We start from the raw sequence: 144,179 nt of genomic DNA, 5'->3' as shown, positions 1-144,179 counted from the left end.
GGAAACCTGCTGGGTCTTTGTCATGGCTAGGTACTACTTTCTTCATTTCTAATAATTCAATTTTAGTTATGGGCGCGTACACAAACACGCGTTTAAAATTATTGTCTTCACCTCTTATTGGGTGCACTTCGCGTAAGGGATTCTGTCTGTCTATGTGGTACGTTTTTCTGTCCAACTTGGGGGGAACTGAAACATGTTCTGGGCATACGAAGACAATGTACTGGTGTCGATATTCTAGAATTTCTTTAATTAAATCAGTACCTGAACCTCTCCATTTATTCGTGAGTAATTCTATCAGTATATCAGGTAGGGGACCAGGATCGGAGTGTTGGCTTCTATACAATATAACGAGGTGTTGTATCATGTATATACCAGCTAAACGCTGTTCGTCTGGGGTGAGATTCAAAAACGTGTGTGCTAGCGCATCATCACTGTATTTTTCAGAACTGTCAGCCCATTGTACTGCTGACCTGGCTAATTCTTGTTCATCCATAGAATCGAGCATATGATACCCCCTTCGGTCTCGGAGTAATTTATCAGCAGCCTGGAATAAGTGTTCAGGGGACTTCGTATTTAGCATAGGGGCTTGAAAATGTCTGTTACATTCTGGACGTATCGGACGTATCGGGTCATTAAAGTATCTGGTATTGTTACAAGGTCTTCCCCTACCTACATAAGCTATCGTTTCTAATTGTCCTGTGGGCATTTCTGATTCTTCCTCCTCCTCTCCCTCTGATTCAGTTTTGTCTGCCTCCAATCTGGCTTTATGTATTCGTTCTACTTCTTTGCGGATCTTTCGGCACATAACTACTATACACGTCTGTTTATCATGTTTTCCCTCTGATATATTCTGACCCCATCTGGTAATTACTTGCATTTCATCCTGATCTACCCCAGGCCTATCTCTGTCTCTGATCAAGCAGTTTATGAAGAAGCGTAACAGTAATCTCTGTATATCCACTTTCTGATAATCCATGGCTTCGTCAATACTTTCAGGGCCTTGCCCTGTTTGGACAAAGCGATATATATTGTCTAGATGATTAATCATTCCTGGTAGTGTCGTTAAATATAGTGAAGCTCGTCGTATACGTAGTGATGATAGCAGCATTCTGTCATTTTTACCGGGCACTGGATCATATCTACAATCTACAAGATGTTCCTTAAACATGTCGGACGTTGCTATTTGGGGTGTACGTTGGTTTGCTAAATCTCTAAGAGACGATTTACTTCGTGATGGTGGCGTGGCGAAAATTGCTGTCGCACCTCCTGTCGCACCTTCTGAGGTGCTAGGCACGAAAGGATTTGTGGGATGTAAGGTAGAAACTGAGGATGCAGGAAAAGCGGTGGAAACAGATGGACCTGTTGGATTGTGCGGAGGAGTTTGTTGTTGCGAATGTGGAGGCAGATGATCTCGGGGTTGAGCACCATCGACAGGTGGCGTGTGTGGAGGATCATTAACATATTCGGGAGCTGCACCGTCTAAATAGGAGGAAAGGAAAATATCTTTTGCGGTCTTGGGATGTACTTTAATCGGGAGTAACGGGGGTGGCAAATCTCTCGGTATTTCCGGGGTGGCCTTAGGCAAACCTTCGGCCAAAAGAGGATACATACCATTCATAAGAGTGTTCCGTTGTCTGTCTACTTGTTCTGTTTTTACTCGGATACCTTCCTCAACTAATACGTTTTCTCGGGCTTTATTTGAGTTCTCCCTACTTTTCTCTTCCTGTCTGAGCGCTTTCTCTGTGCGCCTATGCGACTCTTTGCGCCATAGTTCAATGGCATCTTTCTGTGACTGTCTGGCTTTCTTTTTCCATAATTCTTCTTCTACTCTCATGATGCAATCTGCATCCCATGTCCCAGCTGCGGGCCACCTCTGACTTTCTACTAGATTCTTGGTGTAGTCCACCCATAAGTCAAGATATAATACGGCATCTAGGCCATGTTTATGATACATAAAATACCCTGGAGTGTCCCTAGGTGGAATGGGAACAGCTTCTTCGAGTACTCCTTTTCTAGTTTTGATCTGTCTTAATTTTGAAAAGAACGGCATTTTTCAACCTTCCTACTTGATTCTTACTCAAACTGGACTTGAACACAATTAATACAATAAACACAATAAATGAACACTCATTCATATCACAATTTTTTAAACACAGTAAAACATTTGACATTTTAAGAACAATGATAATTAGAAGAAAACTAGTTACTGACATAATACTAATACTAGATAATACTGAATTATATACATGAACATACTGGATATACTGCTAAACAGTACAGATACACTGCTAAAACAGTGCAGACCGGATCTGTGTACCCAAACCCGTCAGGACCGGCACAAATTAATGTGCACGTCTAACTGCCTCCCCAGCAACGGTACTCACCGGGTAGCACGGAACGGAAGGCCTCGGAACTGAACTGAACTGGACCGGACTGGACTCGACTGGACTCGACTCGACTCGGAACTTCGGAACCTGGTGGGCCTCTGTATACCTCGGATCTTGCTCTCTCAGCTAGGCTCTGGTCGGGATACTTCGCACTTCTCACCGCCTCGTCTGGGTGTTGATCGCAGTCTCAGTCACCCCCGCTTGGCCGGAGGGAGATACAGGAAATCCTGCGGGTACGCGTTTTTGTCCGTTCAGCTGTGGCAGGGGACCGGGCCTGCAACGCACCTCCGGCGCGTGAGATGAGAAAGTGTCCCTGTTCGGGCGCCAATTTATGTGGTAAATATTTAAATTACCTGTACTATTTTTTATGCGGTAAAGTCTAGTAAGAATAACTCAGTCAAAATAAGAGGCAGAATCCGTGGTATTAGAGGTTCTAAAAGGACTTTATTCCTTACAAAGGAATTATGGTTCGAACCAGGCAATCATATTCCATCACCACGAAGGTTCAGGAAGGGATAGGCAATACATTATTGACAAGTAACAATATATATATGAAAAGCATTGCATTAAGACAGATGCAGGAGGCGTAACAGCTGATAATACAGATAAGAATACACATACGTAATGAAAATAGGCGTAAATACAGGCGTATACTAGAAACGTCATTTAAAATGATGTCACAAGTGGGTGGATCCATAAGAGAATCCTGCAGTGTCAGCAGAAATATTTGGCAGAGATGCGCGCGCAGCCGCATGACGTGTGATTGACGTGCAACTAGAGGGTGAAGGGGAATTGATATTTAGCTCTACATGTGGAGACAGAAGTCTGGGGGGTCAGGTCAACCTAATCCCAAATTGTATCTAATATCTTTGTTTAAGGAACTGGTTTATCCAAAAGGAAAGGTCTTCTCGGACAGATCCTATTCTATACTGACTGTTAGTGCATGTACAAGCGTCTATGTGTCTACATGAGATGCGAGGGGGCAGGAATCTTCCATGGTGACAGGGGCTATGAATTACTTGCATAAAGACAGCGAGGCCGAGCCCTTTGCTCGGTAGCTGGAAGGATGTTTACCTAAACTACTAGACAGGAATGCATCGGATGAGGAGCGGAGCAGATAACTTGAAGGCTGAATACAGTTTTTGGCAGGCAACAGGCCGCGTCAGGCACCGTTAGCCACGCAGGGAGTAGGACAAAGTTCATGGACACGGATGCAGGTCCAGGCTGGAGCATTTCAGAGGCAGAAGCAGAAAAAGGCTTTATGGCAGAATTCAGGGCCTACTCGCCTGAACTGTAAAACTAGAAAAGTGAACCATATAAAGTCGGTGGCCAATCATACTTAGGAATGGAATATTCGACCCATTCATGGCGGATCTGAAAGAGGGCATGTTGACGTTGGACGCACATGTATTTGCGTCTTCATAGCTGGAACTGGAGGGAACATACATGTACTTATAGCATGTACATGGAGCCGTTGGGGTCTAAGATAGGGGACACAATTGACCATGAAAATTCATATTTCCTCAGAACAACGGGGGTCCATAGGCCTGACTGGGCTGTGGTTGTCTTCCCCATGGTTGGTGCCAGCGACGGCCCGACCTCTGTTTCCTTGTAGTTTTACAGATCCTGAGCTGGAGTCGCTGGACATTGAAGTGTTGCCCCGATGAATCTGAGCCTCTGTCTTGTCTTAGAGGGGCAACATAATCATCCGCTGTGTAAGGGTAAATTTTTGAGTACTTGAATTTCTTTAAATCTTTATCAAATTTAGCTATCTTTGCTTGGGTCAAGTACTCTTTATACTCATTCAGTTATTTATTAGATTCTTCCCGTTTCTTTTTGAACGAAGTTATGGTAGTTTTGAAATGTGATTCGGTGGCCTGTATATCGATGATCCTTGCGTCCGAAAGGTGTTTGGCAGTTTTGATTATGAGGACCAACCAGTATCTTGTGCAGTGCCAAGCTATCTGGGCCCAGTCCTTCCTAAATGTGGCATCATCTAGGAAGATCCTGGGCGCATTGGCGACTAGCAGACCTTTAGGTGCGCTGTTTGTTCGTAGGTATTGAGTTAGGATCACTCCATGTAGAATGGTCCTGATCTTGTTCCTTTTCTTTTCTGTGAGTGAGTCCCAGTCGGTGGTTTGAGCTATGGTCTGGGCGATGTTAATGTCCAGTGTGAATGGCGGATCAGCGAGGAGTTAGCTGATCTCAGTTTCAGAAAACGTGAGGCCAGGGTTTTCAGCCATGTTCTAGACAATCTCTCACAGCTGTGCGCTGTCGAGGAAATGTTATATTCGAAAAGAGAGAGGAGAACTAGAGAGGCTAGTCCGTTTCCCCAGTTTATGTGTTAGTAATCAATGAGAACTAGCTCTGGTTTAAATTGTTTGTATGTTTGCGGTTTAAAAAAAAAACATTAGGGTTTTTATGAAGGCCCTCACCCACCAACCTAGTTGGTGGCATGCTTCATCATTGGGCCCCATCCGAGGTACCGAGTGTACCTCAGGTGTGCTTCGACGCCAGATTACTGCGGAGCGGGTTTTTTTTGTTCGTGAGGGTGCTGTGAGTGTGCTCTGAGTGAGGTTTAAAATACTGTCCTGGGTGTCCCAAAGACTGTTTTAATGGTGGGCCCCAGGCAGTCGATAAAAACAAAAGCTGATGGACATGCACGGTAGGCTTATGGCCTCCGACGTCCTGTGCGGTCAACTAGTTTCAGCCAGGCCTTTTCTTCTACTGCCTTTCGTCAGGACCTTATATGTGTGGGGTGTTGCAGGGATAGTTATGAGTTTGTCAGTGCCCTGTGTGTACTGTAAAGCACATGCTACGGTGCGTATATGTGCAAGAGGTGTTTCCTCTCGGGTTGTACCTGTAGGGGGTAAAAAAAGGGGGGAGGGACAGACATAAGATTTAAGTAAAGGCTCCTAGTAGTGGGCTAAAAGCGTTTAGTGAGGCAGTGCTAGGTGCCTAGAGGTGACCACGGACAAGGCGGTAGTGTTAGCGCGAGTGGCGGGCAGTGAAAAAGTGGCCGGTCTCACAATATGCGTTATTGTGTGTGAAATTAGGCCTATATACTGTAACCAATGCTGGTAAAAACAGTAAAGTGCAGTTGCTTACACCTGATTGTAGCGAACAACTCAGCATGGAGCTCAGCCGGGGGCCAGGACCATGTGCACTCTAAATTGGGGGAAGAAAAGGAAAACTGCTGTTGGGGGAGGGGTTAGTATGCACCCAACAAGGTAACGGTAAAAGGATGCACACACAGACACGGCCGAGGGCAGCATGAAAGGTGGCTGTACCGTTAGCTTGGTCGAGTTCAGGTACTTACTGCGCAATGTCGCTGGACCATCAATGAACCTGTTGTCCGGCAGAGGCTCCGTGAGAAATGAGCTTCAGTGTAGAAAGCGCTTAAATACCTGTGGAAAGCGCCAGGTGTTGCTTGTTAGCTGTGTCAGGTGTTCTGGCCTGGGCACGAGTGACGGGGCGTATTCCGCTTCCTGTTGGCTCGAGGAGGTGCCTGTAGTAGAGGAAATGGAAGAAAGACTCGCATGCAGGTGTATGTAGCGCTCTCTCTATTTATTTCCATGGTGCAATTGGATGTCTAAGTTGCTAACATGCGCATGCAAATGTGCGGTTATTTACGGGAGTGCTAACCCAATTGGGGGAGTCGCTCTCCATTTGTGCACTGTAATGGGAGGGCACCCTCTCTATTTAAATGTAAGTGGCATCTAGGCGGGGCTAAGTAGGTAGCGTACGTTAATGTGCAGGGATGTTATTGCATATTGGTCCTGCAAAAAATAATAATAAGGGTGATGAACCCACTATGTGGTGTATGTAGGGAAGGACCTGTGAGTGAGAAGGTCACCACCTGGATGTTTGAGCCAGTGTGACGCCCAGAGGATGTTTGGTGTTGGGACATGGTCATCCCGTGCCCTACGCGGGCCCTGTTGATTAGGTGGCACTCAGGAGAGTGGAAATGAACTGTCAGGTGTGGGGGCCTCATCTGCTGAGGCTGTTCCACGGAATATTATCATTCAGTCCCTCCGTGTGGGTGGACAATCTGTAGATTTCTTGTGTGGAGTTTCTAAAACTTAAAATATTCACCTAAAATCAACCGAGTAACGAAAATGAAAATACTCACCTGCTATTAGGAGAGATCCCAGTGCTGGATCTTGGTGCCCAGCACTGACCCTGAAAAGTACTCATAACCGTATTTACCATTAACGCAATTTTCTTCCATAGGAAATCATTGACTGTTTTTCTGTGAAATTTCTTCTGTGTCGATTTTTGCAAACTACAAATATTCTTTCAAAATAGTACCAACTGTGAAAACGTAATTACTGATCTGTTTTAGATAGAGGTCCCAGTACTGAGTCTAGGTGGCCAGTATTGGATTACAAAATTAACGAGAACATTCTATACCTGCAATTTGATTTTTCTCCCATGGGGAATCATTGACTGTTTTCTATGAAAATTCTTCTGTCAACTTTTAAAATAGCAAAATATTTCCTAAAAATCACAACAGTAACTAACTCGACTTTAATCACTTGTTTCTAAGAACTATCCCAGGACTGAATCTAGGATCCAGTCCTGGAGTTAGAAAAGTAATCCTGAAAGTAATCTATTGCAAATAAATTAAAACATTCATTGAGCTAAATGTGTTATTGTGTTTGAAATTGTGTTGCCTGTTGCAACAACCTGTAACTACTACATACAAAAGTCTATTGCATATTGCAAAAGTATTTAACTAAAGCATCTCATTCTGAGAAAGTATACCTATTGTTGGTTTTAAAATAAAACAACTATATATTTTTTATATCAACCATTGGCCTAGAGTTCAGTTCCTGAGTGTGTGAGACTATTTGCTGACTGAGTGTGTACAACAAAGGCTTTCTACTGTCCTCTTATACTGTCTTACTGCTCGACCAAGCTACCACTTTAGAGAGAAAGGTTATATCTAACTTTAACCTGTGCCAAACCTCTGGGGACTGTGGACTCTGTACACACTGTACATATTTGGGAACAGTATATAAAGAGCCACTTTCTCACATTGGTGAATCAGCGGTGGGTTACAAACTTGCATTTGTTGGACTACTTGGTTACCATCTGATCACATAACAGAACTCTTAAAATTGCCTTTAGAATTCTGATTGGTCTTTTCCAAAATACTAAAAGTCTTGTCAGAGCCTTGCTTAAGTCCCATTAGAATTTTAGAAAAATAAAAGTCACTATAGTCAGGGTAGAGGATTAGAACTGTCAGGTTAGAATGACTCAAACAAACCCATCTATTAGTGAAAAAAATAACATGGACCTGGTGGAGGAGCTCGACCTCACACCTTACTTACACTTGTCTTTCAAGGAATTGAGGTCCCTATGCAAACTTAAATATTTACCAATGGGCCTGCATCCAACCAAACTAGGGCTCCAGGAGCTCTTGGCTGAGTATGCTAAGGACCACCCATCTGAACATAGTGTTGGCCAGTCAGATGAGGAAAGGGAAGAAGAGGAGGAGGATAATAACCCCCCCCCCCCACACACTATTCCCTAGGGAGGAAAGGGCCCGATACCCTTGAATTGAAGAATTAGCATCTGGGAACCTAGAGTTCACACGGGTGAACCAGGTACCAGTAGATCACTGGGGGACCCACCAGTGAAGAGGACAGCCTTTTAGCAAGGCTGGCCAAAAGATTGGAGCTGGAGTGCAGGCTCCTGGCTCTAGAAAAAGAAAGGAGAGAGATGGGTTTAGCACCCATCAATGGTGGCAGCAATAATAAAATCAAGGATAGGAAGGAAACTTCTGATCCTAAAATCCCCAAAGGGATTGTCCCTAAATTTGAGGAAGGTGATGACATCACCAAATGGTTCACAGCCTTTGAGAGAGCTTGTGAAATAAGAGGAGTAAAGAAACCTCTCTGGGGGGCACTCCTGTGGGAACTGTTCTCTGGTAACTGCAAAGACAGGCCTCTGACCCTCTCTGGGCCAGAGGCAGGATCCTATGACCTCATGAGGAAGACTCTGATTGAGGGATTTGGATTCAGTACTGAGGAGTATAGAATTAGATTCAGGGGGGCTCGCAAAACCCAGACCCAGTCCTGGAATGACCTTGTAGACTTCTCAGTAAAGACACTGGATGTTTGGTTAGCTGGAAATGGTGTGCAGGATTTTACTGTATTGTACAAGTTGTTCATGAAGGAACATATATTAAGTAATTGCACAAATGAAAAGTTGCATCAGCATTTGGTAGACGTAGGTCTAATTTCTCCCCAATAATTGGGGAAGAAGGCAGACCACTGGGTCAAGACAAGGGTGACAAGTACAGCCACTGGGGGTGACCAGAAGAAGGTGGACACAAAACCTCCCCAGGGGAAAGGTGGTGAGAATCCCCAAGATAAAAAGTCTGAGTCTTCCATAGGGCCCCACAAATCTGTTCAGGGGGTTGGACCCAAACTACTCCATATGTGCCTCAACCCTATAGGGGGAAGAACTTTGATCCCTTAAAGGCCTGGTGTAATAACTGTAACAGGTCAGGACACCTAACTGTAGATAAATCTTGCCCCCACAACAAAGCCCCTAAGGCACCCAGTGCAGCTACTCCTGGGGCAGCAAGTATACAGATGGGATCAGAAGTGTACCCTGAGCAAATCTGGGAACACACTGAGGCAAGTCTAGTCTCACTGGGGGAAGTGGAGTCTGCCACTGTAGCTGTGTGGCCACCCAACTTAAAGAAATATTTGCAGTACCCCTGGGTGAATGGAACTAGGGTAGAAGCTCTGAGGGATACAGGTGGCAGTGTCACTATGGTGAAAGACACACTGGTTTCCCCTGAGCAATATTTGATTGGGAAGTCTTACCCAGTCACCAATGCTGACAGTGTCACCACTAGTCATCCCATGGCCATGGTGATATTAGGCTGGCGGGGGGGTTACTGGCCTGAAACAGGTAGTGGTCTCTCCAAAGTTGCCAGCTGCATGTCTGCTAGGAAATGATCTGGAAACCTCAGCCTGGGCTGAAGTTGAGCTGAAGGCCCATGCAGCCATGCTGGCATCTCTGAATTGGTGTGTGTGCAAACCAGAGCACAGAGCAAAAGGAAGGGAGAAAAAGTAGGTCTGGAGCCTGAAATAATGGCCCAACCAACCAAGAGAAAAGGTAAAAAGACTGGGGAGCCAGCTTCTGTACAGCAAAACATTCAGGACCCCTCTCCCCAGGGAGAGGATTTGGATACCCCTTAGGGAACTGAGCCCATGGTGCTTGACCCTTACCAGGTTGAACTTTTGGGCCCAGAGGGACCTTCTAGGGAAGAGCTTTGCCAGGGTCAGATTGACTGTTCCACTCTTGAAAGCTTGAGGCAGCAAGCTGTTTCAGAAGCCAATGGAGATGTCATTGGTACCCACAGAGCTTATTGGGAAGAGGGATTACTGTATGCTGAGGCAAGAAACCCCACTCCTGGAACCACCAGGAGGGTGGTAGTGCCATAGAAGTACAGGGAGTTCCTCCTAACTTTGGTTCATGACATCCCCCTAGCTGGACATTTGGGGCAATCCATAACTTGGGAAAGGCTAGTTAGTCACTTTTACTGGCCCCAGATGCATCAAAAGGTGAAGGAGTTTGTCACCTCCTGTGTTACCTGTCAAGCCAGTGGCAAGGCAGGTAGCCACCCAAAGGCCCCCCTAATCCCACTACCAGTGGTGGTGGTGCCCTTTGAAAAGGTAGGAGTGGACATTGTGGGTCCACTTTAACCGCCCACAGCCTCAGGGAACAATCTGATTCTAGTAGTAGTGGGTCATGCTACTAGGTACACTGAAGCAATTCCACTTAGGACTACTACAGCTCCTGCAGCAAGCAAGGCCCTCCTGGGTGTGTTCACCAGGATAGGGTTTCCTAAGGAGGTGGTTTCAGACAGAGGTTCCAACTTCATGTCTGCTTACCTGACACACATGTGGATGGAGTGTGGGATGCAGTACAAGTTTACTACACCCTACCATCCACAAACCAATGGCCGTATTGAGAGATTCAACAAGACATTGAAAGGCATGATCATGGGTCTCCCTGAGAAACTCAAAAGGAGATGGGATGTCCTGTTGCCATGCCTGCTTTTCGCTTACAGAGAAGTACCACAGAAGGGAGTAGGTTTCTCAACCTTTGAACTTCTGTTTGGTCATCCTGTAAGGGGACCCCTGTGTCTTGTAAAAGAGGGCTGGGAGAGGCCTCTTTAAGAGCCCAAACAAGACATAGTGGACTATGTGTTTGGCCTAAGGTCCAGAATGGCTGAGTACATGGAGAAAGCATCCAAAAACCTTGAGGCCAGCCAGGAGCGTCAGAAGCACTGGTATGACCAAAAAGCTGCACTGGTTGAATTTCAACCTGGGCAGAGAAGTACCACAGAAAGGAGTAGGTTTCTCACATTTTGAACTTCTGTTTGGTCATCCTGTGAGAGGACCACTTTGTCTTGTAAAAGAAGACTGGGACAGGCCTCTCCAGGAGCCCAAACAAGACATAGTGCTTGGCCTAAGGTCCAGAATGGCTGAGTACATGGAAAAAGCATCCAAAAACCTTGAGGCCAGCCAGGAGCTTCACAAGCACTGGTATCAAAAAGCTGCACTGGTAGAATTTCAACCTGGGCAACAGGTGTTGGTTTTGGAGCCAGTGGCACCAAGGGCCCTCCAAGATAGATGGAGTGGCCCTTACCCTATCCTAGAGAGAAAGAGTGGGGTCACCTATTTAGTTATCCTGGGCACTAGCCGGACACCCAAAAGGGTTATCCATGTGAACCGCCTTAAGCTCTTAAATGACAGGCCTGACATCACCATGCTGATGGTGACTGACGAGGAACAGGGAGCAGAGAGTGAACCTCTCATTGACCTCCTCTCCTACAGCCCACAAGATGGGTCAGTAGATGGTGTAGTCTTTTCAGACACCCTCTCTGGCCAACAGCAGACTGACTGCAAGCAAGACTTGCAACAGTATGCTAGTCTCTTTTCCCTGACCCCTGGTCTGAAAAACTGGTGTACCCATGATGTGGACACTGGTGATAGTGCACCTATCAAGAACAAGATCTATCGCCAGTCAGACCAAGTCAAGGAAACCAGCAAACCTGAGGTCAGCAAGATGCTGGAGTTAGGGGTCATTGAAGAGCACCTGGACTAGCCCAGTGGTTCTGGTCCCCAAACCTCATCAACAGGGTGAAAAGAGAGAGATGAGGTTCTGTGTGGAATATAGAGGGCTCAACTCTGTCACCAAGAAAGATGCTCACCCTATTCCAAGAGCAGATGAGCTGATAGATAAATTAGGGGCAGCCCAATTCCTCAGTACCTTTGACTTAACTGCAGGGTACTGGCAGATTGGCATGGCCCAAGCAGCCAAAGAGAAGACAGCATTCTCCACACCTGATGGGCATTACCAGTTTACTGTGATGCCTTTTGGGGTAAAAATGCCCCTGCCACCTTCCAGAGGTTGGTGAACCATGTCCTGGCTGGGCTGGAGTCCTTCAGTGCAGCCTATCTTGATGCTATTGCTGTCTTTAGTTCCACCTGGCAGGATCACCTGATCCACCTTGGGAAGGCTTTAGAGGCTCTGCAAAATGCAGGTCTCACTATCAAGGTATCCAAATGCCAGATAGCGCAGGGCACTGTGGTGTACTTGGACCACCTTGTCGGTGGAGGCCAGGTACAACCCTTACAACCCAAGTTGCAGGCCATCCTGGACTGGGTAGCTCCAACAACCCAGACCCAAGTCAGGACATTTCTTGGCTTGACTGGGTACTACAGGAGGTTTGTGAAGGTATATGGGTCCATTGTGACTCCCCTCACAGAACTCACCTCCAAGAAGATGCCAAAGAAGGTCAACTGGACAGTTAGTTGTCAAAAGGCTTTTGACACCCTGAAAGAAGCAATGTGCTCAGCACCAATTCTAAAAGCTCCAGATTATGCCAAGCAGTTCATAGTGCAGACTGATGCCTTGAGCTAGGGATAGGAGCGGTGCTATCCCAGACCAATGATGAAGGCCAAGACCAACCTGTTGCTTTTATAAGCAGGAGCCTACTCCCCAGAGAGCAACGTTGGAGTGCCATTGAGAGGGAGGCCTTTGCTGTGGTTTGGTCCCTGAAGAAGTTGAGGCCATACTTGTTTGGTACTCACTTCCTGGTTCAAACTGACCACAGACCTCTCAGATGGCTAAAGCAGATGAAAGGGGAAAATCCAAAACTACTAAAGTGGTCCATCTCCCTACAGGGAATGGACTGTGAAGTGGAACACAGACCAGGGACTGCCCATGCCAATGCATATGGACTTTCCAGGTTCTTCCACTTAGACAATGAAGACTGCATAGGGCAAGGTTAGTCTCATCACCTTTCATTTGGGGGGGGGGGGGGGTTGCGTGAGAAAGTGCCATCTTTCTTGCATGGTATGCCCCCACTTTTTGCTGAATTGCTGAATGTACTTTGATTCAGTGTGCCCTGGACTCCTGTCAATCAGGTGCCCAGGGCCTATGTTCCTTCCCTAAAAACCTTCAAACCCAAATTGGCAAACCCTGGCCACATGTCAGCCCCTGGTAAATGGTACCCCTAGGTACCCAGGGCCTTGTGACCAGGGAAGGCCTCTAAGGGCTGCAGCACTTATTATGCCACCCTTAGAGGCCCTGTACCTTAACACAAACACACTGCCCTTGCAGGCTGAGTGTCTGGGTACAAGACAAAACAAAGAGTCGACATGGCACGCATCCCTGTGTGCCATGCCCACAACCTACACTGCCCTGGCGTATATCAGCCACCCCTCAAGCTGGGTGCCCTATGCCAGTGGTGTGGGCACAGGAGCATGAGCCCTGTGTCCCTACAGTACCCAGGTCCATTTCTGGGCACTGTAAGTGCAGTGCTGCCATTTAAGAGTATATGGTGCTGAGAGCTCGTCAAACACGATCTCCACAGCACCATAATGGCAACACTGCAGACTAAGAAGTTTGGTATCAAACTTATCAGCACATTAAACCCACACTGATGCCAGTGTGGGATTTAACGTCTGTTCTGAGAGGCTGCCTAGGTTGCCACACAGCAGACATGTTGCTGGACCCCTGGGTAGGAGAGCCCTTGCTCTACTGGGCCTGCAACAATGCACATCCTGGGCGAGGTGCTAGGTCTCCTCCCCCAGGATGGACCGGGGGAAGCTTCAAAGGCATGCCGCCTCTGTGAGCTTCCCCAGGCCACTTGCTGTACCCAGCAAACTGGCCCCCACCGGTTCTAACCCCCACTCTGGCGGGAAGACTGTCCGGAAACCCCAAATAAGGACAGGGGATGTTCCAGCCTGCCAACCCCACCCCTCAGGTGGGGGAGGTGAGGTGAAGCACATCTCCGGGCGCCCCGTCATCTTGAAGATGGGAGGCCCTGCCCAATCGGGACTAGGCTACTGACCCCCTCTCACAGGAGAGTGGCAGGATAGGGGGTGTACCCACCCCAGGGCAGGGACCCATTGGTCCCTGCACTTTACCTACCTGTAACGCCCCTAAATCTAGTATTTAGGGGCACCCTGAACCTTCCTTCCTTAGATTCCAGATTCTGAAAAGGCAAAGAAGAGCAAGAAGAAAGAATACCTGCCGTGCAGCTGCTAAGAAGAGGAAGACACCAACTGCTTTGGCACAATGGAAAGTATAGATCCCAGGCAACGTTTAAGACTAACAGTTCAAATTGATAAAGCACAGAAATGAAAAAAACAAGCAAATAATGCAATTCACAATTTTAATAAAAAAAGACATATAAAATCGCATGTAATAAAATAACAATGTATACTAAAATTGAGTTTTCCAATGATACAAATCAACAATATATGTTAGAAATAGTGGCAAAAATGGGAATTCTTCATGACGCGCGTTTCGGCACAGGGTGCCTTCGTCAGGAGTAGCCACAACAGATCTAGAGAATTAATTAATTTAGCTCATGGTGAATTTATGTTAGAGTATCTGAAAGCAGGAATCATCCCAAAAGGACTACGCGTTCGTAATATCCCCGGACTCTTTGTCCACTATAAACTGTTTCTCGAAAAGTGGAGCATGATTGCCAATAGATGCTCTAGGGATCTAATGATATTAATAATAGAAACGGCAAAAGAACTAGCAAACTCAATGAAATCTGAGCTTGAAGAATTAGAAGATAAAATCAGAAAATCAAACAGTGTAGAGGAAGCAATCAAAAAATTAGAGGAAACAAATAAAGAAATGATCTCTTATACTGAATATTTAAACAAAAGAAAATCAGATAAGTTAAGTAAAGATAAGAGATTCTATACTTTAGAAAAAACATACCCCTATTTAAGTGAAAACTTTTACCAACAAAATCATTACTCTAATGAAAGCAACTCTAAACAACAGAAAGTCACCACATTTTCTGACACATCCGACTCCGAAGGAGAAGGAAGCTCCCATTATTATGATCCCGAAGGCCCCTACAACACACCTAATGGCAATAGAAATTTACGCCAACCTTTTTTAGGACAACGAGCAGCACGCAGGGGTCGCCAAAGAGTAAGATTCCAACCCCAAACAAGAGGCAACTACCAGAATCACCACTATCAATCAGACCCCCAACACTTTCTAGAAACCAGAAGCAGGCAATATTGGAAACACGAGAACTAATACCCATTTTCAATTTATCATCCCACACTTTAAATGAAGCCAGTATGTCCTTACTATCAAAAGGTCTCTCCTTCGTTCCACATGCTCCCGCCAACAAATTTGAGTTATTTCAAGATATACACTCCTTTTTTCGTAAAATTAGATTACAAAGATATTTTGAAAACCGAGATACTATAGACAATCAAGACACAACTGACCACATAGTATCACTTCCCTCCACATTCACTCCAAGTCTTGAACAAGTAGGACCAGAAATAGCCATATTTGAAAAAACAATTTTAAATCGCCTGAATCAAGCCCTACATTTCATTCCCAAACCTCCATATAACCTCAATAAAGAAGAATTCATGTCTTTAAAAACTCTGAGTGAAAACCAATCCCTTACAATCAAAAGCTGTGACAAAGGTGGAGGCATTGTTATAATCGATTCATCTGATTACGAACTTAAGATGCTCAGAATGCTTAATGATGAGACTTTTTATTCCAAACTAAAATTCAATCCCACAAATACTATAATACAAAAAATTCGGAATATAACTAATCAAGCATTAAATGCAGGCAGTATCACTATAAAAGAATATGACTATCTGAATACATCAAAATTCAAAACTTCTTACATCTATGGAGTCCCAAAAATACACAAAAACACAGAAGACCCCCCTTACCGCCCTATAGTCTCTACCATTGGCACCCCCACAGAACCTGTATCTAAATATATAGATAAAATACTAAGACCATTTATTCCACTTACCAACTCCTATATCAAAGACACAGGAGAAATGATACAACAAGTAGAAAATATTAGATTCAATCCAGACACAGATCTACTGGTAACTCTAGACATAGAGTCTCTTTATAGTAACATACCTCAGAAAGAAGCTCTAGAAGCAGTAGACTGGTTCATAGATAAATTTAACATTCCCTGCTCCAAATCATTCATTCTAACAGGACTACATCTCATCCTCACTGAAAACATGGATGCCAGACCAGGCTTGGCATCCAAAAACCTTGAGGCCAGCCAGGAGCTTCAGAAGCACTGGTATCAAAAAGCTGCACTGGTAGAATTTCAACCTGGGCAACAGGTGTTGGTTTTGGAGCCAGTGGCACCAAGGGCCCTCCAAGATAGATGGAGTGTCCCTTACCCTATCCTAGAGAGAAAGAGTGGGGTCACCTATTTAGTTATCCTGGGCACCAGCCGGACACCCAAAAGGGTTATCAATGTGAACCGCCTTAAGCTCTTAAATGACAGGCCTGACATCACCATGCTGATGGTGACTGACGAGGAACAGGAAGCAGAGAGTGAACCTCTCATTGACCTCCTCTCCTACAGCCCACAAGATGGGTCAGTAGATGGTGTAGTCTTTTCAGACACCCTCTCTGGCCAACAGCAGACTGACTGCAAGCAAGTCTTGCAACAGTATGCTAGTCTCTTTTCCCTGACCCCTGGTCTGAAAAACTGGTGTACCCATGATGTGGACACTGGTGATAGTGCACCTATCAAGAACAAGATCTATCGCCAGTCAGACCAAGTCAAGGAAACCAGCAAACCTGAGGTCAGCAAGATGCTGGAGTTAGGGGTCATTGAACCCTCTAAGAGCACCTGGGCTAGCCCAGTGGTTCTGGTCCCCAAACCTCATCAACAGGGTGAAAAGAGAGAGATGAGGTTCTGTGTGGAATATAGAGGGCTCAACTCTGTCACCAAGACAGATGCTCACCCTATTCCAAGAGCAGATGAGCTGATAGATTAATTAGGGGCAGCCCAATTCCTCAGTACCTTTGACTTAACTGCAGGGTACTGGCAGATTGGCATGGCCCAAGCAGCCAAAGAGAAGACAGCATTCTCCACACCTGATGGGCATTACCAGTTTACTGTGATGCCTTTTGGGGTAAAAATGCCCCTGCCACCTTCCAGAGGTTGGTGAACCATGTCCTGGCTGGGCTGGAGTCCTTCATTGCAGCCTATCTTGATGCTATTGCTGTCTTTAGTTCCACCTGGCAGGATCACCTGATCGACCTAGGGAAGGCTTTAGAGGCTCTGCAAAATGCAGGTCTCACTATCAAGGTATCCAAATGCCAGATAGCGCAGGGCACTGTGGTGTACTTGGACCACCTTGTCGGTGGAGGCCAGGTACAACCCTTACAACCCAAGTTGCAGGCCATCCTGGACTGGGTAGCTCCAACAACCCAGACCCAAGTCAGGGCATTTCTTGGCTTGACTGGGTACTACAGGAGGTTTGTGAAGGGATATGGGTCCATTGTGACTCCCCTCACAGAACTCACCTCCAAGAAGATGCCAAAGAAGGTCAACTGGACAGTTAGTTGTCAAAAGGCTTTTGACACCCTGAAAGAAGCAATGTGCTCAGCACCAATTCTAAAAGCTCCAGATTATGCCAAGCAGTTCATAGTGCAGACTGATGCCTTGAGCTAGGGATAGGAGCGGTGCTATCCCAGACCAATGATGAAGGCCAAGACCAACCTGTTGCTTTTATAAGCAGGAGCCTACTCCTCAGAGAGCAACGTTGGAGTGCCATTGAGAGGGAGGCCTTTGCTGTGGTTTGGTCCCTGAAGAAGTTGAGGCCATACTTGTTTGGTACTCACTTCCTGGTTCAAACTGACCACAGACCTCTCAGATGGCTAAAGCAGATGAAAGGGGAAAATCCAAAACTACTAAGGTGGTCCATCTCCCTACAGGGAATGGACTTTGAAGTGGAACACAGACCAGGGACTGCCCATGCCAATGCAGATGGACTTTCCAGGTTCTTCCACTTAGACAATGAAGACTCCATAGGGCAAGGTTAGTCTCATCACCTTTCATTTGGGGGGGTGGGGGGGGTTGCGTGAGAAAGTGCCATCTTTCTTGCATGGTATGCCCCTACTTTTTGCTGAATTGCTGAATGTACTTTGATTCAGTGTGCCCTGGACTCCTGTCAATCAGGTGCCCAGGGCCTATGTTCCTTCCCTAAAAACCTTCAAACCCAAATTGGCAAACCCTGGCCACATGTCAGCCCCTGGTAAATGGTACCCCTAGGTACCCAGGGCCTTGTGACCAGGGAAGGCCTCTAAGGGCTGCAGCACTTATTATGCCACCCTTAGAGGCCCTGTACCTTAACACAAACACACTGCCCTTGCAGGCTGAGTGTCTGGGTACAAGACAAAACAAAGAGTCGACATGGCACGCATCCCTGTGTGCCATGCCCACAACCTACACTGCCCTGGCGTATATCAGCCACCCCTCAAGCTGGGTGCCCTATGCCAGTGGTGTGGGCACAGGAGCATGAGCCCTGTGTCCCTACAGTACCCAGGTCCATTTCTGGGCACTGTAAGTGCAGTGCTGCCATTTAAGAGTATATGGTGCTGAGAGCTCGTCAAACACGATCTCCACAGCACCATAATGGCAACACTGCAGACTAAGAAGTTTGGTATCAAACTTATCAGCACATTAAACCCGCACTGATGCCAGTGTGGGATTTAACGTCTGTTCTGAGAGGCTGCCTAGGTTGCCACACAGCAGACATGTTGCTGGACCCCTGGGTAGGAGAGCCCCTGCTCTCCTGGGCCTGCAACAATGCACATCCTGGGCGAGGTGCTAGGTCTCCTCCCCCAGGATGGACCGGGGGAAGCTTCAAAGGCATGCCGCCTCTGTGAGCTTCCCCAGGCCACTTGCTGTACCCAGCAAACTGGCCCCCACCGGTTCTAACCCCCACTCTGGCGGGAAGACTGTCCGGAAACCCCAAATAAGGACAGGGGATGTTCCAGCCTGCCAACCCCACCCCTCAGGTGGGGGAGGTGAGGTGAAGCACATCTCCGGGCGCCCCGTCATCTTGAAGATGGGAGGCCCTGCCCAATCGGGACTAGGCTACTGTCCCCCTCTCACAGGAGAGTGGCAGGATAGGGGGTGTACCCACCCCAGGGCAGGGACCCATTGGTCCCTGCACTTTACCTACATGTAACGCCCCTAAAACTAGTATTTAGGGGCACCCTGAACCTTCCTTCCTTAGATTCCAGATTCTGAAAAAGCAAAGAAGAGCAAGAAGAAAGAATACCTGCCGTGCAGCTGCTAAGAAGAGGAAGACACCAACTGCTTTGGCACAATGGAAAGTATAGTTCCCAGGCAACGTTTAAGACTAACAGTTCAAATTGATAAAGCACAGAAATGAAAAAAACAAGCAAATAATGCAATTCACAATTTTAATAAAAAAAGACATTTAAAATCGCATGTAATAAAATAACAATGTATACTAAAATTGAGTTTTCCAATGATACAAATCAACAATATATGTTACAAATAGTGGCAAAAAATGGGAATTCTTCATGACGCGCGTTTCGGCACAGGGTGCCTTCGTCAGGAGTAGCCACAACAGATCTAGAGAATTAATTAATTAAGCTCATGGTGAATTTATGTTAGAGTATCTGAAAGCAGGAATCATCCCACAAGGACTACGCGTTCGTAATATCCCCGGACTCTTTGTCCACTATAAACTGTTTCTCGAAAAGTGGAGCATGATTGCCAATAGATGCTCTAGGGATCTAATGATATTAATAATAGAAACGGCAAAAGAACTAGCAAACTCAATGAAATCTGAGCTTGAAGAATTAGAAGATAAAATCAGAAAATCAAACAGTGTAGAGGAAGCAATCAAAAAATTAGAGGAAACAAATAAAGAAATGATCTCTTATGCTGAATATTTAAACAAAAGAAAATCAGATAAGTTAAGTAAAGATAAGAGATTCTATACTTTAGAAAAAACATACCCCTATTTAAGTGAAAACTTTTACCAACAAAATCATTACTCTAATGAAAGCAACTCTAAACAACAGAAAGTCACCACATTTTCTGACACATCCGACTCCGAAGGAGAAGGAAGCTCCCATTATTATGATCCCGAAGGCCCCTACAACACACCTAATGGCAATAGAAATTTACACCAACCTTTTTTAGGACAACGAGCAGCACGCAGGGGTCGCCAAAGAGTAAGATTCCAACCCCAAACAAGAGGCAACTACCAGAATCACCACTATCAATCAGACCCCCAACACTTTCTAGAAACCAGAAGCAGGCAATATTGGAAACACGGGAACTAATACCCATTTTTAATTTATCATCCCACACTTTAAATGAAGCCAGTATGTCATTACTATCAAAAGGTCTCTCCTTCGTTCCACATGCTCCCGCCAACAAATTTGAGTTATTTCAAGATATACACTCCTTTTTTCGTAAAATTAGATTACAAAGATATTTTGAAAACTGAGATACTATAGACAATCAAGACATAACTGACCACATAGTATCACTTCCCTCCACATTCACTCCAAGTCTTGAACAAGTAGGACCAGAAATAGCCATATTTGAAAAAACAATTTTAAATCGCCTGAATCAAGCCCTACATTTCATTCCCAAACCTCCATATAACCTCAATAAAGAAGAATTCATGTCTTTAAAAACTCTGAGTGAAAACCAATCCCTTACAATCAAAAGCTGTGACAAAGATGGAGGCATCGTTATAATCGATTCATCTGATTACGAACTTAAGATGCTCAGAATGCTTAATGATGAGACTTTTTATTCCAAACTAAAATTCAATCCCACAAATACTATAATACAAAAAATTCGGAATATAACTAATCAAGCATTAAATGCAGGCAGTATCACTATAAAAGAATATGACTATCTGAATACATCAAAATTCAAAACTTCTTACATCTATGGAGTCCCAAAAATACACAAAAACACAGAAGACCCCCCTTACCGCCCTATAGTCTCTACCATTGGCACCCCCACAGAACCTGTATCTAAATATATAGATAAAATACTAAGACCATTTATTCCACTTACCAACTCCTATATCAAAGACACAGGAGAAATGATACAACAAGTAGAAAATATTAGATTCAATCCAGACACAGATCTACTGGTAACTCTAGACATAGAGTCTCTTTATAGTAACATACCTCAGAAAGAAGCTCTAGAAGCAGTAGACTGGTTCATAGATAAATTTAACATTCCCTGCTCCAAATCATTCATTCTAACAGGACTACATCTCATCCTCACTGAAAACATCTTTGAATTTGGGCAACAATGCTATCGTCAGACTAAGGGAGTAAGTATGGGTGCTTCTGTAGCGCCATCTATAGCAAACATCTACATGGCCCACTATGAAGAGAAACATATCTACAACAAGGTAGCACCTTTCTTTGAGTCTGTTTCCCATTGGTCCAGATACATTGATGACATCTTTTTTGTCTGGACCAATGGAGAACAGACTCTCAGAGAATTTCTGTCCTGGCTGAACTTAACAGATGTTAACCTGAAATTCACTGCTAATATAAGTTCAGACAAAGTAGAATTTTTAGATATCTGGATTAGACACAATACAGGAAAACTGGAAGTCAACCTTTTTGTAAAACCAACAGCAAGAAACACCTTGCTACATTTTGAAAGCAATCACCCACGAAGCCAAAAACAAAGCATTCCCTTCTCCCAATTTCTGAGAGTAAGGCGTAACTGCACAAATCTTTCAGATTTTGACATTCAAGCAACCACTATGAAAAAGAAATTCCTAGCAAGAGGTTACCCACATCGATTAATAAGAGAATCATGTATGTATCACCAAACACTCCACCCTGAACCTAAAAGTTAAACAGATTATCAATTCCAACTGGCACCTTTTGAATTGTAACACAGACCAGAAAAAGATCATTAAACCAGTTTTTGCTCACCGTCGAAATAAAAATATTAAAGATCTCATAGTACACTCCAGATTTACCCCTAAAGAAACAAAATCTTCTTTTGTACAAAAAACCATTGATGGCAGTAATCCCATCAAAGGAACTATACGTTGCGCTATGTGTATTTGTATTTGTATTTGTATGTGGATTTATTAAGCGCGATTGATGCCCGGGGGCGTCCAAGCGCTGAGGGACCGACAGATGTATAGGCAGAGGCGGGGATAGTTACCAGAATTATTGTGGGGAGTTGAAAAGAAGAGTCTTGAGATGTTTCCGGAATGAGGTAAGATTAGAATTGGCTCTCAGATGAAGAGGAAGGGCGTTCCATAGCTTGGAAGCGTTATGGGTGAAGGTCCTACCGCCTGCTCTGGCTCTTTTTATTCTGGGTGCGGTGGCCAGAAAAGTCTGGTTTGACCGTAGGTTTCTGCTTGGATGGTAGTGAGAGATTAGGTCACGGGTGATGATTGGGCCTTTGTCCCAGAAAGCCAGGTGGGCAATACACAAGGCTTTGAAGTGGATTCTTTGGCGGACTGGCAGCCAGTGTAGACTGGTCAGACTAGCTCTGACAGATTGTCGGCGTGGGAGCTGGAGCAGTGTCCGAGCTGCACAGTTCTGCACTGTTTGAAGTCTCCGCAGTGTGTAGTCTGGTGCAGCGAGGTATAGGACGTTATTGAAGTCCAGGCGGGACTGGATCAGACCCTGGATGGCCACTTGTTTTGCCTCCATGGGTAAAAGATGAAGAATTTTTTTGAGCATTTTAAGAAGGCCAAAACAGGTGGCGGAAAGTTTGGTAGCTTGTGTGTCGAATGACAGGGATTTATCGAGCCACACCCCAAGACTCCTGATGTTGTCCTTGGGTGTTGGGGGGGTGCCCAGACAGGGTGGCCACAGGGAATTGAAGAAGCTAGGATTCGCGGGACCTAGAAGCATCAGCTCCGTCTTGTCCCCGTTTAGCTTGAGTGATGAGGAAGACATCCAGCTCTTTACTTCCTCAAGGCATTTACAGAGTCCCCCGCTCATGGGAATGTTGGCCTCATGTGCCAGTGAGACCACCAGCTGGGTGTCGTCCACATAGGAGATGATCTTAACTCCATACGGACGAACAACCTCAGCCAGTGGCCTCATATAAATGTTAAATAGCGCCGGGCTTAAAGAGGAGCCTTGTGGGACCCCACACCTTAAAGGTCTGCTGGTAGATACTGATTCACCGTCGAATACCTGAAAGGATCTGTCTTTCAGGAAGGACTCGAACCATAGCCAAGCCTGGTGCTTGACGCCAACATTAGACAGACGGTTCAGCAGGATGTCATGGCTGGCCGTGTCAAAGGCCGCGCTGAGGTCAAGGAGGATCACTGCCACTGATCCTCCTTGGTCCAAGATTTTTCTGGATTCCTTGGTGACCTTGAGGAGGGCGGTCTCGGTTCCGTGCTTGGGTCGGAAGCCTGTCTGGGTGGGGTCTAGCAGTTGGTTGGTTTCTAGGAAGGTGACCAGAAGGCTGTTGATGTATTTCTCCAACACCTTGCTCAGACAGGGAAGCAGGGAGATTGGCCGATAGTTGCTGAAGTCTAATAGGTCCAAACTGGGTTTCTTCAGCAGTGCTTTAACCATGGCCCGTTTCCATCCAGGAGGGACCGTGCTGGAGGAGATAGAGGCATTCAGGAGGTCCATTATGATGGTTAGGGTGACCTGAGATGCCGACATTATAATGTCTGGTGGGGCTGGGTCATTGGGGGAGCCAGATTTGACTTTCCGGGCTACAGTTTCCAGAGATGCCAGATCTAGGGGGGGGAAGTGAGCTAGTGTAGTGGGAGTCTGTAAGGTAGGGTGTGCCAAGACTGTGTTAGTCGAGGCTGGAACGGAGGTGGCCAGGGGAGGAAAGGAGGCGTAGATTTTGTCAATTTTTTGGTGGAAAAAGGCTGCCACATTGTTGCAATGCTCTGTGGATGTGGTTACAGGTAGGCTGGGTGGTAGCTTGGAGAGATTTTTTACTATTAGGAAGATCTCCCTAGGTTTTGATTTGGCTGACATGATTTTGTTAGAAAAATATGCCGCTTGAGTGGCTTTGATTTCTTCTTTGTACTCTTTAAGTAGCGTTCGGTATTGGGTTTTTCCTATTGGAGAGAAGTCCAGACGCCATTTCCTTTCAGCTTTCCTGCATAGGCGTTTCTTTGCCCTAAGGGCCTCTGAATACCATGGTGCCGATTTGTGGGAACGTTTTAGAGTGGTTTTTCTTTTGGGGAGAGTGTTGTCAAGGGATTGGGTGATCCAGTCTTCATAGGACTGGTCAGCTAGGCGTGGATCCTTATTATGGAGAGATGGGTTGCTAGCGAGTTTGCTCATCCATTTGTCGACTGGGAGGCGGGACCAGGCTCTGGCTATTCGTACTGTGGGTTTAATGGTTGGAGGTTTGAGTGTGGTCCAGGTGAAGGGGACTAGTAAATGGTCAGTCCATGGAAGGGGGATTGGTAGGCTAGATGTAAGATCTGCGCAATTGCTGAACACAGGGTCCATCAAATGGCCTTTGACGTGAGTGGAGGACCTAACGATTTGGGTTAGCTGCAGCGCTGCTAGGTCATTTATCATCATAGTGGCTATGTGATCGGTTGTGGAGTCAAAGTGGCAGTTAAGATCCCCTAACAGGGTGAAGTTCGAGGAAGTGCTGACGCGTTCCGCCACAATCGAGGCGAGAAGATTGTGGAATTGTTTGGGAGGGCCTTGAGGGCGGTAAATTAGAGTACCTGTGAAGCAGGTGTTAGGGGAGAGTTCGAGGCAGAAGGCTAGGCTCTCGCAGTCAGGGATGGTCTCCGGAATTACTCGACAGAGGAATTGGTCTTTATAGATAATAGCTAGACCTCCTCCTCTGCCCTCAGGGCGGTCCTGCCGAATGATTTGGAAGCCGGGAGGGAGGGCTGTGATTACCGCGGGGTCCAAATCTGTGGCCAGCCATGTTTCTGTTAGGAAGACAATGTCTGGCATACGTTCTTCCAGCAATAATGCGAACTCTGCCCTGTGTTTGGGCAGGGATCTGCAGTTGAGCAAGAACATGCGGTACTCATGTGAATGGTCTGGAGCCGGCTTAGGTTTAAGGGTTGATTGGCAGGAGGGGCAGGAATGTGGGATGTTATCTGCATGAAACTGGGGCTGAAGGCAATCTCTGCCGGTGGGTCTTAATCCCATGAGAGTTTCCGAGTTGTAATGTCTGAGTTTTATAGTCGGGGATATAGGGGGGGTGGCCCTAGGCCCGGTCTCGGCACGGACGAGCACAGACGAGCTTGCCTTATGCTGCGCTTCCGGTACATGCACATGTTTTGAAGAAGGGGAAAGGTGAAGGCGTGGCCTCTAGTGGGCGTGCCCAATCAGGGCGAGGGGAGATAATTAGGCGGGAAATGCGGCGATTTCGCCCTTCCCAGCGCTCGTTTTCAGCGTGGAAGGGTGCCTGCACACAGAGGATGTGTCCCAGGAGGGGTGAGTGAGTTAAAATCCAAGTGACAAAAATACAGTATTTTAAGTTTTAAAAACAGTAAATAGTTCTGTCTCCTTCTACTCCCGGCTGCGCCTCAGGAGGGTCCAAGTTATCTGACTCGCTTGTAGTTCAGTGCGTTTTTTATAGCTAGGACTAAGGGGGCGTGGCCTCTAGTGGGCGTGCCCAATCAGGGCGAGGGGAGATAATTAGGCGGGAAATGCGGCGATTTCGCCCTTCCCAGCGCTCGTTTTCAGCGTGGAAGGGTGCCTGCACACAGAGGATGTGTCCCAGGAGGGGTGAGTGAGTTAAAATCCAAGTGACAAAAATACAGTATTTTAAGTTTTAAAAACAGTGAATAATTCTGTCTCCTTCTACTCCCGGCTGCGCCTCAGGAGGGTCCAAGTTATCTGTGTAAATCATGCAACAATATACTAGAAGGTGAAAGCATGATATTCAACAATGTCACCATTAAAGCACAAGGGTTATGGAACTGCAAAACCCAAAATGTCATTTATCTCCTCCTCTGCCCCTGTAATTTAGGCTACGTAGGGGAGACATCCAGAACTATTCAGACTAGACTTACAGAACACCGTTCAGCAATTAAGACCATTAAAATGACAGCACCTCTTGTCAAACACTACACAGATTTCAAACACAAACCAGATGACATCCGATGGCGAATACTGGAAAAAATTAAGACCTCAGACACAGAAGGTGGCCAAAAAATCCGGAAGAAAAGAGAAGTGTACTGGATTTTTAACCTGGACACATTTAAAAATGGTTTAAACAATGACTTACCATGGGAAAATGCCATCATTTAATACCTCTAATCTATGAAATCTACTAGTCTCTCTCTACTCCCACACACGATACACTACTCGAGCACTTTAATCAGTATACTGCCTTCCACAATTATCCCTCATAATGTTCCATAAACACTGCCTCGACATTAATCTTCGTATTTCACATATATAACTAGTTTGTTTTTCGATATAGAAACATACCTTTACTGTGAACTTTTCATCCACTTGATAATATTGCCATTTGTCCTTTTTTGCCTACCTTCTCATCATATTGCCAAATATCCTGCCATTTAGCAGTCACAGTAGTAGCCAGGTTTTCCTTTTCGACCGTTTCCAACATTCGGAGGTCTTTACAACAATTTTGGAATTTCTCTATTGTTTGTTGTTTCTCCCATCATGGACCTATTACATCTGTCCACACATATTGTTACCCTACACCCCACTGATAACCAATGAGATACATCCACTCGCTTTCCTCCTACAATCGCATAGTGGGTCTTTGAAGCACCACGCGGACCAATCACATACAAGCTATCTTCGGTTTTGGGTCACTCTACCCAATCAGATGCTAGCATTCAGATCTGGGTGCGCACGCTGCATCAGAGCCATCACGTGAACTCGCGTTCTCTCCCGCTCCCCCTATTTAATGCTTCATAGCGCGTTTCACTTTTGACTGCATCATACCAACTTTTGCCAGCTCCAGTACCTTTTTCAATCGAGATATATTGCTATCCGGTAAGTGAACTAACCGCCCCCAAGCTCTTAATTTTAAATCCGTATCACTATCCATTTTGTATACTCACTATTCCCTGTGTGTTCTCTTGTTTTGGTCTATATTAGATCAGTGAGACCATCTCTGGTAAGCATGTATGTGTATACTTATATCCTTGAACATTCATTTCCACATTTATTTTAACCTAACTCCCAGTTCATCTTCTCCTTTGAAGCATATCTCTATGCGCGTCTCCCAGTTCCGCTAACATTTCACTCGCAAGCTTATCATCTACTCGTTCTCCTGCAACCAAGCGGACGTCAGAATATCATCTGATATAAATTGCACTTTAAGGTAAAAATAAATCAAAGTATCATAACTAGATCACACACACAGTCACGTGTTCAATTATAAGTCATGGCCATTAGACTTCAACAAAAAGTTCTATTTATCCCACTAATATAGAATCAACTTTAGAGCTGACGTATTTCTAAGATCTTCGTACAGCTCGCAGTTCACACCCCTACTTTATAATTAGTTAGATGATACTCTATTGATTAAAGTTTCAGGTACCTTTTCCCTGGTAGTAGGCAATCATTTTCTATCATGTACCTATCAGAAGAACTAAGTTGCAATTTAATATATATTCAATACACATTATTTATTAAATATGTAGAATTATCTGCTCAAACCAGGACAGTATTGTTGTTTAGAAATTTAATGAGATGTTTCTTTCCCCTTTTCCCTCATTTATCTTATTATCTCTATAGTTGCAGATTTTATCTCTCCCATTAAAAATATTTCTACAAGATAAGTCACGGTCTGGCATATGAACAGCTGATTACCAACCTTTTGGTTTGAAAATAAATAAATATCCCCTTCCCTACAAGGAACCTTCAAATAGGCAAGTAAATATTAATTTCTCTTATCATCTATTCCACATGAACCCCTTTGCAATAACAAACACTTCTAATCCTGGTATGTGTTTTTTGTTATAAAAAAAAAAATTTCGCCAAGGTTTTCCCCAAGCTCATACATATCAATGATCTACCTCCTGCTAAATATATATAAGTAAGCATCATATTATTAATAATAGCATCTCTTTATTCTTTCTTGTCACGGGTGTTTTACACATTCACAATTATGAGGAATACTTAAACACTTCAAACTCTTTTGGTATTCTTTTATCACACACACCATTATTTCTTTTTTCATCCATACACACTTCTCTCCTCTCTTCTTTCTTCTTTTTCTTCCTTCACTTCCTCTCTCTTTCCTTTTCTTCTTTTCTTCTCTCCTTTTTCTATTTTCTCTTTCTTGATGTATCACTTGAATGAAATTACCAGTCACATATAATTCCTTAAAGAAAAGAACCGGTTTCCAGACAAACTCAGCATTGTTAATCAAAGTCATAGCACAGAATTGTATGTATAATAATTACTGTTTTAATTAATTCTCTAGATCTGTTGTGGCTACTCCTGACGAAGGCACCCTGTGCCGAAACGCGCGTCGTGAAGAATTCCCATTTTTTGCCACTATTTGTAACATATATTGTTGATTTGTATCATTGGAAACTCAATTTTAGTTTCCATTGTTATTTTATTACATGTGATTTTATATGTCTTTTTTTATTAAAATTGTGAATTGCATTATTTGCTTGTTTTTTTCATTTCTGTGCTTTATCAATTTGAACTGTTAGTTTAAAACGTTGCCTGGGAACTATACTTTCCATTGTGTTTATACCCTGTCCCAGGAATTAGATTATTCCACAGGGGGTCCTTGATACCTACAACCAACTGCTTTGGCCCCAGCCCTACTGGCCTGTCGACCCACAAACCTGCTCCTGCTGAGTCCCGGCACCTCTTGTGGCCAGCAACCTCACAAACCCCGGAGGACCTGGTTACCTTGTGACTCTGAGCATCTGGGACTCCCATGAGCAGTGGCTCTGCTTAAAACAAGCTTCTAACCCCTGGCATCAGCCCCGGAACCACGAACCCTGCACACTTTGCACCCACCAATCCTGACCTGTGCCGGAGTGAACAAAGACCCTGAGGATGGGGGAACAACCTTTACAACGCAACTTTTACAATGCACTACACTTACAACGCAATTTTTACAACGCAACATCCACTACAACGCATTCCATTACATAGCATGACACTACAACGCATTTTTAAAAACTACATTTACAACGCATTCCATTACATCGCATACTACCTTTACAACGCATACCATTACAACGCATAATATTACACTACACTATCCAACACTTACCCTACTGTTGCACCCCCTGGAGTTAGAATAGTAATTTTTACCCCTATACTATCCAATACTTACCTTAAATGCAATGTAATATTATGCGTTGTAATTGTATGCGTTGTAAAGGTAGTATGCGATGTAATGGAATGCGTTGTAAAGGTAGTTTTTAAAAATGCGTTGTAGTGTCATGCGATGTAATGGAATGCGTTGTAGTGGATGTTGCGTTGTAAAAATTGCGTTGTAAGTGCATGCGTTGTAAAAGTATGTGTTGTAACGTCATACATCCCTGAGGACGTCCCCCCGGCAACTGTGACCCCGAATCTGGCACCTAATGACTCACCTCGATGCTTCTGACGACGCCTGCAGCCTCAGAACCAGGTACCCCCCCAACCGCGATCAACAGAGGGTAAGATTTCCGGGCACCAAAAGGCACCCCTGCACCCTGCGCCCTGCAGCCAATTGTGCCCAACTCCTGGGTACCTACCTATCCTCCAACTACCCAACTTACCTCTCAAAGTGGTGGTGGCACCTTAAGAATCTCCATCCCCGGGCTTGCATCCTTTGTTCATCTTGGAGCTTTCCCATTGAAATCCATTGAGCGCCCAAAGTCTCAAAAGCACCCTGCACCCAGCCGCCCGAGTGGCCCTGGCAGTGCAACTTCTACTTCTACTTACTTCCCCATTTGCTCTGAGCAAGTGACCAGGAGCCCAGCTCCAACAGCCGCGTTGCCTGCTAGTCAGCAGCCACCAACCAAGGCCCCCCTGCCTCCCATAGGATAACATAGGGCCTAACTCACTCTGCACCCGGCTGACCCAGTGCCGCTGAGGGTGTAACAACAGTACTTACCTGACCCTGGGAGACCCCTGAGTCTGTGCCCAGAACCTTAACTCTGCCAGTCGAGTACTTACCCAAAAGCCGATAACTCACTTTTCTTCCATTGGATAACATTGACTTTTTTTGTCTGAAATTTCTTGTGTGGAGTTTCTAAAACTTAAAATATTCACCTAAAATCAACCGATTAACGAAAACGAAAATACTCACCTGCTATTAGGAGAGATCCCAGTGCTGGATCTTGGTGCCCAGCACTGACTCTGAAAAGTTCTCACAACCGTACTTACCATTAACCCAATTTTCTTCCATAGGAAATCATTGACTGTTTTTCTGTGAAATTTCTTCTGTGTCGATTTTGAAAACTACAAATATTCTTTAAAAATCGTACCAACTGTGAAAACGTAATTACTTACCTGTTTTAGATAGAGGTCCCAGTACTGAGTCTAGGTGCCCAGTATTGGATTACAAAATTAACAAGAACATACTATACCTGCAACTTGAATTTTCTCCCATAGGGAACCATTGACTGTTTTCTATAAAATTTCTTCTGTCAACTTTTAAAATAGCAAAATATTTCCTAAAAATCACAACAGTAACTAAGTTGACTTTAATGACTTGTTTCTAAGAACTGTCCCAGGACTGAATCTAGGATCCAGTCCTGGAGTTAGAAAAGTAATCCTGAAAGTGATCTATTGCATATAACTTAAAACTTCACTTGAGCTCAATGCATTATTGTGTTTGAAATTGTGTTGCCTATTGCAACAACCTGTAACTACTACATACAAAAGTCTATTGCGTATTGCAAAAGTATTTAACTAAAGCATCTCATTCTGAGAAAGTATATTGTATTACCTATTGTTGGTTCTAAAATAAAACAACTATATATTTTTTATATAAACCACTGGCCTAGAGTTTAGTTCTTGAGTTTGTGAGACCAATTGCTGAATGAGTGTGTACAACAAATGCTTAACACTGTCCTCTGATACTGCCTTACTGCTCGACCAAGCTACCACTTTAGAAAGTAAGGTTATATCTAACTTTAACCTCTGCCAAACCTCTGGGGACTGTGGGCTCTGTACACACTATACCTATTTTGGAACAGTCTATAAAGAGCCACTTTCTCACATTGGTGGATCAGCGGTGGGATACAAACTTGCATTTGTTGGACTACTAGGTTACCATCTGATCACATGACACAACTCTTAAAATTGCCTTTAGAATTCTGATTGGTCTTTTCCAAAATACTAAATGTCTTGTCAGAGCCTTGCTTAAGTCCCATTAGAAATTTAGAAAAATAAAAGTCACTATAGTCAGGGTAGAGGATTAGAACTGTCAGGTTAGAATGACTCAAACAAACCCAGCTATTAGTGAAAATAATAACATGGACCTGGTGGAGGAGCTCGACCTCACACCTTACTTACACTTGTCTTTCAAGGAATTGAGGTCCCAATGCAAACCTGAAAATGTACCAATGCGCCTGCATCCAACAAACTAGGGCTCCAGGAGCTCTTGGCTGAGTATGCTAAGGACCACCCATCTGAACATAGTGATGGCCAGTCAGATGAGGAAAGGGAAGAAGAGGAGGAGGATAATAACCCCCCCCCCCCACACTATTCCCTAGGGAGGAAAGGGCCCGATACCCTTGAATTGAAGAATTAACATCTGGGAACCCAGAGTTCACACGAGTGAACCAGGTACCAGATAGATCACTGGGGGACCCACCAGTGAAGAGGACAGCCTTTTAGCAAGGCTGGCCAAAAGATTGGAGCTTGAGTGCAGGCTCCTGGCTCTAGAAAAAGAAAGGAGAGAGATGGGTTTAGCACCCATCAATGGTGGCAGCAATAATAAAATCAAGGATAGGGAGGAAACTTCTGGTCCTAAAATCCCCAAAGGGATTGTCCCGAAATTTGAGGAAGGTGATGACATCACCAAATGGTTCACAGCCTTTGAGAGGGCTTGTGAAATAAGAAGAGTAAAGAAACCTCTCTGGGGGGCACTCCTGTGGGAACTGTTCTCTGGTAGCTGCAAAGGGAGGCCTCTGACCCTCTCTGGGCTAGAGGCAGGATCCTATGACCTCATGAGGAAGACTCTGATTGAGGGATTTGGATTCACTACTGAGGAGTATAGAATTAGATTCAGGGGGGCTCACAAAACCCAGACCCAGTCCTGGAATGACTTTGTAGACTTCTCAGTAAAGACACTAGATGGTTGGTTAGCTGGAAATGGTGTGCAGGATTTTACTGTATTGTACAAGTTGTTCATGAAGGAACATATATTAAGTAATTGCACAAATGAAAAGTTGCATCAACATTTGGTAGACGTAGGTCTAATTTCTCCCCAATAATTGGGAAAGAAGGCAGACCACTGGGTCAAGACTAGGGTGACAAGTACAGCCACTGGGGGTGACCAGAAGAAGGTGGTCATGAAACCTCCCCAGGGGAAAGGTGGTGAGAATCCCCAAGATAAAAAGTCTGAGTCTTCCAAAGGGCCCAACAAATCTGTTCAGGGGGGTGGGACCCAAACTACTCCCTATGTGCCTCAACTCTATAGGGGGAAGAACTTTGATCCCTTAAAGGCCTGGTGTAATGAATGTAAGAGGTCAGGACACCTAACTGTACATAAATCTTGCCCCCACAACAAAGCCCTTAAGGCACCCAGTACAGCTACTCCTGGGGCAGCAAGTATACAGATGGGATCAGAAGTGTACCCTGAGCAAATCTGGGAACACACTGAGGCAAGTCTAGTCTCACTGGGGGAAGTGGAGTCTGCCACTGTAGCTGTGTGGCCACCCAACTTAAAGAAATATTTGCAGTACCACTGGGTGAATGGAACTAGGGTAGAAGCTATGGGGGATACAGGTGCCAGTGTCACTATGGTGAAAGACACACTGGTTTCCCCTGAGCAATATTTGATTGGGAAGTCTTACCCAGTCACCAATGCTGACAGTGTCACCACTAGTCATCCCATGGCCATGGTGATATTAGGCTGGGGGGTGGTTACTGGCCTGAAACAGGTAGTGGTCTCTCCAAAGTTGCCAGCAGCATGTCTGCTAGGAAATGATCTGGAAACCTCAGCCTGGGCTGAAGTTGAGCTGAAGGCCCTTACAGCCATGCTGGGCATCTCTGAATTGGTGTGTGTGCAAACCAGAGCACAGAGTAAGAGGAAGGGTGAAAAAGTAGGCCTGGAGCCTGAAATAATGGCCCAACCAACCAAGAGAAAATGTAAAAAGACTGAGGAGCCAGCTTCTGTACAGCAAAACATTCAGGACCCCTCTCCCCAGGGAGAGCATTTGGATACCACTTAAGAACTGAGCCCATGGAGCTTGACCCTTACCAGGTTGAACTCTTGGGCCCAGGGGGACCCTCTAGGGAAGAGCTGTGCCATAGTCAGCGTGACTGTCCCACTCTTGAAAGCTTGAGACAGCAAGCTGTTTCAGAAGCCAATGGAGATGTCATTGGTACCCATAGAGCTTATTGGGAAGAGGAATTACTGTATGCTGAGGCAAGAAACCCCACTCCTGGAACCACCAGGAGGGTGGTAGTGCCACAGAAGTACAGGGAGTTCCTCCTAACTTTGGCTCATGACATCCCCCTAGCTGGACATTTGGGGCAATCCATAACTTGGGAAAGGCTAGTTAGTCACTTTTACTGGCCCCAGATGCATCAAAAGGTGAAGGAGTTTGTCAGCTCCTGTGTTACCTTTCAAGTCAGTGGCAAGGCAGGTAGCCACCCAAAGGCCCCCCTAATCCCACTACCAGTGGTGGTAGTGCCCTTTGAAAGGGTAGGAGTGGGCATTGTGTGTCCACTTGAACAGGCCACAGCCTCAGGGAACAAGTTTATTCTAGTAGTAGTGGATCATGCTACTAGGTACACTGAAGCAATTCCACTCTGCACTACTACAGCTCCTGCAGTAAGCAAGGCCCTCCTGGGTGTCTTCACCAGGATAGGGTTTCCTAAGGAGGTGGTTTCAGACAGAGGTTCCAACTTCATATCTGCTTACCTGACACACATGTGGATGGAGTGTGGGATGCAGTACAAGTTTACTACACCCTACCATCCACAAACCAATGGCCTTGTTGAGAGATTCAACAAGACATTGAAAGGCATGATCATGGGTCTCCCTGAGAAACTCAAAAGGAGATGGGATGTCCTGTTGCCATGCCTGCTTTTCGCTTACAGAGATGTACCACAGAAGGGAGTAGGTTTCTCACCCTTTGAACTTCTGTTTGGTCATCCTGTAAGGGGACCCCTGTGTCTTGTAAATGAGGGCCGGGAGAGGCCTCTTTAAGAGCCCAAACAAGACATAGTGGAATATGTGCTTGGCATAAGGTCCAGAATGGCTGAGTACATGGAGAAAGCATCCAAAAACCTTGAGGTCAGCCAGGAGCGTCAGAAGCACTGGTATGACCAAAAAGCTGCAATGGTTGAATTTCAACCTGGGCAGAGAAGTACCACAGAAAGGAGTATGTTTCTCACCTTTTGAACTTCTGTTTGGTCATCCTGTGAGAGGACCACTTTGTCTTGTAAAAGAGGGCCGGGACAGGCCTCTCCAGGAGCCCAAACAAGACATAGTGGACTATGTGCTTGGCCTAAGGTCCAGAATGGCTGAGTATATGGAAAAAGCATCCAAAAACCTTGAGGCCAGCCAGGAGCTTCAGAAGCACTGGTATGACCAAAAAGCTGCACTGGTAGAATTTCAACCTGGGCAACAGGTGTTGGTTTTGGAGCCAGTGGCACCAAGGGCCCTCCAAGATAGATAGAATGGCCCTTACCCTATCCTAGAGAGAAAGAGTGAGGTCAGCTATTTAGTTGACCTGGGCACTAGCCGGACACCCAAAAGGGTTATCCATGTGAACCACCTTAAGCTCTTAAATGACAGGGCTGACATCACCATGCTGATGGTGACTGACGAGGAACAGGAAGCAGAGAGTGAACCTCTCATTGACCTCCTCTCCTACAGCCCACAAGATGGGTCAGTAGATGGTGTAGTCTTTTCAGACACCCTCTCTGGCCAACAGCAGACTGACTGCAAGCAAGTCTTGCAACAGTATGCTAGTCTCTTTTCCCTGACCCCGGGTCTGAAAAACTGGTGTACCCATGATGTGGACACTGGTGATAGTGCACCTATCAAGAACAAGATCTATCGCCAGTCAGACCAAGTCAAGGAAACCAGCAAACCTGAGGTCAGCAAGATGCTGGAGTTAGGGGTCATTGAACCCTCTAAGAGCACCTGGGCTAGCCCAGTGGTTCTGGTCCCCAAACCTCATCAACAGGGTGGAAAGAGAGAGATGAGGTTCTGTGTGGAATATAGAGGGCTCAACTCTGTCACCAAGACAGATGCTCACCCTATTCCAAGAGCAGATGAGCTGATAGATAAATTAGGGGCAGCCCAATTCCTCAGTAGATTTGACTTAACTGCAGGGTACTGGCAGATTGGTATGGCCCCAGGAGCCAAAGAGAAGACAGCATTCTCCACACCTGATGGGCATTACCAGTTTACTGTGATGCCTTTTGGGTTAAAAAATGCCCCTGCCACCTTCCAGAGGTGGGTGAACCATGTCCTGGCTGGGCTGGAGTCCTTCAGTGCAGCTTATCTTGATGCTATTGCTGTCTTTAGCTCCACCTGGCAGTATCACCTGATCCACCTTTGGAAGGCTTTAGAGGCTCTGCCAAATGCAGGTCTCACTATCAAGGCATCCAAATGCCAGATAGGGCAGGGCAATGTGGTGTACTTGTACCACCTTGTCGGTGGAGGCCAGGTACAACCCTTCCAACCCAAGTTGCAGGCCTCCTGGACTGGGTAGCTCCAACAACCCAGACCCACGTCAGGGCTTTTCTTGGCTTGACTGGGTACTACAGGGGGTTTGTGAAGGGATATGGGTCCATTGTGACTCCCCTCACAGAACTCACCTCCAAGAAGATGCCAAAGAAGGTCAACTGGACAGTTAGTTGTCAAAAGGCTTTTGACACCCTGAAAGAAGCAATGTGCTCAGCACCAATTCTAAAAGCTCCAGATTATGCCAAGCAGTTCATAGTGCAGACTGATGCCTCTGAGCTAGGGATAGGAGCGTTGCTATCCCAGACCAATGATGAATGCCAAAACCAACCTGTTGCTTTTATAAGCAGGAGGCTACTCCCCAGAGAGCAGCGTTGGAGTGCCATTGAGAGGGAGGCCTTTGCTGTGGTTTGGTCCCTGAAGAAGTTGAGGCCATACTTGTTTGGTACTCACTTCCTGGTTCAAACTGACTACAGACCTCTCAGATGGCTAATGCAGATGAAAGGGGAAAATCCAAAACTACTAAGGTGGTCCATCTCCCTACAGAGAATGGACTTTGAAGTGGAACACAGACCAGGGACTGCCCATGCCAATGCAGATGGACTTTCCAGGTTCTTCCACTTAGACAATGAAGACTTCATAGGGCAAGGTTAGTCTCATCACCTTTCATTTGGGGGGGGGGTTGCGTGAGAAAGTGCCATCTTTCTTGCATGGTAATCCCCCACTTTTTGCTGAATTGCTGAATGTACTTTGATTGAGTGTGCCCTGGACTCCTGCCAATCAGGTGCCCAGGGCCTATGTTCCTTCCCTAAAAACCTCAAACCCAAATTGGCAAACCCTGACCACATGTCAGCCCCTGGTAAATGGTACCCCTAGGTACCCAGGGCCTTGTGACCAGGGAAGGCCTCTAACGCCTGCAGCACTTATTATGCCACCCTTAGAGGACCTGTACCCTAACACAAACACACTGCCCTTGCAGGCTGAGTGTCTGGGTACAAAACAAAACAAAGAGTCGACATGGCACGCATCCCTGTGTGCCATGCCCACAACCTACACTGCCCTGGCGCATATCAGCCACCCCTCAAGCTGGGTGCCCTATGCCAGTGGTGTGGGCACAGGAGCATGAGCCCTGTGTCCCTACAGTACCCAGGTCAATTTCTGGGCACTGTAAGTGCAGTGCTGCCATTTAAGAGTATATGGTGCTGCGAGCTCGTCAAACACGAACTCCACAGCACCATAATGGCAACACTGAAGACTGAGAAGTTTGGTATCAAACTTCTCAGCACATTAAACCCGCACTGATGCCAGTGTGGGATTTAATGTACAAAGCACTACAGAGGGCATCTTAGAGATGCCCCCTGAAACCTAGGACTAGGCTACTGTCCCCCTCCCACAGGAGAGTGGCAGGATAGGGGGTGTACCCACCCCAGGGCAGGTACCCATTGGTCCCTGCACTTTACCTACCTGTAACGCCCCTAAATCTAGTATTTAGGGGCACCCTTAACCTTCCTTCCTTAGATTCCAGATTCTGAAAAAGCAAAGAAGAGCAAGAAGAAAGAAGACCTGCCATGCAGCTGCTAAGAAGAGGAAGAAACCAACTGCTTTGGCCCCTGCCCTACCGGCCTGTCGACCCTCGAACCTGCTCCTGCTGAATCCCGGCACCTCTTGGGGCCAGCAACCTCACAAACCCCGGAGGACCTGGCTACCTTGTGACTCTGAGCATCTAGGACTCCCATGACCTGTGACTCTGCTCTAAACAAGCTTCTAACCCCTGGCATCAGCCCGGAACCGCGATTCCTGCACACTTTGCACCCACCAAGCCTAACCTGTGCTGGAGTGAACAAAGACCCAGAGGACGTCCCCCCAGCAACTGTGACCCCGAATCCGGCACCTAATGACTCACCTCGACGCTTCTGACGACGCCTGCAGCCTTAGAACCAGGAACCCCCCCAACCGCGATCGACAGAGGGTAAGATTTCCGGACACCAAAAGGCACCCCTGCACCCGGCGCCCTGCGGCCCCTGTGCCCAACTCCTGGGTACCTACCTATCCTCCAACTACCCAACTTACCTCTCAAAGTGGTGGTGGAACCTTAAGAATCTCCATCACGAGCTTGCATCCTTTGTTCATCTTGAAGCTTTCCCATTGAAATCCATTGAGCGCCCGAAGCCTCAAAAGCACCCTGCACCCAGCCGCCCGAGTGGCCCTGGCAGTGCAACTTCTACTCCTACTTACTTCCCATTTGCCCTGAGCAAGTGACCAGGAGCCCAGCTCCAACAGCTGCGTTGCCTGCTAGTTAGCAGCCACCAACCAAGGCCCTCCTGCCTCCCATAGGATAACATAGGGCCTAACTCACTCTGCACCCAGCTGCCCCAGTGCCGCTGAGGGTGTACCTACTGACCCTGGGCGACCCCTGAGTCTGTGCCCAGAACCTTAACTCTGCCAGTCGAGTACTTACCTAAAAGCCGATAACTCACTTTTCTTCCATTGGATAACATTGCTTTTTTTGTCTGAAATTTCTTCTGTGTGGAGTTTCTAAAATTTAAAATATTCACCTAAAATCAACCGAGTAACGAAACCGAAAATACTCACCTGCTATTAGGAGAGATCCCAGTGCTGGATCTTGGTGCCCAGCACTGACTCTGAAAAGTACTCACAACCGTACTTACCATTAACCCAATTTTCTTCCATAGGAAATCATTGACTGTTTTTCTGTGAAATTTCTTCTGTGTCGATTTTGAAAACTACAAATATTCTTTAAAAATCGTACCAACTGTGAAAACGTAATTACTTACCTCTTTTAGATAGAGGTCCCAGTACTGATTCTAGGTGCCCAGTATCGGATAACCAAATTAACATACTATACCTGCAACTTGAATTTTCTCCCATAGGGAACCATTGACTGTTTTCTATTAAATTTTTTCTGTCAACTTTTAAAATAGCAAAATATTTCCTAAAAATCACAACAGTAACTAAGTCAACTTTAATGACTTGTTTCTAAGAAATGTCCCAGGACTGAATCTAGGATCCAGTCCTGGAGTTAGAAAAGTAATCCTGAAAGTAATCTATTGCAAATAACTTAAAACTTCCATTGAGATAAATGCATTATTGTGTTTGAAATTGTGTTGCCTATTGCAACAACCTGTAACTACTACATACAAAAGTCTATTGTATATTGCAAAAGTATTTAACTAAAGCATCTCATTCTTAGAAAGTATATTTTAATACCTATTGTTGGTTCTAAAATAAAACAACTATATATTTTTTATATAAACCATTGGCCTAGAGTTCAGTTCTTGAGTGTGTGAGACCATTTGCTGACTGAGTGTGTACAATAAATGCTTTACACTGTCCTCTGATACTGCCTTACTGCTCGACCAAGCTACCACTTTAGAGAATAAGGTTATAGCTAACGTTAACCTCTGCCAAACCTCTGGGGATTGTGGACTCTGTACACACTGTACCTATTTGCGAACAGTATATAAAAAGTCACTTTCTCACATTGGTGGATTAGCGGTGGGATACAAACTTGCATTTGTTGGACTACTTGGTTACCATCTGATCACACGACAGAACTCTTAAAATTGCATTTAGAATTCTGATTGGTCTTTTCCAAAATACTAAAATTCTTGTCAGGGCCTTGCTTAAGTCCCATTAGAATTTTAGAACAATAAAAGTCACTATAGTCAGGGTAGAGGATAAGAACTGTCAGGTTAGAATGACTCAAACAAACCCAGCTATTACTGAAAATAATAACATGGACCTGGTGGAGGAGCTCGACCTCACACCTTACTTCCACTTGTCTTTCAAGGAATTGAGGTCCCTGTGCAAAGTTAAAAATTTACCAATGGGCCTGCATCCAACCAAACTAGGGCTCTAGGAGCTCTTGGCTGAGTATGCTAAGGACCACCCATCTGAACATAGTGATGGCCAGTCAGATGAGGAAAGGGAAGAAGAGGAGGAGGATAATAAGACCCCCACACACTATTCCCTCGGGAGGAAAGGGCCCCCATACCCTTGAATCCAAGAATTATCATCTGGGAACCTAGAGTTCACGCGGGTAAACCAGGTACCAGAGAGATCACTGGGGGACCCACCAGTGAAGAGGACAGCCTTTTAGCAAGGCTGGCAAAAATATTGGAGCTGGAGTGCAGGCTCCTGGCTCTAGAAAAAGAAAGGAGAGAGATGGGTTTAGCACCCATCAATGGTGGCAGCAATAATAAAAACAAGGATAGGGAGGAAACTTCTGATCCTAAAATCCCCAAAGGGATTGTCCCTAAATTTGAGGAAGGTGATGACATCACCAAATGGTTCACAACCTTTGAGAGGGCTTGTGAAATAAGAAGAGTAAAGAAACCTCTCTGGGGGGCACACCTGTGGGAACTGTTCTCTGGTAACTGCAGAGACAGGCTTCTGACCCTCTCTGGGCCAGAGGCAGGATCCTATGACCTCATGAGGAAGACTCTGATTGAGGGATTTGGATTCACTACTGAGGAGTATAGAATTAGATTCAAGGGGGCTCACAAAACCCAGACCCAGTTCTGGAATGACTTTGTAGACTTCTCAGTAAAGACACTGGATGGTTGGTTAGCTGGACATGGTGTGCAGGATTTTACTGGATTGTACAAGTTGTTCATGAAGGAACTTATATTAAGTAATTGCACAAATGAAAAGTTGCATCCCAGATAATTGGGAAAGAAGGCAGACCACTGGGTCAAGACGAGGTTGACAAGGACAGCCACTGGGTGTGACCAGAAGAAGGTGGTCACAAAACCTCCCCAGGGGAAAGGTGGCGAGAATACCCAAGATAAAAAGTCTGAGTCTTCCAAATGGCCCCACAAACCTTTTCAGGGGGGTGGGACCCAAACTACTCCCTATGTGCCTCAACCCTATAGGGGGAAGAACTTTGATCCCTTAAAGGCCTGGTATGATAACTGTAAGAGGTCAGGACACCTAACTGTAGATAATTCTTGCCCCCACAACAAAGCCCCTAAGGCACCCAGTACAGCTGCTCTAAGGGTTGCACAATAAGTGCTGCAGCCCTTCCTACTATATATTTTTTATAGAAATCATTGGCCTAGAGTTCAGTTCTTGAGTGTGTGAGACCATTTGCTGACTGAGTGTGTACAACAAATGCTTTACACTGTCCTCTGATACTGCCTTACTGCTCGACCAAGCTACCACTTTAGAGAGTAAGGTTATATCTAACTTTAACCTCTGCCAAACCTCTGGGGACTGTGGACTCTGTACTAGGCCTGGGCTAAAATGTATTTCGATAATTTTACATTTTCGCGTTCCGCGGAAAGCGCGAAAATGTCAAAATTTCCGCATTCCGCAGCTTAGCGATAATTTGTTTCTTGCTCACGCTGTAAAATAATACATTCTAGCGTGCGCGCGATCGCCTTACCTGAATCCCCGTGTTCACCGACAAGTTTTCCCGATCCGGTTACTTTCTACATGAGATGTTGGATTGTTGGTAGCCATTTGCGCTGTCTCGCGACAGTTCGCGCCCGCAGTGACGTCATGCGTCACGCGATCACGTCTTTCTTCTCGTGATCATGCACCGCGAGACAACTGAAAACAAGATGGCCGCGCCCGCGAGCAACCACATGGGTAAGTTGGCGAGCCGCGACCAGGCAGAAAATACCGCAAACGGGCGGGAAAAAACTTCCGCATCTTCGCGATATTTCCGCGTATTTGCGGAGATTTTTAACATTTTTGCGTTAATTTGCGAAAGTGAATTTTGCAAATTCCGCCCACCCCTACTCTGTACACACTGTACCTATTTGGGAACAGTATATACAGAGCCACTTTCTCACATAGGGTTAACCCTGGGTTCTGAGATGGACTTTGGCCTAGTCAGAGTTCCAACTCAGGCTGTCCTGATCTGTGATGGAGGCATGGACATGTCCTCCTTTGTCAGTCCCAGTAACTTTGGCAAATACAGACAGCAGCATTTGATTCATGGAAAAGAGGCTTTGGCATTCAGGGACACGGGAGCAAGTGTCACAATGGTGACAAAAGATCTTGCGGATCCTGGGCAGATTATGCTTGGTGAAATGTACCAAGCGACCAATGCTAGCAATGCCAGGACAGACCATTCATTGGCAGTTGTTAATTTCTCCTGGGGAGTGGTAACTGGCCTCAAAAAGGTTGTGGTAAGTGCAGATCTCCCTGTTGAATGCTTGCTTGGCAATGATCTGGAAACTACAGCTTGGGCTGAAGTGGAGCTCAGTACACATCCAGAAATGCTAGGGATCCCTGCACATGTATTTGCTGTGACTAGGTCACAGTCCAAATTATCTAACACTGGACAGGCCCTGTATTCTGGAAGAATGGACCAGGTGCCTCCCAAGAGGAGGAGCAGTAGGGTTAAGGCAGTGCCTTCCCCCCTGACTCAGAATACAGATCAGCCTCCTGAGGGAGATGATCTTGGACGTCCAAGAGGAGCTTGAACCTGACCAGGTTGAGTTCTTGGGGACAGGGGGCCCTTACAGGCAGAAATGAGCCAGGAGCAAAAAACCTGCCCCTCTCTTGAACCACTCAGAAAGCAAGATGCTGAAGGGGCTGCTGGGAATGCTAGTGTCACCCATAAAATCTATTGGGATGATGGACTCCTTTACTCAGAGTGTAGAGACCCCAATCCTGGTACTTCCAGGAGGTTGGTAATACCTTTGAAGTTTAGGGGCTTCCTACTGACACTAGCTCATGATATTCCCTTAGCAGAACACTTGGGCCAAAACACGACTTGGGACAGAATTGTTCCTCACTTTCATTGGCCCCATATGTCTGAAGACACTAAGGAGTTTTGTCACTCCTGTGTGACCTGTCGAGCCAGTGGCAAGGCAGGTGGAACCACAAAGGCCCCCAATACCACTACCTGTGGTGGGGGTTCCATTTGAGAGGGTTGGGATTGACATTGTCGGTCCCATGGATCCTCAAACAGCATCCGGGCACAGATTTATCCTGGTAGTGGTGGACCATGCCACTAGGTACCCAGAAGCCATTCCCCTTAGGACCACTACAGCACCTGTGGTGGCAAGGGCCCTCTTGGTTATATTCTCAAGAGTGGGTTTTCCTAAGGCGGTAGTATCTGACAGGGATGCACCCTTCATGTCAAGTTACTTGACTGCAATGTGGAAGGAGTGTGGAGTGAATTATAAATTCACCACACCCTATCACCCACAATGCAATGGTTTAGTTGAAAGATTCAACAAAACCTTAAAGGGCATGATCAAAGGTCTCCCAGAAAAGCTTAAGCGTAGATGGGACATCCTTTTGCCCTGCCTTTTGTTTGCCTACGGTTAGGTGCCTCAAAAGGACGTTGTTTACAGCCCTTTTGAACTTTTGTTTGGCCATCCTGTTATGGGTCCTTTGTGTCTGGTGAAGGAGGGATGGGAGTTACCTCTCAAATCCCCTAAACAGGACATAGTGCACTATGTACTGGGTCTCTGCTCCAGGATGGCAGAGTACATGAAAAAGGCAACTAAAAACCTTGAGGCTAGCCAGGAATTACAAAAGTCCTGGCATGAGCAAAAGGCTGTGTTGACTGTTTACCAGCCAGAGCAGAAAGTGTGGGTTTTGGAGCCAGTGGCCCCAGCAGCCCTCCAAGACAAATGGAGTGGCCCCCATACCATCGTTGAACAGAAAGGGGAGGTCACCTACTTGGTAGACCTTGGAACCCCTAGGAGTCCCCATAGGCTACTTCATGTCAACAGACTAAAACCATATGTTGACAGGGCAGACTTGGGCTTGCTAATGGCTACTGATGAGGGACAGGAGCAATAGAGTGACCCACTCCCTGACCTGCTGAACCCTGATGATAGATCAGTAGATGGTGTAGCCTTGCCAGGTAGCCTCACTGTCCAGCAGAAAACTGACTGCAGAAAACTTCTCAGCAATACATATGTTTTCTCTGACTCCAAGTCAGACTACCTGGTGCACTCATGAAGTGGACACTGGGGACAGTCTGCCTGTGAAGAATAAGATCTGCAGGCAACCTGATCATGTCAGGGACTGTATAAAGACAGAAGTCCAAAAGATGTTCGATTTGGGAGTCATTGAACCCTCAGATAGTCCTTGGGCTAGTCCAGTAGTCCTTGTGCCTAAACCTCACACCAAAGATGGCAAGAAAGAGATGAGGCGTTGTGTGGATTACATGGGTCGCAATGCAGTCACTAGTACTGATGCCCATCCCATCCAAAGGGCAGATGAGCTGATAGATACTTTGGCCTCAGCCAAGTTTCTGAGCACATTTGACTTGACAGCTGGCTACTGGCAGATCAGACTAGCTGATGATGCAATGCCAAAGACAGCATTTTCTACACCTAGTGGGCACTATCAATTTGTGGTAATGCCCTTTCTTTGAAGAATGCACCTGCCACTTTCCAAAGGTTGGTGAATCAAGTCCTTACAGGCCTGGAAGACTATAGGGTGCAGCATATCTAGATGATATTGCTGTATTTAGCTCTACCTGGGAGGATCACCTGGTCCACCTCAGGAATGTTTTGGAGGCCCTGCAAAAAGCAGGCCTAACTATCAAGGCTACTAAGTGCCAGATAGGGCAGAGTCAGGTTGTGTACCTGGGCCACCTTGTAGGTGGAGGCCAGGTTCAACCATTGCAGAGCAAAATCCAGACCATAATGGACTGGGTTGCTCCCACTACCCAGACTCAGGTGAGAGCCTTCTTAGGCCTGACTGGGTATTACAGAAGTTTGTGAAAGGTTATGGATCCATTATGACTCCATTGAATGGCCTTACTTCCAAGAAAATGCCCAAAAAGGTTCAGTGGACAGCCAGCTGTCAAAAGGCATTTGATGACCTGAAGCAGGCCATATGCACTGCTCCCATTCTGCAAAGTCCTGATTACTCCAAAAAGTTCATTGTGCAAACAGATGCATCTGAGTTGGGGGTAAGGGCTGTACTGTCACAGTTGAATGATGAAGGTCAGGATCAGCCAGTAGCTTTCATAAGCAGAAGCCTGACCCCCAGAGAGAAACGTTGGTCAGCCATTGAGAGGGAGGCCTTTGCTGTGGTTTGGGCTCTGAAGACATAGAGGTGTTGTAATGACATTCATATGATGCTTTTGGTGTTTATGCCATCTTTGGTATCTAACAGTGACTTGTTAGTGTCTGCGGGCCCGATTCACAGAACTAACTTAAGACAAAATCCTAAACTTACTACCATTTTGGTATTCACAGAAGGCACTTACTCATTTTGGTATTCACAGAAGGCACTTACTCATTTCGGTATTCACAGAAGTTAGGAGTCCTAACTTTAGGACTCCTAAATGCCTTCTGTGAATACCGAAAGTCTTAAAATTAGGATTTTTCTCAGTTTAGTAGTAGTATAGTTAGGACTCCTAACTTTAGGACTCCTAAATGCCTTCTGTGAATACCGAAAGTCTTAAAATTAGGATTTTTCTCAATTTAGTAGTCCTAAGTCTAAACTTAGGACTACTAAATTGAGAAAAATCCTAATTTTAAGACTTTCGGTATTCACAGAAGGCATTTAGGAGTCCTAACTATACTACTACTAAACTGCGAAAAATCCTAATTTTAAGGCTTTCGGTATTCACAGAAGGCATTTAGGAGTCCTAAAGTTAGGAGTCCTAAACTTAGGACTACTAAATTGAGAATAATCCTAATTTGTTAGTGTTCTAGAATGTCAAGCTGCCATGAACTCATGGTGAGAATGTTTAGAGCTGACTGGAGATGAGCCTGCGGGCAGTTGGGTGGCTCAGCTGTTCATACCTACAACTATGAAAAAACCTCTCTGGAAACCTGCACGTTGAATCTGCATCTTCATTCATCAAAGAAGCATCTTTTTAAAAAGAGGCCATACTTGTTTGGTACTCACTTCATTGTTCAGACAGACCATAAGCCCCTCTTATGGATAAAACAGAAGAAGGGATAAAACCCCAATCTTTTAAGCTAGGCCATTTCCCTACAGGGGATGGATTATACAGTGGAACATAGACCTGGGAGTAACCATGCAATGCAAATGGACTCTCCAGATATTTCCACTTAGAACATGAAGACTCAACTGGTCAATGTTAGTTTAATGTCCCTGCTTTTGGGGGGTTGTGTAGGAGAGTAGGATCTGCCTCTTATGATCACCCCCACTTTTTGCTAATGTTTCACTGTTTTTCGACTTTAGTCTGGCTGGGGCCCTGCTATTCAGGACCCCAGCCTATCTGCTTCCTCTTTAAATGTATTCCCGGTACCCTGAGGTGCCCTTATAAGTCCCTGGTATATGGTATACTATGTACCCAGGGCATAGGTACCCCAGAGGCCTACCAGGGGCTGAAGCATGTAGTATGCCACCCCTGGAAAGCCCTCCAAAATGATACCACATGTCTGCTACTGCAGCCTGGGTAAGGTGGTGCATGCACCCCTTACTGAGCTATAGGTTCACTATATATCACTACACATAGAAACCTATCAGTCACCCCTATGACAGGCCTTATCAATCCTGAAGGCAGAGTGCTTTGTTTTCTGTGAGAGGGTGCCCAGGCATGAGCTGAGCCCCTCTGCAGCCTTCGGAATCTCTTCTCCGGGGATGTCTGTGATGCAGCCGGACCATATACTCTCAAGTGCATTATAACCCAACGGTAAATGCTAACATTGGACTTGCTGCATGGAAACATGTTGTGTTTGGTGTTCAAACACCATGAAATCATACCCCCACACCAGTAACTGGCGTGGGAGTATGGACCCACCCTTCTAGAGGGAGAGACATGACAGCACCGGTATACCCGGTTACAACTTAAAAAAGCCTTGGCATCACAAAATGGATGCTGCAGCCACAGACATGAATCTAGCCTCCTGCTGCTGTCTGAAACTCCGGCAGGGGAGGCCTGGACAATAGGTTTACTTTCACAGGGAGGTGTCACCAACTCCCAGACAGGCTTTAGTGTAGTGGGGCTGGGTGTGTGCTCTTTGAGAGTGCTTTGAAGTCCTGCACTGGGGGCACATTTGGTAGTCCAACCCCTACCTTGGGTATAAGATAGGAACCCTTGGCAACAGAACTTCAGATATCCCTGGATGAAAATCTGCAACTGAATCCTGGAACTTTGACACTCTACTCAAGACTAGAGGACTGAAGAAATCTCCCTTGGTGTCAAGAAGTGACTCTCCTGCTTGGCAGGCACCAACAAAGCATTTGCCGGTCTGCATCTCCGAAGCCCCTGATGGACTCCGAAGTATCTGTAGCCCAGGAAGAGGATTTCCAGACTTCTCAAAGGGTCCACAGCAAAGCTGAGACCCGCAGCCCTTGTGAGTAACGTGGAACCGGAAGCAGAACTCCTGAACACAGTGAACATTTGCAAGTGCATTGACTTCTTGAAGTTGTGCTTTGGGTTACTTGTAGCCCAATCCCCGAGCACCTTTTGCACCGAAGATTGTGGGCCTACACTCCCCCTTCTTGCATTTCTTCTCGAATGTCACTACCTTGGGTGGTTCCTTGGGGTCCCAGCGATCCTACAGTCTCTAGGCCTTACGTCTAGTTAAGTCGTGGTTCTGCTACCACTATTTTAGTATATGGTTTGGCTCGCCCCTAGGGCCTAACGTGTATTTGTGCTACTTTACTATAATATTTGAAGTGTAACTTATGTGTTTTGACCTCTATCTTCATAAAGAGACTAGTAGGGTGTGTTTAGTAATAAATACATATATTTTATATATATACACCTGGTGTGGTTGCCTTTCATTTCGCCATTCAAGCGATTATAGACTGGTAAAACAAGCTGCTTTACATTCCTTCAAGACTTAGCCTGAAGGCTGTTCTCCCTAGCTACCACTAGGATAGCTTTCAATAAAGGTTGTCTTTAACCTATCATCAATAAGGGGTTGTTTGTACTGGTGCAAGGTGCCCACTATAACTAGGGGACAGCACATACCAGGCCAAATTCTCACACAAACAAACTGCCCTTTCCATTTCACAGAAATTGTACAATGTATCTTTAACATGTCTGATACAAAGGGTCCAGTACACCTATTTAAGACCATAGGTTTGGGTCTGTTAAGCACCTTTCAGACAGTCTTCGGAGTGATTCCAGCCTTCATACACTCCGCCTTTGAAAACATTTTTGGAGGACTTCCGCTGATCCTGTTCCTAATAGCAGGAATCCTGATTGTAATTTTTCTGGTACGCAATGGATATCCCAGTCACCAAGAAGATGTAAAAAACGCTCTTGGAGCGCCGATACTATGATCGCATGGTATTCCATCTGGGCACACCTCACCTTCGAGAACTGAGCAAGTCTTAGTTCTTATCGTTTCGACAAGTCTAGATTGACTGTGTTCTGCCTGTCCTCCAATGCCTGTTCTGAGGAGAAGAATGCATGTTGGGTCTCTGTCTATCACATTCATTGGTTGCGGGACTGGACGTGGATGCTTTACTGGAACCGATAAAGGCCCATGTACTACTGTGTCCTCGGCGTATTCCCATGTTGATGTCTACATTCTAAGAGCAACCACAGGATGCTTCAGCTCCTGGTGGAACAGATACTGGCTCCTCTACAAACACTCAGGCCTTGGATATCATACAAGCTTCTCCAGGATCGTCTGTGGGCAATAAAGAAGATCATCTGTGCTCAATTGATCTGATCTGTGAGGTGCTGCAGGAACCGTCATCTGCGATGGAAAGCAACAGTGATGTTGTGTCTCCCAGCCAGGACTTGCCTCATTCATTATGCATGAGGATTCTTGGAATCTCAGCAGGACTACCATCTCCTGCATAATAACTATGTATAAGGGCCGTTCCTTCCGTCATCCTAAGTCTGACATGACAAAGCACGGTAGATCTCACTGAGGGTACCACTTTGGGTACATAAACACCATATCTTTGCTGAGGCAGAGAGGGGAGAAAAAGGACTTCCATGCTGACACACTGACGCGATTCGGTGAGGTTCCTGCACGCAGACGCTCCAGCTCACAGTGGTCTGACATCCTTCGTGGGGTGTCCATCTCAAAACCATGACGGTGTCCTAAGGTCTCTCACTTCAGGTAATGGGGTTGACTTTATCCTAAAGGGATTATTGGCTCTACACCTACATACATGCTAGGTACACTTAGGTACATCTAGTTAGGGTTGCATCGTAGGAGTACGCATTATTACTGTCATGTATTTTAATACCTTCCTGTATTCATTGTTTTAGCACTATGGTAGAAATCTACCATCCTTTTACTCTGTTTGTGCTTATAATCATTTATATATGTTTCTGTCTTATGGTTGTTTCAGCACACCTATTTTACACTAGAATGACGCCGGTTCAACAGATGCTTATTGAAAACGTCCTCATCATTTACTTTGTGTATCTCTTTGAGACAAATTCAGCACAAGTGACTGAGAGAAAAGCACTGTACTGTTTCCACGATCCCTGATGGGACAGAGTTGTCATGTTTCATAGTTGCCAAGAACTATTCTCTCCTTGGTAAAAGGGTTTTTAGTGGCATTGTGAGCTAACTGGTATACAGGCAAACATACCCCGTGGGGGTGTCTGGAATCAGTCTGGACACCAATCCCACAGTCTATGTTGTCTAAACGTGCAGATCCTATATAGGTGTATAGGAACTACACGACAGAATAGAGTAGAATAGAATGGCATACAGTGCAGTGGCATAGACTGGATTGGAATACATTGGAATGAGATAGAGTGGAGTGCTATGTAGTATAGAAAGGAATGCCCTGGAGTGGAGTGGCAAAAAGTGTAGTAGTGTACAGTGGAGGGCCATACAGTGAAATGGCATAGTGTGGATTGGTGTCGAGTAGAGTGGCATACAGTGGAGTAGTGTGCAGTGGAGTGGCCTGCAGTGTAGTGGTGTAGAGTGGAGTGGCATAGAGTGAATAGTGTAGAGTGCAGTGGTGTAGAATGGAGTGTAGTAGAGTCGAATACAATAGCGTGGAATAGCTACAGTTTAGCGGTGTACAATGAAGTATCATACTGTGGAACACCATACAGTGGAGTGGCGTAAAGTGGAGATTGGTAGATTGGAGTGGAATACAGTGAAATGGTGTGAATTATAGTGGTGTAGAGTGTAGTTGCGTACAGTGGAAGATCAGATAGTGGATTGGCATAGACAGGAGTGGGGTACAGTGGAGTGGCATACAGTTAAATGGTGTAGAGTGGAGTGGTGTACAATGTAGTTGTATACAATGGAATAGCAGACAGTAGAGTGGCATGGAGAGGAGTGGGGGATAATGGAATGTCGTACAGTGAAACAGCATACAGAGGGTGTGTAAAGTGGAGTGGTGTAGATTGAAGTGAAATAAACTGGAATAGCGTAGAGTAGAGTGGAGTGGGATACTGTAGATTTGCACACAATAGGATAGCGTACAGTGGAGTGGGGTAGAGTGGAGAGTTGCACAGCAGAGTGGCGTGGGCCGGAGTGGTGAAAAGTGGAGTGGCACAGAGTGCATTGGGGTAGAGTGGTATTTTGTAGAGTGGAGTGGGTTAAACTAGCATGGGATAGAATGTAATTGCATACAGTCTATTAGCGTAGAATAAAGTGGTGTAGGGTGGAGTGCTGTGGAGGTGAGTACTGGAGAGTGAAATAGCATAGAGTTTAGTGGTGCAGAGTGCAGTGGCATTCAGTGGAGTAGCATAGAGTAGAGGGGACTGGCATGGGCGGGAAGGGTTTAGAGGTTTAGAGAGGAATAAATTATAGTGGAGTGGCATAGAGTGGAGTGCAGAGAGTAGAGTGACATAAGCTGGAATAGCATGCAATGGAGTGGCATACAATGATTAGGTGCAAAGTGGAGTGACGTACAGTGAAACAGCGTAGAGTCTGGTGGCATACAATGGAGTGGTATACAATAGAATAGTATAAAGTGATGTGTGGCTTTAGTGGAGTTTTGTAAACTGGAGCAGCGAACAGTGCAGTAGTGCACAGTGGAGTGTTATACAGTGAAACAGCATACAGTGGATTGGCATATAGTGGAGTGGCCTACAGTGGACTAGCGTAGACCGAAGGGGTGTACAGTGGATTGGATTAGACTGGACTACAGGAATACAGTAGAGTGCAGTAGCGTAGTGGCGTAGAGTGTAGCTGTATACAGTGGAGTGCCATACAGTGATATAGAATAGAGTGGATTCGTGTAGAGTAGAGTGGCATTCAGCGGAGTAATGTACGATGGATTGGCATACATTGTAGTGGTGTGGAGTGGTGCGGCATAGAGTGGAGTGGTGCAGATTGGAGTGTAGTAGAGGGGAATACTGTAGAGTGGAGTAGCGTAGAGTGTAGTGGTGTAATGTGCAGTAGCGTACAGTGGAATACCGTAGTGTGGTGGTATCATTTGGTGTTAGGTAGAGTGGAGTGGTGTACAGTGGAATAGCATTAAGTGTAGTTGCATAGAGTGTAGTTCCCTACAGTGGAAGAGCGTATAATGAATTGGCGGAAAGTGTAGTGGGGTACAGTGTTGTGGCGTAGACTGGAGTGGACGTACAGTGGAGTGGTGTAGAGTGGAATGGTGTACAGTGTAGTTGCATATAGTGGAAAATCAGACAGTAGTGTGGAGTGTCATAGACTGGAGTGGGGTACAATTAAGTGCCATGGAGTGAAACAGCATACAGTGGAGTGGTATAGAGTGGAGTGGCAAAATGTGAAGTGTGGTAGAGTGTAGTGGCATTCAGTGGACTAGCATACAGGGGAGTGGGGTATAGTTGAGTGGTATAGAATGGAGTTGCATAATGTGGAATATAATACAGTAGAGTTATTTATAATTGAATGGCGTACAGTGGAGTGGCATACAGTGGAGTGAGGTACAGTCTACAGGTGTAGAGTGGAATGCATAGAGTGGAGTGGCATAGAGTGGAGTGTGGTAGAAAGGAGTGCCAGAGTGGAATAACATAGAGTGGACTTGTGTACAATGGAATAGCGTAGGGTGGAGTAGCATACAATGGAGGTCGTACACTGGAGTCACATAGAGTGGAGTGCTGTACAATGTAGTGGCATAGAGTATAGAGGTTGTAGAGTGGAATAGCTTAGACTATAGTTGCATAGAGTGAAGTGATGTAGAATGTTGTGGCATATAGTGGAGTAGCATACACTGGAGTGGTATAGAGTAGAATAGCCTTGAGTGTAGTGGCGTACAGTGGAGTGACATAGAAGTGAGTGCCATATAGTGGCATAGCATAGAGTGGAGTGTTGTACAGTGAAATAGCATAGACTGCAGTAGCGTACAGTGGAGTGGCATACTCTATAGTGTCATGGGGTGGACTGGTGTAGACTGTAATACCGCACAGTGGAGTGTCGTAAAGTGGAGTGGCTTATACGGCTTATATGAAAGCAGGATTTGCTGTACTGCTTATTCATTAAACATTTCTTAAATAATTGCCTTTGGAACATCTGTTGTATTAATGGCTTGTATACACTAGTTCAATTGGAATGCAGGGTCTGTTTCCCCTTTTCTTTAACTAATCTTTAAATTGTGTAAAGGCAGTTATTAACCAATCATATAATGATTTCTCATCACTAACTACTGTGGTTTTTCCATGCAATATAGCTAAGTTCAGCTACCTTTCGCAACAACAGATATCAATAAGTTAATATGCCTCATAACTTAAAAATACTTACTTGTTGTACCCAAAAGGATCTTCTGCACACCATAATATGCTATCCTGTCAAATCAAAATCCAACTGGGCATTTTGCCGATGCGTATGTGTACAAAGTCTATGGAAAAATGCAGTGGTGCCCAAACCCATTTTGGGACCCCTACTTTTATAGTTGCTCCCCCTTGACCAATTACCTCAAAACATTCCATATTCCAACAATCTAGAGAAATAGGTCTGGAAAGTTTTGTGAGGATTTGTCAAATGGCACAAAGCTGTTAATGTTGAAAAACCTGAGGAATTCCTATCTCAGGTAACCCTAACTATAATTATAACTATTTTTCCCATTGTTAATTCTGATACAAAACTTTGCTCTCTAAGAAAAACCGGCAGAATTTAATTACATCAAATGAGGCAACATGTCAGATTTATAATCGGAGAGTGTGCATTTTGTGAGTTAGTTTAGATCTGTTTGGCTGTTTTTGAGAAATTTGCATTTAAAAAGGACATTGGGATGTAATTGAGGTTAAACATCAATGGACGTGAGCGGTACATTAGTTTAAAAGAATGAGGCCTATGATTGGCCCAGGTAGTTTTTTTTACACATGGGCCTCTTCAGTACACTGGTACCGGTTGTTGTACTGCGTGACCTAGGAATTGAGTGAGAAAAAAAGTGGGAGTAGCCATAAGGCTGCAGGGTGGACAAACTCTGAACCACTGCCCCATTTCGAGGGTCCCCAGCAGGTAGGGTGCGCCAGAAGCTCTGATGGTGCAAATGGACAATGGAGGTTGGATTGTAGAGGCTACAGAACCACACAAATGGAGATGCTGGGGCAGCAAGCAGACAATGGGGGTGGAGGACAGGGGCTGAGGAAGATAGCTAACAATGGGTGTGGGTGAAATGTTCAGTTCCACTGGTGGAATTTTGGCCACTCCGCATTACGTTTATAACGCGGACTTCTGGCCAACTTCCACTAACTGCCACGTGGCGTAGTTTTTTTCTCGCTTGTGGCTCGAAAGCGATACGTTGGAGAGAGAGATTTGGCATCTGCAGCTCGATTTTCAGTCACTAGGAGGTCACCTTGAGAATCAGTTATGACAGTTCGCGAGCGTTTACTAACAGAAGGCTGCCGCTTGAATAGAACATCTACTCAAACAGCAGTAAAATTGATTTGAGAAGCTGCCCCCTCTGGTGCACAGTGTGGTGCAGTTTGCGCTGATTTTTCAGCGCTTAACAAGCCCCCGGAGTAAATCTCAGCGCAACATGCCTATTTTCACCCATTCATAAAATTCTGCTAAATCACGTGGAGTTCTTTTGTAGCTGCGCAGAATTCCGCTAGTAAAACTCTGCGAGTTCCACTCAAGCTTTGCTAATAATCAATGGTGGGCTAGAGGGGATGCAACAGCAAGCTGATATTAGAGAGGGATGAGGACCTGCAAAAGCAAGCCTACAATGGAGGGTTGGCTGTAGGGACTTGGTTAGAAACCTGACAATAGAAGTTGGGTGAGAGGAGCTAAAGGAGACAATCAGAAAATGGGGGGAAGAAGGGAGGGGCTGGAGCAGCAAATCTGCGTAAGTTTATATGACTTGATGCAGACAGTGTTTTGATTACTATGGCAACTCGGAAACCGAGATAGTTAGTGTTTTAACTGGCCCTTATGCAAGAATGAGTCCTGCTCAATCATGTTGCTCAGCTAAATATCAGTCGGCCTCATCGGTGAAGCTACTAGATATATGGACCTTTTTGTCGGTGACAATAGTAATAATTATCTGTATGATTCTGTTGTACAAAAAAAAATAAAAAAAAAATGTTGACCTAATTCCTACATGAATGTTATTCTCATGCTTGCTACAGGTTCATAATAGTCAGAAAAAACAGAAAAACAGATGCTCATTTGGCGGGTTCGCATAAAACCGCAGAAGATAAGATGCCAGGATGTGAATGGTTAAAGGAATGATACATTATGCGGACAGCACTAGTTGCTTAGTTAGCCACTCCTGCTCTCAGATCTAAACAGAGGCAGCTCATTGTCCGTTTCTTATCCCATTCTTGCGAATGTCATTGTCGTCTGTGAAGAGAGACCCATGGTATTGCATCATTTAGTCCTTGGGTATCACTGGATAATTTGTATATCCACTTCTGTTCTCGTATGAATAAAAAAATTGATATGTCACTGATGTGGACCGGAATGAAAGGTTTCTCCAATACAGTCCATAAAAAATCATCTGCGCTGTGAACTTGGTCTGCAAAATGTCTTGTTAACTTAGTCATTGTTTTTTTTGCACCTGAATGTACTTTTATGTTCCAGCATTCGTAGTTTCACTTTTCTTGTTGTCATGCCAACATATCGTAAGCTACAAGGGCATGTGATCAGATATATTAGATTATCACTATTACAGTTGGTAAAATTTCTTTGGATCCAGGGTCGGTTTATCCCAATATTTACAGATTTTGACTGTCGAGTTTGAGGACGTATGGCCACATGGATGGTGGCCTTGTACTGCCGGTAAGTCCCACAACGTACCTACTGCACAAGGTGTGTCACCAAGAGGTTGTGCGTGGACAAGTTTGTCTCGCAGATTTCTGACTCTTTTTAATGAAAACAAAGGCAGTGGTATCTTATCTGTGCAGCAATTCAAAATGCGCCAATGTTTTCTGACAGTTTTTTGTATGTCATTGGTTAAGGAACTGAAAGTGCTTACAAAAGTGAGGCGTTCTAATTGTGGTTTTGCTACAGAAAGTTCTAATAAAGCATCCCTATTGTTATTAAGAGCTCTTTTGTGAGCTTGTCTGATCAATTTCTTGGGATACTGTTTTTCTTTGAGTTGTTCGGCAAGTTTTACTGAATGTTCTTCAAATTTGTCCAAAGTGTAACAGTTTCTCCGGATACGGAGGAACTGTCCATATGGCAAATTTTCCCGAAGAGATTTGGGATGTTGACTATCAAAACGAAGAAGTGAATTACGGGCCATTGGTTTACGATATAATTCACTTTGCAGTCCTGTAGGTGTGCTAAAGATGGACAGGTCTTTTATTTTCTTTCTTCTTTCCTTTTTTCTTTTGAGATTGCATTTTGAGTACCAGTACTTTTTGTGCTTATGATTGTCAATAATCAACAGTTGCATTTACAGACCACGGATTTTTCTAAGCTACCCAAGATGTTCTGTGTTTGTCTCATACCAAACCGATCTGTTGTTTTTAATCCCTACTACTCCCTGGCCGTCTACTCTATGAACTTGTTCAGCATCTGTGCAGCATGTCTGGCTGGCACCATAGTTTAAACACCTAAAGATGAAAAACGCGGTGCTATTGTCCAGTGCCCACAATAATTAGGAAATATCACCTCAAACAAGAGATGTGGAGCGGGAAAGTATCAAGCACGCTGCCATGGTAAGGGACAAACCCTAATGGGTCAGCTGAGTCAAGGGGTGTAACGTTGCCTTCTTTAGGAGAAGTGTTTTAAAAGAAGGATGCCCTCCATTCATCCAGGCCTATGCACAGTGCCTTTTACAGCTACATAGTGTGAGCAGCTATTGTCACATTCCAGCATTGCCTTTCTTACTCATCTGTGTTCCATCCTTTAAGAGTTCAGACGCAGACCATTGGTAACATGTTGACTAGGTTTAAATCACCTACAAAATCATCCTTAAATCATACCATTTATAGGAAACTTCACTATTTTGGTATTGTACAGTTTGCTTAAAAATTGGTTAAATAACTTGGTCTTACAGATAATTTGCTGGGCATACAAAAGCAAAATATTGGTTGCATATTGTTTCAACCTAGAACTGACAGTTGTAGCACTATGGGTTGTGTTGGCACCAGGAGCCGAAGTGTTTAGCCAAGGAACTAAAGTCAATAAGATATATGATTTCTCGTTCCACTTCACTTTAAACATTGTTTACTCAGCCGTTTGATGTTACTAAATGTCTCTGTTTGCTTTGTATTTCTGGATAGCTAATGTGCCACACTGTGCTCTTAGCAAAACTGAAAAAAATATGTAAAAGTTTATACTGACTTTCAGCAGCAACTTGTACATATGTATATGCCACGCAGACCCTCGAATCTTAAGCCATTAAGCACATCGCCATGGACGGTGATTGCTCTGCAGTTTTGAGAATCATTTTAATGTCATGAACCTTGCCAGCACAGAGGTGCCCTCTAAGGCAGTGTTCATTGACTTTTCCATGGAATGCATAAAATGTCCTGAAAGGGGAGTGCGAGAGAGTTGGCCTCTGTCACCTTGATAACTTGTATGAAGCCCCGTGTGTTTGTTTTCATTTATTTTTTCCGTTGCTGGCATCTCCCTGCGCGTGCCTGCCCTGAGCAGGCACCTGTGCACCCCCTCTTTGCTTTGGTAAATAATGGCTGGTGTGATTGTAAAATCCTGTGTGGGGTCCGGTCCAAAACCATCGTGCTTTTCTTTTAAACGAAAAGGAGCTGGAAAATAGTTTGTAATCTCTTGGCTCCAAACAACATATCTTAGCCTTAACATATTGTTCAAGCAATATCTCTGACCACATTTTTGTTATGTAGATGGCCTGACGCCTCTACTTTTTGTTACCTACACCTCTTGAGGTGAAGTGTTTTGCCAAAGATCACACGGCTCAAGCAAGGGCGAATGCTGGGATTGGAATTTGGGTCCCCCGGTGACACGACCGATAATATCACATAAATGCCACCTCCCTATGGGGCATATCAACAACAACCGGCGATAATTATCGCTCAGCGCTCTTAGCGTGAGGATAATTATCGCCGGCTAGCGTGAATTTTTATCGCTGAGATAGTGTGCTATTAGCAACGCTTATCTCAATAGCGATAAAAATCTACACGCTAACAGGCTAACGTGAGATTATCGCTGGAAACCCAGCGATGATCACACGTTACCTTGTTGATAGGGACAGGCAAACTTAGCCATGATATCCTCCTTCCATAGGATATCATGGCTAAGTCTGAAAATTAGCAGATGTAAAAAAGCAGCGTTAACCGCGGTTAGCGCTGCTTTTTTTGTCTCTAACAGGGTTAGCGACATTCTTGATAATAGGAGAAATGTCGCTTAGCGACATTTCTCCTATTATTTTACTCTGGAACGCTTCCTTTGCATCTCATTAGAGATGCAAGGGGAAGCGTAGAGTAAAAGGGTGCTAACATGCAAATTTGCGTGTTAGCACCCTGTTGTTGATAGGGCGCTAGTTTTATCTCTGCTTTTTTGGCTTTTAAAGCCAAAAAAGCAGAGATAAAGCCCTTGTTGATATGCCCCTAAGTCTCCTGCATTGCTTATGTATGAACTGGTATAATGCAGAGATGGGAGTGCAACATTTCACTGCACGTGGATGCTTTCCAGAAAATTCTGGAAAATATTGCGCTTTGCCTCTCTGAAAATCTATGTAAAATCAGTTTGAATAACCAATTGCTCCTGCTTCATAGTGTAGACATGCTCTGCTTCCTGTCACCTCGCCGTGCCCTCCCTGCCCTGAAACCTCAGCACTCACCATCAGTAGCAGCTGATTCTCGTACCACAGGCCGCAGCGTAAGGAAGCAGCACCTGGCTTCGGGATGGTCAGCTCGGAGGCCTGCCAGTGTCAGGAAGAGCAGCGGGAGCAATCAGTAACAGAGGATGCCAGCGATGTGGATGGAGTGCTGCGTGGCGGGGCCATGCTGGTGTCAGTGACGAGACACACAGAAACCAGGGACCCCTCAGCTACCCAGAGAAGCAGCCAAGCCAACTGCTCTGCCTCAACCCTTTGCTTATTACAGTGGTTGCTCCAGGGGCTTGTAAAGGTTGTCCTCTGGCACCATGGCAGGAGCGGGCCAGAGCCACTGTATTTTTTCATATTTTCAAATGTTCCCTCCGGGTGCCGGTTCGAGAAGGCTGATTGATCTTCCCGGGAAGGAGTAGAGGCTGCGCTGCTTCTTTTAGGCAGGAGGGACAGGACATCATTACAGGTGGAGAGAACGATGTATGTTGCCTTAGGCAGGAGTATGGGCAGGCACTGCTTCCCTGTGTTCGCTCGGGCAGTCCCTCCCCAGAGAGGCGGAATGTGCCTCATAATAAGGCATGCGTCTATGTGGCATCCAATTTGAAATATTTTAAGGCGTTTACCGGGAAGACCCATGTGAAATTAAGTGAGTCAATATTGAGTGTAGACCCGGCACTGAGAAATAAGTGCCAGTGCTAAGCACCGGAAAGCACCAGCACAAATTAAGCACTGCTTGTGAGCCATCTACAAAAATGCTGCCCTTTAAATACTTCCTTTGACCCAGTCCGCTATGCTGAAAACTAACTGGCCGCCCCTGCGCATCATCAATTGACTATCATCAGAGGGTTTGTGTGCCACTGCTGCGTGTGCATATAATGTTCACCGAGGTCTGCCCTTTACTAGGGGTCAACATACCCTTACCATTGCATCCCCTCCTGCAGAGGCCCAGTAGAGAGTGGGTATGCTGGCAAGCCTGCAGGTCCTGGAAATGCTCAGAGCTACAATGTTGGAGGGCCAGGCATTGCCTGATGGGACTGGAAACTGCCCTAGAACCAGAAAACATAGGAGCAGAGAGAATAGAAAGTGGAAGATTTTTAACAGATTAGGAGGCGGCAATGTGAAGAAGTGAAAGCTTGAAAAAACAACTAGACTAGAAACTACATAGATGTGGAACCAAAACTAAGAGAAAGAATTGGAGTACACCGAGAAATCAAGTAAGTTAGCTGGGGCAAGAGAGTGAAGTACCTTGAAGATAACACAAAGATAACAAAATCTAAGCTGGAAGGAAAGCAGTGAACAAAGAATCTGAGCTAAATATGAAGTCGGAGTAAGATAGTTAAGAGAAACGAGGAGGCGAACACAAACGTTTTAAGTAGCTTTGGAGTAGGAAGAGCAGTGATTAAGGGACGTCAACATATAAAGAAAGAAAGTAGTTGATTCAAGAAAGGGCCAGACACTGGACCAGGAGGAGGATGGAGGAGAAAGGGAGAAAAGATTTGACTTTCTGTATATTATGGGGATGTAAACAGCAAGACGTGACCACAGAACACAACTGTTCTGAAAAAGTCAGAGAATAATTAAACATAACACAAGGATTTCTAACTGGGGAGAAAGTAGGAATAGTGAATAGTGATATATATATAAAACAATAGGACACTGGGTGGTAATAGCAGCTAAAGCTGGGAATAAGAGGATCTTATTAAAGTACATAGTAATCCAGTTTTCAGCAATAGATTAACAAGCATAAATACGGTCAAAAAGGATGTCAGATAAGGAAGAAAGGCAGAAACAGATTTGAGAGTCGTCAGCATGGAAATGACAGAGAAAGTCAAAGGATTAAAGGACAGAAATGAAAGGAATAGTATACAATGAGAAGACCAGATTACTAGAACCAAGCCCCCAGGACAACTCAGAAAACAGGGTGAGCTACTGGCCTGCTGAGGATGCTGTTTTTTTTTCTAGGAAACTAAGCAGGAGAAGAATGAAACCAGTTAAGAGTAGTACTAGAGACCTGACATGTAGATAAGGAAAGAGTGATCCGCTGTGTCAAAGCAGCAGAAAGGTCAAGCAGAAGAATAAGTGAAGAGTGTTTGGGTTGACAAGCACGAAGCTTTGAGTTAGAAACTGAAAGTAAAGTGTATTTTGGTGAATGACCACGATGAAAACCCTTCTGAACTGGGTAGAGAAGGTCATTACCTTGAAGAGAAAGGGAAAGTTGAGAAAACACAATATATTCCAGAATGTTTTAAGGAAGCAGATAGTCCGGAAATTAGAGATGTCATTAGGAGCTAAAGAAGGCTGCTTATGTTTAAGAAGAAGAACAGCTTATTTGAAGGTAGAAGAAAAGAGGCCCAAAGTCAGAGAAGAGTTAAAGAGAGAGCCCAAAAAGAGGAATAACAGGTGAGCTATCTCCAGGGCCGGCTTTATCACTGGTGGCGCCCTGTGCGACAATGTTTGTTAACGCCCCCCCAATGACCACCTCTGCCACGGATTCCCTCACCCCGCCCTTTAACAGTGCCCCTCAAGTCTCCAGAATTACTGTCTCTCAGATCCATTTAGTTTAATTGCACCACTCATACCATTGTAAGGTGTCAGAGCACTTTACATCATACACACATTGGACAGAGACAATCATAGGTATGTAAATCAATGTATGGGAATTGTTACATTAGACAGGACTACAAGGTGTAGTGTAGGAGTAACATGTCATCGATACTGATAGGCAATATAGTTTAAGTGTCCTTGCATAAATCCAGAATTGAAAATGTAACACCAGTGTTAGGGGTTCTCTTTAATAACAAGAATTGTTTTCTACCCAAATTGCCCTTTTGGCAAGATTAGGATGATGAAAGACTGGGTAAAAAACATATTGCTCTAACATAATACTTGTAGTTTACATGCATCTGTTTGACTGTTACTGGCTCAATTCTTAGCAGCAGTCATTTTAACCGACTGTGCTACCCTTGGATGAGTCAAAACTCTGTCTCTTTCCAAGAAGACATTAATCACCGGAGTTATCTTGGCATTTTTATTGATGCCTGATAATTGCAGGAGGCCAGGAACTCCGCTGCTGCAGGTGCTTTTTAAATGACAAAATACTTACAAAATCTACGCCCCCTCACCCCAAGTCAGCGTCCGGTGCGGTGGCACAATATCACACCGCCGACCCGGCCCTGGCTATCTCTCCAGTGCGGGGAAGATTGTCTACATTAGTTTAAGTATTCATCTTAATCACAGCCCCTTGACGGGCTGTGATTAACATGAATACTTAAACTAAAGCACACAATCTCTCTCGCAGCCGCGCTTTACTAACAAGAGTACACTGTGTTTTTAAACTTGATGTACTCTTTTGTTAGTAAAGCGCGGTGCGGGGAAGATTGTGGGCTTTTGTTTAAGTATTCATGTTAATCACAAAAGCCCACAATCTGCCCCGCACCACAAGCCAGCCTTACCTGCACTCCAGGAAGTGCCTGTTTTTCGCACCACTCGCTTTTTAAAGTGGTGGCGCAAACTCTCTGTGGGGATGTCCTGTGTCTGTGTGTGCTCAACAGATGGCAGTGCGCGCGCACCTTATTGGGAACAGTGGTGGTCAGTCCAAAAAGGTTCTGTGGTGTAGCTGTCGGAAATGCTGTTTCCTTCTGCAAAGACGGGGTCGAGTGTGTGTCCCTCTGTGTGCGTGGGGACAGTGACAAGTTGCTTCAGTTTTATGTTGGCAAAGTTCTCTAGGAGGGCGGTGGTGTTGGGGTCTCTGAGTAGGATGTAGTCCGTGGAGGTGAGGGCGTGGGGTGCGATGAGGTCGGTAATGGTGTCAATGAAAGGAGCATGGGGCTGAACGGCCTGTAGGTAAGGGTTCCACAGAGAGTCATTATATGGTTGGTCTGGATCTGGAAGTGGAGATGAGGGTCATGGAGTCATCCCGGCCGATGGTTGTCATGCAGAGGGTGCTTTGGTGGACGATGGCGATGCCCACTGCGAGGCGCATTGGGAGGTCTTTTCACAGTATCTTGTATCCATTGGGAATGTTGGTGGTGATGTCGGGCATGGAGTTGGCGTTGGTCCAGGTTTCTGTGAGGAAGGTGACGTTGGGCGTGTGGGTGTTGAAGAGGTCACATATTTCTATGGTCTGCATATGTAGCGAGCATACGTTGAGGAGGATGCAGTTGAGTAGTTTCTGAGCAGTGATGTCGGTATGCTGGGGGCTGCAGCTGCATGGTTCTGGCTGGGGGTGAAGGTGCAGCTGCAGTGTCGGCAGGAGAGCAGGCATTAGGTGTTTCTCTGTGTTGAAAGCTGGTAGTTGTTGCTGCGTCTGGAGTTGAGAGCGTGGAGGGATCTGGAGTTGTAGCAAAGGCACAGCAGAGGACCAGGGTCCCTGGGGCTGGTCACGTTTGGGTCATGGATTGGGGCTGATGGGCTTGCAATTAGCGCTCCTTTGGCACGCCAGCGGCCGCCATTAAATATTAAATAGGGGTAGGGCAGTCAGCTGGGAGGCTGAAGTGGGAAGGATACGCTGGAGGGGGGAGGGGCCATAGGGGCAGCAGCGGCAGTGAGCACAAGAGGAGAGTGCAAAAAGAATAGGAAAAGAGGGAATGAGAGCAAGAGAAAAAAGAGAGCAGGGAGAGCAAAAATAGAAAACAGGGCACAGAAAAGCGAAGTGAGGTGGAACAGCAGAAAAGCAGAGTGCTCTCCCACTGGACCACTAGGGATGAAGCACACAAAGGAGCATGCGGGTGGAGAAGGGCCTCCAACACTTACCGAAAAACATAGAAATAATAAGGTAAGCCTTCGCCATTCAAATGGCTTCCGGAAATTCCTTTCCGCGTAGATGGTTAGCGATAGTTCTAAATGCCACCCCGCCTGATTGACAAGCTTGTCCTATGACCGTGAGTGGTCTAATGTAACTTTCCCGATATCGTCAGGACTCTGTCTCTAGACCTTACTGAGGTCCAATGTTTCTTTGAACTTAGAACCCGCTTTGTTGTGCTAGTCATTAGCGGGTATTTGAATCCGTGCACACACACCCCCCCAGGGATCAGCGCCCGATTCTATGATACTTGCGGTTTCATTCACGCCGCCCTCGCTTGTAGTCCGGACTCCGTCTGCGGCGCCATTGAGGTGTCGAAGGGATACGGAAATGCCTCCGGTCCAACCTCAACCCGCAGGTACCGTCGACCAAGCAAGCACAGAATCTCCGCCTGGCTCAGATGCCGAATTCCTCGGCCGAAAACAAACTCAATCCCCCGCGGCTTGCACTCCAACAGCGGGAAAAAACATGGGCACGAGCAGCCGCTCGTCGGTTTCAAATTGTATCGTTAATTACGCACAACGTAGTGCGTGTCATGGCCGTTTTAAGCCCTCTGGCTCCTCCCCCTTAGTCGCAGGGGTTTCTGGGAGTGGTAGTTCTTGTAGGCGCAGTGGGCCTAGATCATGACAGTAGGTCCCCCACCAGGCGCCTCCTAGAACCAGGTTTATCCGGGTGCTTCTTGTAGAAAGCCCTGATCTTGGCTGGCGCGTGCACATTGGCACTGGGTACCCACGAATCCTCCTCAGCAGTGTACCCCTTCCAGGAGATCAAATACCACAAGTTACCTCCCCTGTACTTGGAATCCACTATGTTGCGCACCTCATATTCCTGTCCGTCTTCTGTGGACATTGCCGGTGGAGGTTTCCGCAACCCACCCTTTGCCGGTTTTAGAAGACTACAGTGGAACACCGGGTGTATTCTCAGCGAGCCCGGAAGACGCAATTTATACGCTACCGGATTGATTTGTTTAAGCACTCGATACGGACCAATGTAACGTGGGTGGAAAACGCTCCGTAGCTTAAACTCAAGTTCTTTGTGGACAACCACACTCGGTCCCCTTTTTGATACTGTGGGCCCTCCACCCTATGTTTATCAGCCCAGTTCTTATATCGTATCTTGGACTTTACCAAGAGTTTCTTTACTCGTGAGTGTCCTTGACGCAATTCATTCATGTGGGCTTGTATCGATGGTTGATTTATGACCCTTCCTGGCATGGCGATCAGCAAAATCCTAGCATCATACCCAAAATTGGCTACAAATGGCGAGACCCCAATGGAGCTGTGGGAGGAGTTATTATACGCCAACTCTGCCATCCATAACATCGACACCCATGAGTCTTGCGCGCTTTCAGCAGAACATCGTAGGTATTTCTTTATCGTTTGGTTTAACCTTTCGGTTTGTCCATCTGTCTGTGGGTGGAAACTTGAGGACAGCGCTGAATCTATATGCAGAGATTTACACCACCCTTTCCAGAAACGTGCAATGAACTGGGGGCCTCTGTCGGATACGATAACCAGCGGAATTCCATGCAGTTTCACTATGTTTTGCAACAGCAATTGCGCGGTTTGTCCCGCTGTAGGCAGTGTCTTACAAGGAATAAAGTGGCCCATTTTCGTGAGACTGTCAATCACCACCAGTATGGCGGAATGCCCTTGATCCACTGGAAGCCCTGTGATAGAATCCAGGCTGATGTTCTGCCAAGGTGCTTCGGGTGTGGGTAAGGGGACCAATTTGCCCCTGCGAGTGGTTGTGTCTGTCTTCCCCTGGCGCAGTCTTCACACATCGACACCCACTTCTTAACGTCCGGAACAAGGGTTTTCCACCAGAAATATCTTTGTACCAGTAAAGTGGTTTTTTGGATACCCGGGTGCCCTGCTAAAGGAGAGTCGTGGCACCATTCAAAGGCTCGTCTTTTAAGGGCTTGTGTAGGCAGAAACAATTTCCTATTCCGAAAAGGCAGACCCCCCTGGATCGTGCGTTCCGGGCCTTTTTCCGCCCAACTGCTCCAAGCCTCCTGACTCCGGTTGTTCCTTATGTTGTCTAGATATTCTTCTGCGCGTAGAGCACATATCACCTTGGACGGAGGTATGATGGCCTCTTTGGTTTCCTCCTCGGTGCCCTCCACATTCATCACTCTAGAAAGAGAGTCGGCCTTCCGGTTGTCTGCTCCTGGACGGAAGGTGATTATGAAATTATACTCTTCGAAGAAAAGCATCCACCTCATTTGTCTTGGTGTAAAACGCCTAGCTGTTCTCCGATACTGTAGATTCCGATGATCGGAATACACAGTCACCGGAAATCGGGCCCCCCATAAATACGGACGCCATTCCTGAAAAGCCTTTTTTATAGAGAGGAGCTCTTTTTCTGCAAGGTTATAGTTCCTTTCGGCCGGTAACAACTTCTGGGACAAATACGCCACAGGGTGTAGCTGCCCGGTGTTTTTGTCTCGTTGTGACAGGATGGCCCCTATAGCTTCATTTGAAGCATCGGCCTCCACGATGAAAGGAATATCCAACTGTGGGTGCCGCAACACTGGTGCGGATGTAAAAGCCTTCTTTAGATACTCAAATGCCTGGTTTGCTTCGGCGGTCCAGGCGAACGTCACCCCTTTCCTAAGCAGACGAGTAATCGGGATGGCCCTTTGTGAAAAACCTTGAATAAACCTCCTGTAGTAATTAGAAAACCCCAGGAAGCATTGTACGTCGCTCACGTTTGTGGGGACCGGCACTCCTGTACTGCAAGTATTTTTCGCTCTGACATTCTCATCCCATCTGGACGGAGTATCACTCCCAAGAATTCCACTTCCATCACCCCAAACTCACATTTACTTATTTTGCAAAATAAACTGTGCTTTCGTAACTCTCTCAACACCTGTAACACATGTTCGTGATGACATTCTACCGCCTCAGAATAAATCAAAATGTCATCTATGTAAACGACTACGGTTCTATCCACGAACTCCTTAAGCACATCATTCAAGAAGTACTGGAATGCCGCCGGGGCGTTGCACAACCCGAACGGCATTACCATATACTCAAAAAGACCATAGCGGGTCTTAAACGCAGTCTTCCACTCATCCCCTTTTCTAATGCACACCAGATGGTACGCTCCTTGGAGATCCAACCGTGTGTAAATTCTGGCTTCCCTTACTTGGTCCAAAAGGACAGGGATGAGTGGTAGAGGATATCGATTACGAACTGTGTTTTTGTTGAGCATGCGATAGTCACAACATGCTCTTAAGTCCCCATTGGCCTTCGGTATAAAAAACAAAGGAGAGGCCGCTGGTGAATGGGAGGGGCGAATGAACCCTATTTCCAAAAAATGGTCTAAATACTCTCGCAGATGTTTAGTCTCGGGTTCAGAGAGCGCATAGACTCTGCACGTAGGAATCGCAGCTCCTTCCACCAGATCTATTTGGCAGTCGTACGAACGGTGTGGAGGAAGCTCCTCGGCCTGTTCTATGCTAAACACATCTGCAAAAGACCTTTCTGCTGTGGCTGCTACCCATGTGTTTGCCAACACTGTGACCCCCGAACTCCCCCCTAGTATCATATGCTCCTGACATTCCTCAGATAAAAATTGAATGGTTCGGCCTCTCCAATCTATGGTGGGATTGTGATGGCTGAACCATGGCATTCCTAAGATTACCTCGTACTGCGGTGCATCTATGATATTTAAAGCCAACGAGTCTATGTGGCGCATATCGCCTGCTCTACACGTTAATCTTAACGTCTCGGTTTGTTCTAGGAGTAGTCCCGAGGTGAGAGGTTTGCCATCAACCGCTAAAACCTCTTCGGCAATGTCACGGGCGATCCTTCCTATCGCTAATTTTTCCACCAGTCCTCGATGGATAAAATTACCGGTAGCCCCTGAATCTAACATGGCGCTGATCTGACATGTTTGTTTGCTGGTTTCTAACCACATGATTATTTCTATATGCCTTTCAGTATCACCCTGTTGAATGGTGGACAAAGATGGGATAGTCCACCTGGGAACCTCGACTTTCTCTGAGGCTTCACCCCCCTTTCCTGGACTTTCCACTCCCGACACTGTGGCTATCGCCTTTTGATTCCTGTAATTTCCCCCTGGTCTCATGGGACGAGCTGGACACTCACGGACATAGTGCCCCTTTTTCCCGCAGTACATACACAAGCCTTGTGTTCGTCTGCTCTCTCTTTCATTTCTTGATAACGGAGCACGGACCGCTCCCACTTCCATGGGTTCAGATGCCGCCTCGCTGACTGTGGCTTCCTTTTTTACTTTCTCTACCCGGAACCTCTCACCTCCCCGGTCTGTAATCCGACCGTCCAAACGTAAGGCCAAGCTGATGAGAGCTTCACAGGTACGGGGCTGAGGGTCTATGCGAGCGATAATGTCCTTTAACTTGTTGCATAACCCCTGATAGAAAAGAGACATTCGCTTCTCTTCCGGCCATGCAGCTTCCGCTACCAACTGATTAAATGTGGTTAAATACATCACTAACTGTTCTCCCTTGCTTTAGTTCAAGGAGTTCCCTATCTGTGCTGAACGTGGTAGTTCTCCTGTCAAAAACCCCCTCCAACGCCGTTCAGAAATCGTCCCAGTCTGATAAGACCGGATCGTTGTGACGTACTAAAGGCACCGCCCAATTGGCTGCATCGCCAGCCAAGTAGGAGATAGCAAACGCCACCCTAGAATGGTTCGTAGGGAATGAAGATGGCCTACAGGAGAAATGCATCAATACCTGAGTGAGGAACACCTGTATCTTGTGGGGGTCTCCCGAATATCTCTCTGGATTAGCTAATGGAATGGGTGGAGCTACATTAACCTGTATGGGAGGCGCACCTGATCCTACATCAAAAGGGTTCCTTGACAGCCTATCCACTTTGTCCCGTAAATCCGCGGTTTCGGCCCTAGAGGCCGCCAACTTCCGCTGTACTGTGGTAAGTGCAGCTAAGACCTCTTCCATACTGCGTCTACTACCCACCTCCCGAACCGGGAGGAGTCTCAATACGTGGGTGCGTAATTCTGTTGCGAATCAGTCCCAGGTCCGATACTCCTCAGGATTCGGGCGACGCTATATGGGGTCCATCTCTCGACGTCACCAACTTCCTGCACTAAAGGCACGGAAGACTGGAGCAATCAAGCGAGGGAAGGGAAGGATGGGAACAGCGGGGGGTAGAACCTGTAAAGAAAGTTAACATGCAAACAAAAATAACAATACAGTGCAATACCACTTATCTACTCTCAGTAGGTCTCACTAATAGCATTTACTACTCTTGAAACCAGAGTACTAGTTTCGCTTACACACGCACACCATAACCCATTTTTGTAACCATACACCACATGACCGCTCTCAGACTATCACTAGATGCCTTGGGGTTGTAGTGTACTTCAACTTTGTAAGTGAAGGAGAGGCTCTGTTGGTAAGCTGAGGGATATGTAGAACGCTGTAATAGGCACTCTTATAGCGTACACCCTTTACTCTCAGGATGCACACATAACAGAAATAATAAGGTAAGCCTTCGCCATTCAAATGGCTTCCGGAAATTCCTTTCCGCGTAGATGGTTAGCGATAGTTCTAAATGCCACCCCGCCTGATTGACAAGCTTGTCCTATGACCGTGAGTGGTCTAATGTAACTTTCCCGATATCGTCGGGACTCTGTCTCTAGACCTTACTGAGGTCCAATGTTTCTTTGAACTTAGAACCCGCTTTGTTGTGCTAGTCATTAGCGGGTATTTGAATCCGTGCACACACACCCCCCCAGGGATCAGCGCCCGATTCTATGATACTTGCGGTTTCATTCACGCCACCCTCGCTTGTAGTCCGGACTCCGTCTGCGGCGCCATTGAGGTGTCGAAGGGATACGGAAATGCCTCCGGTCCTGCCTCAACCCGCAGGTACCTTCGACCAAGCAAGCACGGAATCTCCGCCTGGCTCAGATGCCGAATTCCTCGGCCGAAAACAAACTCAATCCCCCGCGGCTTGCACTCCAACAGCGGGAAAAAACATGGGCACGAGCAGCCGCTCGTCGGTTTCAAATTCTATCGTTAATTACGCACAACGTAGTGCGTGTCATGGGCGTTTTAAGCCCTCTGGCTCCTCCCCCTTAGTCGCAGGGGTTTCTGGGAGTGGTAGTTCTTGTAGGCGCAGTGGTCCTAGATCATGACATGCCTTGCGTCTTACTGCTCAAGTTCGGATTTCCTGCTTGAATTGAAACATTTCAAAGTGACTCCAAGGGCTAGTCGTCTTGCCTCCTGATCAGAGCCTCAGGAACATAAAAGGCTTCAACGATCTTGAAACTGCCCCATGATCCAGCCTGAGTGAGCCCTAACCACCCAAATGGTACCCCTCCAGTCATGGACCATTGGAAGTGGTGCTTAAGATGCCCATATAGACCAAATCCAGAACTTGGGACATTGAAGAGAGGACACTGGGACTAACCTGGGACTAACCTGCTCGATGGTCTGCCCAAGGTGCATATCCGTTCAGCCTGAATTTGCAGCAGCACCTACTATGTTCTTTTCCGTAGCAGCAAATCCTGTTCAGTGGCTTCTTGCAGAAGGGTTATCTGGCCCTGTGGAGCCCTTGTTAGCTACAGCCTGCAGCTCCATCCCACTGGAGATATTTGACTTCCATAAAAGAGACTATAAGCCCGATTTATTTCCTGCAGAGGAATTTATGTCTACTAGACCAAGACTTCTCCACCCATCAGATAAATAAATGATTGCCGAGCAGGCAGTCATTACAAAGGCATGCCACCATGTTGTACCTAGTGGTAAGGAACCGTAAAAAATGACTACATGTCCACCCATCCAAATTTGATGGAAAGACATGTAGACATTTCTCTGACAGCCCTGAGGGCTATCAGAGGGTATTAATCACAGCAGAGACAGAGTAGTCTCCTCAGACAGCTAGTGACAACTCTCACCCACTCCGCCGGCCACACACTGGATCCCATCTTCTCCGCAAGCTCCCACGTCTCCTTCAGCCACACTTCCGAACCTCACTGCACCGACCATCACTGCATCCACTTCACCTTCCGGAAACCCACCATGCACCACCGCACCCAACAGATCCCCCGCCGCTGCTGGAGCAAATTCACCTCAGACCAACTAACAACCACCCTAGCCCGGAGCCCACCCACCGACCCAGACGTCGGATCGACAACTGGGCCAACACCCTCGCCCCGGTCAATAACCCCTCCAACAGACTCTCCAAAAGGAACACCAGCTGGTTCACCGCGGACCTCCCGACCTCCAAACAAAACTGCCGAAAATTGGAGAAGAAATGGCGCCACAAACAGACACCAGTGAACCAAGCAGCCCACAAAAACGCCATGCGCCAACACCATCACCTCATCAGATCCACCAAAAAGACCTCCTTCAAAGACCGCCTTGACAACAATGCACACAACAGCAAATAGCTCTTCAACATTGTGAAAGAACTCTCCAACCCCAGCTCCAACAGCAACAACATCCCACCATCGCAAGACCTGTGCAACTACCTTCCACTGCAAGATCGCAGACATTCACGACAGCTTCGATATCCAGACCACCTCGACAGCCAATGACACCTCGGACCCCACGACCACCACCCACAGCTCACATGGACTAACATCAACGACGACGATACCATCAAAATCATGAGCACCATCCACTCCAGCTCCCCGTCAGACCCATGCTCTCACCACATCTTCAACAAAGCCAGTGTCACCATCGCACCCCACCTCCGCAAGGCCATCAACATCTCCTTCGAGACCGTGACCTTCCCAGGGAGCTGGAAGCACGCCAAAGTCAAAGCCTTGCTCAAGAAACCCAAGGCAGACCCAAGGGACCTCAAGAACTTCCGGCCCATCTCCCTGCTCACATTCCCGGCGAAGGTCATCGAGAAGACCATCAAGAAACAACTGACCCACTACCTTGAGGAAAACAACATCCTGGACCCGTCCCAGTCTGGGTTCCACAGCAACTACAGCACCGAAACAGCCACCACCGACGACATCAGGGCCCTGCTGGACCGCGGCCCTCATGCTCCTGGAGCTCTCAGCTGCTTTCGACACGGTCTGCCAGCGCACCCTATGCACTCGCCTCCACAACGCAGGAATCCACGGCAAAGCACTGGACTGGACCACCTCCTTCCTCTCTGACAGAACACACAGCGTTCGCCGCCCCCTTTCCGATCCGAAGCATCCAAAATCATCTGCGGCGTACCCCAAGGATCATCCCTCAGCCTGACCCTGTTCAACATCTACATGGCCCCGCTCGCCCGTGTCGCCAGACTGCACAACCTCAACATCATATCCTATGCCGACGACACACAGCTGATCCTCTCCCTCACCAAAGACTCTTGCACCGCCAAAACCGACCTCCACGAAGGAATGAAAGTTGTCGCTGAATGGATGAAGAACAGCCGTCTGAAAATGAACTCGAACAAGACGGAGGTCCTCATCCTCGGCTCCACCCCCTCAGCCTGGGATGACTCCTGGCGGCCGACTGCCCTGGGCGCAGCACCGACACCCACCGACCACGCACGCAACTTGGGATTCATCCTCGACTCAACACTCTCCATGATCAAGCAAGTCAATGCCATCTCATGCTCCTGTTTCAACACCCTCCACATGCTCCAAAAGATCTACAGGTGGATCCCCACCGACACAAGAAGAACGTCACCCAGGTTCTCGTCAGCAGCAGACTGGACTACGGAAATGCCCTGTACGCAGGAGCCCCGGCCAAGCTGTTGAAACGACTGCAATGCATACAGAACACCTCCGCTCGCCTGATTCTTGACTTCCCTTGCCACAGCCACATCACACCCCTCCTGAGAATCCTGCACTGGCTTCCCATCAACAAAAGGATCGCTTTCAAGCTCCTCACCCATGTACACAAGGCACTCCACAACACCGGACCAACATACCTCAACAGACTACTCACCTTCTACACCCCAAACAGCCAGCTCCACTCTGCAGACCTCGCCCTCGCCACCGTCCCCCGCATCCAAAGAACGACCACCAGCAGCAGATCGTTCTCCTACCTCGCCGCCAAGTCCTGGAACGCCATCCCCATCCTCCTACGGCACACCGAAGACCTTCTGACCTTCAGGAGGCTACTCAAAACCTGGCTGTTCGAGCAGGGTCAGTAGAGCACTCTATAAATGCCTTGATTGATTGATTGATTAACCCTTAGGTCTGCCTGCATGTAAATGCAGTGGGCGGACCACATTCTTGGTGGTAAGGATACTCCGTCGCTGTTGTGATGGAGTATCCTTACTGCCAAGAAATAAATCTACCTTCAGAACATAGAAATCTTCACTGCGACTTAATCCAGAGGCCCATGATGAGGACATCTCCTCCTCGGATGCTGCTGGTTGCCTTGCCCCACCTAACCTTACCTTCTCAGACATTTCTCTTTAAAAATGCTTCTAAGTCTAAACGTAAGCAGAGAATGGGCCCAATCCACTGCTTGTATTAGAAGCACAGTGCTTCATCACGGTCAGCCATAACTTTTTGTCCAGTCTCATGAGGCTAGATGTCCGTGGTTGGCATTTTGATCTTCTTGGCCCACTTTTTTATTTACAAAATGTAACAAATTTGGTTTTCTTTATTACTGTATAAACATTTTACACATTGGCTGTAATTGAGGGGGATTGAGTGCAGGGCCCGACCCCAGGCCAGGCCCTGTTGCGTGGAAATTCACTGAAAAATTGAAGTTTATAAAGAAATTTTAGTAAGGTTTGGTAATACAATTTTACTTTACATTACCTTACCTTACAAACCCTAGAGATTCTCAGGCCAGAGTGGCATTATAGTAAGTTGAGAAAGTCAGTTTAAACATAACATTTTAAATTTAAAAAACACAAAGGAAAATATTACATTCAAAAACAATTACACAGTTTGCACCACCTAAAAGTCTGGAGGCTGTCTGAGGCTCCTCATTGCAGAGTAAGCATCTGAGCCATCCCCCGGGGGCAGAGTGGGATCTTGATGCGACAATCCTAAGGTGGGTCCCCCGCCTTGTTGAAGTACTCCCATGGCAGCCTCACTTTTCTGGCGAGGTGGTTGTTATTCAGATTTCAAATCTTGTTGCTCCCAGTGAACCCCACTGGCATATAAGGTCACCGTATCCTCTCTGTGCATGGCCTCCGGCATGTTCAGCACAGCCAGCATGGAGACTGGCAGCCCTTAGCCCCCAATCCTGGTCACAGGCAGAAGTCTTGCAGAGCTTCCCTTCCTCACACATTCTGGCTGGCTGCTTGGCGGATGAGTTTTTGAAGTGTATTTTGAGAGTCTGTTTCTTTTGAAGTGCCACCTGCTCTGCCCTCTCTTTCTCTTGAAAGCAGTCAGTCACAGCAGAAGCAACTCCAAAGCTATTCCAAACAACACAGTTCATGGGAGCTACTGGAGTTCACAATTGAATGTCAGTCATAGTGATATGTGTATCAAAAGGTTAGCCCAGAGCTCCAGCTCTACTCTTTATGAATCTCTTATCAGCCACATTTCCTTCCTGAGATATGCCCAGGCCACTTCCTTGTAACTTCTCACTGAATGAAAGAGCACTCTATGAAGTGTGCAGGGGGAGCCTGGCTTTCCCCTCTCCAGTGTGTGTCCTGCCCAGCTTTCATGGATGGAGCAATACACAAATCTTTCTGGCAGGATTCCACTACATTCCCTTCATGTTTCACCATTCAGGCCTGGGTCTCCCAAAATTTAACCCAGGGCCATCCATGTATTTTACTATTTCCAAGAGCATGTGCACCTAGTCCATGTATACAGCATAAACACACTGCACAGCACCGTATCCTTCCTGTACTGTGCCACTCATAGGCACACATATATCTAGCACATACATTTATCATACACACACAGCACAGCACTACATCCTTCATGTATTGTGCCACTCATAGGCATACAGCAGATGCATTCAGCATGCACACATTACACAGTACTGTTTCATCCCTGTATTGCACCCTTCCCAGGCACACATACACCCTTTGCAGATACTCCACTTGTGCTATGTAGCACTACACACCAAATCAATGTAGGCCATGGGTGAGTTAAGCACACAGAAGCTGAACTTTGGCTGAGTAAAGTTATAGGCCTCACTCCAGTGACACAGGTTAAAAAGAACCTGAAGCATGCACGTTATGCAGCCACCTCAGCGCTTGCACTGCTTAACTTCTGGTGAACGCAGTAGCCTGTTTCCAGGCTCTGTGTCCAAGCCCCCCAGGGGGCTGCCAATGCCGTGCACAACCTTTGGCATGTGCGGCATAGGGTTGGCCATTGGGCTCCATGGACCCCATACCCTTGTGCCAAAACGTATATATTAAGGGGAGAGAGTTTGCAGTCACCCCGTCTTCAAGCCTTGATAGCCCCCAGTGACCACATCCCCCAGAGCCAAATTCCAATAAAAAGGAAAGGGAACCTAGCGGCCCCCGATCCTTAAATGACCATCCACTGGGTCCAACAACAAATAAACAGGGGAGGGGGTGTGCGGCCCCCCTCCATGAGATTTCTTAGGCCTTGGTGCCCCCATTCCACAAGGCCAAATTCTAAGGGGAAGGGGTACATACAATAAAAAAGGGGAGGGAGGCTGTGCAGCACCCTTTCTGACCCTTTTGGTCCCCATGGATCCCACCCCCTGGGACAGCATGTTATTATACCCAATGCCCCAGGTCCAAGTGTTATTATAAAGGGGAGGGGGCCAGGCACCCCCAGATCCCCAAGCCTCTTTGGGTCCCGAGATCCCCATCTCAAGGCCTGCATTAATTATAGTGCCTTGGTGGTCCCCTGGGGCACCCACCAACCACCAAGTTGGGGGCTAGAGGGGGAGCGAGCCCCAGGGTCCCTGCGGCCCCTGCCGGCTCCCCTCATGGTGCGGGAGCCAGCATTGCTCCAACCCGGTGGGAGCAGCTGTTTTATTGCATGCTTCCTCTGGGTGGGAGAAATATGTATTCTGTTTCCCTGCCTACAGGCGTGTGTCAGGGAAACGGAACAAAAGTCTGATCTAAGCTGTTGGAAGCATGTTTAAATTTCCTGCCAGGGGTTAGCAGACTTGCATGTTTGCTCTAATTTGGTGAGAGATTTAAAAATACTTTTGCCAGAAGGCCAGGGAAAGCACGTTTCCCTGCCCATGCTAGCGTGGACAAGAAAACTACTGTATCTGGCGTGGGCTCTCTAGGAAAAAGTTAGTATTCCGGCCTCTGGGGATGGACTCCCTGTGGCCCATAAAGTCTAAGGAAGCGGGGCTGCTTGAACTTTATTTTGGCTCTGGGGATGGGGTTCCCGTGGCCTACAATGGCTCCTTGAGGGGGGGCTACTTGTCTTCCACTTTTCTTTTAGAGATCGGCCTAGGGGAATGAAAAACTGTAGCCTTCAAAGGTTCGAGGAAGGGGTGCACGCACTCACTCCCCTTGTTCAAAATTTCAGCCAAATGATGGGGCCCTGAAGGCCCAAAATGGGCTCAATGAAGGGGAGGGGGGGTCTACTCACACGCCATCCCTATATATTTAATTTAAAAAATGGCAGTTGCCATTTCCTTTATTTGTTTCTTTTACCACAATCTCACCGGAGTCCTGTAGGATCATGGCAAAAGATGTTTTTTTCTTTTTTTTTTTGGCCCCAGGGGGTTCCATCTGGGTACCCACCAAGGGCCAAGGGAGACAGCGTATCCCTACCCTGACCCCTTATATAATTTTTTTTAAACTTCAGGACAGGCGACTAAGTCCCCGAGTCCTGTAATAGATGTCAGCAATATTTGTCTCATGTCTCTGGCAGCCAACCTCTGGTCTAAGGAAGGTCGTGTGAAAGGGGAACAATTGATTACCTGTGGCAGGAGCGGAGCAAGGTGTTTAAACAGCGAACTTTGATTTTTTTGGGGAAGTAATTCAGAGGTGCCGCACAAGCCTGCTTTGCGTGAGCCGTGCTGTTTCTATTTTGGCAGCAGCCCAAGGGTTTACGTTCAGCGCAAGGGAATCCAGCCACTCTCACTGCACAAATGCAAGCGCGAGACGAGCTGGAGCATGAAGAAGCTTGAGAGCGTTACCAAGCCTCATGAAGACATAACGGAGAAGGACGCACCACGGGATCACTTGAAGGAAGTGAGGGCGCACTTCCTGGCCCGTGCTGCAGTCTGAGACAGACTTGCAGTGTGCAATGCGGCCCCCGGGGGAAGTGAAGGTCGCAGACCAGTCTTCCCCCGTGTATTCACGCAACGACCGGAAGGAAAAGGTGGGGGTGGGATCATAGGAAGGAAGGAGGGGGGCGGGAGTTGGGAGGGTATATGGGTGTCAGGAGAGGAGGATCCGGCCTCTTCCTGACACCTGAGCACCACCGGGGGGGAAATAAAAGTTTGTGTAGTTAGGCAGTGTTAGGCCACCTGCCGATTGGTCGATTGGCGGGGGGGGGCTGGCACTGGTAGGCATGGTTGAGAAAAGGGAATTTGCCACAGCGAGCGGGAAGACACGGTGTCATCGATGCTGCGGAGGTTTGCGCGGCATGAGGTCTTGGATGGCCCGGCCGGGTAGATATCTTCCGTCCTGGGGCGTTATCATGAGTGTGGGCCGGGATGGCCTCGCGTGCCCTGGAGGCTGGATTACGTGTGCTGGATGGCAGGCGCGACCGGCCGTTTCAGGTAGGGGGCGGGGGCTGCCATGCCATGGCTGTCCGGGCTGCGCGGGGGCAGGGGGGGCTCTGAAGGCGGGCGCGGCTGCCGTGTGTCGCGTGCGTGCTGTCAGGGTTCGTGCGGGAGGGGGGGCGGGCTCGAGGACGGCACTCACGGCGGCGCGATCTTGTCAGGCGGCCCAGGGCGGGTGTGAGGCGGGGTATGCGGGTGTCGCCCGGCTTGGTGGGAGCGCTCCGGTTTCTTCACGCGGGGGTATGACGGGGTCTGGGGGGCAGAGGCGGGACCCCTCCTCGTTCTGCTTCCCGGAAAGGGGGATCTGGTTTTTCCGTCGGCCTGCTGCGCTGCCGCCTCCGGTACAGTAAGCCCGGGTTTGAGCCTCGTGGTCACGCCCTCATCCTGTGATTCTGGGCGAATCGCTTAATCTCCCCGTGCCTGAATGGGTAATGCAGATACGGTGCTAAGGAAAGCGCTCCAATACCTTGGGGGCGAGTTTGCGCGGTCTACATATGCAAAACGGGCTCTGCTCATTGCCCACGTGGGTTCAGCGGTGCGGGGGTTTGGGGTGGGGGGGCGGCATTGGTAGTTCATTGCGGCTTGCCCCAGCAGGTGTGGAGCCTACTCATGGTAGCGGGCAGTGGGCCCACCCCGGCGGCTTTCCCACCGCTAGGCCCAGGGTCCGGCATCGGTTTTTGGGGGGGGGCTGGAGTCAGGTGGCAGTGTAGGAGCAGCGAGGCAGGGCGTGGCATAGGTGCTGCTGCTAGGGAAGGAGGTGTAGGGGGTGGGCCTAGGGGGAGGCGGGGAGCTGCAGACAGTAGGGGCTGGGGTCATCAGAGTCCGGGTGAGGGACTGCCAGCACGGCACGAGGCCCGGAGGTGCTGGGGACCCACTTCATTGGCGCGACTGAGTGGGGGGGATCCATGACCGGCCAATAAGGCTGGCAGATAAGGGGTGATACCAGTGGGGCGCACAACGGCCACGAGATGCTGGCTAGAAGCAGTAGGGGGGTCCGCGGCGGCCTGACCTCCTTCGAGGGATTTGCGCATGGAGCAATACAACCTTGTGCATATTACCAAGTTCTAAGTATGTGCTGTGTGAAGGGTGGCATGGATGGTGTTGGGGGTGAGGATGGAGGAATGTGACGGTGTGCGACGGAGGGGAAGTTGGCGTGCCGGATACAGTGCGATGGAAGGAGGATGTCCGATGGGGGCCTTGGAGTGGGGGTTGCCTGGGGGGTGCGGGGGGGGGGGAGTTTCAGGTAACCAGTCCATTTTGTTATGTGTTTCAGGCGAGTGCGGCGCTCCAAGGGGGATGGCAGCTTCGCTCTGGAAGAGGAGGTCCCGGACGGACACTCAGGTACATGAATTGGGGGTTAAAGTCTTGGAGTTGTACGCGGAAGATTAGGTGTTCACGCCCTGGTTGTCACCGGGTGCTCATGGTATTTCCTTCAGTAAGGTTGGGACAATGCTGGGGGCCTGGGGAACCCAGGGCCCAAATGACGCACGGCTGGTCAGCTGGGGAGTTCGGGGGTGTTACACGCAAGGAGGCGGCGTACGTCAGACGATGGGAACCTTGGGGCCACGCGAGGAGAAGGTTTTTGGGTTTCGAACGGCCGATGGTGATATCAGGCGAACAGACGGCTGGCAAACGAAGGGTGGCTTGTCCCTATTTGCTGTGTTCAACGGCTCTTTGCCATGCTTGAGGGGTGACTTTTGAGCCGGGGGTGCCAATTGACGCAGGTTGTGGATATCCGTTTCGAACGCAGGGGAGAGCATATGGTGGTTTGAAGCCGGGGGACAGCTGGGGGTATAATAAGACGGAAGGGGTTGTGCGCTGGGCTGGAATGGTGGGAGAAGGGTTAAGGTATGCCCGACCGCAGCAACTGGGGGTGGTCTTTTCTTTGACGCAATATTCATTCAGCTGTTACCCACAGCTGGGAAGGCAGGTAGGAGAATTGTTTCTCGCCGCTTACGCGGCTGGGCAAGTGATCAGACGAGGGGTGGACCTGGAGGGGGATGGGTGCAGGTTTTTCGGGGGAATATTTCTAACGGACAGGTCACGGGGGGACGGGGGCAACTGGTGAGGGCTCACGTGTCGGTTGGACAACGACGTGGGAGGGACGGAATCATTCCTGGGGCGGGCTGGGGCGCACCGGTAGAGGGGGGGAGAAGCTCTTGGGGGTAGGCAGGGGCCTGGAGGTCTTTCACGATTTGTTGGAGGCCATGGGTCCATGGCACTAGTTGACTCACAAGAGGAATCAGTGGCTGCGGCAAGGGTGCATTTGAGGACTGGGAGTAAGGGCAGGTCTCCGGGTGGGGGGGTGAGGTTGCTGGGTGTGAGGGCAGCTGTTAGTCTGAGCCAATATGCAGAGGAAGCCGGATGGCCTGACCGAATGTGCACACGGGGTGGGGGCAGAGGTCTTGGTGAACTGCGGGGGCTGGAGCCTCAGTACCTGGAGCGTGAGCGTCGCGAGGCGTGACGGGGGCGGTGTTTTTACGGGCAGGGACTTGCCGGGGGAGTGGGGACTGGCAGAGGTAGTCTGTCGGCCGCTTGATAAGATAATCACCTTTCGGTAGGCATCGCAGTAAAGGAGGCTGAGGGGGTGCGCTGGACGGGGAGCTGACGAGAAGGCTTGGGCCACTGCTTGGGGGACCCAGACAGGGTTAGGGCCTTCAGGCACTGCAAGATGCGTTTGGGTGTGAGATGGTCACCTGGGTTGTGGCGGGCAAGATTTGGAAGCAGGGATTCTGGCTTACAGGACGCAGTTTAGTTCTAGGGGGGGAAGATGTGTTGCATGTCTGGAGTAAGGAGCCAGCACACGGTGGTCGTGTCGCAACACCACTGATAATAGGGCGATTTCTTCAGGGGCATCTGGGAGTATGTTAGTGCAGGACGCAGGAGATGCGATGAAATGGGGCCGGGGGGGGCAACAGACGCGGGTGCAGTGGCTGTGGTGACGGGCGGTTAGTGCCTTGCTTGTTTGGGTGGAAACAGGGGCTCGACGTTTTTTCGAAATGGGGCAGCGTTGGAGCTTTAGGCGTAGTTGAGAAGGAGGGTAGTGGCCCGGGAAAGGGCAATTGGGAGGTTGTGAGTTGTTGTCGGCTACAGCGGTGGGGAGGGGGAAGTGGAGCGGGTGGCAACGGAGCTGGGGAAAGCCAGGAGGGGGAATGAGGCACTAGTGATTGGGGCAAGAGAAGGGAGGCCTATGGCTGGGGAATTGGGGTTGCCAAATGCGGAAGGTAGTGTAATGGCTACAGGCTATTTAAGTTTTGTTTGAGGGCTGGGCCGACGGGGAGCGGCTCCTTTACGGAGAGGTACGATTTTTACGCCGGAGGGCTGGCACAGAGGTGACATCAGGAGGGCTGTTTGGGGGTGGGGGGGAAGTCGGAGAGTGGGGAGTTGGCAGTATAGTAGGGTGGTGCCGTTATAGGTAAAGAAGGGGTTTAGGTGTGGTTTTTGGAGAGACTGGTGATGGAAGGGAAAGGGACTTGCTCCTTATGGGACTAATCATTTTTTTTCCACTGCAGGTAGTGAGAGTGGCCTGGGATCCAGTGTGGTCGCCTGGACAGGCGGACATTCTCCCGAACGTTGGGCAGCAACGGAGACGACATAGCGGGTGTACGGATGTCATCAGGCGGGGAACACAGTCATGGGGATGTTTGATGATGGAAGGGGCAACAGTAGAATTGACTCAGGGTGAGCGTTTGCGGCCAGTGAGAGTGACTGGGTCATACGATATGGGAACTTGCTCCAATACAAGCAAAGGCGGTGGAGAGAAGGTACTCAGGAAAGTGGCAGGTCTGGTTTAATCCCCAATGCATGGCAGGGGATATGGTTCAATGACAAGGAACTTGGGAAAGTTGGTTATGGGGTAGCACTGTGCCTTGCAATGAATGGCTCTGGGGACATCTAGCATGCTTACAAGGAAATGGTCTGCAGTGAATAAGAGGGTTCAAGGGAAAACTGGTGGCCTGGTTGGGGATGGGGCACTTTCATGGATGGGGATGGTCCTGGAAATGTTACTTGTTTAAATGGGACACTGGAGTACGGGTGGATGGTCATCCACCGATGGTGCCTTGAAGAGGAGGGAGTTTTTTGGGGGCTGTTGAGCATACTTAACAACTAATAGCCCACAGGTAATGGGGACTGTTGAAGGGACATGGGGCGGTTTTGGTTTAGGTTTGGGAATGGAGCATTTTTCATGGATGGGGATTCCCCTGGAAATGTAACTTGTTTGCAAGGGACACGGGCTTTATGGGTGGATGGTCGTCCACCGATGGGGCCTTGCAGAGGATGGACTTTGAGGGCTGTCGAACATGCTGACAGGGGAATGGCCCGCAGAGAACGGGACTATTGGAAGAGACACAGGTGGTCTTGTTTGGGGGCTGGGACGCTTTTCATGGATGGGGGATTGGCTTGGAAGGTTACTGGATTACAACGGACATTGGCTGTACGGGTGGATGGTCATCCACCGATGGGGCCTTGCCAAGACAGGAGTTTGAGGGTGATGGAGCAGGATTACAAGGGGGACGGTCCGCAGTTAAGGAGACGGAGGGAAGGGAGACAGGTGGTGGTTTGCGTTGGTACATTTTTGTCACTGATGGGGTTTGTTCGGTAAATGCTGCTTATTGACACCGGACACAGGTTTCAAGGGTGGATGGTCATCCACCTGTTGCCTTGAGGGGTGGGGGAGGCGTTGGGTGCACGCAACCTGGAGGGACAGGTAGTCCTACTTAGAATAGGTGCACCTTTCGCAGTCTGGGGTGTCCCGGCAATAGCGAACTTTATACGGGACGCAGGTTTAGGGGATGGTGGGTCGTCCACAGGGTGCTGCAAGGTAGACTGGTTGGAGGCGAAAGGTGCACTAGAACTGGGGGTGGGGCAGGGAACCGCCCTTCGGGGGTTTCCCTGGTTGGCGGTACTTTGGAGGGGTGGGTAGTCACATACGGGCTGATCCACCCCTCGGGGGGGGGGAGAACGGTACACAGGTGACTGATAGCGGGCGCGGGAAGCAATGACCAAGGAAAGCAATTACACATAGGATGCTTGGAGGGCAAGTGAAGGTGAGAATGGGGAGAGCAAGGAGGTCACCGAGTGAATGGGGGAAGAGTCTAACAGGTGAGATGGTTTTGAGAATGGATGAAAGGAGAATGAGTCGGTATGGGATGGGTGAAAGTATATTTATTGCAGTTATGTACTGTCGAATAAAGTCTAAATGATTGCAACCATGTCCTAATAAAATGGCCTTTTACGCTTCAAGTAACAGCGTGGAGTGTGGTTCTTGCGCGAAGAGGTGCTAATGTAGGAAGTCCTGCGTGACAGATCGCAACGGTATGCTGCAGTAACTTAGGCAACCAGAGACATGTGTGGCGTGATTGACGCGGCACCATATTGGATCAGGAAGAATACACGCTACACCCTCGCATACGAGGAATGATGGCGTTCGTTCTACCATTTGGCACAATGACAGGTCAGCGACGGCCTGTGTAGGGCGTTTTACCAGGCGGTGACGTGGGGCAGAGGAGGGGCTGGGTGGGGGGTTGCAAAATGAAAATGCCCTACACAGGCCGTCGCTGTGACAGGTACACAGTCTGTTAGCTACGCTGTGAGGACCATCAGGGGCTGGCACTCTGTTGGAAACACTGCACAGGCGTAGCTGGGGGGGGGGGCGGTCCGCCCCATGCGGCACTATTTTGGGGGCGGCAAGGCGGCGGCTGCGCTGCACACGTGTATGAAGTGCAAGCGCAAATGCTTGCAAATGCTGCTGCACGCACGTTTCCAGGCCGGCCTGGTGTCTCCTGGAGAGTCGAGGCGAGTTGCTTCCAGCAGGCTTGGGCGAAACTCGGAGTCGTACTTCTGATTGCGGCCACAAGCGCCCTTTACCGAATTGCCGCGCTCGCAAGCTTTAAATTGCAGCAGAAACTAAGTAGAGCGGGGCATTCTCCGCTTTTGTTTTCAAAGTCATCATTTAAATAGGCAGCCGCCAGCCCGGTAACTGTTAGGATAGGGCACTGAGGGCAGGCTCTCACGGCGTGGATCCGATCACAGGGGGCGAAGCAGTGGAAGTTGTGAGAGGGTGTGTGTCCTGTTATGTGGGGTTCCTCCTCGACAATGCCCCACCCTTCCGCGGCAGAAGCACACTCAGCATTCCCTCATTCATCTACCGCGCCCAGCAGTACGTTTCTTTTCTCCGCTGCTCACCCGTCTGTTTCGTTTCACTGGTCCTTTGGAGGCTTGTTTACTTCTGTTGCTGTTGGACCTTCACCTATGAGGCTAGCAGGAGCAAGGCTAGTGCTAGAGGCAAGAATGGTAAATCAGGTGTAGCAGCTGCTAGGCCCGGCTACCCTTCATTGACATAGATGAGTGTTGTATTATGGGTCCTATTTAGTTTCGCTTTAGTTAGGCCACATTATAAAAGAGTGCATGTCTATTTTTCTGTGAATGAGCTGAGCAGGTTCATGTTTTATTTGGCTTTCAGAAAAACTCAGCTGAATTGTAAATTCAGCTGGAAACCATGGTCTCATGTAATAAAATAAGGTTTCACTAGCATCCCTGGGCCAGGATGTTCTGATGTTGCAACATTGTACGGCAGCTTTGCTGAGCCTCCGTTAACAGTCAGTTATTTTTTTTTAAGAAACATATTTTATTTTGTCAGTTATTACATACCATACGACGCTCCCCATCTCAGGAAACCTTCCATATATATCCGGCCACAATATATTGACAAATGAAACAAATATAAAGCAATAACCGTCTCCCATTGTAACCTCCCCCCAGTGTATGGCAACCGAGTCATGCCCCAAATCTATTAAGCTACTCAACCACTACATAAGAACCACATAGTGTCTCTTCACACCACACACTGTCCCGCATCTTCCGGTGTCTACGCTAATGCATCATTCACCCTTGATGCGTTGGCTCCAAGCAGCTCCTTTCAATGCACTCATGCATGCCTCCACAGCCTGGCTGGCTCTGTCAGTGGATGGCGCGTGACTTACTCCAGACAAGTATGTTTTTTACAAGTCCTGCCGGGTCCCCAAGAAGACATTGCTGCGACCCTGGTAAGGCCTTGGCAAAAGAAAGTACTCCACTTGTTTCCGGTTATGTTACGGTGAGCATTGTTTTCAAAAGACACCCACCGCGCACACTGCAGTTCGGTGCTGAGAGCGTTGCCCTGTCTGCCCCGGTCACAGCGCCGCGGTGTATGGACTGCCCCAGAGCAGCTGCCAGCAGTGAGTTCGCCACTGCAGCTCAGACACTACAGCCCCATGCAGGATTTTCCCATTGGTAAGCACTAGAATCAGTGCAGTGATGTTTGTGTTTAGGAAGAGAGCACGCAATAAGGTTCAGATTGCAATAAGAAGATGAGTTGAATTGCTGAACTAAGTGTGATAAGGGGTTCCATAGATAAACATGATCTGGCAATTTTAGACTGTCCAGTGCAATTTGTCTGTGGCTTTGCAAGAAGCAGTAATGATTACAAGTGTAAAATCATGTAAGATAGTCGTTTGTGGGTATATAATCGTTTTACAGTAGGATCAGGTGTCTTGCAGCAGTTCCATGTTCTTTTCATAACTTGTCCTTGCTCAAATTAGTGAATTAGAAATTAGTGTAATTTCTTAATGTTTATCTGTTTCCATGTACTTAATTTGTTGATTTTGCTCGAAACATACTGTCATACATGTAGTACTTGAATGTCATTCATAGGTGTCCTGAAACCTTGAAAATGTCACACATAAGCACTCTTAAAACGTGGCAGCTATGCAGTCTGTGTTTCATGTGAGACAGTGCCCTTCCATTTCTGGTGCTTTGCAATAGTTTTAAGATCTTTGTAGAGTTTTTCACTGCTGAAATGGCTGTAACTTCTGATATATATGTTTCCCTCATCTTCATTGCTTGATTTTTGCTGGCGAGAAAGTGTCACTCATAGTTGTTGAATGTCACTCATAATTAATTACATTGAAAATATGAAAATGTCACACATAAGCAATCTGAAACCTTGGCGGCTATGAAGTCCGTGCTGGAGGTGGGACCGGAGTGCCGGCTGCTGCACCCTGTAACAGTCCGGTGAGAGAGGAGCCGGGGCTGTCCGATCTGCTGGCGGACGGCAGCCCTGAGCCCTACCCACGGCCTCACGTTTAACTTTGGACCAGCAGCAGGGCATCGCTGACTTTTGAACCCTTAAGTAATATACAAACACACCCTGAGCTCTGCACCACCACCAACCTGTTTATTGGAGGGTGTTTCGCAGCAACCCATAGCAACCCCCTGGTCCGGGATCAATGTGCGAGGCTCCTGGGGAGGCCGGGGGTGAGAAAGAGCGACACATCCTGAGACTCAGGGCCGTTTGTGACGTTTGTGGCACCCAAACACATCCTTTTTCCCCTTCCTATAGCGCACTGCGTCATTCATAAAGCACGCGGTGGAACTTTCAGGCCCACCACCACCCCATGTCTAAATTATTGCTAGAGCTCCTATTGCTTCCGCCCAACACCCATCTTGGTAGCCTTTAGGCAAACAACCTTTAACAAACGAGCCCCCCTCCGAGGTTAGAAGAGAGTAGTTCTCGCAGTTTTGACTGTTTAGTCACTGACCTCTGTTACTTCAGCAATACTGGAAGTTATACAGTTCTTTTACCAGGAGTGCAGGCCCTTGGAAGGCATGTGGATGAGAGAGCATGAAATTGCCTGCGCTGTGGGCACAAATAGGTACATTGTATGTTTTTTTTACTCTTGAAAGTAAAGGGGGGTAATTTTGGGAAAAAATTGGCAAAGCAGGTTTTGTTTTTGGGTAAAATTATTCCTTCCTAAAATGGAATGCCTTGAAGCTGTGGACTTTCTTGCAGCTCCAGCACATGGATGGGAACTAACCTAGTTAGTCAGTATGCAAGTGACATCATGGTGTGTGCCATCACAGTCAGTGATGTCACAATGCAGGACATCACACATGGCATCACAGTAAGTGACAGCACAAGAAGTAACATCAGATATTATGATCTCACACATTTGTTTTTATTAGGTATATCATGAGTGCATTTAAGCACATTATGAGATTTAACAAATTAGATTTTGCTTTGGGGTTGTGCTAAAAAAAAAGTGGTGCAATCCCGATGCAAAATCTGCGCCTCAACTAATTTTACAAATCTTTTATAACTCTGTCACAAAGAAATTGGCAACAAGGTGAAGCATGTTAGTAGATCTTTTATAATTAATTTGATTAAAAAGTCTGCGTTTTCTAATATTTTTATAGGGTTAAGACATCTGCTGCAGAGGTGCCCAGTAAATATCAGGGAATAATAATTGGTGAGATAACTCTGGAGGTTAAAATATTTTTGGGAGAGATTTCTGTTTGTGTAGTACCAGATCTGACTCAAAGTAGTATAGAAGGTTAATGTGCCTGCAAAGCACATCATGTAATATGCAGATGGCAGAATGTTTTTTTTTTATGTTGCTAGGTAAGTGGGTTACTTCTTTGAACACAGATCATTTTGTTACTTGCAGTTCCTAAATACCAGGGGCCTCATTTATGAGAAGTGACGCATCGCTGCCTGAAAGCGTCACTTCTCAGTGCGCCCTCCTTGCGACACCAATGATGCATCATATTTATAATATGACGCATCATGTCGCAAGGAAGGACAGATACGTCAGTATAACTGACGTATCTGTCGGCGCAAAAACTGGCGCATTGCTGAAGTTGTGCCGGAACCCTGACGCAACTCCAGCAATGTTCCTTTCACATGGGGCAAGCCCCATGTGAAAGAGCCTGCGTCACCCTTACGCCTGGTAATACATATCTTATTGGCTTTTTCACTAACAAAACCATGAGATTGAGCCCTCTAAACCACATTTATCCGTATTTGTTCGTTTCTATTTCAGATTGGCCCCTGATGAAGGAACCGGCTGGTTCCGAAATGCATTGGGCATTTGCATACATGTTGTCATAAATCTGTTAATGTGATACATCATTGTTTACGTGTTCATGAAAGTACAATGAACAACAATCACTGTGAATTTTCAATATGATAATCTTTATTGACAAGCATTATTGTAATAATGTTATACTGTACATATTGACTTGCTCATGTAAAAAGAGTCAGTTGTAACTTTGACAAATAAAAGTACAACTTACCTAAAGGATATACAGTGTCGGTCTAGACACTTTGTGAACAGTGCGCAGTTATATACAGGCACTCACCCTGTCACTAACTCTGTCACCCTTACGCCTGCCATGTGGCAGGCGTAAGGTTTCGACGCATTGGCGTCCTATAAGTGAGGCAGCGAAATCTCATAGATTTCGCTGCGGCACTCCTACGACCCTTTCTTGCGGGGGTACGCCCACCCTGCATACATTGTACCTGGCGCAGGTATAATGTAGTGCAGGGGTTTACGAAGTGACGCATCTACCTAGATGCGTCACTTCGTAAATATGGCGCAACATGGCGCATGTTTTACGCCACTGGTGCGTCACAAAAAGTGACGCACCGGTGGCCCAAAAGTGACGCAGGGGCTCATAAATGAGCCCATAAGCCTTTTAATATAGCATTGTGAGGTATGTAGGATATGTGACTGCTACACCTTTTAACCCTCACTGACTCATGCAACACATCTTGTACACTGATTTACACGCTTGTGTGATTTATTGTCAATCTGTATGTTATGTAAATCTCTCTGACATCCTGCATTGGGATGCGAGGTTAGTGTTGGGCACGTTGCACCTCCGCTCCGACCTTTGCTTTCACCTGCAGTGGTGTAGAGAGTGGCGTCATAACTTAAACACTGCCAATCCACCCCCGCTGCTCCCGTCCTTTTTACCCCCTCACCCCCCCGCTACCTGCCATGGGCGGGAATCTGGGGGATAGCCCCGGGCGCCAGAAGCTCTAGCTACGCCACTGGGGTCCAGTAGATAACCTCTGTTGTTTAAGATCTAAGAATGCTTTTAGAGTTGAATGAATATATTTTAGAAATTCCTCAAATCTGCTTCCCTCCCTGAAAGGATTCCTGTGGCATACACCGCTTCCCACGTCCCCTGCGCCAGTAGCAGCCTGGAGGTTGGCACAGGCTGTTGGGTCCCAGCCATAGAACTGCTCATTCGTGCTTCCAAGTTCTTAGACAAGGTTTGATTAATGGAGCTGGCTTTCCATTCCGTGTCCTTGGACAGAGTCGACGGATGAAACGTGTTCTAAAGAGCAGTTATGCTTAATGGTTTTCCAACATACTGGTAATATGGGCTCCCTTTCCACCTGCTTCCATCAGCTATTACTGAAATGTATTCCATGGTTTATGTAGTGCTTGCTCGCGATGTTGTCAGCTACTGGCGCTACCCAAACAAAGGCTGTGAATTAGAATGACAGGTTTTCTATTGAGAGTTCTGAATTATGGGGCATATCAGCAACAACCGGCAATAAATATCGCTAAGTGCGCTTAGCGCTAGGATAATTATCGCCGGCTAGCGTGGAAGTTTATCGCTGAGATAGCGTGCTATTAGCAACGCTTATCTCAAAAGCGATAAAAATCCTCACGCTAACTGCCTAAGGTGAGATTATCGCTGGAAACCCAGCGATAATCTCACGAAGATTGTCGTTAGCTTGATGATAGAGCCCCACATACTTAGCCATGATATCCACCTTCCATAGGATATCATGGCTAAGTCAGTCCTGAAGCAGGTGTAAGGAAAGTAGCGATAACAGGGGTTATCGCTACTTTTCTTGCCGCTATGCTTCATAGCGTGGGGCTTGATGATAGGGGAAATGTAGCTTAGCAACATTTCTCCAGTCATGTCAGGTCAGGAACGCCCACTTTGCATCTCATTAGAGATGCAAAGCTGTGCGTTAAGAATTCGTGCGCTAATGCAAGGTTTCACGCGTTAGCGTGACCTTGCTAATTAGGCGATAAAATTATCGCCGCATTTCGGCCGTAAACGGCCTCAAAAGCGGCGATAATTTTCTATCGCCGCCTTGTAAATATGCCCCTATGTTGGTTGGCCTTGCGCTCATTCAATGTTGCATCAATATTTTAACCAATCAAAATCACGTTCGCCACTGGTTAGCAGATGCATATTTGATTGTTCACTGTCCAGGAGCTGAGATTGGGAAAGCTGATTAACACAGCAGAAAAATATTTTAGTAGCTGCTTCGACACTAGGCCTTAAACATGTTCGACTAATAAATGTGTTTGCTTTTTTTTCTCTGTGGAATAGGAAAATGTTGCAAAGTGGTTGAATCTGGGATAACCACACAGAAGTTATAGTTCGGTCAGAGTCTCCATATAAAAAGCTTTTTTTGTTTCGATAATAACTTTGTTGCACTTTGACAAATCTTCACGAAATTTTCGGAACACAAATTTCTGCCACTCCAACTCCATCATGAGAAGTGAGATACAAATCCATTACGAAGTGGCCAATAAAAAGGAAGGTCCTAAAATATTGATTCCCCATGTTAATTCCCATAAGAAAGTTTAAAGCAGCTACAAAAAAAAGCATTGAAAATGCAATAGGTCTCGCATTTGAATGAGTGAGAGCAACTGGTGCTGTAAATGACAATGTCTTTTACCTATGTGTTATGGAGTGTATTTATGTGGTGTGTAATGCAATTATGTGGTGTTGTTTGGAAGTGTTAATTGTGTGGTGTGGAATACTGTGGTGTGAAGTGGATTTGTGTAGTGGAAATATGTGGCGGAATTATGTGACATGCTGTGCAGTGGAAATATGTGGATAATTATGTAGTATTGAGTACTGGAATTATGTGGAGTGGGATTGTGTGTTATGGAGTGTAATTAAGTGTAATGTTTTTTTCTGTTGTGGAGCAGTATGTAGTGAAGTTTAATTATGTGGTGTGCTGTTGCACTGTGTGGTGTGGAACTGTGTGGATAGTTTTGCTTTTTTAATAACAAAAAAAACCACAAATAGGTAGAAGCAAAGCTCTAGATCTGTCTTGTTTGGGCTTTAAAAAAAAAAGACAAGGGCAGCAAACATTCCACATTTTCCCCACCAATGACATAACAGGGTTGCCTCTGTATAGTAGTTCTTTAAGTACTTCTCGCTGTAGCCAACTCCTGCATTAATGAAAATGCAAAGTTGATTTAATAAAAATTGTGGTATTTTATTTCTGCATAGCTGCGTGAAAGGGTCGGAAAATAAGTGGATGGATGGATGAGTGAAATGGTGGATGGGTGGGTGAGTGAAGGGGTGGATGGATACATGCATGAATGAATAAGTGAAAGGATAAATGAATGAATGAATGGATGGATGGCTGAATGGATGTGTGAAAGGGTGTATGGATGATGAGGGAAAAAATTCATTGATTGATGAGTGAAAGGGTAATTGGCTGGATGAGTGAAAGGCTGGATGGATGGATGGGTGGGTGGAATGAGTGGATGATGGTTGGATTTCCATTTCTCTTCACAATCATGGGGTCTCCTCACCCCTGGAAAATGTTACACTTCCTAACCTCATCAGTAACATGTCGACAAAATTTATGTTTTTGCTAATCAAGTGCATTTTATTTGAGTTTTAGTAAATGAGTGCCTAATGAAAGGCTCGCACTTGAATCCCTCTAATGTTAGAACAGGTAGCGCTGTGTCCAAGCACTTACCACTAAAAACATGACAGAAAATGGATTGTTTTCCCCAGGTTCTCCAGGGTAGCCAAGACTGCCTTTTATTTAGTGTAAGTGTGTGTAAACTGCGACACACTTTTAGGTGCATTAAGAGTCAGATTAGACAGAATATCTGCCCCATTCAGCCTGAAAAACCTCTGCAGGTCCATAGCTAAGAGGCTTCAGAAACTAGTGAGCTGAAATCTTTTCACTCCACCTGTGCCCTCACACAGACACTTTCCACCTAAATGTCAGTGGATTTCTCTCTGGAACCCGCCACAACTGCACAAGAAATGGCCAAATGTTTCCAGGTTCCTTCAGTCAAACCCCTTTCTGGTAAAAATTGTAATTGCCAGAATTTGGTGTGAGAATACCGGGCAGGTCTGGAGATTTCAGTCCTTCCAGTATGACGGCAGCAGGCCTCCCACTCTCATAATCAGGTATTAAGTTTGATATGTAAAAGCTTGATCAACTCAATTTTCTTATCAGACTAATTATTGACAAAGTCACATGGCGTTTGCTCATATATACAAGTTCCCTGCTGACTTAGAGCTGCTTGTTTAGCAATCCCTTGAAAGACACGGATACCTCTTTCGGTTTATATAATGCTCTTTCCCGGGCTCCCCTGGATGCTCAGGGTTATTTTGAGTTTTATCAAGGTATAAAATGAGGGAACTAGTCTGACAGACTGCATGCAAGCCCACCGAGCCACAGTCGTAAACAAGCATTGGCATAGCCAATAGGTCTCGCCTTTGGGACCTTCTAAGTGTTTAGACATGCAACAGTTGATATTGTTGCACCAAGGATATTGTGCTGCATAACTAAATACTTATAAGGTCCCAAAAGCGAGATCTATTGGCTATGCCAATGCTTGTTATGTAATGGCAAGACAAGAAAGTAATGGAGAAGACAGCAAACAGCAGAATGGAAAAGGAAGAAGTAGAATGACAAAGGAAGCAACACAGGGAGAATAGAAAGAATAGTAATGAAGGTATTAATATTTACAATGAGCAATACATCACTGAAATATGGGCATTAAACCTACAATGTTTCCAAGAAACACAAATCCTACAATTTTGCTTGAAGTGGAACTTTGTCATTACAGTCGAAGACCGAGAAGTAGTTTATTTTCTTTGTCAGCTGGCAATCAAATTGTAGCTCCTTTACCTTCTCTTTGACCTGGATTGTGTTTCCGTTTGGGAAATGTGACCCTCCACCTCACAATATTTCTTGAGGGGCAGAGGGAAGGGGTGGAACTGCTCCTCAAACCAACTCCTTCAGGTTCAAACCATGTTAAACATCACAGAAGTCCTCATCATCTGGACACTTATCATCCATTCCAGTAGCAAAGGCGTTTTGTAGGTCATGAGAGTATGGTCTGTGGGTGATTTTATAGGTAGAGCTCCACTGAAATCGAAGTGTCTGACCTGAATGCTTATTTGTTAGACAAACAACGTGGGCCCCAAGTGTCAACTGCCACAAACACAAACAAAAGGCTTTTCCCATGACAGCTATTCGCTCAAGTAATGATTTTTGCTATGCTACACATCATGAGGATGCAAATGGGCAATAGATTATGGGGGTGCAACCAGAACACGGAGGGTGGACAGGAGGGGCTGGAAAAGCAAGCTGACAACAGAGTACCGGTGGAAGGGAATGGGGAGCAAGCGGACAATTGTGAAATGGTGGGAAAAGATGAGAGATCAAGCTGACAATGGAAAGCAGGTGGTAGGGGATGGGAGAGCAAGTGATAATGAAGTGCGGGATCGAGGGATTGGGAAGCAAGTGATAACGGCGAGAGAGCACGCTGAAAATGGTGGCCGGAAGGTGCAGGATTTGTAAGCAGACAATTAAGGACATGTGGGAGGTGTTGAGTTAGCAATCAGACAATTGAGGGTGGGTGGGAGGGGCTGGGTTAACAAGCAGGCAATGGAGGGCAGGTGAGAGGGGCTGGGTTAGCAAGCAGGCAATGGAGGGCTGGTGGGAGGGGCTGGGTTAGCAAGCAGGCAATGGAGGGCAGGTAAGAGGGGCTGAGTTAGCAAGCAGGCAATGGAGGGCTGGTGGGAGGGGCTGGGTTAGCAAGCAGGCAATGGAGGGCAGGTGAGAGGGGCTGGGTTAGCAAGCAGGCAATGGAGGGGGTTGGGAGGGGCAGGGTTAGCAAGCAGGCAAAGGAGTGCAGGTGGGAGGGGCTGGGTTAGCAAGCAGGCAATGGAGTGCGGGTGGGAGGGGCTGGGTTAGCAAGCAGGCAATGGAGGGCTGGTGGGAGGGGCTGGGTTAGCAAAGTGACAATGGAGGGTGAGTGGGAGGGGCTGGGGTAGCAAGTTGGCAATGGAGGTCCCGTTGGAGCGGCTGTGGGCGCGAGCTTACAACCGAGGGGAGGCCAGAAGGAATGGGGCCGTAAACTGACAATGGAGTGTGTGAGGAAGGGGATAGGGCAGCAAGCTGACAATGGAGGGCATGTGGGATGGTCCAGGTCAGCAAGTTGACAACGGAGGACTGGCAGAAGAGGCTGGGGGTTGGTGCAGCAGGCTGACAACCAAAGGGTGCGAGAGGTGATGGAGATGTAAGCTGACAATGGGGTCAGGGCAGGAGGGAAAGCAAGCTGGTGACTCATGGCAGGCAGGCAGGCAAGGGGCTGCAATCAGACAACGAAGGGCAGGCAGTAAAGAATTGAGAAGCACATGGACAATGGACAGCAGGCAGGAAGGGATGGTAACACAGGCAATGAAAGGTTGATGGGCAGGAATGGGGGGCAAATGGACAAGGATGTGGTGGGGAAGCCAGAACAGCAACGGAAGTTGGCTGGAAGAGTCAAGAACACCAGCTGAGGAAAGGAAAGAAAGAGGAACGTTGTGGGGGTGAGGAGTACACGAGGGAGGAACCTCGAAACAGTACACTTTTGATGAGTGCTTAAACAACAAGGCAGGGCTGAGAAGAAAGACGAGCGAAGGAGGTGCGCGACGCTGGAAGCTTGTAATAAGAGACCCGGCGTCCGATTCAGAAACACGCTAGTGATGCGCGCACACCCAAAAATCACACTAGTGATGCGCACGTGCGCGGGGCGATGGAGATGTAAGCTGACAATGGGGTCCGGGCAGTAGGGAAAGCAAGCTGGTGACTCATTGCAGGCGGGCAGGAAAGGGACAGCAACCAGACAACGAAGGGCAGGCAGGAAAGAATTCAGAAGCGCATGGACAACGGACAGCAGGCAGGAAGGGATGGGAAATCACAGGCAATTAAAGGTTGATGGGCAGGAATGGGGAGCAAATGGACAAGGATGTGGTGGGGAAGCCAGAACAGCAATGGAAGTTGGCTGGAAGAGTCAAGAATACCAGCTGAGGAAAGGAAAGAAAGAGGAACGTGGTGGGGGTGAGGAGTACACGAGGGAGGAACCTGGAAACAGCACTCTTTTCATGAGTGCTTAAACAACAAGGCAGGGCTGAGAAGGAAGACGAGCGAAGGAGGTGTGCGATGCGGGAAGCTTGTAATAAGAGACCTGGCATCTGATTCAGAAACACGCTAGTGATGCGCGTACGCAAAAAAATCACGCTAGTGACGCCCGCGCACGGCAGCAGGCAAAAGTGAAAGTGATTTCGCTGGAAGGGAGGCAGATGGCGGCTGCGCGCGTGCAAGCGAATGGCAAAGCTGGCGGCTGCGCGCGTGCTCGCATGCGGACACGGACTCTTGAGGCCAGCAAAAGCGTGTGGCAGCACTTTGAAAACCCACACACTAAATGTCTCGCAGGGCAGCGCATGCGCTGGCTCAGCGAGACCTAAAAAAGGGCAGGTGGTTTAAATGGTGTGGCACTGGCAGGTACTGAGATGAGCATGCCTTTAATATGAAAGCTGAACCAATCATCAAAAATATGAAATACACACACGGGAAATCTCTTTGTGAAATGATCACAAATCTTTTTATATGTCAATTCAATTAAAAAGGAGTACAAGTAAACAATTGAATGCGCAATGAATCATGAAAAAGGAAAAAAATGAATATTATCCACATTTCATGACAGAACATCTATTCCAAAAGAATTGTTCTTTTTTTCAGAACTCTGCAGTGACAATTTCTAACCGAGAGTAAGGAAAGCTAACGCCAGTCCACACGACTGGCGTTAGCTTTCCTTACTCTCGGTTAGAAATTGTCACTGCAGAGTTCTGAAAAAAAGAACAATTAACTAGGAAGGATAGTCTCCTCCTTTTCGACACCCAAGAGTGCCACATTCACGGTGTTGCCCCACGGTGTCGTCATGTCTTTCCAAAAATAAGAGGAAGGATCATCCCCTCTACATTAATTTGCAGTCAGTAACTTGACCAGGATCTGAACCAGCGTAAACCATCAGGTTATGAAAAATTTCTCGCATTAAGCATAAACATCTAAGGGTCTTCCTTTTTAATGCAATGCCTACTGTCCTGAAGATGGTCTGACGGATTGATGCCATCTAAGACCGAAACGTCGACTTCATCATCTATTTCCATAACATTAATTATGTACAGTTGATTATTATTCTCTCAGAATGAGATAGATCTCTGTTTTTTCTTTTGGAATAGATGTTCTGTCATGAAATGTGGATAATATTCATTTTTTTCCTTTTTCATGATTCATTGCGCATTCAACTGTTTACTTGTACTCCTTTTTAATTGAATTGACATATAAAAAGATTTGTGATCATTTCACAAAAAGATTTCCCGTGTGTTTATTTCATATTTTTGATTAAGCCTGGGCCAAAATTCCGTTCCATTTGCGGAAATTGCGATATTTTGGCATTTTCGCGTTCCGCGGAAAGCGCGAAAATGTCAAAATTTCCGCATTCCGCAGCTTAGCGATAATTTGTTTCTTGCTCGCGCTGTAAAATAATACATTCTTGCGCGCGCGCGATCGCCTTACCTGAATCCCTGCGTTCTCCGACAAGTTTTCTTGACCCGGTCGCGTTCTCCACGAGATTTTGGATTTTGATAGCCATTTTGCGATGTCTTGCGAGAGTTCGCGGACGCATTAACGTCATTTGTCACGCGATCACGTCATTTGTCGCGCGATCACGTCTTTCTTCTCGCGATCATGCACCGCGCGAGTATGAGAAGATTGAGATCTCGAACATGTCATTCTACATCGCGAGCCAGAGGATGAGGACGCGGGCACGTGTAATCGAACGCGAACAGGAGAAGGAGACCGCGAACACGTCATATCCAACGCGACAGGGACAAAGAAGAGAACGCGATCATATCGTTTTCGACACGCCGGCGGAAGTAATGTGAAGCTCGAGAACTCAACAACGTAAAATATACAATTTGGAGAGGAATATCGGCTCTAGCAGCATGAAACCATCTGCAAATGCTGATTTTGGATGAAAAGAACTCCTTACATTGACATTTTTGTGCAAGGAGTCATTTTTTTTAAAGGTGGAGAGAGGGAGGAAGTGACACAGAATCTCCAACTTCCTGTTCCTGTCCAGCAGGCTCCTCCCAGTGCTTTGTCCATCTCCTGCTCATTCTGTCTTTGGATTTGGAGCTGGAAAGATCACTCTTTTTGTCTGCTGCATCATTGCAATTGGATTTCAGGATTTTTGGAATAGGATATTTTACAAGTAAGTGGTTGTTGTGTTTGATTGTGGGCATTGCAGTTGTTGTAACTACAATTTATTTTTGTTAATTAATTAATTATCATCATTCCTTTTTTTGTTTTTTAAATTTTGTGGGTTGTAGTAGTAGGCCCGAGCTAGCCATGGGCATGGCCTCATGGGTGTGTGTGCATGATGAAGCAACTGTTCCTTTTGTTTTTTGAATGGATTTCATTTTCAAGCACATTTAAGGCATGAATGGCATTGGATTGAGTTGGGGAAGTGTGTTTTTTGGGGTGGCCTTTGTGATGTTGTTGGGCCTGGCCATGTGGCTGGTGGCCATTTTGAGGCCTAGGCCTGCAAGCTTGCCTGGCCATGTCTGCCAACAGGCCTGCTTTTTCCTCCACTAGGATCAGAGCAGGTAGCCACAGCTTTATTGATCAAGTGTTTTCTATGTGATCTGTTGAATTTAGACATCATTTAGGGCATGGATGGCATTGGATTGAGTTGGGGAAGTGTGTTTTTGGGGGTGGCCATGCTGATGTTGCTGGGCCTGGCCATGTGGCTGGTGGCCATTTTGAGGCCTAGGCCTGCAAGCTTGCCTGGCCTTGTCTGCCAACAGGCCTGCTTTCATCCACTAGGACCAGAGCAGGTAGCCACAGCTTTATTGATCAAGTGTTTTCTATGTGATCTGTTGAATTTAGACATCATTTAGGGCATGGATGGCATTGGATTGAGTTGGGGAAGTGTGTTTTTTGGGGTGGCCTTGCTGATGTTGTTGGGCCTGGCCATGTGGCTGGTGGCCATTTTGAGGCCTAGGCCTGCAAGCTTGCCTGGCCTTGTCTGCCAACAGGCCTGCTTTCACCCACTAGGACCAGAGCAGGTAGACACAGCTTTATTAATCTACTGTTTTCTGTGTGCTCTGTTGAATTTAGACATCATTTAGGGCATGGGTGGCATTGGATTGAGTTGGGGAAGTGTGTTTTTGGGGGTGGCCTTGCTGATGTTGTTGGGCCTGGCCATGTGGCTGGTGGCCATTTTGAGGCCTAGGCCTGCAAGCTTGCCTGGCCTTGTCTGCCAACAGGCCTGCTTTTTCATCCACTAGGATCAGAGCAGGTAGCCACAGCTTTATTGATCAAGTGTTTTCTATGTGATCTGTTGAATTTAGACATCATTTAGGGCATGGATGGCATTGGATTGAGTTGGGGAAGTGTGTTTTTTGGGGTGGACTTGCTGATGTTGTTGGGCCTGGCCATGTGGCTGGTGGCAATTTTGAGGCCTAGGCCTACAAGCTTGCCTGGCCTTGTCTGCCAACAGGCCTGCTTTCATCCACTAGGACCAGAGCAGGTAGCCACAGCTTTATTAATCTACTGTTTTCTGTGTGCTCTGGTGAATTTAGACATCATTTAGGGCATGGATGCCATTGGATTGAGTTGGGGAAGTGTGTTTTTGGGGGTGGCCTTGCTGATGTTGTTGGGCCTGGCCATGTGGCTGGTGGCCATTTTGAGGCCTAGGCCTGCAAGCTTGCCTGGCCTTGTCTGCCAACAGGCCTGCTTTTTCATCCACTAGGATCAGAGCAGGTAGCCACAGCTTTATTGATCAAGTGTTTTCTATGTGATCTGTTGAATTTAGACATCATTTAGGGCATGGATGGCATTGGATTGAGTTGGGGAAGTGTGTTTTTTGGGGTGGCCTTGCTGATGTTGTTGGCCCTGGCCATGTGGCTGGTGGCCATTTTGAGGCCTAGGCCTACAAGCTTGCCTGGCCTTGTCTGCCAACAGGCCTGCTTTCATCCACTAGGACCAGAGCAGGTAGCCACAGCTTTATTAATCTACTGTTTTCTGTGTGCTCTGTTGAATTTAGACATCATTTAGGGCATGGATGCCATTGGATTGAGTTGGGGAAGTGTGTTTTTAGGGGTGGCCTTGCTGATGTTGTTGGGCCTGGCCATGTGGCTGGTGGCCATTTTGAGGCCTAGGCCTGCAAGCTTGCCTGGCCTTGTCTGCCAACAGGCCTGCTTTTTCATCCACTAGGATCAGAGCAGGTATCCACAGCTTTATTGATCAAGTGTTTTCTATGTGATCTGTTGAATTTAGACATCATTTAGGGCATGGATGGCATTGGATTGAGTTGGGGAAGTGTGTTTTTGGGGGTGGCCTTGCTGATGTTGTTGGGCCTGGCCATGTGGCTGGTGGCCATTTTGAGGCCTAGGCCTACAAGCTTGCCTGGCCTTGTCTGCCAACAGGCCTGCTTTTTCATCCACTAGGATCAGAGCAGGTAGCCACAGCTTTATTGATCAAGTGTTTTCTATGTGATCTGTTGAATTTTTAGACATCACCTTCCTGAGAGTGTAGTGTGTGGCTGTACACAGTACTAGTAGTATAACATAGCTCTAGTTAACAAAAAGTCATAAATGGCTAGACTATCTTTTGTTTGCACTAGTACAGCACTGTCAAGAATTCCTGTCATACAAGGGAAACACGCCCTTATGTAAACAGGAGAGCTGTTACATAACTCAAGGGAAACACGCCCTTATGTAAACAGGAGAGCTGTTACATAACTCAAGGGAAACACGCCCTTATGTAAACAGGAGAGCTGTTACATAACTCAAGGGAAACACGCCCTTATGTAAACAGGAGAGCTGTTACATAACTCAAGGAAAACACGCCCTATAAAGGGAGGAACCGGGAGGTACAAGGCTGTCGGATATTGCGTTTACACCGACGTACCTGCTTCGTGAAGAGCAGTGTTCCGGAGTGGTGCTCCAGTAAGGCAAGAACGGAGGTAGGTCGAGTCGTTACTCCCTGGGCCGTGTCTTGCCCCATCGTCACCTGTGAGGGACCCGGAAGCTCTACCGGTCAACCATTGAGCTTCGCTTTTTGACTCGGCTGAGTCCAAGCGCAGTGGCGCTTTTGCTGGTTGGAGTCGTAACTCCCAGCCCGACCAGAGACACAGGGACTGCCAGCTGTAACGCACACCAGGAGGTGTTTGCCGCGTTACAGACTCGGAAGTCCACAGGATCGATCGAGCGGCTGCTCTCGGTTCAGTCTTCTTGCTTGTGATTGGGGTATCGGTGACGCATCACCAGGAGGTGACTCCGCGTCCCGGTGCAGTCTGAGGAAGAGGTTGAGCGGCTGCTCCCTTCAGGTAGAGACCCCGGCTGGGTGTTTCCCTGACTCCTCGATTCTCCCCAACACTCTTCGTGCCCCTCACAGCCTACCGATTGGCATTGTCGGCCATTTCATTTCTGCCCTCTGTTGGCATACGCCGGGATCGGCGTATATGCAGAGGACGGTTAGGACCATCCGTGCTGTGGGCTGGTAACGTACTTAGCCTGGAGGATTCCAGTGACTATAACTTTTGTTTGTTCTTTGTATTTTATTTGCCTTCGTTAAAAGAACTAACCCTTCACAAGTGGTTGCGTCCTCATTGTCGTGTCTGTTAAACAATCCTGAGACGTTCAGGGCGTTACAAAATATCCGACCTTAATAACACTAACTGTCTCCCGGTCGATAACAGACATGGCAACACTTGATGATGTGCTGGCTGCTTTAGCGGCCATGCAAGTTGAAGTGGCTGCCTCTAGGCAAGAAACAGCCGATGTAAAAGCCAGACTGGATGCTATCCAATTGGACCCGCTCACGCCCAGCACCTCCCTCACGAACCAGACCCCTGCGGTAGTAGTGGAAATGCCGGTAGCCATCCCCTTGGCAACACCAGAGAGGTACAGTGGGGATCCTAACACAGTGCAGGTATTCCTCACACAAGTGGCGCTACATTTATCGTGCAAACCAAAGGCGTTCCCCACGAGTCAGGCTCGTGTGGCTTTCCTTATATCCTATTTGGCTGGAAACGCGGCACAATGGGCCGTACCTCTGGTGAGCAGGGACGACCCCCTCTTATGTGATTGGGGTGCTTTTCGCGAGGAATTCCTGAAGGTATTCGACAGAAGGGCTGACTCGTACACGGCGGACCGTGAAATGCTTGAGTTGAGACAGGGATCCAACGACCTGGTGCAGTATCTCAACGCGTTCCGAAGGCTGGTTGCGGAAACCAAGTGGCCTGTTGCTAAACAGACGGCGCTCTTCCATCAAGGGCTGTGCGATGAGCTCAAGGACGCCGTGGCTCATATTGACCCTCAACCCAAGACATGTGAGGGCCTTATCAACCTGGTATTACGGCTGGAACATAGGCTAAGTGAAAGAAAGGGGGATCATGGGAGAAAAGGAAAATCCCTTCCATACTATGTGACGGTGGGAAGTCCTGAAACTTCCACCGCATCCAAGGGAGAACCCATGGACATCAGCGCAATACGAGCGAGCCTCACAGCCACGGAGAAAGAGTCACGCCGTAAACAAGGATTGTGCCTATATTGTGGCAAAAAAGGCCACTACGTACGTGAATGCCCTGCCAAACCGAAGACGTCACGTTATCGGGCCAACCGGTCGGTAACAGCCGTGGTGGACATACCGGCGGAAAACTAGAGGACTCCAAGACCAGAGAAGGGGCATCTCGGAGTCACTCATCCATCCCTTCACTTTCCAACTCGGTCACTAAGGGACAACGACACCTGTTTATCACGGTGCACGTGGGAGTGCATGACCAGTGGATACCCGTTGTGGCCATGGTGGATTCAGGGGCCACTGGCATGTTTATGGACCACAACGAGGCATGCAGGCTAGGGCTAGTGCTTCTTCCCAAAGCAGTACCCGAAGACGTCTATGCGGTAGACGGAAGGCGATTGGTGACGGGGCCCATCGGACAGCACACGGGGGTCCTTCCGATGAGATATGGGAGGAACCATTTGGAACAAATCGATTTTAACATCATCCGAGCGCCCCAATATGGCGTCATATTGGGATTGCCGTGGCTACAGAAACACAACCCCTTTGTGGATTGGCCAACACATCGCATCGAAATGACGTCACCGTATTGCATCCTGCATTGTGGAATAAGAACGGAATCCCTTGACGCAGATGAGAGCGGGAGTCAGACGGTGGCTACAGCGGCAGAAAAAGATGTGGCTCTCCCCCAGGCTTATCACAGTTTTGAGGATGTATTTGATGAGGTGAAGGCGGAAGTGCTACCACCACATAGACAGTTTGACTGCCAGATCGACCTGGTGCCAGGGGCCAGCGTTCCCAGCGGCAGGCTGTATGCCCTGACGGAGCCTGAAAACGTGCATCTCCGGGGGTACCTGGATAAACTCCTCAGGCTAGGATTCATCCGCCCGTCCAAGTCTCCGGCCGCCTCGCCACTCTTCTTCATCCCGAAGGCTAATGGGGAGCTGAGAGCCTGTGTGGACTTTAGGGCATTAAATGCGATAACCATAAAAAATCGGTACCCCTTGCCTCTCATCAGTGTACTTCTGGAACAGGTCAAGAAAGCTCGTATCTACACCAAGTTGGATTTGAAAGGGGCATACCATCTGGTGCGCATGAGGGACGGAGACGAGTGGAAGACCGCCTTTAAGACCAGGTTCGGCCTTTTTGAGTACCTCGTCATGCCGTTCGGTCTGTGCAACACCCCGGCAGCCTTTCAGTACTTTTTGAATGAGGTATTCAGAGAGGAGTTGGATATCTACGTGGTCGTATATATCGACGACATCCTCATCTATTCGTCCAGTGTGGAGGAGCACGTACACCACGTCAAAGCTGTGCTCCAAAAGCTGAGGGAAAACATGCTGTTTTGTAAACTCAGCAAGTGTGACTTCCACGTCACATCCGTGGAAATCCTCGGAGTGATGCTGAGTCCAGAGGGACAGGAGATGGCAGAACGAAAGATCAAGGCGGTGAAAGAATGGCCGGTGCCCCAAAGCGTGAAGGACGTCCAAAGTTTCATTGGCTTCGCCAACTTTTACAGGCGGTTTATAGATGGATTTTCAGGAGTGGTGGCCCCAATCACACAGCTACTGAGGAAGTCCAAGGAGTTTGTCTGGTCCCCTGAAGCGAACAAAGCCTTTGAGGCCCTGAAAAGCGCCTTTGGTAAGGCGCCGGTGTTGGCTCACCCCGATCCGGATCTCCCCTACGTGGTGGAAGCGGACGCGTCGGATGTGGCGCTGGGGGCTATCTTGTCCCAACGCAACCACGACACAGGGGTGCTTCATCCCGTTGCGTACATGTCCCGCAAACTCAACGACGCCGAACGCAACTACCATATTGCGGAGAAGGAGCTTCTCGCAATCAAGGACGCCTTCACCGAATGGAGGCATTGGTTGATGGGGGCAAGACATGTGGTATCGGTGTACACGGACCATCGGAACCTACAGTTCATGACGGCCACTAGACACCTTTCTCCCAGGCAGCTGCGGTGGATGATCTTCTTTGCGGGGTTCAACTTCCGCATCACATATCGGCCGGGGACTGAAAACCGGAAGGCGGACGCCCTGTCCCGTCAATCTGCAGTTAAGGAACCATTGCCTGCAACCGAGCGTTCCATCATTTCCCCGAGGATGGTATTGGGGGTTATCCAACCGGATACTTTCCTGAGGGGAATAAAGAGAGGGATCAGGTCATTCGCATGGCGGAGGTGGCTCCTCAGTCACAGAGAATGGCAGCTGAAGGACGGGATACCCCTGAAGGGCAGGTGCCTATTGATACCCACGCCTAGGCTAAGGAAACAAGCATTCATCTGGTGCCATGACTCTCCATGCGCAGGTCATTTGGGCTTTGAAAAAACGGTGGCTAGCATGGGACGGCATTTCTGGTGGCCAACCATGAGAGTGGATGTCAGGAGGTGGGGACAGGAGTGTCCTACGTGTGCTACCATGAAGGCCGACCATGGCCGAACCCAAGGGCTCTTACATCCACTTCCGACCCCGGATAGACCATGGGATAGCATATCACTGGACTTCGTGGTGGGCCTACCGGTAGACCAGGGGATGACGGCAATACTGGTGGTGGTGGATTACTTGACGAAAATGGGGCACTTCATCCCCTGCAAGAGAGTCCCTACGGCCGGGGAATTGGCGTCACTACTCCTAAAGAATGTGGTACGACTGCATGGATTACCTGGGGTGATCGTGTCGGACCGGGGGTCGCAGTTTACTGCGCAATTCTGGAAGACTTGGTGCACTGCGCTGCATGTTAAGACCGCCCTGTCCACCAGCTACCACCCTCAAACGGACGGCCAAACCGAGCGCCTGAACCAAACGCTCAAACAGTATCTGCGATGTTTTGTGGACCAGGGCAGGGAAGAATGGGTCGACTTGCTATGGGTTGCAGAGATAGCCTATAACAACGCCACTCACAGCTCCAAACAGTCATCTCCGTTCTATAGCAACTATGGTCAACATCCCAGGTTCTTGCCATTTCTACATCCGTTCAGAGAGGACAGGATTCCCGCCACAGCGGACAGGGTGGCACACATAAAAGACACGTTGATGCGCTCAAGGGTTGTCCTAATAGAGGCCAAGAGAAGATACAAGGCTGCGGCAGATAGGAAGAGAAGGCCCGGGCCACTGTACCGCACTGGAGACTACGTCTGGATATCCACAAGAAACATGAGGTTTCGAAAGAACAGTGTGTTCCATCCCAAGTACATGGGCCCCTATCGAATTACCAAGTGTATGGGTCCCGTGAACGTGAAGGTGTGCTTGCCCCAGTCATTGTGGATACACCCTGTCTTTCATGTATCATTGCTCAAACCAGCACCCTCCAAGCCGTCTGGGACACCTAGGCCGGTATGCGTGGAGTCGGAGGTGGAGTATGAAGTGTCGGGCATACGGGCGTCCAAATGGCGCAGGGGGAAGCTGTGGTACCTGCTTGCATGGAAAGGCTATGGCCCGGAGGAGCATTCATGGGAACCGGCTGAAGGGGTTCATGCTCCGCGCTTGGTCTCCTTGTTCCATCGGCGTTTTCCTGCCAGCGCTGGACCCGTGGGGAGCCGCTGAGAGGGAGGATGTACTGTCAAGAATTCCTGTCATACAAGGGAAACACGCCCTTATGTAAACAGGAGAGCTGTTACATAACTCAAGGGAAACACGCCCTTATGTAAACAGGAGAGCTGTTACATAACTCAAGGGAAACACGCCCTTATGTAAACAGGAGAGCTGTTACATAACTCAAGGGAAACACGCCCTTATGTAAACAGGAGAGCTGTTACATAACTCAAGGAAAACACGCCCTATAAAGGGAGGAACCGGGAGGTACAAGGCTGTCGGATATTGTGTTTACACCGACGTACCTGCTTCGTGAAGAGCAGTGTTCCGGAGTGGTGCTCCAGTAAGGCAAGAACGGAGGTAGGTCGAGTCGTTACTCCCTGGGCCGTGTCTTGCCCCATCGTCACCTGTGAAGGACCCGGAAGCTCTACCGGTCAACCATTGAGCTTCGCTTTTTGACTCGGCTGAGTCCAAGCGCAGTGGCGCTTTTGCTGGTTGGAGTCGTAACTCCCAGCCCGACCAGAGACACAGGGACTGCCAGCTGTAACGCACACCAGGAGGTGTTTGCCGCGTTACAGACTCGGAAGTCCACAGGATCGATCGAGCGGCTGCTCTCGGTTCAGTCTTCTTGCTTGTGATTGGGGTATCGGTGACGCATCACCAGGAGGTGACTCCGCGTCCCGGTGCAGTCTGAGGAAGAGGTTGAGCGGCTGCTCCCTTCAGGTAGAGACCCCGGCTGGGTGTTTCCCTGACTCCTCGATTCTCCCCAACACTCTTCGTGCCCCTCACAGCCTACCGATTGGCATTGTCGGCCATTTCATTTCTGCCCTCTGTTGGCATACGCCGGGATCGGCGTATATGCAGAGGACGGTTAGGACCATCCGTGCTGTGGGCTGGTAACGTACTTAGCCTGGAGGATTCCAGTGACTATAACTTTTGTTTGTTCTTTGTATTTTATTTGCCTTCGTTAAAAGAACTAACCCTTCACAAGTGGTTGCGTCCTCATTGTCGTGTCTGTTAAACGATCCTGAGACGTTCAGGGCGTTACAAGCACTAAGTAACTGAACCACAAAAACAAATGCAACATTTCACTGATGTTCTTCTCCTGTCTTCTTTGCTTTTAGGTGCACAAAAGACAGAGTAGGAGGTGTCATCGGCATCACCTGGCTACCCGTTGTACTGCCAGCCAGACAGAAGTCCTGCTGCGCATCACGCCCACGTGTGACCAGAACTTGTTGTGCATCTGCCTCCTGCCTGACATCGGAAGAAGATGGCCCCAAAGAAAGGTACCAGGTCCAGTACCAAGAAAGTTGCTGGTGAGAAGAAGGAACAGAAAAAGGAAGTGCCATTAACCACGACTGGTGGTGTGCCGGCCAAGGTTTTTTTTGGCACCAAAGCGTTGTCCGGGAACGAAGCTGGGAGCAGCACAGCGGTCCAACCCCACCAACCTAGGCCCAAGGGCTTTACTGTCGCAGAGGTAGCCAGTCTACTAACGAGCAGCGATGTTGAAGAAATGTAATTACCGCAAAGTAGTACACAATCAAGTTCAACGCAGGCGCAAACTCAGCAGATCAGTGTCAAGCCGCCGCAACCAGAACAGCAGCAGCCGCCGCAACCAGAACAGCAGCAGCCGCCGCAACCAGAACAGCAGCAGCCGCTGCAACCAGAACAGCAGCAGCCGCTGCAACCATAACAGCAGCAGCCGCTGCAACCAGAACAGCAGCAGCCACTGCAACCAGAACAGCAGCAGCCGCCGCAACCAGAACAGCAGCAGCCGCCGCAACCAGAACAGCAGCAGCCGCCGCAACCAGAACAGCAGCAGCCGCCGCAACCAGAACAGCAGCAGCCGCCGCAACCAGAACAGCAGCAGCCGCCGCAACAGCCCACCATAGTAGTTGTTGCTCCTGACGTAGGGGCATTTCAGGAAATCGAGCTTCCTGCAGACAAAGTGGAGCGAAGTCAAACCACTGTTTCAGAACATCAATTGTCTTCCAGACCACCAGCAAGGAAAAGGAGGCTTAGTCCATCATCTTCTTCTTCAAGCCCCGCTTCTGATGATCGTGATGACACTTGGGTCCCACCAGCTCGGTCTGAGAGTGAAGTACGCCACAAGACATTGCTTCTGAAAAGGAAGGTCCCAGAAAAACTTAGAGTTATGGAGGTAGATGTAGAAGAGGGGGGTGATGATGTTGATGAAGACGAGCCAGTCATCACGCACATTACTCCCGCCTCAAAGGGATTGGAGACCGACATTCTCACCCTATCCAGAAAGGCTGCTACTGAGCGGGATGTAGCACGGATCTCACCAACACAGGTTACACCACCACTACCTCCAGCTGCCATATTTTCCAAGGCCCGGCAGGGACCTACATCCAGTTCAACCATCTCAGTAGGAAGTGGTAGTAAAAGTCACAGTGTAGGTGGACAGGGTCACATATTTTCAAGCACCCCCTCAAGTTCATCTGGTGTTGAAAGTGGCACATCCAGCAGTGCCAGAAAGTTCTCCTCCCCAGTTTGGGACTTCTTTTCTTTTAGCGCCAAGGAGGAGAACGTTGCTATATGCTCAATTTGTCGGCAAGGTGTTCGGCGTGGTAAGCTTGGTACAAACTATGGTACCGGAGGACAAGCAAGTCATCTAAAAATACACCACAATATCGTGTGGGAGGATCACCTACGTAAGTTAAAAGAAAGTAGGAAAACTAAACCCTTTGAAGTTGGTCAGGAATCAGGGAGCGATATTATTGTGGTGGCAGGTGAAGAACAGGGAGGCATTTCTAGCCCTGTCTCCAGTAGTGCAGTCACTGCAGTGGTAACGCCCACATCCTCCTCAGTAACATCAGAGTGGCACCGCAGTAAGAGCCATACTCAGAGTGTGGGTGAGACACCAAGGCGACCGGCGAGTACCTCAATGAGACAATCTGTGTCGTTGAGCCTTAGTGGGTTAATGAAAACAGCACCACTAAGGAAAGTAAGCCAGCCTACCATTGTGAGCATGTTTAGGTTGGAGGGGCAGTTCCAACGCAACCACCCAACGGCACGATTGTACAATGCGAAGCTGGCTAAAATGTTAGCGCTGGACCTTCTTCCTTTTTCATTTGTGGAAGGGGTGGGTTTCCTTGAATTTGTGTCTGCCATCTGCCCGAAATGGAAAGTTCCCAGCCGGTCCTATTTCGCAAGAATTGCTGTTCCGGCACTACATCATGATGTGCTGGAATTGGTTGGTCACGGTTTGCAGCAGAGTGCTGTGCACAATATCCACCTGACAACAGACATGTGGAGCAGTTGCCAAGCCACAGATTACATGTGCATCACTGCACACTGGATCTCTTTTGTGGGGGTTAGAGATAAACTATCTGCACGAGGTGTTGTTGACACAGCTGCGATTTTTGAAGGTACTCGGAAACATGCAACTGTAGCCATGTTCGCCATGGAGAAATCTCATACGGCTGAAAACATTTTAGAAGAGTTTCGCACCAAGGTTTTGGAATGGCTGCGGCCCAGAGGGCTTGGTATTGGTTTTGTTGCCACAGACAATGGCAGTAATGTACTTAAGGCCATGGAACTTGGTTCCTATTTCAGGGTTCCGTGTTTGGCACACTGCATAAATATTATAGTGCAAGACTTTCTGAAAAAAGAACCCATAGTAAGCAATTTACTGGCCATCTGCCGAAGAATATGCACTCATTTCAGCCATTCTTTTAAAGCTCGGAAGCAGCTGAGGATCATCCAACGTGACCGTAGGTTGCCAGTCAAGGCACTCATCCAGGAGGTGGCAACACGTTGGAACTCAACGTATTACATGCTTGATCGTCTGTACGAACAGCACAGGTCACTCAATGAATATGTCTGGTACAGAAGCAGTGATGCTAGTGTTAAAGGCATGACCCTTCAGAGGGAGCAATGGACCCTAATTCAATGCCTGACTGAGATGCTGTCTCCTTTTGAGGTCTTCACACGTGAAGTCAGCAAGGAGGACTGTACAATGGGCCAAGCTATCCCATTGTTGCAAATGCTAGAGCATGAGTTGAATAATGTGTCTGAATCCTACAAAGGTGTAGAGGACAGAAGGCAAGCCCATGACTTGGTGGAGAGCTTATCCAGGCGCTTATCAGAAAATGTAAGGATACAAAATAAAATTTTGTCACAAGAACATTACATTTGTGCCACAATTCTGGATCCACGTGCAAAATTAGGACTATTCCTTTCTTTTTCCGACAATGATGTTGCCCGCTACAAAAGTTGTATAGCTGAAGCAGCCATCAAGTTTGAAAATGAAGGGCTGCTAATTAAAAGCCCGCCACATCAACCCACAACAAGTACTGATACTGAAGCAGGCCATGCAGAATCAAGTGCAACTTCGTCGGCTGAGGGCAGTGCGGTTGGCTCACAATCGCAACACTCACCATCACCATCGACTACAAAAACAATAACTGGATCATTCGGCCGAGTACAATCATTATCAGATTGGTATGTAAAGATGGGCCTTAAGCACAGTGCTGATGCACAGAAAAAACAGCACAAAAGCTTACCAGCAGCAACCCTGAACATTGAGCGGATGGTCCAGGCCTATCTGGACGACCCAACAGAGGTGTACGTTGATCAAAACCCAGTGCAGTATTGGTATAGGAAAAGGTCTGAATGGCCACAGCTCAGCAGGCTGGCGATAAGCTATCTGGCTTGCCCTGTCGCAAGTGTCTCTTCCGAACGTGTTTTCAGTGCTGCTGGTTCCATTGTAACCTTGAGAAGGACCAGTCTATCTCCCAAAAACGTGGAGAGGTTAACAATGATCAAAATGAATCAGCACTTCATACCACCGAATTACACAATGCATGAATCAACAGAGGAAGATGAGGACAGCGGCTCAGGTGACGGAAGTATTGTGTCAGATGATTACCTACTACTGGAAGATCCCCCAGAGTTTGAGGACGAGCTATACTTCCCTGACAATTAGGCTCGCACTTACTGTCTTCCTCCCTTTTTTCCCCCTTTGTTTGTGTCTGTCGTTCTGGTTATAAACTTGTGAATCGCAACAAATGCATTATCACCGTCTTCTACTCTTCTAATTTAAGATACAAGTTTCAGGTGTCTGCCATTTGACACTACAGTCCTCAGAATCCAGCTCCTCCGCTCGATCATACTGCATCTCCTGCTCAATTCCATTTCCCTCATGAATGATGATTGGATGATGGTAACAACAAATTCAAACTTTCCTAGTCCTTCCAAAACAAGTGGACCATGAATCTGATGACTTCTATAGCTATCCTCCTTCAGAGCCGAGAGAGACTGGCCATTAACTGAAAATAAGATGCAACAAGTAATGATTGATGCCATGCATTGGCCGCAGAATAGCAGACTGAATGATGTAGATTTTGTTGCGCATGAATTGATGTAATTGTGCACTGCCACTAATCAACATTCTACAGAACACACTAATTTTCCCCTTCTTGCAAACAAGAAATGTGTACTTCTCCCGCATCTTGGTGATACATTGCTTTTAATTCAATACAGGAAGGGGACTCACTCAATCTGCGCAATGCAAATGACTGTGACTTAACAGCACCGTCCATCATGATGATGGCGAAAGAGACGGCCTGCAGCGTTAACGAGATGAGATGCAACAGGTAATGATTGATGCCATGCATTGGCCGCAGAATCGCAGACTAAATGATGTAGATTTTGTTGTGTGTGTTGCGCATGAATTGATGTAATTGTGCACTGCCACTAATCTACTTTCTACAGAACACACTAATTTTCCCCTTCTTGCAAACAAGAAATGTGTACTTCTCCTGCTTCTTGGTGATACATTGCTTTTAATTCAATACAGGAAGGGGACTCACTCAATCTGCGCAATGCAAATGACTGACTTAACACCGTCCCTCATGATGATGGCGAAAGAGACGGCCCGTTAACTTAAGATGAGAAGGAACAGGTAATGAATGACAATTAATGGCATGCATTGGACACCTGACTCTGAGCTATTGGTCTTTGTGTTTGCGTTGTTTGTTGTGCACAAAGTGATGTCAAAGTGTACTAGTAGTAATCTATCTTTCTGTACACAATAAAGAATGACTCAAGTCAGTAATATTTATATTTCTACTCTGGGTGATTCATAAAAATTATACTTATACTGCAGGCCGATCTTCAGTCAGTAAAAGTATCGATTCAGAGATGATGATGAAGTCAGGAGGAGGATGTTTCAGGAGTGGCAACGGAAAAGCCTAAAGGTAAACACGTCAACAACAACCACAGCAGACCCAAATGTCTGTGTAGAAGTTGAATAGAGTCTAGCGGTGGGATGACTGCAGTGCATTGATTTTACTAACTTTAACTGTAAAATGCTATGTTTGGAATGGATAATGTGCTTTGCGTTTGTCCAACTCTTTGAGAGAAAAAAAAAGGACTCTAAAGTGTTAACGTAGGATGTGCTAATGGTAAGCACTGTGGGCCTGATCTCTCCTGTTACTGTTGAAGGTCAATGCTGGAAACAGACTAGAGTAGAGATGATGCATATGCATACATGCCACCTCGGAAAGTGTTCTTGTTGCACTACACCATCACTTGTGCATTTGTTTTCACTTTCTTTCTCAATATCCCCTTTGGTTTTCAATCTATAATTACAGGCCGGGCCTTGGCCAAAACTTTGTAAAACATTACAATGCATATTAATTACCTTACCAATCAATCACCTTTTTTTTCCAGCCGGGCAGTGGCGAGTGGCGAGGCGACACACCCAAGATTGATGGACGAGAGGAGCAAGAGGAATGCCGAGATGCAAAAAACCAGTCCACCTTTTTGACCAGGATAAGACAGTAACAGTATCCACTTAACTTCTTTTAAATAATTTGATTACTATCTTGTATACAATCTTTACAACAGTGTGTTCTTGGAGTTGTTATTATCAATCATCATTACGTTTGCTCTGTGTTTACGATTCTTCACTACCAATATTTAAAATTTCTATTTGCTATCTGTTAAAGTATTAAGGCCGGAACAGAACAAGAAATAGAAGTGTATGTAATCCGGGTCTCATCATCATGCATGCATTGCCTTTTTCTCCCTTAACATATGGAATGGATATGGTATGGTAGTCTTCAATGATTGTCGTTTGTTTGTCTATGTATGCATACTGTTTTTCTATGTCAAACCTTTCCCAAAATCCCCCTTCCCATCCATTCAACAAACCCTAACCCTCTTCCCCCGGGCTGTGTGACTTATTGTCGAGGTGTAACTAAATTAAATGTACACCAATACTTAATCACACACTTGCTGGGGCGGATGTGGTGAAAGCAACACTACTTAAATTTCTGAGTGGTTGCATGGAGTGTTAGTGATTGTTTGAGTGGTTGTTTGAGTGGGTGTTTGGTTATGTGTTTTGGTGAGTGAGTGGCTGTATTGCTGACTGAGTGTGTGAGTGGCTGTATGGGTTAGTGAGCAGGTGTGTGAGTGCTTGTATGGATGTGTGAATGGGTATGTAGGTGGTTGTGTGTGTGAGTGCTTGTATGGGTTGAGAGGGGCTGTATTGAGAGGCTGTATTGGTGAGTGAGTGGGTGTGTGAGTGACTGTAAGGGTGAATACATGGGTGTGTGAGTAGCTGTATGGGTGAGTGTGTGGCTGGATGAGTGAATGATTGGTTTATTAGTAGCTGTATGGGTGAGTGAGTGGTTGAAAGAGGGGCTGTATGAGTGAGTGAGTGGCTCCATGGATATGTGAGTGGGTGTATGAGAGGCTCTATGGATGAGTGAGTGGTTGTGTGAGTACTTCTATGGGTCTGTGAATATGTGTGTGAGTGGTTGTGTGGGTGTGTGAGTGGGTGTATGAGAGGTTGTATAGTGGTTTGAGTGGATGTGTGAGTGGTTCTGTGTATGATTGCATCAGTGATGTCATCAGTGATGTCACTGGCCATGTCTTGAGTGATGTGATATGTGAGGTCATAAGCAGTGCATTGCAGGGTATAAGTTATAGTTAGCTCAGGTAACTATAACTGCTGAATTGCAGTGGTTTTGTACAAGTGAACTCTCAGCCTAACTATAATGTCCCTGTAGCCTTTGTTTTTTCAGTGAATTTCTTCTTTTTTTTTTTTTCTGTTTGCTGTCCTTTTTTTTTTATTATTATTTTTTATTGAGCAGAATTCATACAACCTAATATATCATAGAATATATAAAAAAAAGAAAAAAAGAACAATGATAAATCTGATATAGAGAATCATACAAACGGTTTACATCAATATAAAACCCATCAGGTAAACTTAACTTTGACTGGTTGTACAAAACAAAGAGAGAAAAAAAAAAGGAAACAAGAATAGAATACATCATTCAGTTCGAGGGAAGTATGTCATTAAACCTATGTTTTAAATACCATTTGGAAATAGGAGCCCAAATATGGATCCCAAAAAGCCTAGTTGTTTTACCTCTGGAGCTATATATTAAAAGCTCCTGTTTATATGTTGCCAAGAAACGGCTAAGCCACATATGAAAAGTAGGTAATTCAGGGTCCTTCCACCGCGCAGCTAAAATAATACGAAAAATAGCAGTGCCCAAAAAAAGAATCCTTTGCTCTTCAATACTGTGACCAAGAGAGTCATCATGTCCCATTAAATAAAGAGTTACTGAGTCTTGGATATCATGACCAAATACCTGAGCCCAGAATCCCATAAACGTAGTCTTTAATACACCTAGTTTGGGGCAATCCGCGAACATATGGATTAAGTTCGCTTGGGGTTGGCTACATCTCGGACAACTATCATCAGCCCGTAAGCCCCAGGAAAATAACTTTGCAGGCGTGAAATAAAGGTTATAAAGAACTCTATAGTATTGGGCTTTGAGATTCGATGCAATAAAAAGTTTAGATGAAAGGGCCAGGCAGAAATCAATATCGACATTTGGATTAGTTAACCTTGTGGCCCAAGCCTGCTCAACCCGCTCTACATCATCTGCAGTGCTTTGGATCAGCAGTTGATAAAGAGTGCCGATTCTAGTAGAGCGTTTTCCAATAATAGAAAACAATTTGATATTATCCAATTTAATTCTAGGAATACAATTACGAATGCTTGTTGACACCTGAAGGTATTTAAAAAAATCAGTGGTTGGGATAGTAAATTTCTGCTGCAGCCATCCAAAAGACGAAGTGGTATCCTGGCCGAGAAAGTCGCCCACTGTATTAATACCTAAGGATTCCCACCTGCGGGCGGTAGAGTCATTAAGACTACTAGAAATAATGGAGCTACGCCATAAGGGGGTATATTTTGTAAATTTTGGAATTACTAAATATTTGGATACAGATTTCCATACCTTCCAAGCATCCGTGACTACCTTTAACTTAATTTTTTTATAGTATAATGGTTCAACCTGCCGTAAGAATAGGCCTTGGCATTTAGTCCCAAGACTCAGCTCATAAATGGAAGGGATAAAAGATTCCATAATAAGTGAGGTGGTTGATTTATGACTGAGTAATGGGGCCATATGTTGAAGAAGTGTTGCCCATAAGTATAATGTTAAGCTGGGGATGCCTAACCCGCCCCTCTCCTGAGGTAGAGTTAAAAAAGGTAGGGCTCTTCTGATCTTTCCGAAGCTCCAGATGAACTTGGACACGGAGGAGTCAATGATCTTAATAATACTACCTCGAGGCAAAATCGGAATTGCTCGAAACAAGTAGAGTATCCTTGGAAAGATATTCATTTTTAGATAATTAGCCCTGCCAATTATAGAAAGATGTAAATTATCTACTCTCCTGAGGTCTGTCTTTATTTTATTAAGCAGGGGGGTATAATTAAGATGGTCAATTTCCCTCACATCGGAAGAGAGGCAGACAACTAAGTAGGTGGCTTGCTTCACTCTAAGGGGGCTGTCAAAAACCGTGTTATTTGTACAGAGAACCATTGTTTTATCCCTATTTAGGGAGTAACCTGAAAAGATACCAAAGGCCTGGGTAATTAGTTCGATTTCATGAACTGCGTCAGCAGGATTTGTTGTTAAGACAGCCACGTCATCGGCATACGCCAAGACCTTCGTTGAAAACATACCAATATCAACAGGCCGAATACCGGGTGAGGAAAGCAATTTGAGAATTAAGGGGTTAATATATAAAGCAAATAATATAGGAGAGCAGGGACAACCCTGCCTCGTACCCCTCTGTATGTCAACAAACTCCGACTCAAGACCAAAAATGGAGACCTTTGCCTTAGGATCTATATATAAGGCCTTTATAGCTCTAATAAACTTATTCCCGAAGTTATTAAATTCCAGGACACTCCAGAGAAAGCTCCATGAAACACGGTCAAAAGCCTTCTCAGCATCGAGAAGGATCATCGACATCTCCCCCCCCGTGCTGCCCATGGTGTCAAATAGGGTGATGGCTCTCCGTGTATGATCCGTAGTACCCCTACCAGGGATAAAGCCATGCTGCCACGGGGAGACAAGACGTTCGACAATCCCACTCAACCGATTAGCTAGGATCTTGGCATAGAGTTTTGAGTTGGAGTTTATTAGAGATATGGGTCTGTAAGAGGATGGGAGATGCGGGGGTTTACCTTTTTTCGCAAAAATAGCTATATTGGTATGTTTCCAGGATTCAGGTGGGAGTGAATGATACTGAACCCCCAGAAACAGGTCCAGTAAATAGGGGAGTATTTGTTTACCTAACACCTTATGCAGATCGAGGGGAATTTTGTCCGGGCCGGCTGCTTTGCCGTTTGCAAGATCAGAGAGTGCAATCTCCAGCTCGGAGATTGAAATTTCTCTTTCGAGATCTTCTTTAACTAGTTTGTCAACCGAGGGATTAAAATCTTGGTCCTGTAACCAGTTATTAAGAAAAGTTTTTATGGCAGCATCAGGATATGAATTATCGCTATGATATAGTTTTTGATAGTATTTTCGGAATACCTCCACGATATCTTGTGAGGAGGAATATTCCTGGCCCTCATACTCAATCCGCTTGATCTTATTTTGAGATTGTTTTTGTCGTGTTCGAAGCACTAGATATCTGCCTACATTCTCTCCAGAGTCATATAATTTACTTTTATTGGCTTCATATATTTCTACGGCTTTTAGGGTTAAAGTACTGTTAATTTCGGCTTTTAATAAAAGTATTTTTTGAAGAGTATCGAGGGTTGGAGCTCCCTGTTGTATCTGGGCTGCATGATAAGTCTCGAGATTAGCCAATTCGCGCATTAGATTCATATTAATGTTATCCTCTACCTTTTTGCGTTTAGCAACAAACGCAATAGTCTCCCCCCTTAATGCTGCTTTAAAACAGTCCCATACAATCAGTCTAGAAGCACTAAACTGATTGCAATCGAAAAATTCCTGGGCCCATGATGTTATATGGGCTATATATTGGTGGTTAACGAGTAGCTTTCTATCAAAGGACCATTGCATTTTCAACTTCTCACAGCTTGGCAGATCAAAAATAAGGGTAAGTGCGTTGTGGTCTGAAATCGTTTTTGGGGATTTAATTATATCTAGCAAAAGTGAGTCCTCTAGTGATGACATAATATAATCAATTCGGACGTACTTGTTGTGTGGATAAGAGAAATAAGTAAATCCATCATCATTTTTCTTCCTTAACCCCCAGACATCCAGTAAATTATGACTATCCATCAATTGGCATAAGGCCCTGTATACCCTCGGCTTACGTCCTTTATAATTTGCGGATGATTGGATATGAAAACGCCTCCCTACGGCAATGTTAAAATCCCTGCATAAAATTAGAGGACCAGACCAAGAGGCCAGTTCAAGCTCTAGATCTCTAAAAAGTAGGGGATCATCCTGATTTGAGCCATAAATTGCACAGATTACAAGACCGGATTTAAATTGAGCTATAGCCCATCTGCCATGTTTATCGGCCAATGTACGACTAGAATCGCCAATTATAAACTTTGCAAGAATAGCAACCCCTCGTGTTTTAGATGTTTGTGAGGTGGCTATAATAACATTATACCCTGGAATATTTAAGAGTTCTTTATCGCAGTCTACAATGTGCGTCTCCTGTAAGCACAGGATATCAACAGGGTCCTGCCGTAATAGTTGAAATAATTGTGCCCTTTTATTTCTGTCATTAAGACCCGCGATATTCCAACTGCAAAGTTTTAATCTCCCCATCTAAAAAACAGAAAAAAAATTCCCCAACCCGAACGTCAAAAAACAGAAAGCTATATAGGAAACAAAACAGAGTTCATAATCTGGTTCTCTCTTATTACTACAATGTATTATATATTCAACATACAAAAAACTTGAAATTAACTTATTTGTACGAAATTGCTCATTTTTATGCTTTTCCCTCCCTCCCCTCCCCCCCTCCCCCCTGTCCCCCCCTCCCTAGACACCAACCACCAGGGCATTTAGACTCCAGAGGAGTCTGTGGTGATGGAGAGATATTCCCTAACCAGCACCAACACAAATACTCATAAAAAAAATGAAGACCAATAAGGCCGAGTAGGTGCAAACATAGTGCAGAAGAGCAAAAAGATAAAAGAAGAGAAGGAAAAAAAAAAAAAAAAAACAAGCAACCTAACCCATTCTTCACTCCTAAGCTCAGCATTTACTGATATATAATTATTCAATTACTAGCAAAAAAGAGAACAAAAAACGCTTAAAGCTTCAGGGAAGGCTATCTAGAAATTCCTTGGCTTTAATTTCTGAAGTGAAAAATTTAGCCTGACCATTATGGATGACTTTAAGCTTAGCAGGATTGTTGAGATACACCTGAACTTTTTTTTCCTGAAAAGGTTTGATCAATTGGCGGAGACGCCAACTCCTCTCCACAGTAGTGTGGCAAAAATCAGGCCTCACAAAGTAAGAGATAGCGCCTCTGCTGCGCCGAGCTTCAGGTCTTGCTTTCTCAGCAATAGCCTGACGGAGTAGAAAATTTCCAAAAAAAAACAAAACTGCGCGAGGGTATCCCCCTTGTGATGAGGTCTTTAAAGTAAATGGGATTCTGTGAGCGCGTTGAACTTCCAAATCCCAATTCCAGGATACAAGCTCAGGGAGTGTGTCCTTGAACAGTTGAATTATGAAGGAGCGTATATCGTCGCCCTCAATTTTTTCCGGTATTCCGAGTACGCGGAGATTATTGCGACGAAGGCGGTTTTCCATTACCTCCAACTTCCACCTAACGTCTTTCAACTCGGCTCCGTGAGCTTCCACTTTTTCCTGAATCACCGTGGCTTCGGCTTTGTTCGTCACTATTCGATCTTCGATCTCCGTCAGTCTCATATTGGAAGCTGCAACTGTTTTTGAAAGTTTTCGAACAACACCCTGAACTTTATGAAGGGCTAATTGTGCCCTACGACCATCCCTGGAGGTCTGTTCCCGATGGGAGGCAATAGCCTGCAGTACTGTGTCCATCACAGAAGATAATGTAGTGCTTTGCGGGTCAGTGACGGACAAATCAGGATGAGATATAGAGGTATGATCCTGCGGGTTTGAAAATGATGCTGGGGAATAATCCTGTGCTAGCCCTGAAGCTCCGTGATGACTCCTTTTCTTCCGCAGCACAGATCTCCTGCTTTCCCTAGACTCTCCCTGAGCTGGGTCATGATCACTTTCAGTTGCACTAGTGTCAAAACCAGTGTTGACTTCTGAGTCCAAGTCTGAGTCTTGTGACCACCTACGGTCTTCCAGACCTTCAGATATTGAATAGAAATCCGACGGGTCTCTATCTGTATCGAATGAGTCAGAAGCAGCATAAGCCTTACAAGCCTTCCCACTAGTGCCCAAAGCCCGATGTACAATATTTTTGGATGTGTTTGGTGCGACACCGGTCAGAGGCATGCCCCCTTGATTGGAGGAGGAAGTCACTGGCGGTTGTGTCGAGGCTGCCGCAGCTGTAGCTATAGCTGAAACTCCACCTGTAAATTCAGCAGAAACAGCAGGAGATACAATGTCCGCTGAAGAGAGACATAAACCTTGCGCATCCCTACCTTCAAGGTTTTCAATCATTTGTCCTCTCGTTTGCGGATGGATGCTCCCCTCACTCCCTAAACTGCCCAGTATAGAGCTTACCGGTTCTGTATCGGTTGACTTCGCTGCAGCTTTCTCTCGCTGGGTTTGCTCGAGAGCACCACCTCCAGGCAGCACACTCTGGTTCAGTGATATCGCTCCCGTGGTTGCAGGTATGTGAGCGGGGGAGGGAGCACCAGGCGTTTTTTGTAAAAGCTCCATCACTGAGGGGCCGGGTCCAGGAGTAAGTGGCAATTGTTTAGATAACTTTGCCGGTTTCACGGGAGGTGAATCCAAGCAGCCGGGTCTTTCCGGGTCAATGAGCTTGCCGCGCTTCAACGCCAGCTCCCGATCTCTAAGAGCCTGCTTTGCTGCCCGGGTTTTAGAGGTGGCCACTGCTGCGGCGTTATTCGGTGCCATTGTGCTGCCGTAATCCACCCGCGCCGTGTCCAGAGAGCTGGGAATGATCTGTGCACTCGCTTTAGCGTCTTGTAGATCGGCAGCAATGACAGGGGTTCCAGTGCGGGTTCTGGCCAGCTGCGAGTGTCCGATAGCTCTCAACACCACAAAGCCGATCAACGACGCCAGGACACGCAGGTGAGAGCGAGTGCGAGTGCGAAGTAGCAGGGCGGTGCTTTCGTCTTGTGGGGCTGTAGCCGACGAACTGACCCACTCCATCAGGCTTGCAATAATCCCACGGCGTTTCTTCCCCTCAGGGTTAGTTAGGAAGTCTCAGCAAGTTCATTGCGCTTATGGTTCTATTTTCAATTTTATTTCTCTTCTAAAATTGGAAAATACACCCCTCAGTCGATCATAATCAGTGCTGGTTAGAGGAGCATCTCACAGCGGTCTAGAACGCCGCCGCCATCTTGCCCCCCAGCCTGACTGTCTGCCCCATGGGCGCACAAAGCCACACTACTTCAATTTCAATGCAGAGCGATGATCTTCTTCTGCTTGCCCACCCATGAGTAGGATATTTCAGAAGTTATTTTATTTAACAAAGGAACATATACCTCAGCATGAATTGCCGGCATTGATTGGATTTGTTTGTTGTCATTCCTCATATACAGCACTAACTGTTAGACTGTAGGCATAGTCAAGTGACTCGAGTCGACAAAACTATAGTTTGTAACTCTGTCTAGTAGGCTATCCTCATAATAACCACCATTCAGTTTTTTTGTCAAATATTTGAGCATATAATTGTTGCTCGGTAAATTCTGTGATGTACTTCATTCAACTACTCCTCTAACAGTCTCTCAAAGGCGATTGACTATCTCCTTTTCTTTTTTTGGAAATGCTGCCACCCTGCCAGTGTATACTACTACTACTATACTACCACCACCACCACCCCAATCATGGCATGTATGAAAAAGGAAACCATCTTCACCATGCAGCCAGTGCTGTGCCACAGTTGGACATAAACATCAAGCACCGGTAAGAGAGAAGTTTGGGGGAGGCAGAATTAATAATGGACATGTTGTCAATGATTTCATTTTCAAACACCACTCCAAAGAATGCATATACTAGAGGACAGACTGAAAGTACTAGAAGGACCAGTCAATGAGTGAGGTGTGTCGCATCTATCTGTTTGTGTCTTATACAGTCAGCAAATTATTGAAATCAAACACAGGCTATGGGCGGCCATGCACCAGCAAGGAAACAGTGTGATGTAAAACAGTTACCCCACCTACAAAACATTAACAACATTGCATGTAACATAGAAAAATATATTTAATTTACCCTAACAAATAAACTAAACCCACAAAAGCTGACCCACCCACCTCCCTAACCCCAACCACTGTCCACAGTAGAAAAAAAGTCAAACGCCAAACGAGGAACAGGAATTAAAAAAGGGGCAGTGACAGGGACTAACTGGTGGGGCGGGACTGGAGGAGGACACGCATCTGGCGCATCTCCTCCTCTAAATGGGCGACGCGGCATCTAAGGCCGCGGCAGTTGCAGCCACAGTGGGGGGGGCACCGGAGATGACACGGTGGCGGCGGGCAGCCGCCAGGCGGTGGCGCCGTAACGCTGGAGGGCGGTGGCTGGGGCCCAGGGCACTGGAGGAGGCTTCAATAGCTGCTGCAGTTTCCTCCTCCTCCTCGGCTAGGACCACCAGCCGCCAGTATTCCTGCTGGATTGCCTCCAGCTTCCGGCACCGTGCCTTGGCGGCCAACTCCTTACGGTTGACTTTCGGAGTTGCTGTGTATCAAAAAGAAAAAAACAAGACAATTGTAAAATATAGTCTTAATAAAACAGTAGGACAAGGTAATTATTTATACACATAGTGGCATGGTAGAGTAGCACTATAAAATAAAGCACAGTAGTACATAACATTTTAAAAGGCGCCCGTCCTTCTTCCTTCCACCTGTCTTACACTTTTTAGTTGAACAGTGCACCAGGTGCTCTTCTCCATAAAACTTTCAAAGCGGAGTTCAAATCAGATAGATGAGGCCATTGGTTACTCAATACTCCGGCTCCTAGTCCTATACCAATTAAAGGGAATTCTAGTCTTCTAGTTCACTCTTCAAACGTCCCCAAGAACTCATACTTACTTACGACATCGGATAGCGGGCGGACTTTGTCCGCCCGCCATCCGACTGCTAAAAAGGGTGGGGGTCCCGTGGGGACAATTAATTAGGATGATGCGCCCGGCACAGTGGCGGGCGCACCCTGTTTTTTTAAATTTAAATTCTGGTTGGCTTTGTTGAAAGCAATGCTAAAATGTTGTGCTGCTTTTCCAAGCACAACATGACGGGCCCCGCACGGAGCCTGTCACGTTTTGCTTTGAAAGTCGGGGGGGTACCATAGCATCGGTAGGTACCCTCCATGGGGGCCCCCAAGCATACTCTGCAATGTGTGCATGCCTTTCCGTGGCGGACGGCAATGCCGCCACGCAAAGGCATTCCAAAATGCAGATTATATGGCTGGCGGTGTGGTGAGAGAGACACCACCGCCATATTGAACCCTTTTCCGCCTGGACATGTCTGAATATTTTCTACAGGGATGGCGGGAGGTTTGCCCCTGCGGTGACGGCAGTTCCAGCCGGCCCGGCGGGGGCAATACGCCCACCATCCTAATGGGGGCCCTAAGTCACAACTGTACAGTATACATATACATACAGTACACCCTTGCAGTGAGTGTGCTGTCAAGTTCAACAATAGTTAAAGATTATGAATCTAACTTACCACCGCCTGCCACTGGTGCTGCCACTCCCCCTACCGCTCCATCATCGGTATCGGCAGCAACTGCCGCATCCTCTCCCTCCGCGTCGCCTTGTTCACTGGCCCCAGCACTGGTGGTCGGTAGTGCGCCTAGAAAACATTACACATTTATTAGGCGTCATATACACCTCCCCCTATTGATCAGTAGCAAGGTTGAAAAATGAGTTAATACTAACATACATCACTAGTACAAATCAGGTAGTAGTAGAGTAGACACTAATAATTATATGATCATTGTAGCCTTTGCTTGATTAGCCCTAGCCTTGCACATGTGACGCTACCTTTACCTTGCAGCTTCTTAAGACACCTTTGAGGCCACATGACCTGCCTCACACTGCTACTGTCTAGACTACGCGCTGCGTACAAGCGGTCAACAAACATTAACAAGCCACTTTTTTAGGAAGAACTGGTGTACTACTGTTACTGTTAGTCCATATTGCTTATCCATAGATGCTACACTTTTTGGCACGGCTGAGAAATGCTTGCAAGTTGCAATATACTAACGCACACCATTTCTTTTTTCGCATTAGACGCAAGATTCCCTTCTACGAACCAGAGCTTCTGAACGATGCACAAACTACCAGTACTAGGTTCTTCTGAGGTGAGGGGTCCATTCACTCACATCTTCATTTATAATTGTATATAAACTAAATTGCTATGGGATGGTGGTGCTGCCTTCCACCACTTCAGTTATCATGATTTAATTCCCAACTGTATAAGTGTAACAATGTATATTGTTTTAATGTTATTGATTTGCCGGTTGGTGCTGCTAAGAAAACAGTGTACAGACCTTCTCAAATTGAAATAAACATTTTAAACTTACATAGACTTCGTGGTATTTGGTGTGGAGTGGACTAAGTTACACGAGTGAGCAAATGAAAGTAAGGGTGTGCATGTGAATTGCTTCCACGACAGAGGTTGGGTGTGTTATGTTCTGGGTTGTCTACTTGTTGGTATCTTGGGGGGAGGGTTCCGAGACCTAATAGGTATGACAAGACAGTACTATAGTCAAGCAGTGGAATTGTGGTGGGTGCGGAATTTCTGATTGAGGTGTGCAAGGAAGGTCCAACCTACCATCACCAACATCCTATTTTCTGGTGCAAATGTATGTGCAAGATCCCTACAACAGTGGTATGTCCTATAGGGTATCATATCAAAATATTAAGAAATCTGGTAGGGCTGTTGCTGTGAATTTTCAAAGCCTCAACATCAATAAGAGTAAAAGTAGTACAAGACAACGACCCAACGGATTGTACGTGCTACTGGTGAATATGAGTTTTATATTACAACCTTTCACAAAGAGTGGCACTGGCCAACTGGGCAAGACTAGCTACTACAGTACAGACAGATTGATAGGATGTAGTAGTACTCAGAGTCATCATAGCGGAGGCAGGGATAAGATTTTTGAAACCGTACAGATCGAAGGATAATTGGTGGTAAAAAAATAGCATTTGGAAACACACTATAGTTCGGGAGAAATGGGGCAGTAAAAGTTATGGAATAAGAAATATTATTAAAAACAAGAAGACTTACTGGGGCCAGCAGAGGAGCCCTCAGCGGTGTCCTCCTGGTGGTGTTCCTGTCCCGCCGACTGCCCAGTCCCTGCCCGTCTGCCCCTGGGTGCTGATGAACAGGAAAGATATAAGAAAGAGACAAACATTGATGGATGGTGTCAAACAAATACAATATTTTTCAACAACGGTCCAAAAACACTTATGTAAACAACAATTGCAATAACTACATTGACCGATCTCATCTGGTCAAACATGTAATATCGGGGGATTCGCAGTTCGACTACTTAAGTTACTATTTATCAACATTAATCCAGTCTTCCATTCTGATTCCAGAAAACTAAGTTACAACTAAGCCTAAGTAGTAGTACAACGTACCACCCAACCTAGCCCACCTATTCCAGGCATGCCAATTGTACATTAAGTATGCATTTCCACTGTATTCCTCTACAATGCGTATGGTCCAATCATGGAGGACACATGAACATGACTACATTTTTTGTATACACCAAATTTTGGTTTGATTGGTGCTGATCTGCTACTGCTAAGTAACTGCTAAGCCTACCTCCACTCATTGAACAAACTAGAAAAGGTTCTAAAGACTGCCGTACTAGCAGCACGTCACGTAACTGAGTGAGGGGGGGCATCACGCATACCACTAACCAATTAGAAGCTCATACAAAGTACCTAAACCTAAGTATCAATCCGCCCCTATCTATTAGTGACAGGACAAAGTAAGGAGTGGACGTGAGTCACTGTAGCATTACGTAACTTAATTTCTCTAAAATAAGCTCGTAAACAATCACGCTAAGCAAGCGCAAACGCAAAGCTGCAAACAAGTAAGATTAGTAGTAGCGCAGAAGAGCACCTGTGTCATAATCACAGAAGACTTTTAAACGTTATTAACCTGGAATGTATTGTAAGCAGCAACATTCTAGCTGGTTGGAAGGAAAAAAAGATATTCACAATATATAACATAGAGCAGAAGAACAGACACAAAGTTGTAATAATTAAATAGGTACTCACCAAGCCCCGGGACCTCCACTCCTAGCAGGTCCAGCAGATCCTGCTCACGGTCCAGGATGTCGGACCACTGGTGCGTCAGCTGTGCCTGGGTGCGCCGGACCCCAGAGATGCGCGACACTGTCCGGCGCACCTTCCCCCACCGCTGCCGAAGCTCCCGGAGGCCGTACCCGGACCCAGGCCTGCCACCTGCTGCCAGGGTTGAGGGGAGGTGGCGCTGCACAAAGAAAATGAGTGCAGCCAACTCCACCTCCCCAAATAAGGCCCGTGCCTGCACCCCTTGTGGGCGCCGCCTTCCACATGGAAGGCGGTCGCGGCTCTGGCTGCGGCGAGCCCTACCCTTTGACATGGTTCTGGGGATGAGAGACGGGGTGGGAAAGAAAAGGTAATAAAATTTAAAAAGTAAGTAAAGGAAATAAATAGGCAATAGAAAGAGTGAAAAAGTAGCTAAAAAACAAAAAAAAGTAGACAAAAACCAAAAATATAGAAGCAGGAAAATAGTTAGAGAAAGAATAAGTAATAAAGATCCAAAAAAAGTGGCTATAAACAAAGGATTGAAAAGATTTAGGGAGGATTGAAAATCAGGCCCCTGAACCATGCAATAGAGTGAAAAACAAGATGGCCGCGCCCATTGCGACCACGTGCGCAAGTTCGCGCGATATTTTCTCCCCGAGCAAGCAAAAAGCAATGCGATCAAGTAAAAGCGGTCGCGAACAGGAAATATCGACCGCAAACAGGCGCGAACATGCATTGCGCGACCCGGAACAGGAAGTAAGCATCGCGAGAGGGCGGGACAAGTGAAAACAAGATGGCCGCGCCCGTGAGCAACCGCATGGGTAAGTTGGTGACCCGCGATCACGCAAAAAATACCGCGAACTGGCGGCAAAAAAACTTCTGCGTCTTCGCGATATTTCCGGCGTGTTTGCGGAGATTTTCTGCATTTTCGCGATAATTTGCGGAAGTTAATTCCGCAAATTCCGCCCACCCCTATTTTTGATGATTGGTTCAGTCAATTGACATATGGGTTGGTATTTGTCTTAAACTCACCCGCCAAATTAATTTCCTAAAGTCAACAACGATAGAATTTGTTCAAATAAAATCCCTTGTTGGCATATTACCTCTTCATTGAACCTGCCCAAGCCCTCAAGGGTATATTGGGTCTGTTTCCCTACGGTTACACTTTAATATGAAAGGGCGTGCACCAGCACTGCTCAGTCGGGATGCAGCAGGGCAGTGGAAGAGGACAGCAGACAGGTAGTCTGAGACAGAGAGTCCGGCACTTTAACATGTTCATGTCAAGCACTGGAAGGGGAGCTGCCGATGGATGATTTTCAGCTGAAAAATAAAATGCAGAAGAGCATTTTCACCTGCAGTGGACAGACTATACTCTCTCTGCTGTTCTTGCGGATGAGTAAAATGATAGACTTTTTAAAGGACACAGATTAGACATCCGCGTGATTTAGGAAAGGTTGTGATCTTTAAATGCAAATTATTCTGAACAAAACCCCCCTCAGCACCGCGTCAAATCACTCCTGTCTGCAGCTCATTAGGTTCAGCTGCAGCCACTAAAATCCTGGCTCATGCACTCATCTTTTTAGGAGGAAATGGAGGCTTGTCTAAACGTTCCTTCCCTTTCCTCCTGACCTGCTTGTTTACACGTCCAATTCCTATCTATGTTTTATCTAAGTTTTAATTTTCTTGATACTTTAACTATGCGAAAAAACAGAAAGCAGAAGCAAATGTTTGCCTCTAGTATTTAGAGGAGAATTTGCTGCGTCTACCGGTTTACTGTTGCATACGGGTAAAGGAGGAAGAAAGTTTCATGAAGCTTTTTGTCCTAAACAATCTACTCATTGGCGACAAAACAATACTGAGCTGCCAAAACCTTTATGGTTTGTCATTGAATCTTCATTTATATCTCCCTTTTCTTTTGATGGATTTTTAAGCCCTTTCATCCAAAACGGGTTTTCTTTCTCATCCCTCTATTGCATACTCGTGGAAACTCCTGAAACCTCTTTTTTTCCAAAACATATAAGTCATGACAATTTTATAAAGTCCTACCCCCTGGCATATTAAATCTAAAAATAAACAATAGAACCCTATTTATGAAAATATGGAAGGATAAAGGCATTCATTTGGTTAACCAATTAATTCTTAATGCTCCCCTCCCTTTTCTTCAGCCCAAACTCCTTTCCACCTACCACAATCTATCTTTCAAAACTTCACACAACTAATCTAGCAGATTCAAAATTCTATGACGTTATTACAAATTTATGATATATAATGTACATTCAAAAATGTGTTAGTTACTATGCAAACACATAACTTCAAACCCTCTCTACTCTATAAACTCCTTGCCTTTTTCTCTTTTGTTGGAAAAAAATCTTGAATTGCAATGGGAAAATGTCCTGCAAGCAGAATGGTCTGCTCAATGTTGGGATAAGATCTGTTCTAAATTACATACAACATTGAGAAGGCAAAGGTCACCCAAACAATATTTGAAAATACAACAGGTTACTTATCATCCCTGTGTTATTACATACAATGAATGTTGCTTCACAGGATTACTGCTGATCTTGTACTGCACCTCACTGTGATCTGTTGCACATGCTATTCCTATGTCCTCATATTCATGCTTTTTGGTTGCAAGTTTGTAATCAAATTACTAGATTTTTTGTTATGCTAGCATCCTATATACTATATATATTATATTCTAAGGATGTTTCTCTCCGGTTTGGTCTCACTTCCTGTACCCACCTTGTTTATAAGTTATTTTACTTGCTGTAGCTTTTCAACAAATACATTCAAATTTGGAAAAACAGCATGCATGTTTCATTTAAGGCATGTAGGTATGCTGTTTGTTTTAATCATAGCTTGGACAGAGCCTCTGCACATCTGACTTCATTTGTGCTGCTGTTGGGGGCTTCTGTGTGCGGCTGGGCTTACGCTCCGCTGAGCACACTTTCCACCTACTTCCCTCTTCAATCTACCGACCGGCCGGGCTGGGCTCCGCCGGCCGGGACTACACCTCCCAGCATTCCCTCACCTGATGACGCTCCCGCTGACGAGCTTTCCCGCGCCTGGAGGCGATTAAATCAACGGGCCGTAGCTCGTCCCGCGAGGACGCGCGCGGGACGCGCCGAGATAAGCCCGGGCAAAGGGCGGGCCGTCGTGTGGCCATCAGGGGGCCGGAAGAGGCCGGGCCGTGCCACCCGCCTAACCAGCAGAAAAAGGGAGCATCATCGCCACATCTGTTGGCAGGACACTAACGGACTATTAGTTGTTTGGTAAGGTTAATGTTGTACCCAGTAGTATTTACAATTGCATGGTGTTGAAAGCCTTTGCTGCTAATCATGACTAGCGGCGAATGCCTGTAACACCATAGACACTTATTTGGTCAAAGCGGTCAGCGCCCTAACTAAGGAAATTGACCGCACAGAGAGACGACTCTCCATGGGGCCTATTATAAATTTGTGTGAACAAATCGACTCAGGCACGAATAGCAGGGAGAACTTTGAAATAATAACTGATATCGATCTAGAAGAGGGGACAAACACGAAGGAGAAGGACGGCTCACGAGTGTCCCTAACCTTTGGGTCACCGTTAGCCACTACACCTTCCAATACTCCACCTCCGACAAACAAATCTAGGGGACCTAGAAAAACGGGGGTTAGAGGTTCAAAACGGAAAAATGAAAATAGGCCTCCATCATTACAAGGCAATATGGCGGTCACAAGATCCAAACGCACCACTTCAGTACCTCATAAGAATACCGACTGTGAGGATATTTATGACAAACTAGCCGAGCTCATCCGACCCATCCATGAAAAAATAGATAACTTGGCTAGAGAAATACATAAGTTAAGGAATTATGTGGAAAAACTCAATATAGTGACCCAGTCCCACGGCCCTATGATATATCACGACAAAGGTGAACTAACTGATAACGGTCGTCAGAGTGAACCATATTTATCTGGCCCTTTAAGAGGGTCAACAATCGTTAAAGAGACCCAGCCATCCAAAACTACTGATCCTAAACCCATCCAGAGGACTGAGGCTAATGTTCTAACTCCCCCATTAGTTAATTCATATACTGCTTGCCCTACCCCGGATGCAAGTCAGACAGTGCAAGCTAGACCTATCAAATCTGGCACTCTACCCCCGAGTAAATTACTGAGCAAAGTACCAGATAGAGAAATCATCAGATCGCCTAAAGTCCCTGACGTTATTTACCTGCCCCCTGAATGTGCAGCCTACGTTGCAGTTCTTGTAAATATACCTAAACTAAGGCCCACTCAAATCGAAACCCATGACATGCTCAAAAATAAAACTTGACATTGGCTTTCCAGAAACTGTGGTTACCCTATGTATGGGGCCAATCAGATATTAACGACCCAAAGGGTAGGATGGGTTGGCCCTTTGCGAAAGGACATCAAAGGTGACTGTGTCATCATTAACTTCAGAACACCCGACTGGACTCGTGATTCTATCATGAACGCCCCACCTCTTTCTAACTGAGAGCATAATACAACCTTATACCCATTAGATTTCTTCTACAGATTTCCAACAGGTAACCCAAGGAATGCCCACAACAATGGCTATCTTTATGATGACCATTATACAAACCCTTATATACCAAATAACTTTTCTAGAATCCCGACCTCCAATCGATTCCAGGTTCTCGAATCACTGGAGGACGTTGATTGACTCTCAGGATACTGTACTGAGAAGTACATTGATAATACACCTATTTCCCCGAGGGCAGTAGGTGACCGCAATAGTCATACCACTAATAGGGAAGCATTATTAGGGGTTAGACCGAGTGCCATATCTAGAAAACCCCATGTGGTGGAGCCCAATGAAGTACCCTTGAGGACATCAGCAGTAGAACAAAATACTCCTGAGGCAGGTGTCGTCAAATCGACAACTAGCCAAATAACATGCAAGATTGCTATATTACCAGAGGCAGGCCTTAACATCATGACCTGGAATATAGCCGGCCTCAGTGCGAATCTGAACACCCCTTTTTGGAATGACTTTATCACGCAAGGGTTTGACATTATATGTCTCCAAGAGACCTGGTACAAAGAACCAATTCATGTGGAAGGCTATACATCCCATTGGGTACTGGCAGTGAACTCGGCAGTAGGAAGGGTGAAAGGCGGCCTTTTAATTTTAACATCAACCAAGCTAATCAAGTTTAAACCCAACACTCATCATGAGGTGGCCCCCTACGCCCAGTTACTACGCCTGGAGCATGTCACGGGCAAGGATTTAATTATAATTAACTACTATAATAATACCTTTGATGCACGCAGGGGTCCTATAGTGTATAAAATTGGGAGAGAGATTGATAAGATGTTGGCTCTATCTAAGAGCCAACCAGTCCTCTTATGGGCAGGAGATTTTAATATACAGGCCTGCCCATATGCAAAACAAAGGACATGCGGCTTCTTGGGGGAGCCAGACCTTAATGCTAGTATACCATATATCCATTTCCCACATAACGACTATGGAATTGCACTTAGCAACTTGATAGCCAAACTGGACCTAGAATTACTTGACTGCTCCACAAAAAAGGGCAACATTAAATGCCCAACTTTCAAAGGCAGGGATGCCCACTCTAACATCGATCATATCCTCGTCTCCTGCAACACTGCGTATACCGATTTATGGATAACAGAGCAAACAGTAAGTGACCACAATAGTATCTCTGTAACATTACTGACCTGGGGGCACATACACCTAGACCCCAGCAGTTTTGTTAGAGACATAGTTGCAGAGAGACCCAATGGGGCAAGAATTAAGTGGGCCAATGTTAACCCTGTTATACATTTGGACGAGATCAAAACCAAATGTACAACAGAAATTGACTACTGTCTAAGTAATGAGATAGTACCTGCCATATTGCTCTCTAAATTTTATAAAATCAACACTGTCATTGAGGGCTTACTGACAGGTAGGAGTAGGCCAACGAAAAGTAGGTTAGTTGGCTGGTTCGACAATAATTGTACACAGGTCTTGTCGAAATTAAAGGCCGCTCTGGCCGTTAAACCCAGGGACACCACTCGTATTAAGGCCGAACGCCATAACTACAAGATCTCCTTGGAAGTTCGGAAAAAAGAAATACAAGAGGAGTTATGGCATAAACTCAATTTAGCGGCAGATACAAATAACAATGGATTATTTTGGGAGACCATTAATTGTCCTTTTTTAAAGAATGACAATATTCCCGAACTAACATCACATGTAAACTGCAACGCCTGGATAGACCATTTTACTAACATTTTTAACCCAGATAGGCTGGTTTTAGATTTTGTAACGATCAACAATTCTGTATGGCTATCGTCACCTTTATCTATCAGTTTGGATGAGGTTTATTTGGGGCTGTCAAAGAGTAGCGGGGATAAAGCTCCGGGCCCTGATGGTGTTCCCGTGGACTTGTATAAACAGGAGATGAACTTATGGGCACCAATTTTAACCCGCTTCTTTAATGCTGCTATAGAAGGCAACATTCCTTTGACCTAGGGACAATCTATAATTATCCCCTTATTCAAAAAAGGGTCCAGGTCCGAGGCACGTAACTACCGACCGATCTCCCTCCTGGACTCATCAATCAAAATTCTGAGCAGAATCCTCCTAAACAGATTAGAAATATGGGCAGAGGATAACACCATTTTATCGCCAGTTCACTACGGGTTCAACAGGGGATTAGGTACAATGGAGCAGTGCCTGAACCTCGACCTCATTATAAACAAATACACTACGGTCAAAAAAGGGAACCTATTTTTATGTTTTGCTGACCTTAGCAGCGCTTTTGATTTGGTCGAACATTCAATTTTATGGCCTTTACTATTGGAGATGGGTGCACCAAAAGATATCGTACACTTCCTGGCTAGATTATACGAAAGGCTATCCAGTAAAGTGCGTTTTGGGTCTAACGGGGAATCTACACCTTTTTTTAGAGTGACCAGAGGCATCAGACAAGGTTGTGTTTTAGCCCCCCTGTTATTCTCCTTATTTATTAATCAAATTGATACAATCCTCAAACAGGTCCCAGCTGATGCTCCTCGAGTAGATGGCGATCCAATCCCAATACCGTTGTATGAGGATGATGCCGTCCTCTTGTCACGTACCAAAGTCGGCCTCCAACGCTTAATTGACAGCTTCCTGCGGTTTATTGACAGCAGGAAGCTGCTAATTAACAAAGAAAAAACATTTGTAATGTCTTGCGGGAGGTAGATTGGGGTTAAAAGGACTTTCCACCTGGACGAGGCAAAAAATCCAAACCGTTAACAATTTTTGTTATCTTGGTGTTACATTCTCTGGTGATGGGAGATGGGACAACGAATGCGAGAATGTGCGCCTTAAAATGGTAAAGAATAACAACGGCGTATTTAGATTTGCCTCCAAGCTTGGGAACCGTAGAATTAAGGAAATGATCTCGATTTACAAAGCCAGATGTCTATCATCCGCTTTGTATGGGGCTGGCGTGTGGGGCCACCATACCCATTGTGGTAACCGTATCCAACTTGACGAAAACTCATTTTTGAGACGTCTATTGTGTGCCCCCGCATCAGCTTCTACAGAGCTAATCCACAGAGAAGTGGGTCTAGATTACATTAAAGATCTTGTAGCTTTACGGCCGTTGGACTTATGGCGATCTATTTGGTCTAAAACTGAAACCATATTCACCCAAAAAGTAATCAGAGACTGCCTAAGGTTGGACCACTGTTTGCATATTCCCTGGCTCAGACACATCTACTACTGGTACAAGCTTCTTTTTAATGTGGATCTTTTTTTTGCGCCGGACGAAGCTGCCAGTATATCTAAATCAGAGCTTAAGGTGACCTTTCTATGCAACTCAAGAAAATCTTGAGAACCTGTTTGTGCAAGCAATGTACCTCCGTTTTTTACTGTGAAAACAATGTGAGTGAAGGTTTCCAGCTATACTTAACGGAAGTCTCAAGAAATTCTCACCGTTTTGTTCTTACTCGTTTAAGGTTTGGTATAGTACACCACCTTGTGTCTTTCCCCATCATTAGGCAGCACAGTAACACTCAATGCCCCTGTGACGATATATCCAAACAGAGTTGCTGTCATTTTATGCTGTTTTGTAAATTCTATACTTCTTTAAGAAGATATTTTTTAAAACCTATCTTTTTAAAATATAATGTCCAGTCTACCGGGAACGCGATGCAGTTAATGTTTACTCTGGAAAGTGCAGATATACGTTTTTATGTAGCTACTTATATTTTAAAATGTATGGCCGCTAGAAAATCCATTGTTATTTAATCACTCAGAATTTTAGCAAGTTGCATTTGTCACCTTGCCGAGTACAGCAGAGCCTTTTCTTTGCGATATTTGTACATGGTCCGACACGGGAACTGCACCTTATATAGCGTTTTTTGCACACTACTCAGCACCTTAGCAACTAACACATGTCAATTTATTGAGTTCACCAGACAATTCCAATATGTACTGGTATTGTTAGAGGAGATTGTACCCTAGTTAGCATGTCTTGCACATATTTAATGTATTTGGTCTATGTACTTTGTTCTTTTTACTGTTTTATTGTATGATTGTTGTATGTTTTATATCTTATGTCTGCTATATGGTTGTGTAAACAAACCGAATAAAGCCTTTTGAACTGAACTGAACTGACTTCATTAGCTCTTGAAAGAGAACGTATATGAAACTTCAAATTACCATAGTAAATCAGTAGACATTGTTGCTGAAGAGGTTTCATGACCCCCTGAAATGTATATTTGTTTTACCTACAATTATATGTTGGTTTACATCTCATAAAGCTCATATTTAGTGCTGAAAATATTTTATATCATGAGTTTTTTTCTTCATTTTAGACAATATATCAGGACTGTTTTTTCTGCCTCTTTTCTTTCTCTTACTTTCACTTAATGTTTTATTTCAACTTTATCCTATCCACACTTCTTTTTGATTACTCCCTACTCTTAGCATATATACTTGAATGCAAACGTAATAATGTACATTGTTGGAATACCTTTTACATGTTAATCAACACCCTGTTCCTTTATTAATATTTATGTTTACTTTTTAATGAAAAAAGAATTTCAGGGAATATATAAAATAAGTGTACATACATGGACTTCAAATCTCTTCAGAAATGCCAAATCACTGCACATTACAAAGCCCAGAGTTGATGTACTGATAAAATGTATTGTACACAATTGTAATGTGTACGATATTGTAATAAAGAAAAGTGATAAAAAAGTATATTCCAGAGTTAGGCATCCATGGGGCACCCCTGCAGCACAGTGTCATGCAATGTCCTGACACTTGGTTAAACAGCTTCTTGAATGAGGATCAACATTAGCTCCCTAGACGTACTCGGCCAGATGTTTGCAAGTGTAAGTTTCATTGCAAAATAACATATATATACCAAGTAGAGAAGAACAGACAAGCCTTTAGAAAGTGTGTTTACGTTCCTGTTTTTTCCTAATTCATATTATTTGTGCATAGATGTGCTTGAGAAAACGGAAGATGAAAACTTGTCTTGGGTTCTGCTTGGAAGGTGCAACTGGCCGAGTTACCGGCCTAACTTCTAAATGTTTTGAGAATAGAAAAAGGTCCTAAATCTGCGCCAATGGAAGGCGAGTCTGTGTGGGTAGACTTAAACCGTTGCTGTTTTTTTCGATGCAGACCCGCGCCCTGTGGCTAAACCGAGGCGTGATTTTAGATTACATGTACATTTAACTTACGTTTTAGAAATTCCTGTCTGCTTCCGTCCATGAAGGCATTCCTTTGGCACGCGCCGCTTCCAGGCCTACTGAGACACTGCCAGCTTGGAGTCCCTGCCAGAAAAACGTTTGAGTAAACGCCTCTTACTTTCCTTTCCGTGTCCTTGCTCAGGGTTCACGGATGACACGTGCTCTCAGGAGGACTCGTGCTTAAAGGTATTGTAAATCTAGGGCTCCCTCTGACACGTGCTACCACCAGTTAAAGCTGGTTTGCGTAGTGCTTGCTCTCGGTTTTATCTAGTTTTGGCACTATACAAAAACAACGATCTGGACTACAATTACATATTTCGTGCAGGCAATTGTGAATTACGTAGCATGTCCTTATGCTGAGGAAATTTTGGAATTATATTCCAACCAATCCAAATCACTTCATCCTCTATTTTTGCACTTTTCAGGAGTTTCAATTGTCAGTGAAAAAGTGTGCTTGGAGCAGATCAATCAATCTAATCGATAGTGAAATGAAGGGGACACTTTTCGGCTTTGGTTTTAGTGGGATAACGAACGTCCGTTCTGACTTGCAACGCACAGACACTCTGTCCATTAGTACACCCTTCTCCCACCTTCTGGTGGATGGAGGGCTGAGCGGCATTGCTGAGATTCAGACTTGTAAGCTGTAGATCACAGCAGACGTCAGTTATGAGCAATTTACTCACATCGGCCTTTCATAGAAGTGTGGTAAATATTTCTCCTTTACCGGGACTGAATTTGATACAGAAACATTATAAAATAGCTCAGTAAAATGAGAGGCAGAATCCGTGATATTAGAGTTTCGGAATGGGCTTTATTCCGGTGGTCGATTATAATCGGATGCTTCAAGTTCCATCACCACGGGGGTTCAGGAAGTGAAGTACACACTTTATTGACAAGCAGTAACTTTTATAGTACATACATTATAATGAAGTGAATACAGTAGGCGTAACAATTGATAAGGACATTGACGTTTGGTTTGCGTAACCGAAAATGGGTGTAATAATGAGTAAAAAGGAACATGATTGGTTATGATGTAATACATAGGTGGATCTATAAGATAATACTTGGCATGGATGCGCGCGCAGCAGTATGACGTGTAATTGACGTGTAACTAGGGGGCGAAGGGGACTTGACATTTAGCTCTACGTGTGGAGACAAGAAGTCTGGGGGGTCAAGTCAACCTAATCCCAAATCATATCTAACATCCTATGTTTAAAGAACTATGTTATCCATAAAAGAAGGACTCTCGGACAGAATCTATTCTATACTGACTGTGCGTGCATGTACAAGCGTCTAAGTGTCTACACTAAATGCGAGGGGGTAGGAATATTCCATGGTAACAGGGCTATGAATTACTTGCATGAGGACAGAGAAGTTGGGCCTTTTTGCTTGGTAACTGGAAGAATGTTTACTTAAACTACTAGGCAGGAATGCATCGGCTGAGGGGGAAGCAGATAATTCGAAGGTGAAATACAGTTCTTGGCAGAGAATAGGCTGATGTCAGGCTTCGTGAGCCGCGCAGAGAATGAGACAAAGTTCATGGTCACAGATGCAGGCTCAGACTGGAGCTTTCAGAGGCAGAAGGCAAGAAGAGTTTGATGACAGAATCAGGGCCTACTTGCCTGGACTGTAAAATGGCATAAGTGAACCATATAAAGCCGGTGGCCTTTCATATTTAGGAATGGAATATCCGGCCTGTTCATGGCGGATCTGTCAAAGGACATGTTGACGGTGGACGCACATGTATTTGCGTCTTCATAACTGGAACTGGAGGGAAACATATATGTACTTGTGATATGCACATGGAACCGTTGGGGTCCAAGATAGGGGACATAACTGACCAGGAAAATCCATATTTCCACATTCCCTCCTTGTCCCCTACTTGCCCTTCAAGAGATATCAATCTTCATCAATCCATTGATCTGTTCATATAGCATCATTTGTTCTTCTTTCTTCTTCCGGGATCTTGAATGAAAATCTTGATGTGGAATACACGATGTGGCACACAGACCACAAATCGCTGGTCCACATTGTAGGCATAGACAGCAACTGAATAGTATGAGAAGGCCAATACCTAGGAAGGATAAAATTCTCCATCCCCAGGCTGATACCGCATTCCAAAACCAACTGGACCAAGTCCAAGTGCCTGGGTTCTGGTGTATCTGGCTTACAATCTTATGAAGGCGAGTGATGGCTTTATATACAGATGGCGAATTTTCTGGTATGAATACGCAGCAGCTTGATCCAATGACCCTACAAGCTCCGCCTCTATCAGCCAGGATGACGTCAAGGACAAGACGATTTTGAAGCACAACAATCCGCATAGCAGACTGCTCTTCTGTTAAATTGCCTAAGGCGGAAATAGTTTCATTCACTACTGCTTCAAGGGTTCTAGTTAATCTACGTATCAGCTTACTATTAGTAACAGTACCTATATAGGGAAAGATGCCTTTATTAAAATCTACATACTTGTCCCATGCCGTCTCAGTGTAATCGACAATGGGGAGATCTCTCCGTTCTCTGTTGTGTACTAAATGAATATTTCTGTAATAATCAGGAGGTGCTAGGAAAACAGGTGGCAAAAGGAATGCTATGTAGCAGGTACCATCCCAATCTAGAGGTAGACGCATATATGCAGTCTGACCACATATAAAGTAGGAGTGGTGATATGCTCTGAATGAAGATTTGCCTTGGTCACTGAATTCTACTGTAGTAGTGCATTGACTATGGCCCATATGTATGGAACCAACCTTTCTTACACATAATTCACCTTTTGCTGGGAATACTGACATGGTGGGTAAGACTAGCTCAACTTCGGATATGACATTTAGAATCATGAGATTAGGTGTAAAATTACCTAATCCATATACTTCATTTTCTAGATCAATTCCTGTTCTTTTGGGGCGACCCTCCTTGTCAGGGTAGCAGACTTTGAGTAAAACTAGGTTCAGGTTTCCCCATATCCAATGGTCTTGGTAAACTGCTGTGTCTGAGTCTATGGAATTAATTAAACTAAACCATGCTCCACAGGAGCCATTATGTGTAAATGGATGTGGAAAGAAAGGCAGGACTCCTTCATAATTCTGATAGGGAGGGAGTCGGCCACACACCCAACAATTGGTGGCGTTACTAGTCTGATGGGAATGATGTAACATACTAATGAAAGTGTTATTGCGCAGCGCAAGTCTATAAGACAATTCATGCGGAGGTAAGTCACTAAAAGAATGTTCAGCAGCAACATTATAAACATGTCTAGAAATAGGGTAATATATGTGCAACAACATACTTGTAATAATTATTAAAAGACTCAATAAAAACAAAATTAATAAGGTCACTATGCAGTGGCTACGCAGTGATTTACAATACGCCTGTCGTTTCAACATTTTTCGGGTATTTTCTCTACTCAGGTCCAAGGGATACATGTCAGAGACAATTCAACCGCTTCACCTTGGAGAGGACTTAAACAATCAAATTGCTCGACTTGGTGGGCCTAAGCTTTAGTTTGTAATTTTCAGATTTGTTCGGTTCAACAAAAGGGAGTTTTGTATCAGTCTGTGAGGGGGTGCAGGGCACAATGTCTATATCCGAAGATAGTCCATGAAATTTCTTGATGTGGTTTGAATGAATCCAGCCCTTGCGGCCCTCGATCTTCACGGCTGTTCTTGTGGTCAACAGGACCAACTTGGGTGCTTTCCACCTGGGCTCCAGCTGAGTCTTTCGGTCGAAATTCCTCACAAATACAAGATTACCCGGAACAACGTCATGGGGTTTCACCTCAGTGTTGTCGGGAAAGGCTGCAGCTACCTGTGAACGAGAAGATTGTAGTGCAGACATCAAGGAAGCCAAGTAATCTGTCAGCATATTACAGTCAACGTCAGTGATTTTACGAGGTATGGGCGTCCCCCACATATTCGGTGGTCTACCGAAGATCACCTCATACGGGGATAGCCCTGTTCTAGAGTGTGCTACCATTCTCATGTAAAAAAGTGCAACTGGTAATGCTACTATCCAGTCGACCCCTTTCTCTCTGCATATTTTGGACAGTCTGATTTTCAGTGTCTGATTATGTCTTTCTACGAGACCTGCTGCCTCGGGATGTTGGACACAGTGAAATTTCCACTGATATCCTAACAGAAGTGAAACGTGTTTCATTAATTCGGATGAGAACGGCTGGCCGTTATCTGAGTAGACAACACGTGGTAAACCGTATCGTGGGAAGAATTCTCGAACCAACTGTTTGGCAGTAGTCGGGGCAGTGTAATCTGAAACCGGGTACGCCTCTGTCCAACGGGACAGAGCGCAGACAACTACGAGAACATATTTGAATCCTCGACATCGTTCCATCTGGATATAATCCATCTGTAGGACTTCAAAAGGGTGATCAGGAGGATGAAATCCACCCTGTTCTATGGGAACACTTTTTCCTGGGTTGAACTGGCAACAGATCATACAGGTACGGACCTTTTGTTTGGCTGCTGCTCGTAAATGTTTATTAAACCAAATGTGTTGAATGCTGTCTAGCATAGCTTTTTCTCCTAGATGTGCCGGACTATGTATAGTGTTAATTACAACTTGGACCATTGAATCAGGAAGGAACCATACAGACCTTTCCTTCATCATCCATCCTTGGTCCGTTTGGATCCCTCCTAATTCGGTCCATTTCTTTATTTCGTCTGGTGTAGCATGTGTCTGTATGTCAATTACGTCAAGAGTAGGATCTTTAACTGTCATACAATGTGTCGGTGTCGGGACTATTGTCTTTGCCATATAGGGGGTTTGAGTTTGAGCAGTCAGTTTAGCTGTTCTGTCGGCTAGATCATTGCCTTGGGAAATGGTATCAGTAACCTTCGTATGAGCCTTACATTTCATAATTGATATTGCAGTGGGTAGATGTATTGCATCTAATAATGCATGAATGAGGGGTCCGTGCTGAATGTGGGCACCGTGGGAAGTTAAATAACCTCTCTCTCGCCACAGCACGCCGAAGTCATGTACAACTCCGAATGCATAACGTGAATCAGTGTATATGTTGACTTTTTTATTCGTGGCTTGAATACAGGCTTGTGTCAGAGCGATGAGCTCTGCGGCTTGAGCTGACAAAGTATTTATACGATTAGTTTCAATGACTTCAGTATCTGTTGTGACTGCATAAGCGGCTACTAACTCTCCTGTACTTGTTCTCATGCATGAATCATCGACATAAAATGTCAAGTCTGGATCTGACAATGGAACATCGGTCAAGTCTTGTCTGGGTTTTGTCGTTACAGTAATAACTTCAATACAGTCATGGGCTAGTGGGTCTGTTCCGGTTACTGGCAAAAGTGTGGCAGGATTCAATGTGTTACAGCGTCTTATTTCTATATGTGGCTGAAACAATGTAAGTTCATACCCTGTAAGTCGTGCTACGGTCAAGTGTTGTGTTTGTGTTCTATTTACAAGAACCTCTACTGCGTGGGGTACTTGAACTGTCAATGGATGTCCTAACACTATGGCATCGCTTTGTCTGATTGCTAAAGCTGTTGCTGCCACTGATTTCAGACATGCAGGCAAAGCCTGAGCTACGGGATCTAATGTACTAGAAAAATAAGCACATGGTTTGTGTGCTCCTGCTTGTTCCTGTGTGAGTACTGACAAAGCAGTACCTTCGCGTTCTGTAACAAAGAGTGTAAACTGTTTTCTGTAACATGGCGTTGCTAAAACAGGTGCTTGACATAAAGCTTTCTTTAGGTTTTCAAAAGCTTGTGTATGTTCTTGAGTCCAAGGGAGAACAGTCGATGTGGCTGCCTCCTGTGTTGTCAACTGAATGAGTGGTTTTGCTAGAAATGCATATTGCGGGATCCACTGTCTACAGTATGAAGTGAGGCCTATGAAAGCCCGCACCTCCTTTTGTGTCTTGGGTATTGGCATGTTAGCTATCAACTGAATGCGGTCGGGTGTAAGCTGCCTTCCCTCCTTGTCCAGCGAGTGTCCAAGATAAACAACTCGCTGGACACAGAATTGCAGCTTAGAAGGGGACACCTTGTGCCCTTTTTCGGCTAGAAATTGTAAAACTGTCAGTGATGCTTTCTCACATTCAGGTTCGCTTCTTGCGGTGATCAGCAGGTCATCGACATATTGAAGCAGGGCAGTGTTAACTGGCATGTGGATACTGTCAAGTTCTCGTTTCAGTGCTTGGCTATAGATGCTGGGGCTTTCTGTAAATCCTTGAGGTGCGCGTGAGAATTTAAAGCTACGCCCATTTAAACTAAATCCGAACAAATATTGACTTTCCGGATCTATTGGGACGCTGAAAAAGGCATTTTTGAGATCAATTACAGTAAAGAATGTTGCTTCGGAATCAATAGCTGTCAATAATGACGAGATATCTGGGACCACAGGAAATTGTGGCACAATGCATTTGTTTAACTCGCGCAGATCAATAACCAATCGATATACTGGCGGCGCTGTAGGATCTGTTCGTTTAAGAATCGGAATTATCGGTGAATTACATACATTGGAGTCTGTTTCTACAACTACTCCTTGGGCAATGAGCTCGTCAATGATTTGTAGTAAAGCCACTACAGCATCTGGTGGTAACTTGTATTGTCGCATTCGTGGTAGCACCACTCCTGTCTTTAATGTGACTCGATATGGTGTAATATTCATGCATCCAACATCAGTAGGGCCTTGTGCCCATAGACGTGTAGGTAAAGTCTGCAGTCGGGGATCCATGTCTCTAGATACATAGTGACCTTTAAAATCACGTAAAAACAACCTTACTCCTTCCGGAGAACAACATATTATGGCTCCTAGAGCTTTTAACGTTTTTATTCCTAATAGATTTTCTGGACATGATTTAGTAAGCAATAAATCTGTAGTTCGGGTCAAAGGTCCTATCGTAAGTGGCAGAGGTTGTGACACTTCATTAACAATAGGTTTTCCTGAAAAACCAAGGGAAATATTCTGTGAGCCTGAGAGGGGTGCCCCTGGAACTTCACTACGTTTTATGGTCGTTCGACTTGCCCCTGTGTCGAGTAGAAATTTTCTATCTTGGCCTAATAATTCACTATGTACATAAGGTCCTTCTTGGTCTACTGGGATTTCAATAAGGGGTAAGTCAACTTCCCTCTCGAGGCTTGTTCATGCGTAACGCTGATACTCGGGATATTCATACTGTGCGGTCTGATACATTTGTCGTGTTGTTGTTTGTGTGGCAGCAACAGGCAATGGGGGTGCAGCTGGCACAAACTGTATTGGCTGTTGTGCGGCTGGCATGGCCTGGGCATGCTGCATAGCTCCTTGTTCATTCTGATCTTGTCTTAGTGGCCGTGATCTTTCTTGTGTTTTACCTATGGCGATATTATGTTTTAAAACTGGACAATCGTGTACGTAATGGCCTGGCTTTTTACAATAATTGCATGTCCCTTTTACAGGTCCTGCTGAATCGGAATGTGTCATACCCCTTTTATGTCCTTCAGCTGGAACTGTCTGGGAAACTAACATTTTCATCTTCGTGTCTTTCATGCGTCTGTGTTCATGTTCTTGTTCCTCTCTAATTCTATTGTGGTGGTACTGTAACATTTGTAACATTTGTGATGGAGTGTTACCTTGCCAGGTACTCTCGAATTTTAATACTCTATTCTTTACCGGGGGCAGGGCATTTTCCACTAATTTTGTTACAAACAGATGCGGGTATGATTCGCTACTTGCTTTTATGCCACTATTTATACCAAAACATTTCTCGAATCGGGCATAGTAATCGCTAGTGTCTTCATCTTGCTTCTGTTTACAGGCTGAAATTGTACCCCAATCTTCCTTTTTCGTAGTTAATAAACGTGGCAGTACCTGTACTAGTAGTCCTGGTAATGCCTTAGTTTTGTCCCCAAGCCCTGCACCTGGACCTCGGGCCCTTTCTTCTGCTTCTAATGCTGACCATTCTATCTTTTGATCACCTACCTCCCACTCTTTTTCCTTGAGTTTCTCATAAATGCCAGCAGGCATCAACACCTTTAATATTGTCATAATGTCGGGGTAGGTATACTCTCCCATGAGTAACATGTCTTTAATTTCTCGGTGAAAACCCGCTGGGTCTTTGTCATGACTGGGTACCACTTTCTTCATTTGTAACAATTCTATTTTCGATATAGGCGTATATACAAATACGCGTTTAAACTCATTGTCCTCACCCTTTATTGGGTGCACTTCTCGTAAGGGATTCTGTCTATCTATGTGATACGTAGTTCTTTCCTTGACGGACAATGGAACATGTTCTGAACATACAAAAAGAATATACTGCTTTCTTGATTCTAGAATTTCTTTAATTAATTCAGTACCTGGACCTCTCCATTTATTCATAAGCAATTCAGTCAATATGTCAGGTAAGGGACCAGGGTCCGAATGCTGACTCTGATATAGTATAATGAGTTGTTGAATCATATAAATCCCAGCTAACCTTTGTTCATCTGGGGTAAGATTCAAAAATGTGCGTACTACTGTATCATCACTATATTTTCCGGGACTGTCCACCCAATGGACAGCTGCCCTTGCTATATCTTGTTCATCCATAGAATCGAGAAAATGATAACCCCTTCGTTCTCGGAGTAGTTTGTCGGCGGTTTGGAACGAATGCTCGTTAGACCTTATGTTAATTATAGGTATTTGAAAATTCCTGTTATTATCTGGACATATCGGATGTATTGAGTCTGTATGATATCTAGTCTTATTCCTATTACAAGATCTTCCTCTACCTACATAGGCTATGGTGTCCGACTGTCCTGTGGGCAGTCCTGACCCTTCTTCCTCGTTTTGTTCGAACTCGTCTACCTCTAATCGCTCTTCGTGTAGGCGTTCTATTTCTTTACGGATCTTTCGGCACATGGCTATTATACAATTTTGTTTATCATGTCTCCCTTCTGATATATTCTGGCTCCATCTTGTAAGAATTTTCATGGCTTCCGGGTCTACCCCCGGTCGGTCTTGATTTCTGATCACACAGTTTATGAGAAAACGTAACAGTTCCCCCTGTATCTCTACTTTCTGGTATTCCATAGCTCTGTAAATACATTCTGGATCTCGCCCTGTTTGGACAAAATGATATATATTATCTAGATGCGCAGTCATTCCTGGTAACTTCGCTAAATACACTGCGGCTCGTCTGATACGCAATGATGCTAGGGTCATTTCGTCCTCCTTTCCAGGCACCGGGTCATATCTACAATCTATAAGAAGTTCCTTAAGCGCACGGGCACTAAGGAGTTTGGGTGTACGTGAATGCGCTGACTCTTGAAAAGTAAGTTTATTTATTCTGGGTGGCGTAGAAAAGACATTGGTAGCTCCTCCCGCGGCCCCATCTGGGGCGTCGGGTGTAAAAGGATTCGTCGAACGTGACACAGCAACTACAGGTGTGGACACAGCCATAGAAGTAGCTGTAGGAGCGGATACAGAAACAGATGTGCTTGCCGGAACTTGTGACTCGATTTGTTGCTGTAGGGATACGGGTACTGGATCTTGGCGTTGAACCTCCCTGGTATGCGGTCTATGTGGGGCGGAATTAGCATACTCGGGAGCTGCGTCATCTAAATATGAGGAAAGAAAAACATCTTCTGCGGTTCTAGGATGCCCCTTAGGATGTACCTTTATTGGGAACAATGGGGTTGGCAAGTCTTTTGGTGTTTCTGGAGTAGCCTTAGGTAATCCTTCGGCCAGAAGGGGATACATACCATTCGTAAGGGCATTTCTTTGTCTGTCTACTTGTTCTGATTTCACTCGGATACCTTCCTCAATTAATAGATTCTCTCGAACTTTGCTTGAACTTTCTTTACTCTTCTCTTCCTGTCTACGTGCTTTTTCTGTTCGCCTATGTGATTCTTTACGCCATAATTCAACGGCGTCTTTCTGTGACTGTCTGACTTTCCTTTTCCATAACTCTTCCTCGACTTTCATGATGCACTCTGCATCCCAGGTCCCTGCTGTGGGCCACCTCTGACTTTCTGGTAATCCCTTGGTATAGTCTACCCATAAATCAAGAAATAATATAGCGTCTAAGCCATGTTTGTGATACATAAAGTGCCCTGGAGTGTCCCTAGGAGGAATAGGGACGGCTTCTTCGAGAACCCCTTTTCTGGTAGTGATCTGTCTTAATTTCGAAAAGAGCGGCATATTGAGAACTGACCTTATACTTGATTTTGACCTGATACTTGAATTTGAACAGACTTAATACAATAAACACGATAATGAACAGTCATTCATACCACGATATACAGAACATACTTAAACACTTTAAACATTTAACATTAAACCTTTAACTGAAACAACAATGATGATCGTCTGCATAACTAATCACCAAGCTTAATTCTCGACAATAACTAGACAATAACTAGATACTTCGGAATACTTCGGAATACTTGATATACTGCTAAACAGTACAGATACACTGCTAAAACAGTGCAGACCGGATTTGTGTACCCAAACCCGTCTTGACCGGCACAACCTATGTGCACGTCAGAAATGCCTCCCCAGCAATGGTACTCACCGGGTAGCTTCGGAAACGGAAGGCCTCAGTAACTTGAACTTGAACCGGACTGGACTCGACTCGACTCGACTCGTCGGACACTGGGCTTGACTTCGGACTGGTGGGTCTCTGTATACCTCGGATCTTGCTCTCTCAGCTAGGCTCTGGTCGGGATACTTCGCACTTCTCACCGCCTCGTCTGGGTGTTGATCGCAGTCTCAGTCGCCCCCGCTTGACCGGAGGGAGATACAGGAAATCCTGCTGGTACGCGTTATTGTCCGTCCAGCTGTGGCAGGAGACCGGGCCTGCAACGCACCGCCGGCGCGTGAGATGAGAAAGTGTCCCTGTTCGGGCGCCATCATGTGGTAAATATTTCTCCTTTACCGGGACTGAATTTGATACAGAAACATTATAAAATAGCTCAGTAAAATGAGAGGCAGAATCCGTGATATTAGAGTTTCGGAATGGGCTTTATTCCGGTGGTCGATTATAATCGGATGCTTCAAGTTCCATCACCACGGGGGTTCAGGAAGTGAAGTACACACTTTATTGACAAGCAGTAACTTTTATAGTACATACATTATAATGAAGTGAATACAGTAGGCGTAACAATTGATAAGGACATTGACGTTTGGTTTGCGTAACCGAAAATGGGTGTAATAATGAGTAAAAAGGAACATGATTGGTTATGATGTAATACATAGGTGGATCTATAAGATAATACTTGGCATGGATGCGCGCGCAGCAGTATGACGTGTAATTGACGTGTAACTAGGGGGCGAAGGGGACTTGACATTTAGCTCTACGTGTGGAGACAAGAAGTCTGGGGGGTCAAGTCAACCTAATCCCAAATCATATCTAACATCCTATGTTTAAAGAACTATGTTATCCATAAAAGAAGGACTCTCGGACAGAATCTATTCTATACTGACTGTGCGTGCATGTACAAGCGTCTAAGTGTCTACACTAAATGCGAGGGGGTAGGAATATTCCATGGTAACAGGGCTATGAATTACTTGCATGAGGACAGAGAAGTTGGGCCTTTTTGCTTGGTAACTGGAAGAATGTTTACTTAAACTACTAGGCAGGAATGCATCGGCTGAGGGGGAAGCAGATAATTCGAAGGTGAAATACAGTTCTTGGCAGAGAATAGGCTGATGTCAGGCTTCGTGAGCCGCGCAGAGAATGAGACAAAGTTCATGGTCACAGATGCAGGCTCAGACTGGA

This window comes from Triturus cristatus, chromosome 7 (assembly GCF_964204655.1).
Source record: "Triturus cristatus chromosome 7, aTriCri1.1, whole genome shotgun sequence".
In the NCBI taxonomy this organism is placed as follows: Eukaryota; Metazoa; Chordata; class Amphibia; order Caudata; family Salamandridae; genus Triturus; species Triturus cristatus.
This window is presented reverse-complemented; position numbering follows the sequence as displayed.